The sequence below is a fragment of the Lutra lutra genome, chromosome 11, assembly GCF_902655055.1.
Source record: "Lutra lutra chromosome 11, mLutLut1.2, whole genome shotgun sequence".
In the NCBI taxonomy this organism is placed as follows: Eukaryota; Metazoa; Chordata; class Mammalia; order Carnivora; family Mustelidae; genus Lutra; species Lutra lutra.
The window spans coordinates 55,712,470-55,845,728 of NC_062288.1; the positions used below are offsets into that span (position 1 = coordinate 55,712,470).

Consider the following 133,259-nt stretch of genomic DNA (forward strand, 5'->3'; position numbering starts at 1 on the left):
AAGAAAGAAATTTGTCTTTTGGCCCGAGCTTTTTGGAGTTTGGGTCTGATAATAAATATTTCACAAAATAACAACCTTCTGCCTTCAGGACCGAGCAGGCCTAAACTGAGTGAGCAGGAAAAAATCATTATAAGATAAGGTCATGGCTGTAGCAGTTCATATTATCCAGGTTAAGATAGTATTTTGGTCTTGTGATATTAAATGTGCTTGGTTTGTGTCTTAGGAAAAAGTTCTGTCCCAAATGAAGACATAAAACCAAAGGAAGTGAATCTCTGTGCCCCCACTGGAGGCCAACTTTGCACTTAGCTTGCTCGGGCATACCCTAGGGCATGTACAAAGCCTAGTCTACCGGGGCTTCTGGAAGAAAAGTAGACCACACAACATGTGGGGAGCCTTAGAAAGTCTCCTGGCAGCCTAAACTCTGGTTAGAAATCCATTTATTTATCTTATTTTGTAAATTGCCGTTCTTTCTGGTTTTTCGTCATATATTGCAATTATAGAAGTCACTAATGCTCTTGGGTGAATTCATTTGTCAGATTTCCTTCTTCTGTAGCATCTGGATAGAAATGGAACCCTAAAGAAATCACATACTCTTTTCTTTTTTTTATTGAAGTATAATGAACATAAAATGTATTAGTTTCAGGAGTACAACAAATGGTTCAACAACTCTATACATTATCCAATTCTCACCACAAAAAGTATAGTCACCATAGAACATATTACAGTGTTATTGACTATATTTCCTTTGGTTTACTTTTCATCTCTGTGACTTTTCTATTTTATAACTGAAAGTTTGAACTTCTTAATCCCCTTTATTTATTTTTGTCCATCTCCCATCCTTCTGATAACCACCAGTTTGTTCTCTGTTTTTAAGAGTCTGTGTTTGCTCATTTGTTTTGTTTTTTAGATTCAACATACAAGTGAAATCACGGCGTTTTTCTTTCTCTGACTTATCTTACTTAACATAATAACCTTTAGGTCCACTGATGTTGTCACAAATGGCAAGATCTCATTGTTCTTTATGATTAAGTTATATTCCAGTGTGTGTGTGTGTGTGTGTGTGTGTGTGTGTGTACCATATCTTCCTTATCCATTCATCTATCTATGGACACTTGAATTACTCCCATATCTTGGCTATTGTAAATGATGTTGCATTCAACATAAGGGTGCATGTAACTTTTTGAATTAGTGTTTTCCTTTTCTTTGGGTAATCATCTCTTATATATCTATTGAAGAGAGAGGAGGAGTAATTTTGGAAGAAGAAAGAATTGGCACCATAGCCACAGCCATTCTGTTTCAAGATGTTTTTACAAGCAGCAACAGCAAGTAGCCATGCATCTTTGCTTCCTGCTTAGTACCAGCTTCCTTTACTGAGAAATCCAGAAGATAAAATACCTAGTGGGTAACTGCAATCTCCTCGCCCACCATTTCCCTCTTCTCCGAGTTCTTAAAACCACGTTTTACTTGCTGCACTCTTTCGGCAAGATGTTAATTTCAGATACTGCACTCAGGTCTAGTTATCTTCAGGGCAGAGAAGTCTGAGCTACTATACTCAAAGCAGCATCAACCTGATTTTACTGGTCACTTGTTATCAATCAGACCTATCAAAATAGGAAGAAATGAGTACGCAGGGAGAGGCAGTGTTGTAGACATAATGTTACAAGCAGGTCATATTCTTAAAACCCATTTATTAACACAAGCATATATTAAGCACAGAGAGTCTAGAATTTTGGCTCAAGCTGTTCAGAAGCAGAGTCAGGAGTCAAATCCAAGCCCATGTGATTGAAGCCCACATTATTTCTACATCCTCTCAATGATTCATCAAGTTTCAGCCACTATTTTATGTGCTTTATATCCATTAACTCATTTAATCTTCCATGCAGCTCTGTGAAGAAGGTAACATTATTACCTCTATTTACACATAAAGACACTAAGGAATTGGCGGCTGAAATAATTTGCAACTAGTAAATGGTAAAGCTTGGACTTGACTCCAGGTAACCTTGAAAATACAATAATGCTTCCCTTAAACTGAAGTTCAAGATTTGTCTTCTTACACGTAGATCAGATTGATGGATCAGAATAGAGAACCCAGATATGAATCCACAACTACATGGTCAACTAATATTTGCAAAGCAGGAAAGGATATCCAGTGGGCGAGGGGGCCGGAAGAGTCTCTTCAACAGATGATGTTGAGAACACTGGACAGCAACACGGCAAAGAATAAAACTGGACCACTTTCTTACTCTAGACACAAAAATAAATTCAAAATGGATTAAGGATCTATGTGAGACCTGAAACCATAAAATCCTGGAGAACACAGGCAGTGACCTCCTTGACATCAGCCATAGCAACTTCTTACTAGAGATGTGTCCTGAGGCAAGGAAAACAAAGGCAAAACTAAACTATTGGGACTTCATCAAAATAAAAAGCTTCTGCACAGCAAAGGAAACAATCAACAAAAATAAAAGGCAACCCACAGAACAGAGAAGATATTTGCAAATGACATATCTGAGTATGTGGTGGGTATTATGGAGGGAATGTATTGGATGGAGCACTGGGTATGGTGCATGCATAAACAATGAATTCTGATACACTGAAAAGAAATTTTTAAAAAAATTTTAAATGACATATCTGATGAAGAATTAGTATCCCAAATACATGAAGAACTTATCAAACTACCCAAAAAAACAAATAATCAAGTTAAGAAATTGGCAGAAGACATGAGTAGACATTTTTCCAAAGAAGACATTCAGTTGGCTAACAGACACATGAAAAGATGCTCAGCATCACTCATCATCAGGGAGATACAAATCAGAACTACAGTAGGATTCAGAGCTTAGCTCCCAGCTGTGTAAAATTGGGCAAGTCCTACAACCTCTCTAACCTTCAGCTCTCTTATCTATAAAATGAGGATATTTAACCCTACCTTCATTGTTGTGAGAATTAAAAATGCATGTATGCATAAATATTCTCAGCCCAGTGTATGGCACCATTCAATAAATGGCACACACCATCACCATCACCACCACCACCACCATCATTATCATCATCATCATCACTGTTGTGATTATATCACTGTGTAATTATTATACCAGGAACACAAAATATGACGGTGAGGATGCTTGCCATTTTTATTATATATTTATGTGCTATTCCAAAGGGAGGTACTCAGATTTTCAATCCTGTGAAAAATGACTCATATTGTTCTTTCTCAAAAACATCTGAACCAAAGAGTGGGAATTTGGAACAATAGTGTGCTTTATGTTAAAACACCATGTACCAAAGAATGAGAGTTATTTATCACTTGTGCAAACTCAGAAATTTGAATACAATGTTTTGCATTAATCCATGTGACAGGGATGAGAGAGGAACCTTAGTTATTAAGGAGAATCATCTCGAACACAGAAGAACAGTGACTCATCAGAGTAGCCCTGCTCTCACAGATCCACCATTATGAACCTTTGGCATAGGCTCCTATAACAGACACTGTAGATCCAACTGCATTCTTCCCTTCTTCATCACTACCAGAATGTCAGATGTGTTCAAGTACCAGACCGCAATATGCTCAAGGAAGGTGGATTCTGCCTCCAGGAATGAATCATAAGCAGCCAAAGCCAATCATGGTCATTTCCATTTCCCTTTACTTACATTGGCTTAAGGATGAGAGTGTAACACAATGGGGGTCAATTAATTGTGAGGAAAAATCAGCTGGGTGGGGGCACCTAGGCGGCTCAGTGGGTTAAGCCTCTGCCTTAGGCTCAAGTCATGATCTCAGGGTCCTGGGGTTGAGCCCGCATCAGGCTCTCTGCCCCGCAGGGAGCCTGCTTCCCCCTCTCTCTCTGCCTGCCTCTATACTTACTTGTGATCTCTCTCTCCGTCAAATAAATAAATAAAATCTTTTTTAAAAATCAGCTGAGAGTTAGTAAAAAGATTTTCTTTCCTGATAAAGGAGAAAGTCACATGAGAAGAAAACCCTTTCCTTTCTAAGTATTATCAGATGAGGGCAGAACATTTAGAACAGTGGCAGCTATCATGTGACCATGAGGAGAAAGCCAAGAGGACTGCAGCCTCTCTGACCAAGAGCTCAAGCATCCTTAAGCTTTCTGAGACCTCCCACTTCTAAACTTCTTTTTATGCTTGATAAAAGATCCCTATTGTTTAGCCATGGTTAGTCAGATAATCTGTTACTTACAACTACTTAATTAATCCAAGCCAAAATCCATTTGGTTCTAAGCTAAACCCATTTTGTGTGAAATTAGTCCTCTATGTAAAGGATATGTTACAGGGGAATAAGCAGTACACAATCTAACTAGGCTCTTCCCAACAATATTGTCATATAACCCCAAATTCCCTCATATATTAGCATGAAAAAAGGATGAAAGAAGATGCCCTCCCTTCCTTGTCCTCAGCTCCCTCTTTTTCTGTCTATCCCTCATCAATTTAGGGATAATCTTACTGAAATCCTTCATTTTTACATGCAATTCCATTTATGGCTGGGGGTATTCCCAGCCCTTCCTGCCACCTTCCTGGCCAAGAGAAGCTCAGAGCCCTCTCCAGGATTTCAGTGACTTTCCACCTCAGGACCACATGGGTCCAGTCTCCAGTGGCCTCTTGAGCTGCTCCCACCCCAGACCTTGTTACCTCTCCTGTCAAACCCATGACCTTCTTTAGGTTCCACAACATCAAAACCAAAATCATACACATATAATGTTCCAGAATACAGTAGATTCTGCCTAAGATTTCAGGGGAGACAGGGAGACCTTACACTTAAGTAACCAAGGCACTTCATTCTCTCTCTCTCTCTCTTTTTTTCTTTTTCTTTTTCTTTTTTTTTTTTTTGGCACATCGTTCTTAAAAGACTCCTGGGTTAGGCTTCTACCATGGACTTCTGCTGGCTTTGCCTAATTCTGGCCTCTCTTTTTCTTGCTGTCTCCTTTCTCCATTTTCTTGTCTTTCTGTCCCCTTCCCTGTCCTTCCCCTCGTGTGATAGATGTTACCCCCAGCCCCCAATCTTAACCACAGCCCACATCTAAACCCTCACCAGGACTTACCTTCTCTCCCAAACGTGGCAGACACACTCTATTTATCATAAAGCTGTGGCCAGGACTTGGGAAAAGCAACAGAGCCAGTATCCATGGAGAAGTTTTCCCATCCAGGCTCTGAAGGAGAGAGAAAAGGGAGCAGTTACTAAAACCAGAGGCCTGTGTGGAAAGGACTACCAGTCGGCTTTGGACTCTTGGGGCGGAAGGGGCTAGAGGAATAAATACCCCGACCTCACCGTCCTCCTCCCTATCTCCAGCCAGTGTCCTGTTTTTGCTGAATTCAACAAAAGCCAAAGAGAAAGGGAGCCCTTTCTAGGGCAGTTCATCCAGGCTAGCCTCCCAATGCAGGGAGCCAGAGAGAAGAGAGTAGAAAGTAAATCAGTAGAGGACATTCAAAGAAATCTGACCCAGGGGCTTACCCAGGGAGGAGGTGACAGAAATGGGACAAAGACCTGTGCCTCTGGCCTTAAGCCGCATTTTCCCTGGCCAAAAGCAGAGGAGAAACAATGGAGATGACGGGAACACCAGGGAAAGAAATATTTACTAATCCTAGACAGTGTTCCTTCTCCTAAGCAGTGTTTGGTATGTAGTGAATTCTCAGTGCAGTTTTACCAAATAAAGGTAATAAGTGAATTAGAAAGAAGTCTGACCAGCTCACCTTCTACAGGGATTCAGCCAGGCAAGCTCACAGGCCCCACTGCCCTCCACATCCATGAACTTCCCTAAGCCTGCCCACCCACCCGCTCCCAGCAGCCCTGGGGGAAGCCAGGCCACTAAGTCTCGGGCTATTCTGTTCCGACTCCACCTCAAAGCACTGGATGGATAACCCCAGTATCTACCCAGCCCGATTTGCCCTCAGGCATACTATGGCCCTAAAACAAGCTCTGGTCACCAAAATTGCACAAGAACGTTAAAAGCCTCAACCAGCCCTGGTTTTAAGTTCTGTATAAACTGTGCATCCAGATTCCGGCGAGCACAAAGAACACTTGGTTAGAAGTAGGCTGAGAAGCGTCCCATTGCCTTCTCTCCCCTATGTCATACATTTGTTTATTCATTCAACATCCTCTCTAATAACCTCTCCTGTATCTAGCATTGTGCCATGTTCTGGGAGTCCGATGATTTTTAAGACTCTGTATCAATCTTCAAAGAGTTTATATTAACCAGCTGGTGGGCCTTGGACAACTCACTCAACTTTAGCTTTCTCATCTGAAAGCACCTGAGTGGCTCAGTCAGTTGAATGTCTAACTCTTGATTTTGGCACAGGTCATGATCTCAAGGTCCTGGGATCGATCGAGCCCTGCATCAGGCTCCGCTCAGCAGGGAGTCTTCTTGTCCCCCTCCCTCTTGCCCTCCCCCCATTTGCCTATGTGCTTACATGTGCTCTCAAATAAATAAATAAATAAATATCTTTCAAAAAATTTTTTCCAAATATAAAATTACAATGTTTGTTGAATAATCCAGACTCCATGGAGAACAAACAGAAAACAGCATAATTTTTCTCTCCACTTTCCTTACAAATTGTTCTTTTCTGTCCTTTGGATAAAATCTTTAGCAAATCTGATACATTTTCTTACCCTTCTCGGGCAATAAAGGAATATTTTCTCTCTCTCTCTCTCTCTCTCAGATCTTAAGTAATCCAATTCAGTGAAATATCTAAACCCTGAACTCTCATCTAATTGAGAACGTCTCCCGTCCCTCCTTTCAGCTCAGGTGGAATTAGCATCAGGACCTTCATGGGTGCTGCCTCAGTTTCCCTTCTCTGTCTCAGGTTATCCTTTCCCGCATTTGTTGGCTGCTGTTCAGCACCCCATACAGTACAGGTATGGAGCTGTGGGTACAGAGCAAGATAAGAGGCAGAAATGGTCCCACCTGGCCAATCGAGTTATAATCTGAATGTGCTAGTTTCCCAATGCATGCTCTTTGTCTCTGGGATACTATGTTGAGTCCTTTGGTGAAGCTCCAGCCCTTATCCTCTCTGCACCTTCCTACCTCTGGTCCAGTGGTCTCCATTTCCCTTGATACCTCCTCAGGCTACCTGCCTCCACTGCCAGGGTCGTCTGTAGCTTCTTCCTGCTGTGGTTGCCTCACCCTTATCAGGAGGCCTTTGGGGGCATATAGTCCATTTCAAGATAAAAATGTAACCCACACCCAGGTTTAATCTGGAAGGCCCATCCTGGCCCAGAGGAAATATGCTGGTGTTCTTGACCAACTAAAGCACTTTCTACCCTGTCAGACCCAGGCCCAGCCTCTCAGCTGCAGGCTGTTCATCTGTGAGTCCAACATCAGCCTTACGTCCTTCCATCCCCAACATGACAAGTGCTACAAATGGCTCCACTGAAGCTTATTTCACCTAGCTTCAGATGAAAGTTGAGTCTGTCCCTTCTGCATCCTCCTTTCTTGGAGGCAAGAAGAAGAAATGCATAACTTCCTGCCCCTCTTTCCAAGTATCCACAAACTTGAATGCTTCTCATGTTCTGAAACAGTCTGGAAGTGGGGTCATGAGCTGATGGCAGCAGAATAAGGCCATCCTGAGGTAGCCTAGCCTTTTCTTTAAGGTGTGAGAGCACTTGGTATCATGTTCTTTTTGGCCTTTGAAGCTTCCGCTGAAACTCCAAAATAATGGGAAAATTTCACTTACTATCCAATTCCCAAAGTATACTAGAATATTAAATAAGTTTCAAAAATTAATACCTTCTCTCAGAGACTCTTAAATACCCTTTCTGGGGGTATACCCATCTAGTTGAGGAAGATCACTATTTTATACGTTAAAAAAATATTAAGTTTTCTTGAGGTTCTTCTTGGGGCTTCAGGCATCGTTGAATCCACTTAAATTCAGAGCCTGGAATCAAAGATCAGTAGGGACCTCTTCCCAGATATAATAAAATATCTAACTTTGGTGAGCTATAAATGGTGGTTGAATTTGACAAAGTTTACAGCAAAAACTGAAAATACTGAGACTCTTAGGCCCTACTACGATTAGGGTCCCTTAGGTTCATAGGACTGGACAAAATCCATCTACAGGATTAGTTAAGACCTGAGCTTTGAGACATCATTCCAATCACTTGTTTGCTTTCCCTATGAGGAGAAACTTGGGGTTGGGATGCTCATATAAGGCCATGAGGTAGGCTCAAGATAACTGTATCCTGGAGATCTGAACATGCAACTTCAGTCCCACTGGCCTTGTGCTCATGCCAACTGGGTTCCTATTGCAGAGAGTAGTAATATGATAGTGGTCCCTAGAGTGCTGTTTCTCCCTTTGTCCAAGAATGGTTCTAAAATACTTGCAGCTCTCTGTTCAATGGATAATCAATCTCAGAGTCCAGATTTTCCTGTAAAGTGTATACCAATATGATTCTGCGTTTTAAAAGAATTTTAAAGGTCCCGGGAGATAGCTAAGAGAGATACTGTCTTCTACTAAGACACTTGTAACTCTCAGAGTATCACTCTGCAGGATATGATGCTATCAAAGTGTCTTGCTATCAGGGTGTCTCTGTTAGCCTGGGTGCCAACCCAGTAATAGAAGAGAAGTAGATGCGGTGTTTCCTTCTCATTGGAGATATCAGTTCATCTTCCAGATCTTAGCAAATCCTGGTGGAGTTGGGGATTGTAGTGAAATCTCCAAGAGATTCTACTCTGGATAGGATTGGAGAAGCTGAATGATACCTATGAAGCATTTTCTATTTCTTAAAAGCTCTGAAGAGCGGGGGCAGCATTAATTCTGTGATGTATGACTCCTGCTCAAATAGTAGGGGGCCGCCCACCAAGGGAAGAGATGGGATCTCCTTCAGAGGTGCTTAATGCCACAGAGCAGCAGTTCATTGTACCAGTGTTGCATATCCCAGGGTCTGGCCACAGAGAGAGGTAACAGGTAATCATGACAATGCAAATGAGACTTCCTTTGATCGGAGATTAAGGGTGAGTGATAGACATGACAAGGATTTCTATAGTCTAACCTATAATGACAGGTGATTTTGAGATGAGCGATTTATTTTTCTTTCCTATTAGATAATTCTCATCACCCCCTGGTTGCTCCCCCAACCCCCAAACTACACATGTACAAAAGGTTAATGACTGTTTACAAGTGAATATCAACCTTCATGTCATATATACTCTAGATTCCTCTCTACCATGTTGCCTAAGAAGATAATAGATCTAAAAGTGGAAACAGATCTGATTTCCTAAAATATTACTCAACTTGATCCCTGACAAATATGAAGTGTCAGGGCAACAGCAGGCCTTTGAAACATCCACGTGCTTTTCCCTTTCGCTTTTCCTAGTCATGACTTTCTCTTGTACAAGCTAAAAGCATCCAACTGGGTGCCTGTTGTGGGGAGGACAGTAATTATGAAGGAAAGAAGTAACAGTCAGCTTCTGATATGTAAGCTAGGATTTTGCAATGAGAAATTGTCAAGGTGAAAGAGATTTTCTGCATCTCTTTGGCTCCACTTAACATGTTAAAAACTAGATATGGCACACCAAATCATAGAGCTTTTCCTCTTTTGTCTATAAAACTGTGCCAAGAAACTTCCTACTCTGTGGTGGATAAAGAATGTGATAGAGGAGAAGTTAGAAATAAACCTTTCTCTTGTGATCCACGGGATCATGAGAAAGAAAAGAGGAGTCAGAGGGAGGGAAAGGTGAAACTCATGAAACTCACTTTCTCATAAAAGTGAGAAACTCATGTTCCAAGGTGGTCATCTTACCTGTGAGGTATTCTGGAGGTATTGACTTCCTCTCAGCATGAGATCTCCCCAGCATGATTAGGAAATTGGAGTGCTGGGGTCCCTGGGAGAAGTGGGGAGGTGGAAGGAGAGAATCTAATTCATACTCCAAAGCCTGCCTTGGTGACATTTTTTTTTTTTTACCAATTCCCAAAAAACTTTATTGTTTCAAGTGGCAAAATGTAATTGGTCTCTGTGGGGGCACCTGGCAGGATGGAGGGAGGCCTGGGCTGGGGCTGGGGCAGGGCTCTGCCCATTTCAAAAATCAAAGGCTTTTATAAAAAATGCTATAAATTGGTATCAAAAGAAAACCCGAGGGAGGCTGGAGGAGGAAGCAGAGAGGGAGGTGTGAAGAGAGCGAGGGAAGAGGGACCAAAACCTTCAACCACAAATGCCTGAATCTGGTCAGGAGGGAAGGGGGTGGGGGAGGGGGGGAAACGTTGGGAAGGGAGGGGATACAAAGTGCATAAATGTGCCTCCCCAGACGCTCCTCTGCAGCCTGCCTTGGGACTGTTGTGGCAGTGGGAGAGATGATCCCACAGTAGAAGTATTCAGGATGGACAGCCTGTCCAGGTGCTGGATGGGAGACTTAGAAAGCTCTACAGCCAGAGAGAACTGAAATGGGGTCAAGCCAATGACAAGGGTATTGAGGCCTGACTGAACCAGGAAAAGAGAGACAACTTGAGCAACTACTGAAGTTTTCAGCTAAAGCTTGAATGAACAGACTAGTACACAATCAAGAACCAGGACAAGGTCATAGCGACCCCGCTCCCTACCCATACTATAAGAATACAGTAAGCTATACTCCTTCCCCATGTGCTTTCAGAGAAGGGGCCCTATGTACACTGATAAAAGATCAGTGAGGAGTAAAAATGTGAGAAATATGAGAATCTGAGAATCACCTACTGAAGTAGCTTAAATTACTAGATCACAATACACTCTAAACCAGATTAAACTGAATTTGTTTGGTTTTGTTTTATCTTTCCTGCCACCTACCAGGCCACAAGACCAAGTCACTATAGACAGAATAAAGAAACTAGATCTCTTCTAAATTTCTATGTCATGAGTAATTTTGCAATCCTGTTTCAAAAACACTAAGATCAAATAATGTTAAGTTCACATCATATTGCATTTGACCCCGTAAAAATAAATGATTATTCACTACTCAGAATTTTGTTGTAGCTAAAGTCTTTTATTTATGAGAGGCTTTTGTGCATGGAAAATGATAACTACTATTTTGGTTCATATCCAATATTTTGATCTAATATATACATTAAGTGTGATTACGTTATTTGCTCAGAATTTTCCTGCCCTCTCTCTTTTGACACAGTTTACTGTAGGCACAGCATTCTTCCCTACCTTTTTGATATTGGCCTTGGCCCTGTGACTTGCTTTATTTTTTTTTAAGATTTTATTTATTCATTTTACAGACAGAGATGACAAGTAGGCAGAGAGGCAGGCAGAGAGAGAGGAGGAAGCAGGCTCCCCACTGAGCAGAGAGCCCGACGTGGGGCTCGATCCCAGGACCCTGGGACCATGACCCGAGCCGAAGGCAGCGGCTTTAACCCACTGAGCCACCCAGGCGCCCCTGTGACTTGCTTTAGATGATGGAATGTGGACAGAAAAGAGAGCCTGTCAGTTTTGAGCCAAGGAATTAAAGTAGTCACATGTTTCCTCTCTCCTCCCTTGCACTTCTGCCACTTGCCTTAAGAAAAGCCCTGAGTAGCTACTAGTGCCACAATAGAAACACACAGAACATGCCTAGCCTCAACTCACAATCTGAAGGAGAGCCACACATGGCCCACCTGAAGACCATGAATATGAAATAAGTGATTGGAGGGTTAAATTTTATACATCAGAACTGCAAGAGAAAACTGACTGATGCATTGCATTAAGTAATTATCATTTACTTATTTTGTTTTAAAAATTTTATTTATTTATTTGAGAGAGAAAGAGAGCACAAGCAGAGGGGAGGGGCAGAGGGTGAGGGAGAAGCAGACTCCCTGCTGAGCAGGGAGCCCAACACAGGGCTACATCCCAGGACCCTGAGATCATGACCTGAGCTGAAGGCAGACACTGTGACTGAGACACTCAGATGCCCCTTAGCATTTCTTTAAATACTAAGTGACTAACGTTATCCTAAATATTTACACACTATTCATAGGACTGATAAACCAAATGACAGATGTAAGAAGTTAAAATTTCCCAGTTATTCCAACATTGATTATAAACTTATTGAAGTATACTCTCTAAATAATTACTTAAAATCACAAATTTTACATATCAATTCATATAAATGTTTTAAAAAACTTAGAAACAAAACACACGCGTAATATTATATTGATTACCAGCACTGCAGGTTTTGGGTAGTCAAGTGATTGCTTCTCAACTGGATTTGGAATCTGATCACACAGTCCAGATGATTCTACCCCAAAGACTAGTTATTAAATTAAATCTCTATTGGGGCGCCTGGGTGGCTCAGTGGGTTAAAGCCTCTGCCTTCGGCTCAGGTCGTGATCCCAGGGTCCTGGGATTGAGCCCCGCATTGGGCTCTCTGCTCAGCGGGGAGCCTTCTTCCCCCTCTCTCTCTGCCTGCCTCTCTGCCTACTTGTGATCTGTCAAATAAATAATAAATCTAAAAAAAATTAAATCTCTATTATACAGATCTTCTTCAACTTACAGTAGTGTTACATCTTAAAATAGCAAAAATCAAAAATGCATGTAATACACTAGCCTACCAAACATCATACCTTAGCCTAGCCTACTTTAAACGTACTCAGAACAGGGGTGCTTGCATGGCACCATTGTTTAGGCATCTGACTCTTGGTTTCAGCTCAGCTTGTGATTTCAAGGTTGTGATCTCGAGATCCTGATATCGAGTGGGCATCAGGCGCCGTGCTCAGTGTGGAGTCGTGGAGTCTGCTTCAGATTCTCTTTCCCTCTGCCCCTCCCACTAGAGATCTCTCGCTCTCTCTATCTCAAAGAAATAAATGAATCTTTCAAAAAAAAATAATCATACTTGGGACACCTGGGTGGCTCAGTCAGTTAAGCATCTGCCATCGTCTCAGGTCATGATCCCAGCGTGCTGGGATGGAGTCCTGCATCAGGCTTCCTGCTCAGTGGGGATCCTGCTTGTGCTCTCCCTCTCTCTCTGACAAATAAAATCTTTTTTAAAAATTGACTTAAAAGGGGCACCTGGGTGGCTCAGTGGGTTGAGCCGCTGCCTTCGGCTCAGGTCATGATCCCAGGTCCTGGGTTCGAGCCCCGCATCGGGCTTTCTGCTCAGCAGGGAGCCTGCTTCCTCCTCTCTCTCTGCCTGCCTCTCTGCTTACTTGTGATTTCTCTCTGTCAAATAAATAAAATCAAAAAAATAAAATAAAATAAAAATTAAAAAATTGACTTAAAAAATAAAATAATAAAATAAATTAAAAATAAAAAAAAAATCATACTCATATTAGGAGTTAGTTGGACCGTTACAAAGTCAGGGCTAGGGTCCCCAAGAGGAAAATATGGCGTCAGAACAACTAAGATAAAACAGCACTGACATCCTGTTTTCCAGCTTAGGCAAGCCCACACCCACACTAGCATTCTGTTTTGCAACCTTTGCAGAAATGACTTCTGCAAAACATCCCAAAATAAGACAACCACAAAGCATTTGTCCCTACCAGGGGCAAAGGGCAGTTAAGGAATCAGCCCCCAGATGTCAGCAAAAAAGACCATCAGCACATAGACATTAGTCCAATAGGTAGACAGATACGTGACCAAAGCCCTGATTGGCACAACTCAGCACACCCTGACTGCTTAAGATGGTTCCACAAAGGAGCTCATAGAAACCCCTAAACTTAGAAACTCCAATGGCAGCCCTCTTGGGTCCCCTCCCTCTCCAGGAGCTTTGTACTGTCGCTCAATACACTTTACTTTGCTGCCCACCACTCTTCTTCTACCTCTTCATTCTTCCAAGTGGCATGACCAAGAGCCACGGGCACTAAAGGCTGAGAAATCCTTTAATACTCAGAACACTTATATTAGCCTAAGGTTGGGCAAAATCATCCAACACAAAGCCTATTTTGTAATAAAGTATTGAATATCTCATGTAATGTATTGACTACTATACAGAAACTGAAAAACAGAATAGCTGTAGGGGTGCGGAATGGTTCTAAGTGGATCAGTTGTTCACCTGTGTGATCCGGTGGCTGACAGCCGGCATTAGGCTCCTTGCTCAGCCGGGAGCCTTCTTCTCCCTCCAGCCTTCACCCTGTTCGTGCTCTCTCTCTCGTGCTCTCTTTCAAATAAATAAGTAAAATCTTTGACAAAAAAAATTGTTTTAAAAAGGATTTTATTTATTTATGATAGAGAGAGATAGCAAGAGCGAGAATACAAGCATGGGGGAGCTGGAGAGGGAGAAGCAGGGAGCCCAATATGGGGCTCAATCCCAGGACACTGGGATCATGACCTGAGCCAAAGGCAGACGCTTAATGACTGAGCCACCCAGGCGCCCCAAGATTCTGCATTTCTAATAATCTTACAAGTGATGCTGATGCTATTGGCCCTTGAACCATATTTTGCAGAGTAAGGATGTAGAGTTATTTTCTTCTGGGTGGTGAGGGATTAAGCCTACCTAGTTAATTCTCTTCTTTGGGATAATTTTACTTCTTTATTTTCTTGGAATATGTTATCCTCCTGCATGGCTGTGGTGTGTGCTGAATAAATGTCAAATCTCTATTCTCCTGTTACCCCATGTAGCTGGTGGTTTGGGTCAATTTTTTCTCTTTCTAGAAATAATACCTACCTCACCTCCTCTGATGTTCCCTGCATATATTCTTTTCTGTATACTATGTGAAAATTAATCATGGGAAACCTCACTAAGATAGAAGGAGCAAAAAAATAAAATAGAATCAGGAGCTTCAGCAAGGGAGCGCTCCTGTTCTACCACTAGTAGTCAATTGCAACTCCAACAGGAGGAGATGTACCTTACAAGCCAGTGCTACTTTACTATCTCAGAAGGAGGAAAGAAGGCTTTCCTCCTCTGCTCAATAGCCCAGCCAATGAGAGACAGTCACAGCTCACAGCTCAGCCAATGAAAAGGTACTATACTTCAAACTCCTAATTTACTCAGATAGACTTTTTGTTTATAACAGCCCTCTTTCTTCCCTCTTTCTTCAACTTCCCTCTTTGTTCCATAAAAGAGTATACTTCTTTGTTTGACATGCCTGCTAATCATTCTTGCCATAGCTTGCTTGTCCTGGATGGCGATTCTCTGCTTTTTCCAAATAAACCCATTTTTCCTGGAAAATAACTGATAGTTTTATTTTTAAGGTTAACAGTAGACATAGAAAAAAGGACATTTGTATACTTTCTAAACAGCCTGTCAGGAAAAATTGTAAAAGACTTTGAAATAGGCAAAAAATAAAAATTACTGGCTCTCCTGTCTAGCACACTTTTCCAAGTTTCATTGTCTTTGAACTTGATGGGGCTCAGGACACACTACCCCAAAATAGGGCATCTTGACATATGGAATATTTTAAGCTGGAGGAATTTGAGCAATGGTGTGTGTAGGAAGGACTTTCCGACCTTCTCCTGAAGCAAGTCATAAAATCTTCATGTAAGAGGTTGTTCCCTGCCTCCCCCCATACACTGAGGAAAAGAACATCCTTATCTCCAAGACTCCAAGAAGAATCTGAACAAACAAGTCTTTCTGTTTACCACAGTTTACTATACTGAGCTCATGCCCTTTTTTTGTCCTACCACATTTTTCTACTTCTCTCACTCTTCATCAACCCAGCACTAAAACCCTCAGGTATAACCATTTCTTCAGGCCTTCTTTTTCTTATGAAGACTCTCTTCTAGCAAAGAATTTATAGTCAATAAACTCTTGTCAATGTCTTTTGTTTCAGAGGTCTTAGAACTTAGAGAGAACTTAGAAAGATAGAAGAATAACATATTTTCCCTCCACTACAAACTATTTTACAACTCTGTAAATTGCAGTGAACTAATAGTAGTACAAATAATTTTTGTCTGTGTAAATGCAAATTAACAGTTGAAGGCAATTTACTATTACCTCTAAATAGACCCATTTTGCATCTCTGTAAATGCATTTCAGCTTTCCTTATTGCCTGTAATATATGGTTCTTCGCATTCTCCTTTGACCAAGTAGTAACATGGGGCTGGTTCTCTCTTTAATTAATGAGTTAAATAATTCTTTCTCATAGACTTACGTATATCTACATGAGAAAATCATATAGATATAATGCCCTCCTTTAAAAATTATCTTTTAGGGGCACCTGGGTGGCTCAGTGGGTTAAGCATCTGCCTTTGGCTCAGATCATGGTTTCAGGGTCCTGAGATCAAGCCCCACATCAGGCTCTCTGCTCAGTGGGGAGCCCACTTCCTCCTCTCCCTCTGCCTGCCTCTCTGCCTACTTGTAATCTCTCTGTGTGTCAAATAAATAAGTAAAATCTCAAAAAAAAAGATTATCTTTTAGCAATACAGAGAAATTGAAAGAAAATACTACCAACTATCTTTACCAATTAATTTCAATAAAAAGTAAAAATTGAACAAATCTGTTCATCTTTACCATTCTTTTATTCACCTTTTTTATTTTTATTTTTTTAAGATTTTATTTATTTGTTTGACAAAGAGAGACAGTGAGAGAGGGAACACAAGCAGGGGGAGTGCGAGAGGGAGAAGCAGGCTTCTCACTGAGCAGGGAACCCAACGTGGGGCTTGATCTCAGGGTCATGTGATCATGACCTGAGCTGAAGGCAGACACTTGACAACTGAGCCACCCAGGCATCCCTTATTCACCTTTTAAAATATTTACTTTAACCTTCTTTTGAGTATTATTATGAACTTCCTAAAAATAATAATTTCATTTTTAGTTTTTCAACATTTAGTCAATGGAACACCTTTAATTTGGCTCCTTTGCCCTTTCAGCACCAGCGCTATGTGTTTTTTGTTTTTGGTTTTGGTTTTTTTTTTAAGATTTTATTTATGTATTTGACAGGCAGAGATCACAAGTAGGCAGAGAGAGAGAGAGGCGGAAGCAGGCTCCCTACCGGACATGGAGGACCATGGGATCATGACCGAGCTGAAGGCAGAGGCTTTAACCCACTGAGCCACTCAGGCGCCCCGCGTTATGTGTTTTTAAAGAAACCTTGTTTTCATAAAAATATATGTTTATAAAGCTGTAAAAAAAAAAAAAGAAAGAAAGAAAGAAAGGATGAATACCCAAGTTTTGTAGCAACATGGACGGGACTGGAAGAGATTATGCTGAGTGAAATAAGTCAAGCAGAGAGAGTCAATTATCATATGGTTTCACTTATTTGTGGAGCATAACAAATAGCATGGAGGACAAGGGGAGATGGAGAGGGGAGTTGAGGGAAATTGGAAGGGGAGGTGAACCATGAGAGACTATGGACTCTGAAAAACGATCTGGGAATTTTGAAGGGGTGGGGGGTGGGAGGTTGGGGCACCAGGTGGTGGGTATTGTGGAGGGCACAGATTGCATGGAGCACTGGGTGTGGTGCAAAAATAATGAATACTGTTATGCTGAAAAAATAAAAAAATTTAGAAAGGTGCAGAAAAAAAAAAAAAAAAAAAAAAAAGAAACCTTGTTTTCTGGCAATAGAAGGATATTCCTGATCCATTTAAATCCGCCCCCCCACTCCCCAGTCTTGGAAATTGCCGCAGTCCAAGGGAGTCCAGGCTCTTTCAGTGGAGAAAATTATCGAAGACAAAATCTGAGCATTTAAAAAGAGGAGAGTTGGTGAGGAGCAAACACCACTGCCAGCTGGGGCATTTGAGAAGTTGCAGAGTCGAAAATACACAGCTCTTTAAAGTCTTGAATTCGGGGAAACTGGATGGCTCAGTCGGTTAGGTTAAGTCATGATCTCAGAGTCCTGGGATAGAGCCCTGCCTTGGTCTCTCGGCTCAGAGGGGAGCCTGCTTCTCCATTTCAGTCTCCCTCTGTGCTTTCTCCCTGCACTCTCAAGTAAATAAATAAAATCTTAAAAAAAAAAAGTCTTGAGTTCATACTGATTTTCCCAAGTATATTAAATTACTATGTCCTACTTCTTACAGGCCAGGGTTTTACTGACCTCTGAGACATTCTACCATGGTTCTGCTAAGGAAAAAAATGTTAAATCCATAGAAACATCCAGAAACATAGGTTTCCAGATACAAAGAGGAAGGGTTTGGGGGATGGCTGCAAAACAAAGGTTTGTATTTTAATTGCTATTTATTTCCTTGCTCTACTCTTGTATGGGTAGTTATTTACATAGAACCAGAGAAGGGAAAACAGATTGGGAAAATTGCTTTAGAGACAAAATGAGGACAAGATATGAGCCATGAGGAAGAACTCAAAGACTCTGTCTCAAACAATCTCCATTCCTCTGGGTTCAAACTGGGTCCCCAAACTAGATGAAGTATATGTTCATTTTAACCTTCTCCTTAACAACAACAGAGAAGTCAGTGTTCTCCAAGGACACTGTAACTGTGGCTTCCAAACCCCTAGAGCTTTCTCTCAAGCAGGAAATACAATTTTTTTACTCCGCTGGGGCAGGGAAGAGAGAAGGGGGGATTCAGCTTGCCTACAAAAATTAGGTATCACTTGATTCTAAAGAGTTTTCATCTTACCAGCTTAATTCCCCATTGAGTTTCCTCCTCTTAGGTGCAGATTTCATCAGAACAAATTGTATCCTGCCTCACCCAGAGGGCTGGGAACCATGACTAATGTGAGATTGTGGGATCTAAGCATCAAATACAGCCACATCTGAGTTAGAGGGCTCAGCATCCTCCCAGTTCTCTTAGAAGGCAGCCAGAGGGTGGAGATTAGGGTTCTGCTACCATGGACTGATTTTGCCTTAGCACAGAGCTCACGTAACCTTAGCCAACCTTTCTCTAAAAATCTAGATTTTTCCAAACATTTAAGTGCTCGCTCTCTCTCCTTCACAGACAGGAGTCTGTGTGCGTGCAAACACACAAACTAAGTAAATGTTGTTGCATTATAATAAGATTCTTCCTAAGACTGTGTCACAGATTACCCAGTAAAGAATAAACTCAAATGATTTTTACAAACTTTGTGGAAATACTATAGGGTCTATGACTGATATTATATTTCACTCTTGAAAAGGGATTCTTCCCTGCTTGTCTGGAGCAATTTGCAGTAAATACCAAGCGAGTATGAAGCAACAAATTGCTAGTTTCATACCTGATCACTGAGAAGTTAATATTGCCCCTAAGGAAGAGAAGTTACCCTCTAAAAACCACAGAAGAACAAAATTTGGAAGCATATTCAAATTACTGTCTCTTCTAAAGCATTTATAAGGAGAAAAGTTTGAGGTATTTAGCCTGACAAATGCAGGAGGATGAATGTATAAGAGATTTTTCATAAGAAGGGTGAGGTTACTAGGATGGATACCTGGATGTCCTCCTTTCTAAAAAGATATTGAAATTTGAACAGGTAATTCACAAACTCCATTTATCCAATTTCATCACATTCCAGTATTGGATAAAGTTCATGGACAGATCATTAATCATAGTCTAGTTAAGTTTGTATATGCTTACTTCATTTACTGAATGTCTACTATGTGCCAGACCCTATGTTAGGAGTAGGGATTCAGGGATAAGGAGGGGGGTGCCTGGCTGGCTCAGCCAGTTGGGGACTTGGGTGTTAATCTCAGGATTGTGCAATCAAGCCCCAAGTTGGGCTCCTCACTCAACGTGGAGTCTGCTTGGGATTCTCCCTCTCCTTTTGCCCTTTCCCTTTCTCATGCTCATGCTCTCTCTATCTCTCTCTCTCAAATAAAGAAAATTTTTTTTTTAAATAAAGAGGAAAAATAAATCCCTACCACCACAATCTCTCTTGGTCCTGGTTTTACAAACAGTCCTCTGGCTCTTGCACTGGAGAGAGGCAGCATTGGCAGTAAAGGCAGCTAGAAAGGGAACAGTCATTTTGCCTAAATAGACCTCAGTGAGGAATTAGTTGGTGAGCAAAAAGAGGTTTCTGAGCAGCCAAAACTGATTTCACACATTCCAAATAGTGAAAGTCATGAGTGGAATCCCTAAAGACGGCTCCTCCTATGAATCCTTTACACACAAGTCGAGCAAAGATGGTGATGAGGGAGCAGAAGACAAGCTGAGGACAAAGCTTAAGTTGACACCCTACATATGCCTCCCCCATGGAATCTGTGTGACTTTCCTCAGACCCTCCTAACTGCCCTGAAATGAAGGGAAGGAAAGGACAAATGATTAACGAATAGAGACCACAGTTATGGGACATGAGTCTCCATTAGTTTACCAGTGGTCTTAGTGATTACAAGGAAAATACATTCTTATCAATAGCCTAACTCTCAGAGACCTATAACTCTTTATCCTGGAGCTCTAACATCACCCTCCCTTCAAAAGATGTGGGAAACAGAAAAATCAGGAAAGTAAACAAAGTTTCTTTACCACTTGCAGCCTATTGACAAGGGCTTGTAATAGAAAGAGTATAACATTCCTCCAGAAAGCTCCCAACTGTCTTAATGTTATTGCCTTACTAGAAGAAAAACAACGTGAACTGGGCAATAGCCAGGCCTCCAGTATCCTGTAAATCTTCTTTAGCACCTGAAAGTCCTTTTGAACACCTCTGTTTTTCCTTACCTCCCCCAACCTTCAAGTATGTAATTAGCCATTCCTAACAACCCCAGTGCAGCAGCTCTTTCTGCCCGCAGGTCCTGTCCCCATGCTTTAATAAAATCACCTTTTCGCACCAAAGACATCTCAAGAATTCTTTCTTGGCTGTCGGCTCCAGACCTCACCAACATTCCAAAACTGCATCATTGGTATTGGAAAATACTGACTCCTTTACAAAGTAAATATTGAGAACTTTCACAGATAATACCAGAAGGAGACTCTCCAGAGGGAAGGCAGAGGGAAACCATGCAGTCCTGGCTTACCCTCAACTGATTATGGTGGCCATTGTAACTTTGTTTTCAAAGTATATTTGACTAACAACTCACAACAGATAAAAGGGCAGATAGTGTTACAGCCCTTGAAATTTAGAGGTTACCCGTGAAGGACTTGATAAGATGTTATAATTTGATAGCCTTTAGAGAAATTAACCCTGAAGCTGTTATGATTTTATTGCCATATAGAATGTTAACCAGTTTTGTGTCTCAATTAGCAATGCCTTCTTTTGCTAACTGTGCAAACATTTGTGTGTGTGTGAGAAAGCATTAATGGAAATCAGCTCTTTTGTCTAATTGTCTAATTCCTGGTTCCCTTATTAATAATTTAAATTAAAATTAGACACATTTTGGAGTGCCTGGGTGGCTCAGTTGGTTACGTGCCTGCCTTTCGCTCAGGTTCTGATCTCAGGGTCCTGGGATGGAGCCCCACAGTGGTCTCCCTGCTCAGTGGAGAGTCTGCTTCTCCCTCTCCCTCTGCCCCTTTCTCCACTCATGTGCGTGCTCTCTCTCTCTCTCGCTCTCTAATAAATAAATAAATAAATAAATAAATAAAATCTTACCAAAAAAATAAAAATAAAGGTAGACACATTCTGATAAACAACTGTTCAATAATTTTGCTTTTAAAGCTCTGTATTGTTCCACACATTATCTGACATATTTACCTGCTTTTCTGGACTGATAGAGGGACCCCTGAGTAGCTCAGTCAGGTAAGCATCTGATTCTTGGTTTTAGCTCAGGTCATGATCTCAGGGACGTGGGATTGAGCCCCACATCGGGCTTCATGCTCCTCGGGGAGTCTGCTTAAGATTCTCTCTCTCCAGGGTGCTGGGTGGCTCAGTGGGTTAAAGCCTCTGCCCACATCATCGGGCTCTCTGCTCAGCAGGGACCCTGCTTCCTCCTCTCTCTCCACCTGCTTCTCTGCCTACTTGTGATCTCTGTTTGTCATATAAATAAATAAAAATCTTTTAAAAAATTTGCTTTAAAAAAAAGGATTCTCTCTCTTTAAAATAACAAGCAAGGAAAGTGGGAGGGGGAGAAGCTGGTTTCCTGCTGAGCAGGGAGCTACTGTGGGGCTCAATCCCAGGAGCCTGGGATCATGACCTGACCCAAAGGCAGACGCTTAATGACTGAGCCATCTAGGTGCCCCTAAACTCAATAAATCTTCAAAAAAAAAAAAAAAAAAAGCTGACAGAGGTTCACAAGTTCCTGACCTATGTCATTTTCTTCTTAGCTTCCACCCTGTCTATAAAGAAGGGAACCATCGGGAGCCTCGGTGGCTCAGTGGGTGAAGCCTCTGCCTTCGGCTCAGGTCATGATCTCAGGGTCCTGGGATCGAGTCCCGCATCGGGCTCTCTACTCAGCAGGGAGCCTGCTTCTCTCTCTCTCTCTCTCTCTCTGCCTGCCTCTCTGTCTACTTGTGATCTCTCTCTGTCAAATAAACAAATAAAATCTTTAAAAAAAAAAACAAAAAAAAGAAGGGAACCATCTTAACATTCACCCCAGAGTACTGCTTTTTTTTTTTTTTAAGATTTTATTTATTTATCCGACAGAGAGAAATCACAAGTAAGCAGAGAGGCAGGCAGAGAGAGAGAGGAGGAAGCAGGCTCCCCGCTGAGCAGAAAGCCCGATGTGGGGCTCGAACCCAGGACCTGGGATCATGACCTGAGCTGAAGGCAGCGGCTTAACCCACTGAGCCACCCAGGCACCCTCAGAGTACTGCTTTTTTGATAGTGTTGAAGCCCTTGCGGTTGTGCCCAAAAGAGATAAAGTTTTTGCTCACACCAGCTCCCTGGACCTCTCCTTGCCGGCATCTCATCAGCTGACTGCCACCATGAAGGACTTGACCTGGACTATTTAGATAACCAGTATAACCACCACACTATAATAAATACCAAAGTCTTGTTAAAATAAAATACTAAAGCTCTGTGCCGAGAGAAATGGGCCCAGGGGACGTTTCTGAAAGAACATCAGAATATTTGCAACTTCCTTGTATTTCCTATTTCTGTTATTACTTATTTTCCTAAAAGTGGTAAAACTTAAAATAAGAGGGGCCAACACTGAGGAGTTATGAGAGTATTTTTTTTTCCTTTTTTATTTCTTTTCAATTATCTCTCATTCCCTTTATTTAAGCGTTTTGAGCAGTTTGGTTTATCATTTGGTTTCCAGACAGATTTCCTATGTATTTTCAGTATGTTCTGCTCACTTGCCATATCAAGAGGCTGTCTTTTTGAACCATTTCCTCACAATAATGAAAGATTTTCCCAACAGACTTTGAATGTTGGTACAGCAATGCAGTACTTGGGGATTGTATTCAAACTATTTGGGGATTTAGAAAATCATTGTAATTTTCCCATTTGTTGTGACTATTGTTGGAAATGCTTGTGGAATATGGGGAAAGGTAGATGACATATAGAGGGGAAGAGGATAGAAAATAAGCCTAGAGAAGCTGGAAAGGGTTGCCTTAAAGTCTGGTCTACAAGGCCCGGTAAGAAGGGAGTTGGGGGGCAGAATTCCAACTGACTTTACAGGGCCACTCTCCTTTGTGTTTGTGAGGTAGAAGGGAGGGCAATGAGAAAGAATGAAGATAACCCTATGTGCCAGAGAACAGCTGTCCTTGAGAGGGCAGGCGATGTGTGCACTGGGAGAAAGAGGCAGCAGACCTATATTCGAAATAAGCCAGACAAAGATGTTGAAGCTCTGTAGTAAGGAATTCAGAAGCATGTGTTTCTTCCACCCACTTGACCTGAGTTCTGAGACAGAATTAAATGCCTTGGGCTGAAATCCTTTCACAGAAGGATTCATTGTCATGTTGTCTTCTTAACTAAAACAACATTTCAATTACAAGCTAAGGTTACAGTGAATTAGAGTGTAACCCACAGGCAAAACAGTCAATTAAGCAATTATAAGAAATGTACCAATCTCCCTGGGTTTCTTCTGTGTTCCAAATAATTTCTTGAGTGTATTTTCTTTCATCCCCATGTCTTTTTTACTAGAGCACCTATATTTAAATTTCATATTTTTTAAACCGAGGACGTGACTAAATTATACCTTTCCTCCCCATCATGCAGTTTGAAGACTAAATATGTTTGGCACTTTAATTGAAAAAAAGAACCACTATATTACTGGACATGGCCACTTGAATTAACGTATTGGTATGCGAGTTGAAGACCACCACCTTGCTCCTTTCCCATCATGTTTGAAAGAACATTGACTTTAATTATACTTCCAGTATTGAATTTTCTCTTTGAGATTTAGACCTAAAATAAAGGGTTTTGAAAGACATTTTCTAACCTTCTTGCCTAGATCTTGATGTGAGAAGCAAAAGCAGAAGAAAAATTATTTAATTTCCTAACTACTTATAGGCCATTGACAAGTTCTTGAAACAGGCAAAGTGACATTCCTCTGAGACTCAGCTGCCTTGATGTTAATACTTCACTAAGTGCAAAAGCCATTCTTAGCCCAACGCTCGGGATCCTGTCAGTCTACTTTAATGTATAAAAATTCCCTTGGAAGCTTCCTTTATCTCTACTCCCCAAGAGATATGTTGACAATCATCCCCCGAGCATATGGCCCACTGATATCCAACTGAAGGGTCTCATGACTAAGGTTTTATTAGACTGTAGTAAATGACCTTTTCCTAACAATAGTTAACCCCCTCAAGGTCCTGGAAACCTTGCTTCCAAAATTTCTTAGTAACTTAAGTCATCCCTCACCCCCTCCCAACTTGAAAGTATATAATCTACCACTCCTCATGACCCCAGTGCAGCTCTTTCTGCCCATGGGTCCTGTCCCTGCACTTTAATAAAATCACCTTTTTGCACCAAAGGCATCTCAAGAATTCTTTCTTGGCCATTGGCTTTGAATCCTAACATCTCTTCTACATCAGATAAAATTTTTTTTTTTTTTTTTGGTAATATAACATCAAGAAAGTCAAGGCACCCAGAAAACTTCAAATCTGAGATATGAAAAAAGAAAATAGGAGCGCCTGGATGGCTCAGTGGGTTAAAGCGTCTGCCTTCAGCTCAGTCATGATCCCAGGGGTCCTGGGATCAGCCCCACATTGGGCTCTCTTCTCAGTGGGGAGTTGCTTCCTCCTCTCTCTCTGCCTGCCTCTCTGCCTACTTATGATCTCTGTCTGTCAAATAAATAAATAAAATCTTAAAAAAAAAAGAAAGAAAGAAAATAGTGCTTGACAATTGAATTACTCAGTTAAGAGCTCAGAGCAGAGCCCCATTCTTCTGGCTTGTTCTTTCATGTTCAAGGCTCTTTCTGATCAGGTCTTAGCAACAAGAGAGAATAAATAGATATGTAAGAAATCTGGGAAATAAGTACCCACTCCTCCAAAGCAAAGATCTTTTTTGCAATTGACAAAGTAATAATAACACAAATGCTTTTGATTACTTACTATGTGCCAAACACCATACAAGGTGCTCTAATTCCCACAACAATGCTGTAAGACATGGATTTTCATCCCCACTTTCTAGCTGAAGAACCTCAGGTTCAGGGAGATTAAGGATTCTTAGGATTACACAGCTAGTAAGAAATGAAGGTTGGGATGGAATCAGATTGGCTTGATGCCATTATGCCGCTTTGCTTCCTAAAAGTTACACAACAAAAAGGTTTTGCCAGAGATCAGAGATAGATAATGGTCACATAATTGGGGGGAGAAAACTTCTTCAAGAAAAACAATAGAAAAATACCTTACTTTTGCAATTTTTACGAAAATATATGAGCATGTGATTACATGGTGAGGGCCCTTCCTGTTACCTGGAAGGAGTCAGGGCAAGTAACCCTTAAGCTTCATTAACATCATGGATAGCCCACCTCTGTTAGGAATTCAACATTGCAGATTAACTTTGCCTAGTTAATAGTGAGAGAAGGTGCTTTTGTAATGCCACAGGACATTTCGACAACTCCCTCCCACCCCCAAACATATTCATTACTGTCGAAAACAAAGATGCTGCTGGGAAAGAGGGTGTTTTGATTAGAGCCCTCAACACATGACAGCACTTTTGGAAGGAATGGAAGTGAGTACTTGCTTCTTTCTCTCTCAAGTTCAAGAGAATCAATATCATTAGACGGACTTGGACAGCCCAACCCAAATTAGGCAACAGGGAAGAGCAACAATATCCCTAGGAGATGATTTACCATGATGACGGGGAAAGATAGGAGAAAAGATGAGTCAATTGAAAAGTCAATCCCAAATCCGGATTCATTAGTGAATACGTCCCCAGCACACCCAGCTGGAGGCCGACCAGGTCTGTGTATACCATGAGCACTTGAAGGTGGTAAAGCTGGGCTATATTTGGCATAGATCGCATTTGACAATGAATTGTGCACTTCTCCCCTGTGCAATGAGGATCAGCCATGGTCTGGACTAGGATCTACAGTATCCGTGGTGGCATAATTAGAGCCACGGCTGTTTGGCTTGGCCAGGGTCAGCAGAAAGTTATCCTGAGGTTCAGTTCCTGCAACAGTAGTGATGATGCAGATGGTCCCTGGGCTGCAGGAACATGGCCTAGTCAAGGCATGTCTTCAGACTGCTCTGATTTCAGAAATCAGTATACCAGGCGTCTTAGCCAACTCTGTCTCAGCAGTGCATTCTGGAGTTACAGCATCAGGAGCAGCTCTGTGGAATCCTTTAGCCTCAAGAGGCACACTGACTTTTGGGTTTGCTAAGAAAAGAATAATACTTTATATAATACTATATAATAATAATACTAGAATGACAGACATCTGGACATGAATCAGTTCCCTTGGAGCTTCTTGAATGTACTTAAGGAAGAACACTCCAAACCGCCCCCCCAAAAAAAAAACTGGACTTCCTGCAGTCGTTCATGCCACACAAAATTGTATTGTAAAAGGAAGTGTGACTTGTAAGGATCATACGAGGACACGTTTTTCCAGATCACTTCAAATACTTCTTTTCTGGGCGCCTCGGTGGCTCAGTGGGTGAAGCCTCTGCCTTCGGCTCAGGTCATGATCTCAGGGTCCTGGGATCGAGTCCCACATCGGGCTCTCTGCTCAGCAGGGAGCCTGCTTCCCTCTCTCTCTCTCTCTGCCTGCCTCTCCGTCTACTTGTGATATCTCTCTGTCAAATAAATAAATAAAATCTTTAAAAAAAAATACTTCTTTTCTGTCTCTGCAAGATCCTGTTTCTCTTTGAGCTACATGAATCAGTAATCTACTTTTGCTCATTTGTATTCTTGCCTTGGAGACTTCATCATACATCTTCAATGACTTACATTATCTCAAACTCAATTTGCCTAAAACTCACCTCAGCGGAAAATGCTTACAAAATCAAAAACCAAAAATGAACAAAGGACATAAATAGACAATTCATAATAGAAAAAATGCAGATGACCAATAAACATATGAAAAGATGTTCAATCTTATTAGGAATTTTTTAAACAACACTGAAAAAAAATTTTTTTGCCTGTCATATTGATAAAGGTTTCCCCAACACCTAAGCTTCCACTCTCGTAATTCAGATCCAAAGTTCTTTTTGGAAAGGTGATCCCAAGGTCTACAAGCTTGTTACTGGTTTCCTCTGTCCCCTTGGGACTCTTCTTTCCAGGTGAATGATCCCTCCATTCATCAGGTATCTTCACAAAGAGATCAAAGATCTTCTGACATTTAGAAAAGCTAAGAAAACACTATGGGTCCAACAAAATTAACTGATTTCTTCTAAATGTTCATTCATTTGCTCTCTCCTGAGAGCAGCAAAAGATCTGGATAGATGAAAAGACACACTTACAAACCTTTCACCTGACTATTTTCACTTGCTACCATGATGCCTTTGATGCTTTTAGGTGTCTTGTAATCCTAACAGAATCTAAGCTTTTGAGGGGAAGCGAAGGAGCCCAGAATCATGTTATATTTCTTTGACTTCTGCTACAGTAGTTCTCACACAGAAAATGTGAGATAAATGTTCGCTCGTTTTTTGATTACCTTCACACAGTATAAAAATTTCAACAATAAATTTAATTCAGAAAGGTGGATAGCATGGTTGTTGAGTACTTGAACACTACGGTTGGGCAGATTTAATTTCCCATCTTGACATTGCTGTTTACTAGCTGTTTCTTGACCTTCCTAAGCCTTGTCTTCGTTTTTTGTAAAATGGGGAGATAGTGGTATGGTTCTTGACACAGAGTATGCACTCAATAAATGTTATATTTATATATGTTATATTTGAGAAATTATCTTGTAAACAAGCTGTAATAAGTAAACCTATTAAATCTTTAGATGATCTTTTTAATAGCAGCATGACCACAATAGCCAAGAAATGGAAAGAGCCCAGATGTCAGATGTCCATCGACAGATGAATGAATAAAGATGTTACACACACACACACACACACACACACAAAATATTACCCAGCCATCAAAAGGAATGAAATCTTGCCATTTGCAATGATGCAGGTGGAACTAGAGGGTATTATGCTAAGTGAAATAAATTAGTCAATTGCTCCCTCTTGTGGCAGGATTCTTAGTCAGAGAAAGATAAGTATCACATGATTTCACTAATATGTGGAATTTTAAAGAACAAAACAGACGAACATAGAGGAAGGGAGTTTACCATGAAGATGAAGGGAATGATAAAGAGAAAATATGTAACAGTGATTACGATATAGTAAATTTTCAGTAAATGTTAATTTTTGTTGACTTTATTGAAGGAAAAATGGTTTCAATAATTATACTAATTGTCAGCTTAAACCCCCCAGTTCCTTACTGTTTATGATTATGAGCTGTGTAAACAAAAATTGGGGTTTTGATTTTATTGAGCACTTATCCATTGCTGGCAAGAATATAATTAGGTACAACCACTGTGGAGAAAAATTTGATAAAACCTCGTAAAGTTGACAATGCATATTTCCTCTCTAAGCAATTCCACAATATGGGCCTTACTTAGAAAGTAACACATATATACAAGGAGATATGTATTTGTATATGAGTAGCTATGTTTTGGTGATAGAAAAAAGTCTGAACAAGCTACATTCCCCTAATAGAAAAATGGATAAAGGATGAGATTGCAGCAGTTCAATCACATCTTCTTTATTTTAAATATTTATTTATTTTAGAGGGAGAGAGAGAGAGAAAGAGCACAAGGGAGGAGGAAAGGGAAAGAATCTTCAAGCAGACTCCCCACTGAGCGGGGAACTCAATATGGGCTCGATCTCATGAGCCATGGAATCACGACCTGAGTGAAACCAAGAGCCAGTTGGTTAATTGACTTAGCCACCTAGGCACTCCCAGGCTCCACTTCTGATTCTAGTTCTTTGGCTGTTTCCACCATATCAACAGTTCTGTCCTTCACTGAAGTCTTGACCCCTCCAGGTCATCCGTGATGATCAGAATGAATTTTTCTTCTAAACTCCCATTAATGTTGACATTTTGGCCTCTTTCCAGGAGTTACAAATGTTCTTAATGACATCTAAAATGGTGAATCCCTTCCAGAAGATTTTCAATTCATTGTGCTCAGATTCATCAGAGGAATCACTATCTATAGCAGCTATAGCTTTATGAAACGTATTTCTTAAATAATAAGACTTGAAAAACAAAGTTACCCTTTGACCCATGGGCTGCATGGATTGTTGCAATGGATGTTGCGTCAGCAGGCATGAAAACAACATTAATGATGTTTTTCATCTCTGTTAGAGCTCTCGAGTGACCAGGAGTATTGTCAATGAGCAATCATATTTTGAAAGGAATCATTTTTTCTGAGCAGATCTCGACAGTGGGCTTAAAGTATTAAGTAAACCATGTCATAAACAGATGTGCCATCACCTAGGCTTAGTTGTTCCATGTATAGTGCACAGAGTAAAGCTAGCATAATTCTTAAGAGCCCTAGGATTTTTGGAATGGTAAATGAGCATTGGCTTCAACTTAAAGTCACCAGCTTCATTAGCTCCTAACAAGAAAGTAACCCTGTCCTTTGAAACTTTAAAACCAGGCATTGATTTTTCTTCTCTATCTATGAAAGTCCCATGGCATCTTCTTTTAATAGAAGGCTGTTTCACCTATATTGAAAATCTGTTGCTTGGTGTAGCCACCTTCATTGATTATCTTAGCTAGATCTTCTAAATAACTTGCTATAGCTTCTACATCATCGCTGTTTCACCTTGCAATTTTACATCTTGAAGATGACTTTTTTCCTTAAGTCTCATGAACCAACATCCCCAGCTTAAATTTTCTGTGGCTTCTTTGCCTCTTTCAGCCTTCACAGAACTGAAGAGAGTTAGAAACTTGCTCTGGATTAGGCTCTGGCTTAAGGCAGTGCTGTGACTTGTTTGATCTTCTATCTAGACCACTAGAACTTTCTCCATGTAAGCAGTAAGGTTGTTTCACTTTCTTATGATTTGTATGCTCACTGGAGTAGCACTTCTAAATTTCTTCAAGAACTTTTCCTTTTCATTCACAAGTTGGCCAACAGTTTGGTACAAGAGACTTAGCTTTGGGCCTATCTCATGTCTTCCTTTACTTCCAACATGTCTTCCTCACTAAGCTCAATCATTTCTAGCTTTTGACTTTCAGTTCACAGATCTCTAACTCCTCCTTCCGCTTGAACACTTAGAGGCCATTATAGGGCTATTAAATGACCTAATTCCCATAATGATGTGTCTCAGGGAATATGGAGGTCTGAGGAGAGAGTGACAGGGAAACAGCTGGTTGGTGGAACAATCCAGAACACACATATTTATTCAATTCACCATCTGATATAGAGGCGGTTTGTGATACCCCAAAACAATTCGAATGGTAACGTCAAAGATCACTATCAAGAGGACCATAACAAATATAATAATGACGAAAAATATGAAATACTGCTAGAATTACCAAAACGTGACACACAGATACAAAATGAGCAAATGTGGGAAAAATTGTACTGATAGACTTGCTCAGTACAGTGTTGCCATAAATCTTTAAATTGTAAAAATAAAAAAAAAGCAATACCTGCAAAGTGCAATGAAGTGAAGAAGAATAAAATGAGGTGTATTGTTCAATATGTGAAAGAACTGTTTTGACATCAAGTAGGATGATGGCTGTTCCTTATTTCCTTTGCCTTGTTACAGAATAGTATTCCATCTCATCACCTGTATTTTTGCCTTTGAATCATGGATCCTTAGTATCTCCCAAGGCCTTAGAGTTAAAAGACAGGTTTCTACTTCCTTTCAATGAAAATAAAATTTTAAATACACTCTTATTCTTCAGTGTTTTAGGTCTTTTAATAAAACAAACTAAAAGGGCGCCTGGGTGGCTCAGTGGGTTAAAGCCTCTGCCTTCTGCTGGGGTCATGATCCCAGGATCCTGGGATGGAGCCCTGCATCCATCCGTGCTCTCTTCTCTGCGGGGAGTCTGCTCCCTCCTGCCTCTCTATCTGCTTCTGAGCTCTGTCAAATAAATAAATAAAATCTTAAAAAATAAATAAATAAATAAATAAACTAAATTATCCTTGTTTCTTATTTCATGAAGAACAAATGGTTTCTCTTGCCAGGGTCCACTCTAGAACCTCAAATTATTGACTAGTTAAAATAGAAGATATGGAACCCTCTAGATTAAAAGAAGAAAGATAAAGGGCCCATAGACATAAATCCCTTACTCTTTCATATAAATGGAGGCTTATATGCCACCTGCTTTCATGTGAGTTATTGCATATCGTTTGTCAAGAGAAAGCATAATGCTTCAATAGTGTAAATTATTTTCCATAAAATATGTCTCTGTATATGCCTATATAGACCTAGGTAGAAAATTAAAAGGATATGTAGAAAATTTTCAGAATGTAAAATAATGCACAATTTCAAATAATCTTGTATTGTTACCATACACTAGAAAGAACAGATTATCGTGTTTGTTTTTGTTTTTGTTTTTGTTTTTGTTTTTAAAAGCCTTTTCCTGAGTCCTGTGACTGAATTTCGCGTCACGGTAGAATACTTGGGGAAGGCTAACTGGGCTAACTGAAGATTTCTGGAGCTGATACCTCATCTGGTTTCAAACACTAAGTAAACCAGCCTAAGTAAGCCGGCATTCCACATCAAGGAGACACCAACGGGACTGTGTGTTTTTGTTTTGATAAATCAAGCAAACAGCTCTTGTGTTCCATGTACGATGCCTTTCACTTGCAGTAACGTAATCATCTTTCATCATTTAGTAAATACATATTGAGCGTCTACAATTTGCCAGGCTGTGATGCTGCCGGGAAGAAAACACCAACCCGGTTCCTGTGGTGCTTACACTAAGGGGAGATACTGCCTATGTACCCAAAAAAAATCTAGCCACATAACCTAAATCTGTAAAACCTGGCTTGGGGAAACGGAAGACCATGCACGCCCTTGGAGCGGCTGGAGGTCCTAAGCCGGTCGGCAGCCGGCGGCGACAAAAGAAGGAGACCGGCCCCGCGTCGCCGGAAGAGGCGCGCGGCAGTGACGCGCCACTGCTCCCATACGAGCCGCGCGCCGCTGTGACGCGCAGGCCTCGCCCCCTGCTCCCCTCGGAGCGCGCCCGCCCCCGCGAGCCAAGTGCGCAGACTCGTCCGCCCGGCTCCGGTTCTGTCGGGACGCTGCCGAGCCCGCGACGTCGCCTCCCGGTGAGTTTCTGAGGGGGCCGCCAGGCCTTGTCCTTCCGCAGTGGCCGCGCGGGCAGCAGGGCGCTGCAGCCGCAGTCCCGGCCGCGCTGTTTGGTAAACAGAAGCCCCAGCGTGCCCGGAGCGTGCAACCCCTCGCTCGGCCCGGCCAGCCCCGGGCGTGAACCGAGCTGACGGAGGATGGCAGCCTCCGGGGTGGAGAAGAGCAGCAAGAAGAAGACCGAGAAGAAACTTGCTGCTCGAGAAGAAGCTAAATTGTTGGCGGGCTTCATGGGCGTCATGAATAACATGCGGAAACAGGTACCGCCTTTGTGGGAGTGACGGACGCCATGGGGGAGGGGGTCCGGGACTCGCGCCCCTGGCTCCCTGGGCAGAAACCGCGCCGGGCGGGGTCGCGGCTCTCTTCCTTGGCCCTCGCCCTTCCTTCCATTTTCGCACGCCGGCCGAGCTGCTGTTGAGTCGAGGGTCGCTTTAAACCGTTCTCGAGCCGCAGCGTCTCCTCGTCTGCGGATGCTGTGGCTCCCAAGTCCCACTCCTGGGAGACTCCCCCGGCTGGCATTCGGCGTCGCGTATCGGTTGTGTAACAGCTCTGCCCTAGTTATCTCTTTGTGAGGCGAGGATCCCTCCATTGGCGAGCCGCTCAGGTGTCGTGAGATTTTGTGCGGAGAAGCCCATTGGCACAGCCCAACCCGAAGCCCCCAAAGGGAAAGGCACAGCTGGCCTGAAATCAGCTCCTCTTAAATAAGGATCCCCGCCCCTCCTCTGTGTTAACCGGGAGGAGCTAGTTGGAGACAAATTCTCCTGTACGTGTTAATTTCGAGCAGAAACAGTCACCGATAATACCGCGCAGTCTTTTAAGGCCCCTGTGCGCCTCTGTGATTAAGAGCAGCTCTTTGTTCTGTCTTTGATGTGTGGCGCATTAATGAAAGTCTTCACGTCTGCGAAAGGTGGGTTATGAAAAGAATGGATTTTAACACGGAGAATGTGCACTAGAGATGTTTTCTGTTTTGTTTGTTTTTTAAATTCCATGACCTCTTATACCAAAGGGCGTAGGAAAGTCACTTGATTAATTTTTTTTATTCCGTAAGCCTTATTTCTAAAAAATGCGCATCTAAGGAGATGCGGGAATGTTTCTGTTTTGTAACCGTGGTTCTGTTTTTAGAGAAGACAAAAGGATGTGCCTATGAATAATAGCAAAACCTCATTTGCTTACTTAGTGGTTCTCATGAGAATATGGAAAACAGGACAGGAATCTAAGATTTATATGAAGATACTAGCTTCTGGTTTCTTTAAGCAAACTCTGACTGCGGGGATCTTGTCTTTGTTCATCAGCTCCTGGCATGGTGCATGAATGCAGTAGATATCTGTCCAAATGCCTTTAAATCTTTCAGGCTTTTGTGCCGAAGTAGCTGTGAACGTCTGAATTCAGTATTGTGTGTAACTTACTTTCATTTATCTATTTTCATGTATACATTCAAGTGCCTTTTTTGTTAACCTTTTTATATTTATAACACCAGTGACTTCATATTACTGGTGCATTTATTTAACAAGTGTCTGCTTGTAAAGGGTGAATACCATTCACCAGTGCTCAAATTTGTTTCCAACAACCCTCCCACTCCCCCCAGATACGTGGTTTTGTCTATCCACACCAGCATGGTGAAGCATTGCCTCATTCCTTATGGAGATAGGGTGCAACTAGGTTGCAGCATCAGTTGTTTACTTGAAAAAGAGGGGGTTTTCTGAAACTATGTTTAGCTCTTTGGGTTTAAAAATTGATTCATATCTGGTTCTTAGACTTAGCTTTAGACTACATTAACTTCTGTTTATTTTATTTTTTTTTTTAAAGATTTTATTTATTTATTTATTTGACAGAGAGAGATCACAAGTAGACGGAGAGGCAGGCAGAGAGAGAGAGAGAGAGGGAAGCAGGCTTCTTGCTGAGCAGAGAGCCCGATGTGGGACTCGATCCCAGGACCCCGAGATCATGACCTGAGCCGGAGGCAGCGGCTTAACCCACTGAGCCACCCAGGCGCCCCCTTAACTTCTGTTTATTTACTGTTAAGCTAGAAATAAAGTTACTGAAAAATCAGGATTCTGTTACTGTTACTTAGTAGGAAGGGGAAAATAGATACTGGGTGGAACAGCTAGGGATCTCTTCCACCGTGGTTAACTGACATTAATATGTTGGATTCTCTCTTTGTCAATGGCTTTACATGTTATTCGGGTATTCTCCAATAGAACTTCTACCAACTTCATGGAGTCCCGCAGCTTTTTCAAGATGTGCAGTTTCAGTCGGTGGTTGATTTACATTGTACTTGTATTGTTCTGTTTAACATTTGTACCGCAAGAGACACTCACCAAGAATGACTGACAAGGGCAGTTGATGGGAATTGGCAGAAACAAATTGGTCTGAGCCAGAAGAATGTTTGAGTGGGAACCAGTTTTTTAAATGTTCTTGTCCTTTAGTGAATATTATGCTGTGACTATTTTTGCTTCCCCATATGACCTCATTACTTTGGGAATCAAAATAATGTGTGCCTCAATGACAAGGACCCTTCTGTACATACCCAGGAACATTCTTACAGGAAGTTGAGAACATGGCAAAATTAGGATATCTGAATTCCAGTTCCTGCTCTACCATTAATTAGTTTTGTGATCTTAGATAAATATGATTTAGGTCATTTCATCTCTCGGTAGCCTGGCAGCCAACTCTATACATAGTGGCCGGTGGGGGTTCTTCAGAGCCAGCAGCCTCAGCTTCTTATGGAGCCTTTTCCTTCATCATCCTTGCAGTCATTTTTAGCCTTTTGTTTTTAAAGTAAACTTTCCAATGAAATATAGGAATCCCTGAAAGGATACAAATCATAAACATGTAGCTCAATGAATTATTGCAAAATAAACATATCACCACCAACAAGAAATAGAACATGAAGAGCATACTAGAGGTCCCCCTTTACATTCTTCTCAATCACTACCCACCTTCCAAAGGTAACCAGTGTTTTAACTTCTATCATCATAGATTTGTTTTTTCCTGTCTTAGAACTTATATAAATGGAATTATACGGTATATAATCTTGGGTTTTGGTTTCTGAAAGCTAACATTGTTTTTGTGATATTTATTATGTGGTTCTGTGTAGCTCTAGTACATCCTCATTGTATTTAGTATTCCATTGTATAAATATATGACAATTTATTCTATCATTATGGACATTTGAGTTATTTCTCGTTTAGCACTATGAAGAATCGTACTACTTATTTTTTTTAAGATTTTATTTATTTGTCAGTGAGGGAGCACAGGCAGAGAGAGCAGCAGGCAGAGCGAAAATTAGGCTCCCTGTGTAGCAAGGATCCTGATACGGGACCGGATTACAGGACCCTGAGATCGCAACCTGCGCTGAAGGCAGACACTTAACCAACTGAGCCACCCAGGCATCCCAGGATATACTACTTTGAACATTTTTGTATATTTTGCTCATGTCATTAGTTATGATACACTCAGCTTTAATAGATACTGTTATTTAGTTTCCAAGGCTGTGCCAGTTTACACTTATGCCAGCTGTGTATTAGTTTTTTACTCTACATCCTTATCAACACTCAGTATTGTCAGTCTTTATAATGTTAGTCATTCTAGTGGGTGTATAGTAGCATCTTATTTAATTAGGTTGAGCACCTTTTTATTTCCTTATTTTTATTTCTTTAACTTTTTGTTTAGATTAATTTTATTAATTTTATTACCTGATAAACAACAGAAGAGCTCTGCAAAGTAGGGCTAGGTCATAGTCACTACTTTTCATACCTAATTGCTTTGGCTCTTGTGTTAATGAAGTCTAGGAGACCCTTAAGGGTCAGGAGACTCAGGAAACCTTCCTGAGTACCACTACAGTTTACAGTTGCCTCATGTTAAGTGAATTAAAGCATAATTAGAATTTAAAAGCTTATGTTAAAGCCCTATTGAGAATTATGTGAGAGAACAAAAAAGCTGATTTAAGGATTGGATGCTGAGCAGTCAGCTGGGCTTACTAAGTAAAATGACTCAACTTCTGTACACTCAACTCTTCAAGATTGTAAATTACTAGTAGTCATTAATCTTTACACGGTCTGTTGTGAATAATCTAAACCTTCTGCCTTAAATTCTCAATAATAGAAACAATTCTTGAGCATTTATTTTCAACCAGCCATTCTGCAATGTGTTTTACATGCTTTGTCTCATTTGTTTCCCCCAACAGCTCCCATTGACAACTCCCATCCTCCAGACCTTCCTATTTTTAACTCTCCACTGTCTTCTTCTTTCTGTCCACTTAGGAGTTAATCATCTCTCTCTTCACTCCCTTTCCAATGCCCCAGGCTTTCATGACCTTCCATCCTTTTTTCCCATCCATCTGATAAAAAGCATCGATGACTGTTTACCTTTTTTGTGCAAGGTTTCTAAGCACAGCTGGAAAATATCCCATTACTGGGCAGTTCTTTGCCAGGTAAGTCCTGTTTTCCTCTACAATGAGTCCTCTCTCAGTATCTATACTTTCAGTATATCACCCCTTTTTGATACCATAAATAAATAGAAGACATTATTTTAGAACTGTCTAACTTTTAAATTTCCACCACGAAATCTATATACTTATTTGACAGTTCTTAATTTTTGTTACAGTGAAGGAGCTGCCTCTTTCCATCTAAAGCCAATACTTTCACTTGGGCTTTGGCTCCCTCAATTAGCCTAGTCAGTAAAGTTATACTGTTGGTTATTCCATCTCTGTTGAGCATCTTTAACTTCTCCTTCTCTACCAGAGTCTAGCATTTAGGCATGTTTTAACTTCTCTAGTTTTTAAATTAACCATCCAGTCCAGTCTACCCATTCTTAGTTTCAATATTCCTCTATAAATAATACCTCTCTTCCCCCTGTTAAAGCCAAAGGGTGGGTAGATTCACTGCCCCACCCCCCTTTTTGGCTCACTATTGACTTACTTCTCTAGCTCAATTTGGCTTTCTGACTCCTCCATTTGGATGAATACTTACTGAGACCCACTGTATGCTAGGCATTTTGCTAGATTCTATAGTTGCAGTGATGAGCAAAATTAGACAGTCCGTGCTCAGGTTTTAGTCTAGTAGGAGAGTGAGACATGAGTCAAGCAGTCACACAAAAGAAATGTAAAATTGCAACAGTGGTAGGTATTATTAAAGAGAAGAATGTGATACTGTGAGGGGTTGGATGATTTGACCATCAAATCAGGAAGATTTCCCCAAGGAACTGGTAAATGAATGGAGAGTTGAAATAAGAGTACATGTTAATTAGGCACCTTAAGGTAGAGCCTCTTAGGTAGATGGAACAACAGATGCAGAGGCCCTGATTCAGAGACCTACTTACCATAGAGTGGCAAGTGCAGGAGGCTGATTAAAGACCAGTGTGGCTGGAGCACCAAACATTAGGGGGAGGATGGTGTAAGATGAAACTGGAAAAGTAGCTAGAGACCTGCCCATGCAGAGTCTCCTAAGTCAAGTTAGGGGGATTTGCCTTTATTCTAAAACTCCAGATCTGTGTTGTGCAAGTGAGAGAAGGAGGGAGACAGATGGACGTCAGATTATCTTGAGTAAGATAGGAGACAATTGAAACAGTCATTGGAGAAATTTGGCCCTGAAGGAAGTAGGGAAGTCAAATGAAGTTCGTTTGGTTTTATTTGTTTAAATTGGAGAGATGTAAGTGTGCTTAAAAACTGGAAGGGAAAAATTCACTCGGTATGCAAAGAGCTCAGATGTCCACTGACAGATGAATGAATAAAGAAGATGTGAGATATATAATGATATGTGACGTATATATAATGTAATGGAATATTACTTAACCATCAAAAAGAATGAAATCTTGCCATTTGCAATGACATGGATGGAACTAGAGGGTATTATGCTAAGCAAAATAAGTCAATCAGAGAAAGACAAATACCATATGATTTCACTTACATGTGGAATTTAAGAAACAGTTGAACATAAGTGAAGGGAAGGAAAAATAAGATGAAAACAGGGAAGCAAACCATAAGAGGTTCTTAACTATAGGAAACAAATTGAGGGTTGCTTCAGGGGAGGTGGGGATGGGATAATTGGATGATGGGCATTAAGGAGGGCACTTGAAGTAATGAGCACTGGGTGTTGTATGCGCTGATGAGTCACTAAATTCTAACGCTGAAACTGATAATACAGTATATGTTATTTCAGTTGAATTTAAATTTAAAAATTTTAAAAAGAATTCATTTGAGGTGTAGCACTTGAATGTATATGAGACAGAATGGATAATTGATAGATGATTCCTGAGATGAGATCTAAAGTAAAAGTAATTAATCTCTCTCGGGAGAAGGACAGTTTCTCTTCTGTAAGAGTGGGAAGGAAGAGAGGTGGGTATATAGGTGTGTTTGGAATCAAGAGAATAAAGGAGTTTCTGTCCAGAGGCCTTTGTTCTCTCTGAAAGTGGTAGATGAGATCATCCACTAGAATGAAGGAGGAAAATGAAGCTAGAAGTCGAGGCAAGTAATTTTTGTTAAGAGTAGAATTGGTAGGATTGCTGCCAGTATTTTTGAAGGTTTTTTGAGGTTTATTATCATAGATTTGTAAGGAATATTTATTCTTAACCAGGGTTTCAAAGCCCTGTCTGATGTGATCCCAATCTGTTTCAGTCAGATTTCATACCATTCTTCTCTTAGCCATTTCACTCCAGGCACCTGTCTCCCTTCAGAGCCTGAAATGTACCAATGCCTTTTAACTCTCTTTCTCTCCTATTCATGCTTCAGTTCTTACTTTAATGCCACTTCCTTCCCGAATGCCCTACATTATGTTAAGGACCTCTGTTATTATATACTCCAGTCCTTTGGTTCACACACTGATCATCTCTGTAAAGGCAAGAAAGACTTAATGTATGTCTTTGCTACTAGGCTCTAAGCTTCATGAAGGCAGGGACACTGCCTTACTCAGTGCTGTATTGCTAACATCTACAACATAGGTGCTCAGATATTTGTTAAGTAAATAGTTGATGTCATGGTATGGTTGATAACACCTAGAGGTTGAGGGCAGAGTAAGAAGAAAAGTGGACAGAGGATGAAACTCGGGGAGCACCAACATTTTAAAGGATAGGAAGAAAAGTGCATTGGAGATTAAGGTATAGAAGGAAGAAAGACAGCAGGGACTAAAGTCATTGAAACTAAGATACAAGTTACAAAGAAGAGACAGTCAGGAGTATCAAATGTAGTGAGGAGGCCAAAAAAGATAAAGTGTCCCTTGGATTTAAAAATTGGTGGTTTTAGCAAGTTAAGTTTTAATGGAGAGGTGGGGGAGGGGGCAGACTTTAGAGGACAAAGGAAGGACAAAGTGATGAGTACATACGTGGAGAGGGACCTGTCTTCTGTATGGCCCAAGCTTTTCAGGATGGGATTAATATTCTTCAAACTCCAGTAGTATATACCAAAAGAATACAAAAATACTAATTCAGAGGGATACATGCACCCCAACATTTATAGCATTATTATCTGCAGTAGCCAAACTACAGAAACAACCCAAGTGCCTATTGACTGATGAGTGGATAAAGAAGATGTGTGTATACACACACACACACACGGAATATTACCCAGCCATTAAAAGAGAGAAATCTTGGCATTTACAACAACTTGGGTGGAGCTAGAGAGTATTATTTAAGCAAAATAATTAAGTCAGAGAAAGACAAATACCATATGATTTCTACTCATTCATGGAATTTAAGAAACAAAGTAAATGAGTGGAGGGGAAAGGGGGGGTGCAAACCAAGAAACAGGCTCTTAATTATAGAGACCAAACTGATATTACCAGAAGGAAGGTGGGGGGAGTGGGTTAAATAGGTGATGGGGATTAAAAGGGGGCACTTGTGATGAGCACCAGGTGATGTATGGAAATGTTGAATCATTATATTGTACATTCAAACTAATATTACATGGTGTGTTAACTAACTAGAATTTAAATAAAAACTAAAAACGTATGTGTATCTCCACATTAAAAAAAATAAACTCCAAAATAAATAAATAAATAAATAAATAAACTCCAGTAGTATAAAGTGCATGCTGCCATCATGACACTTACCCCATGTGTGTTGAATGAACCACAGAAGTGTATCTTAAGGGAGACCTGATTGTATTAAAATTCCCTTCTGAAGAGGAGAAAGACAGTCAAGATTTGGGAGATGCAAGAACCATGCCAACCCCAAAGCCCTCTAGCCTTTGTCTGGGACACTGCCTTCATTGGACTTCAGCTCTGACTACCATTAACCTGTTGCAGAGTTTCAAATTCTGGATAGAGAGTATCTGATAGACCTAGCTTGGGTTGAGTGCTAAACCTTTGAATCAGTTATATATGCTAAGGAGAACAAGGTCTTGTAGCACAAACATGATCTTGAAAGGCTCATTATGTACTGAGACCATTTCCTGAGAGGGGAGAATTATAAGTCAGTTAGCTACTCCAGTGAACATTTACTACAAAGATTCATATTGTTGGGGTGCCTGGGTGGTTCAGTGGGTTAAGCCTCTGCTTTCAGCTCAGGTCATGATCTCAGGATCCTGGGATCGAGCTCAGCAGGGAGCCTGCTTCCCCATCTCTCTCTGCCTGACTCCCTGCCTGCTTGTGATCTCTATCAAATAAATAAATAAAAAGTTTTAAAAAAATTCATGTCATTGAAATAGCCAGCATATGAAATATTTTAGTACATAATAATATAGCATACAATTTAGTTTCATTCTGTTAAACTGTCAAAAATGTGGTTGATTAATATTTAAGAGAGACAGTCTTAAGAATATGCCATCTATGCTAAATACAGTAAATTCTATACTTAATGTAAGGTTAACATGCTGGAAAATGGTGTGCCAGGATTAAATGAGTTCATTTTGCACTTAAGTTGAATCACAATTTAATATTATACTGTAAACTTTTATCATGAAAAATTATTCTAGAGTGGTTTATGGGGCACCTGGGTGGTTCAGTTGGTTAAGTGTCTGCCTTCAGCTCAGGTCATGATCCCAGGGTCCTGGGATTGAGCCCCCCTTCGGGCTTCCTGTAAAGTAGGAAACCTGCTTCTCCCTCTCCTTCTGCCTCCTGCTCCTGTGCTTATGCGCACGCGTGCGCACTCTTTCTCTCTCTCTCTCTATCAAATAAAATATTTTTTAAAAATAAAGTGGCTTTGTATCTTCTATAAAATTTCTTTTAGTACTGTTGCCTTTAGTCACTCATTGCTGTGGGAAACAGTATGCAATAGCAGAAATAACATGGATTTTGGAGTCAAACAGATCTGGGTTTGAATCCTAGTTCTGTCTTCTTACTAATTGTGTGACATTGGGCAAGTCACAACTTCTTTAGACTTTTATGTTTGTATGTGCACAACAATGACCATAATATTATATTGACCTACCTTACTGATGTAGGGGATAGTGAGACAGAAAGTGAAAACTTTTTTTTTTTTAAGATTTTATTTATTTATTTGACAGAGAGAGATCACAAGTAGGCAGAGAGGCAGGCAGAGAGAGAGGAGGAAGCAGACTCCCCGCTGAGCAGAGAGCCCAATGCGGGCTCGATCCCAGGACTCTGGGATCATGATCTGAGCCAAAGGCAGAGGCTTTAACCCACTGAGCCACCCAGGCGCCCCGCATCAGGCTCTCTGCTCAGCGAGGAGCCTGCTTCCCCCTCTCTCTCTGCCTGCCTGCTTGTGATCTCTCTCTCTCTGTCAAATAAAATCTTAAAAAAAAAAAGTAAATAAGTGACTCTTAGCTTCCATATTGCCCTCTTACCAACATAGTTCATAAAGAGGAATTTTTCCAGAAATGGGAGCTTGGGGTTCTAATAGGCAGGAAATTGGATGCTAGATTGCCAGAATCCATTAAAAAAAAAAGTCATCAGGTTTTTCACTTAACTATATCTGACTTCAAGATTACTTGGTGATAGGGCGCCTGGGTGGCTTAGTGGGTTAGGGCCTCTGCCTTTGGCTCAGGTCATGATCTCGGTCCTGGTATCGAGCCCCTCATTGGGCTCCCTGCTCACTGAGGAGCCTGCTTCCCTTCCTCTCTCTCTGCCCGCCTCTCTGCCTACTTGTGATCTCTGTCAAATAAATAAATAAAATCTTTAAAAAAGAAAAAAAGATTACTTGGTGATATCCATTCCTTCTATAGTCATTTCAAGATTCTGAGGCCTAATTCTTAATAGATTCTTTACATGATTATGGAGGGAAAAATTTCATAGTTAAAACTTAAATAAATATAAGAGCAAGGATGAAAATAAAAATAGAAGCCTCATTCATTGTTTATTATTTATTTGTTAATATTTTTATTATTCATAATTTCTTCTTTCACTGCCTATTCCTATTCTTTAGGACCTGCAGGTCAGGGTTCTTTATCTGATGGCATGACCTATTCCTTTATTCCTAGGTGTCTTGAACCTTTGGTCTTGCCTGTATAGGGTCACTTTAGTCTTTCATTAACATTTATTACTGGATTTAGTACCAGCAAGGGGCCTGGGATTTGGTTTTACAGTATTTATAAGCTGAGTAGTTAGCCTATTGCTGTTTGATGGATGCTGGCAGAAGACATGAGACTCCTAGGTTAGAGACAACAGATTTGATTAGTCACAGCACAGTATCATGAGCTTCCACATGTATGTGTCAGTTCCCCTTGTCCCACAAGTACTATGAGGGTGACCCACTGGGGCCCAGATGGGTGTTATACACACAGTGGGTTTGTGTCGTAGCTATGGATGAACACTGAGCTTAAGGAGTCTGTCATTTTATAGCAAACAGTAAGCAAGCCTATTCTTTACTCCTATAGGGAAGACTGTCTCATCCCTTATCGTTGCTTACTGCCAACATAACCCTGAGAAATGGCCCATGGCATGTCCAAGAAGATATGTAGGAATTCAAGAGAACCATAGAGGACTCTTCTCTCCCAACAACAAGAAGGTACCCAAGGGGATCCCCTGAGCTCCAGCTATCTTCTGTCCCATAGAGAAGAGAAACCTTTTTCTTTTTCCTTCAGATTCAGGCAGCTAACCAAATGTAATAACTTTTGTTCTTTCTACTCAGTGCGAGAAGAATGACTAAATACACAGGTTGTAGCCTTAACTTCTAATTCTGTAAAAATATTACTCTGTCACTTGTTTGAAGCATTCTTCTTTTGGGTCCTCATATCTTCAAACTAGCAGAATCCACCTTCAGAAGGACTGATTGGTGATATCAGAAGCAAAGCATTTGCGAGTGAATCGTTAAGCATGAGGGGAGCTTCTTCCATCCCTTGGTTGCTAGGCTAAGTCTGACTATATAGAAAGCGTTTTGTCTGTGTACATTTTTTTAAATGTTTATTTTTTTATTTTTTTAAAAGATTTTATTTATTCACTTGAAAGAGAGTACAAGCAGGGGGAGAGCAAAGGGAGAGGGAGAATAAGGCTCCCCACTGAGCAAGGACCCACCCCCCCCCAATGTGGGACTCAGCCTCAGGACCTGAAGATGATGACCTGAGCCAAACCATCTACCCCTTGTCTCTGTAAATTATGTGAAATCACATCACTTGAAAATGGATTTTGCCGCTTAAAAAGTTTGAAAACCACTGTTATAAGGCTTTTCCCTGAAAGGAAAAGGAGAATGGATATACATACACACACACACATTTATGTGTGTGTTGTGTGTGTGTTTGTCTCTCTCTGTCCATCTGTATGTGGTGTGGGGAACAGAGGGCAAAAGGGCTGGGGCTGGGAAAACATGTCTGACCTTCAGCCTCACCTAGGAGTAGGAGCTCATCTCTCTCCTACAAGTTTTGCCCAATGAGAGTGAAGTTATCTTAATCTGATTAAGCTAGAAGTCAAGACATTGTTTTATTAATGGTGCAGTTATTCTTTTGAGATGTACATCTACTAGGATCTCCATCAGCTAAGGAGACTAGGTAAAGTATGTCTTATAGTGGACTTTACAGATGGATTTGGGCCCAGCCATCTTTTATTCCCCACTATAGGACTTATGAATATGCAAATTCCAAAATTTAAATATTGGGGTATCCAGGTGTGGGTAGATTAGGATTATTACCAAGTACCCATCTATCAATAATGTGTCTTTTTAATATATATAATTTTTTAAAGATTTTGTTTATTTGAGGAAGAGAGTGCATGTGCTTGCCCATGAGCCTGGGGACAGGCCTGAGGAAGAAGCAGGCTCCATGCTGAGCGGGGAGCCCAGTACTGAGCTCCCAGGACCCCGGGTTCATGACCTGAGCCCAAGGCAGACACTTAATTGACTGAGCCACCCAGGCATCCCAGTAGTGTGTTTTATTATGTATTGTCTGGCTGTTAATCTTTATGTAAACTCCTTGATGAGAATCTCAGAAGGCTGAATAGTAGAATTCGGGCACCAAAGCCCCGTCCGAACTCCCAACAGAAAGTAACTGGACTGAGTAAATAAATAAGAATTTGTTTCCAGGTGTTTTGGGGTTTTTTTAGGTTTTCTGTTTGGTTTTTGTGGTTGTTGTTGTTGTTTTACCTGCACGGGGAGCATTTTGTTCTATCTTAAAGGTATTCTCTATCAATAACTGTTCTTCTGTGTATCCTCTGTAGACCAGCTTAGAAAGGTTATTTAAATTTTTTACTCCAGAAAGCTTTTATTTTTTTTATTTTTTATTTATTTTTTTTTTTAAGATTTTATTTATTTATTTGACAGAGAGAGATCACAAGCAGGCAGAGAGGCAGGCAGAGAGAGAGGAGGAAGCAGGCTCCCTGCTGAGCAGAGAGCCCGATGTGGGGCTCGATCCCAGGACCCTGAAATCATGACCTGAGCCGAAGGCAGCAGCTTAACCCACTGAGCCACCCAGGCGCCCCATCCAGAAAGCTTTTAAATGGGTCGATAATCTATTAACTCCAGATTGGAAATTCACTTCTATTTCCCATCCCAAATTTTTCTCAGCCAAGATTTCTTTCATGGCTCTCCGGATTATCTGCAGTGACCAACCAAGTGACAGCTTAAAACACTCCCATCTAATTACATATTAGAAATATGAAGTCCCCAAAATTTGACTCTTATGAACCCACTCATTATTAAATTCCCATATCTGTGATCTCCCTGTCAGTTAAAATTAAAGGCCCTTCCAAATATGTGCTCTCCCTTGTTTCTTACACTGCTCAGGCTCAGCCGGGAGGCATTAGCTTAAGTGTTTGGGCAGATTCTGGGAAGCCTTCTTCAGTAGCTGCTGACTGGGCTGTCTTTCATTGGAATATATTAAATTAGTTTAGCACCTCCAAAGATGAATTTCTCCAATTTCACGGTAGTTGGTGCCACGTGTTTTCAGAATGTTGAAGGGTTCCTAGGGGTCTTAAGATTAGCACAGCATCATCTCCACCCCCACAAACCCAAAAAGATACAAGCATCTCTACAATAAATAGTGCAGATGTTGACACCTTACTCTAAAATCCTAACCTACATTATTGTTCCCAGGCTAAAACAACAGAAACTTCAGTTTCTAGGGAACAGAGAATCTTCAAAGAAAACATAAAGATGTCTGGGCTTTTTGCTTGCACATGTTGCCAGTCTGTGTTTGCTATCTATAATTTGCAGACTCTAAACTCAGGTGAGAGGAATCACTTATCCAGAGGCTAATAGAACACTTTACCATATAGGGAAGGAATTTTCATCCACTCATAATAATACTTCACTGACATAGGATACCTTTGTTCTTGGAAAAATTTGCCAGGGGGATTTACCCAGCTTCCAGGTCTTCTAGAGTCTCCCTTTTTCCCGTTGTCTGTCCTGCACATTTAAATCATAATTTTTATTTCTCTTTTGAACCTTATGTTCTTGACAACCCAGTGCTGAAATAGTTGAGTTCTGTGTAATGACAAAGTATTTTCTTTTGAGAGAAGAATGATCCACATTTCTAGCAGGCAGTCGTGCGGAGCAGTTAGTGCCTTTGCGTTCTCTACAGTTCTGATCCAACTGGGTGTTCTTTATCCCTGTGTCCCCAGTATGATCCTATCCTGTGAAATTCCTTGTATCTACTACTAATCCTAACTCTTGGAGGGATCTTTTTTCCTTTCCATTTATCTCAGCTGGAGAATGACCTTTCACTGATTCTTCTAAAGCCTGTGGTCCCCATAGGGACTAACATGGCCTTTACAGTGTGCTTCTCAGGACCTTGCCTTTCCTCATTATTTGAGTCTTCCAGGCTTTGGAAACTCAGCGGTAGGAGACATATTCCTTTTTGTTACCTATTATGTGTCAAAATGGGCTATGACTCTTGTCTGTTCCTTTCAGGCATCCCCAACTGAGTTGTTAACCTGTTCAAGTTGAATCCTATCCTTTCTACATAGTATAGAGCTAACATTGTTTAGATTAGAATACCTTCCTTACTTTTCCTTGCCTTTTGATTTTGGGCCCAAATGTTTGTTTTGCTTCTTTTCTTTAGTGCCTTTCTTATAGACACTGTCACAGTGGAAATCAAGAGGTCCCGTGTGCTCAGGATTGATCAGCTGCTGCCAACCTTCATACCCTCAATAAAGTAATTCCAATTATGGACAGGTTCAGCCTCTCATTTAGGCTTGGATTATGTCTGGGTTGTTTGACTTCCCTTTAATGTGACCTAATACTCTCCCTTAGGGTCTTTTCTCCACAGACTTCCCAGATATGTTCCACTATAGTATGTAACATTCCTCTCTTCCCACCCATGTCGCCTTGCAAATTACATAATGGATGCACTGCTTTGTTGCTGATCTTCCTTTTCCAAAACTTTACAGATCTGTCCGAATTTAATGTAATCACCTGTTACAACTGTCTCAGTCTTTAAGGATAGTCCTCTCATTATGTGTTTGATTTCTTACCTTTAGCTTTAAGAAAGCTCTATGACAAAAATTTCTTCGATCTAGGCTTTTTCTGAGAACCATTTTAGTCTACTGCTGAACTTTGCTTTTCTTCCTTCATATATCTCTTTGGCTTATATCACCTTACTTGAATAAATAAGACTCTTTTTTTCTAGTCTCATCTTTTAAAGAGCAGTTAAAACAAACTGTATCTCCTTTGCCTTTTAAAGTTGTTTGACCTAACTTGCCATGTTTCCCTTAAGGAAGAAATCCCCCTTTTCCTCTATTAATCTGGGTATCTCACATTGTTTTTCTTTTACTTTCCTGTGTGCCTTACTGTGATTATGTATGTTTAAATCCAGTGCTATTTTTCTTGATTTTCTGAGCAGATAAGATTCCTAAGGCCTTCTTTTTCTTTTTTAAGATTTTATTTATTTATTTGACAGACAGAGATCACAAGCAGGCAGAGAGGCAGGCAGAGAGAGAGAGGAGGAAGCAGGCTCCCTGCCTAGCAAACAGCCCGATGTGGGGCTCAATCCCAGGACCCTGGGATCATGACCTGAGCTGAAGGCAGAGGCTTTAACCCACTGAGTCACCCAGGCACCCCTCCTAAGGCCTTTTTAATTTTTCTCTTAGTTTATTATGGCTTTGTTGAGGCTTTCTTAGTATCTCAATTGAAGAAGATGATTTACCCCCATATAATAAGGGCTCCATTTCCCTTTATCTTTTCAGTGATTTAAATCCATCACCCAACTATAGTTGAATCTACTACAGTCTACTCAGGGATTTATATCCAGGGCCAACTTGAAATCACGCTGGGCAGGACTGATTGCAGAACCTTGTTGACAAGCTACATAAATCCAAAGGTTAGTCATTCCTCAGTCCTCTTCTTGGGATATGATGAAGGATACAGTTTGGGAATAGAATTAGCTGCATGCCTCCTAGTAATGCCAGCACATATTGTTAAAAGTTAGAACCTTATACAGTGCTGTGGAGCTTACATGGAGACTACTGCCGTTTGCAGTCCTACCTGGCAAACACATAAAGAGAACAGGTCATTCTACCAACACTTGCCTGAAATGATTGCCTGTTTTGAAGTGAAATCTTTCCCAACCAAAGGACTAGTATCTGTAGGCACTAAAGCATCACCTAAGTTTCTCCTTGTCTTCAGTGCATTGAATGTCTCTGCATAATGGATTTCAGCAGCCCTCTTCCACTGTTGGTTCCAAACATTTGAGATGAGTTATGTTCCACTTTGGGGCAGACTTACAGAAGAAAATGAACCAGAAGCCCTAGCAGTGTGTGTGTGGTCAGTAACCTCTATTTTATTCTTGCTTATCCTATAGAACCTCTTCCACAAGTGACAGTGGAGAAAAGGATTGAACCTTCCTTCCCAGAACTTAACTTGCCCCAGAGAAGAGACACTATATTATGAGCGAGAAATCTGTTTCCCCTCAATGGGTAACAGTTATACTAATACCATTTTTTCAATTATCCATTCTCTTATCACTTTTTTTAAAATTAGTAGACTTTGCTTTTTAGAGTAGTTTTAGGTTTACCAAAAAATAGAGCAGAAAGTACAGTTTTCCATTTTCCCTCTCCCCTTCCCAGTTTCCCCTACTGTTAACATCTTGCTAACACAAGTATGATACATTTATTAAAATTGATGAGCCAGTATTTTGTTACATTATTATTGACTGCAGTTTACATTAAGGTTTATTCTCTGTGTTGTACATTCTGTGGATGTTGACAGTTGTGTGCTATAAATGTGTCCTGTTACAGTATCATAGGAAGTAGTTTCACTGCCCTGAACATTGCCTGTGCTCCACCTTCTGGCCACATTTTTGAAATAGTATCTTTATCATATATTAAATTCCTGTTTAATGTAGATCCCTTACATTTCTTACGTTTATTTCTCAACATTTAATTATTTTGTTGCTGCCATGCCAGGTTGTTGTGGTTTTTCCCCCTCATTTGTGTTTCTTTATGGCTTACTGCTAACATATAGGTTAGCTAATTGCTTTTTCATATTTATCTTATTTCTGTCTCGCCATCTTACTGACTTTTTTATTTAGTTCTATAAGTGTTAAGTTTATTTATCTTTATTTTCTTCCTGATTTTGTTACCTAAAAACCCAAGTTCAGCTGCTCATTGCTCAAAAGCCAATACTTAAGAGACCAATTTTGATTGGAAAGGAATATGACCTTTATCCAGAAGGCTGGCCACCTGGGGAGAAGGGAGACCTTTGTCTAAATACCAACGAGGTTTTTACCTGGCCCAAAGATTTTTAAAAGCACTTTAGGGCAGTTAATCAGTAAAAAGGGAGCACAGTGGTCTATAACACTTCTTGACTGTGTGCAGACTCGATGGTACCAGCTACAGACAGACATTATAGCAGTACTTGAAGGTTGCATATTGGTGCTCTGGTTCCCATACAAAGAAAGGTTTGGTTCATCAAGAGGGCTACAGGTGCTTGCTAAACTTAAAGATTGATAAGTTGTCTGGGGCAGAGACAATTTTCAATTTGGCTAAAATTTTCAGAACAATAATTGATTAATAGTAGTAACAGCATATGTGTCTCTGTTTCAAACTTAAATGAGAATGCTTCTTTTGTGTCACCATTAAATGTGATGTTTGCTTTTGAGTTGAATCACCTTCAGCGTACAGATATATCATTTACTTTATTAAAGAGTATACAAGGAAACGAATTTTTAATTTTGCCTTCTATTGAAGGTTTTCTATGTGAAGTTTTTCTCTTTTAACCTATGAATATCCTGAATTATGTTAAAGAATTACTGTTCTTGAATGCTCCTTGCATTCCTAGAACAATGTTTGACTAATAACCCTGCTGAATTCACTTTGCAGTTATTTGACAGATCTATAAGTAAGTCCCTAAAAGAAGAAAAAAGTGCACAAGTACAAAGAAAATGGGATTAAAACCACCACCTGGTAGTTAGAGAAAAAAGAAGACAGCAAGGAAGCATAATAAATTATGTAAAAGAATATGGCCTCTGTAAAATGAAACATGAGTTATCAGTAATAAATATGAAGGACCTAAATCCTACTAAAAGTAATTTTAGATGGTGAGAATTTCAGATTGTCACACAAATCTGTGCAATATATAAGAGACTAAAAATTCAAAAGCTGAAAATAACAAATATAAAGATAACAAATATAGGTGGATATAAACAGATTGCCAGGGTTTATGTATTTTTTTCTTGTTTTATCCAGTGAACATGTATTGTCCAAAGGGTAGTTTTTGTTTAAGTTTCTCTTCATTTCACATAGGACTTGTTACCTTTCATATTCTCCAGTGTAACCCAGATCTCTGTCTCTTCCCATTTTCTGTCTGCAGATAGACTCTTCCTGAGTGGAACCTCTTTCTTTAAGTCAGTCCCGTCTCTTTTTTTTTTTTTTTTTTTTTTTTTAAAGATTTTATTTATTTATTTGACAGAGAGAAATCACAAGTAAGCAGAGAGGCAGGCAGAGAGATAGGAGGAAGCAGGCTCCCCGCCGAGCAGAAAGCCCAACGTGGGGCTCGAACCCAGGACCTGGGATCATGACCTGAGCCGAAGGCAGTGGCCCAACCCACTGAGCCACCCAGGCGCCCCAGTCCCGTCTCTTTTGAAACCTGTTAGTCTACATAGTAGAGTCAGATGTACCATTTGGATACAAAAGGTTCCATCCATTCCTTCCATAACATTAATATCCGCTGGAGATTATTCTTAGCACTAAATTGCTGTGCAGAGAACGCTCTGATTTCTTTAACTTCCTAAAGTGCCTGTAAACCCATGCCACTAAAACTCATTATTACTGAGTATATATTTTGGAAAGGTTTTTCGCTGCCTTTCAGTATAGTTGTACATCTTCTGGAACTTCCTGTCAGCAGCCATAGACTCCTCCCTTATCTGACTTTCTTGTTCTTCTGTCCAAATTCTTTTTCTCCCTTCTTTCCTTCTTTTCTTTCCACCTTTTTTTCTCTTTCTTTCTCTTGAGCAACTAGATCAGCTTGTTTTGTGGTAAGCAAATAGTTGACCTGGTTTTGCTACCTGGTATTTTTGGGTATGGTATGTGGCAAAGTCACCTAAGAACTATGCCTATTCTGTACCTCCCCCACCAAATCAAAGGAAATAAAAATTGAAAAATTTGAGACACTGTTGGGATAACAATGGCTTTAACCATAAGTAATCTGAATATAATATCTAAGCAGTAGTCTGTAGGCCTTATAAAAAAAATCTTAACATAGCAGTAAAAGTGAAATATGTTCATCTTTTAGCCCACTATAAAATAAAAATAAAGCCCATTTCCTTTCTTGTACTGAGCATTACCATCTCACTTGGATTTTTATTCGTGGATTAATAAAGTAGAATATAGTGACTTACCTATCAGAAATTATAGTTTCTTTTTTTAAGATTTTATTTATTTGAGAGAGAGAGTAAGAGCACAAGCAGATGGGAGGGATGGGGGTGGAGGGAGAAGCAGACTCCCTGCTGAGCAGGGAGCCTGTTGTGGAACTCCAGCCCAGGACCCCGGGTCATAACCTGAGCCGAAAGCAGACACTTAACCAACTGAGATACCCAGGTGACCTGTATTAATAGTTTAGTAAATCCTTAAAATTTACAAAATGTGATAGAATTTTTTTTATTCTAAAAGTATTATTTGCCTCATATTCCCAGTGCTAAAAGAGTTCCTAACATATCACAATCTCCAGATTTTCTCTGAGACTAACCTGTACATTTGATCTTCAACTTCATTAAGAAATTGAAATTTTGTTTGACAATAAAGATATTCTTTCTCCTTGAAATTCATTTTAAGTGTCCCAGTAAACCTTAAATTTTTTCATTACTATTTATTTCTATAGCATTGTAAATATTTAATCTAACTCTGCCTTCTTTCGATAACCTAGAGTGACACCATTTTGGCCTTGGTCAAAAATCACAATTTAAAAAGCAGTTGCTATCCAGCTCCTATCAGACATACATTTGAGAGAAGTGTTACTAAGGAAAGAGTGCTAAGTGGTCATTGGGTTTGTCCAGTCTGCATTCTGAATTGTTTTTGTTTCAAGTTAAAGCTGTGTAAACTACTTTCTTGGGAAATACAGTGTGCACTTTGGGTCTTACCAAGTATAGATAATTTTTTAAAAACCCAGATTGCTATGTTTGAAAAACCACCAAGGACATTGCTCTTACTTCATTTAAAATCTCCATAAAATATCACCATGAGAAATACCTTACATTTTGTGTCAGAAAAAAATTGGTTTTTCTAAAGGATTAGTAGACTACTTTTTTAAGGGAAGCTCAGTGCCATATTTTGATAGAGCAAATCATGATAGCAACTCTACATCTCTTCTAAATGTGTCTGAGGAACAGATTCTGTGCTGGACAAAGACTGGATTTGAATAGAAAATAGAGATGAAGCATTTGTCAAGCACTGGTTTTGTATGTTTGCTAAGCCAGGCCCAGTGCGCCCCTTTTAATTTCATTTATTTCTCTCTTTACTAGAAAACGTTATGTGATGTGATCCTTATGGTCCAGGAAAGAAAGATACCTGCTCATCGAGTTGTCCTTGCAGCAGCCAGTCATTTTTTTAACTTAATGTTCACAAGTAAGTATATTAAAGTAAAACATAATATTTTTTTCCGTGAGAATGAGGTGGAGTCTAAATGAAAATATCTTCCTAGTTTTTAAAGCACTTAAGAAATTAAGGCCATAAAACAATGAAGCGATTGAAAAGTGGTTGTGGTGAGGATTGAGCAAAAGAAAAATGTCTTTTCATCAGCCTTACAGGCCCAAAGCTTTTATGGATAAGGTACAGTTTCTACTTGAATGCCCAGTTTTCTTCTTGACCTTAGATGGAAAGGCAAAGAAGAAAATAAATGTTTAGGATAATTTGTCTAGCAAGTTAAACTAAATAAAAATGAAGTATGAAATACCATACTAGAAAGAACTCTAGATTTAAAGTTAAGAACTGGATCCAAGTCCTGGTTCCTCTGTTTAGTATTATTTTATGAGTTTGATCAGGTTATGTAATATATCTGCTTCAAGTTTTCTCTTTGATGCTGTGGCTACCTATAAGGTTTTTGGTAGAGAATGAGAGCTTTGTTAGCTATAGCTATATTTATTATAGCAGTTGCATTGCTGTAATTGTCATTGTTCTTGTAGATGTTTGCCAGCTACATCAGATGTAGTTTTGCACATAGCAAATTAGAAGAGTGCTACTAAAGTATTTTAGGACTTGGGGGAATACTAAGACTATTTTATGTATATGTTTACTTGGCTTTTTTTTTTTTTTTTTTTAAGAAATACACTAATTCACTAATTTCCTAGCTTATTTTAATTTAAGGTACTTTTTCAAGTGTGGAGAATTAATTTGCATTTATTATAGGAATGTTGGGCTTTCTGGGTATATTTTTTCCAGAGAAATCTCTGTCCTATTATTCTTTTCCATATTTAACATGACCTGGAATGATCTGGCCCTCAGTTAAACTAATAATAGTACTCGTGACATTTATATTTCTTCTCTTCATTTTAGCTAACATGCTTGAATCAAAGTCCTTTGAAGTTGAACTCAAAGATGCTGAACCAGACATTATCGAACAACTTGTGGAATTTGCTTATACTGCTAGGTAAGTTAAGAAGGATCATTTACGTTATAGAGAAGTAAGGTTGGCATCTACCACGCTGGAGCATAGTGGTGACAAATTGGTATGCTTCAAATTCTTCAACATGAAAAACTACAAGGATGGGGAAGTTTGAGGAACCTATGCCATACTGATGCAAGGACTGAAAAGTTTAATTTTCTGTTTAATTTCGGGGACTAATAGGATACGTTTTACAATAGCATTATTTAAATAATAAATTGTAGGAGATTAATATTCACTTTAACTTCTTTGCAGAATTTCTGTGAATAGCAACAACGTTCAGTCCTTGTTAGATGCAGCAAACCAGTACCAGATTGAACCTGTGAAGAAAATGTGTGTTGATTTTTTGAAAGAACAAGTTGATGCTTCAAATTGTCTTGGTAAGAAATCAGATTCCTACTAAAAACCAAACTTTAATGTGTATTTTAATTTTAAAAAGTGTGTTCATAAGTATCTTCATTTAATTTTAAAGACATTGTCCACTAGAAAATATGCTCAAAATACATTTTAAGAGATGCTTAAGGAGGTGCCTATTAATCTAGGCCTCAAGAAGCCCATTAAAAACTGTACTACAAAAAAACAACAACAACAAAAAAAACTGTACTACATTTTCTAAAATATAAAATAACTTTAATAATGATTTTTTATGTATCTGGAATGAAGAGTAAGAATTGCATCTGGTGGTGGTGTGATATATGATATCATAAGTATGAGTGTTCACCTTTGTTGAAGCACTTAAGATTGCTACAGTCTGTCTTGAATGAGAAAACTGGGGTTGTATATATTGTCTGAGGTCTTATAGCTAGTATGTGGAGGTGCTGAGGTTGGAATTTAAGTAGTCTTGTTCTCAACTACTACACTATGTTGCCTCTTCACATTGTCAGTTATGCTAGCTGTTGTTTACTAGAAGACCTAAAAATCCTAGACTATAAAGTAAGATACTAATTAAGGGACTCCTATGGGGGCACGTGGGTGGCTCAGTCAGTTAAGCATTCAACTTTTGATCTCAGCTCAGGTCATGATATTGGGGTCTTGAGAGTGAGCCCCATGTTGGGCCCCACACTCAACACAGAGTCTGCTTATCCCTCTCCCTCTGTTCCTCTCCCTGCTTGTGCATTTGTCTCTCTCCCTCTCTCAAATAAATAAATAAATACATCCTTTAAAAAGACCAGTCTCTAATCTCACCTGTGCAATAGAGACATTCTGGGATGAGTCTATTTCTCTGGGCCATAGTTTGGGGCTCCATTCATCAATAAGATTAACGTTACTGAGATTTTACTTATTTCTCCTTATATAAATATTCTCACAAAATTTATTATAAAAAGGGAATTCAAAGAAGTTTTTGGAAGATGATGACTTAAATATTTTTCCCTAACTCCCTACCACTCTAAATTTCCAACCAGGTACTTCAACTAAAAGAAAAACAGAGTAGGGAGTGGATATGATGGTACAAAGCATACTGTGGAACCTGGAGCAAGTTTGTGCTAACCACATCTTGGGCTTTGGGCTTCTGAGGAGACCATTTAGGAGTTTTACTTCTGGATCCCTCTGTCATCATTGTTTTCAAAGCTGAGAGGAGGGACAGCATAGCAGCCTAAAAGAGAGCCTGATTCTCTCGGGCTATCAATGGGGCAAAGATAATGGCCCAACCAGTTGAGCCAACTACACTCTTGTACCCAAAGGAACTACTTCAGCCTGCTTTCTGTTTAGCCCTGAGTGTGGCTCTACCTGTGAGCTGATCAGAGAACGCTTTGTTTTTACCACTTGTCAGTTCTCTGCTGCCTAGAAGACCCCAGCAAGCTGTTTTCCATGAATACCAAAGGAACTTATGACACCTGATGGAACTGGGCAAAAATCATAATAGATTAAAGGAAACCCAGTAGTTTGAGGGACAGAAAGCAAGCTAAATAGCCAAAATGAATGTTTCCTATAAATAAATTTAATATAAGAAGAGGAGAACTTAAGATAGAAAGGATGCATATGAAGGGGGTGGGGGGAAGCTGTGATTTTCCATGAAATTCCATTGAATTGAAAAATAGAATGGATATTCCTAAAAATCAGACTAAAGAAGATCAAACAGAGAAAACTGCCTCATGATAACAAAATAAAAATGCAAAGAAATGGAAATAATTAGTGAAAACATAAAAGACGAAAGGAAGATGAAGGGACACTGATATGAAGTAGGAAGTTCAGAAGGAACAGATGGAGGAAATGCAGTATCAAAGAAGTAATAAAACTTATTTGAGCTCAAAAAAAAACTTTACTTTTCACACCAAATTATACTAAGTACCAGACCTGATGAAGTAAGATATTCCTCTCCTAGATATATCCTAGTGATATTTTTTGCCTCCAAAATCAGGAGAGAACTTCTCTTTGGGGTGATAAAAATGCTCTGGCACTAGATAGTGGTGATGGTGGCACAACATGGTGAATAAACTAAATGTCAATAATGGTAAGTTTTATGTTGCATATGTTTTACCATAATTTTTTAAAAAACCAATATAAAAAGAATTTATAAGCTTTTAGAGAAAAAGAGTATGGTAGGTTAGCCAGAAATTGGCCACAAATTCTTTCCATCCCTGTATGAGTCTTTGTATATGTGACTTTGTAGCCTTCAATCAAGAGGTAGAGTTTTTTCCCTGTGTAGCCTAGGCTTGGCCATGTAGCTTGCTTTAGCCTCTGGGACATTGGCAAATGTGACATGAGCAAAGGCTTAAAAATTGATTATGCATTGGGGCTTGCCCTTCTTTGCTGCTGGGGACTCTTTTGCCATCATGAAAAGATTAGAGGCCATTTGGGGCACAGATGAGCTGTACTAGCTGATGTCTGTACCAGCCAGCTTACTTACTACGAGATAAGTAAATGAGGCCAGTCTAGACCATCCATTCCCAACTGAGTAACCAGCTAACTACAGACATAAGCTAAACCAGCCATGTTCAAAAGAACCACCCTGTTGACTCAGAGAATTGCAAGAAATAATACGTTACTGTTATGTTGAGCCACTAAGTTCTAGAGTTGTTTTTCCTGCAGCACTAGATAACTGGGGTTCCTGGATGGCTCACTTGGTTAAGCATTTATCTTTGCCTCAGGTCATGATCTCAGGGTCCTGGGATCAAGCTCTGCATCGGGCTGTCTGCTCAGCTGGAAGTCTCCTTCTCTGAGCTCGCTCACATGCTCTCAAATAAAATCTAAAAGAAATAGATAACTAATATAAAAGTTTACTTAAAAAAGAAAGAGAATCAGAAAGAATGACATTAATTTATCTGTAACAGGAAGTTAGAAGGTAGTAGAATTCGACATGCAAATGGAGGAAAAAAATTACATTTTAAAACATTCATTGGACACATTGCTAAGACAAATATTTTTTTAAAGATTTTATTTATTTATTTATTTGACAGAGAGAGAGAGAGAGACAGTAAGAGGGAACACAAGCAGGGGGAGTGGAAGAGGAAGAAGCAGGCTCCCCGCTGAGCAGGGAGCCCAGTGCAGGGCTCGATCCCAGGACCCTGGGATCATGACCTGAGCCAAAGGCAGACACTTAATGACTGAGCCACCCAGGTGCCCTTGAAGAATTATTTTAAAAAGAATTTTTAAAGAGATATTAAAAATGAACTTACAGGCTATATAGAAATATATGACAATAAGCACAGAAAAAATCAAAACTTTGGAATGTGACTCAAGTATTTCTTTAAAGAGAATTTGTAGTCTTCAAATACTTCCAAATAAATGCATTTATTTTTATCTCAACAGAGTAGTCTACTTGAAGAGGTAGAAAGGAAAAATTTTTACACCTAATGAAAGTAGAAGAAAATACCTTTTTAAAGTAAAATTAATAAAATAGAAAAATAACCCTAATAGACTATAGATTGGCCAGAGAAACAAAAGCTAATTATTTCAAAGAATGGTATGAAATACCTAACAAGTCTAATCAAGAAGGAAAGATGAGGAGCATCTAGATGGCTTAGTCAGTTGAACCTCCAGCTCTTGGTTTCGCCTCCGGTCATGGTCACAGGGTCCTGGGAGCAAGACTCCCCCCCGCCCCCCCAGTCAGCCAAATTGAATCCATCAATGAATATCTTTTTAAAAATAATTCTTTACCAAAAAAAGTAATAATAATAATACTTTGCCACCCTGGTGTGAGATATTGGTAGTGGAGGAAGTTGTTTGTTTGTGGAACAGGAGTATATGGGAACTCTGTACTTCCTATTAAATTTTGCTGTGAACCTAAGACCACTGTGGACCTTAAAATCATATCAAAATTTTCTTACAGTAGAATGTTATAAGCTTATTTTAAAATTTATTTACAAAAGAAAATGTTTGACACTAGCCAAGAAAAAACGTGAAAAAACATTGAAGGGGCTTTTTCTACAAAGTATCAAAATCAGCCATACTTAAGTCAGTATGGTATTGGCATAAGAATAAACAAATCAATAGAATAGAAAAGGACCCAAATTTATGAAATTCATTCAGCCTCGTATTTCTGGAGTCATATTTTATCTTCAGTATATGTTTGGGGTTTTTTTAAGTCATTTTCTATTCATTTACTTTCTTCTGTATTTAGGTATAAGTGTGCTAGCAGAGTGTCTGGATTGTCCTGAATTGAAAGCAACTGCAGATGACTTTATTCATCAGCATTTTACTGAAGTTTACAAAACTGATGAATTTCTGCAACTTGATGTCAAGCGAGTTACACATCTCCTCAACCAGGACACTCTGACTGTGAGAGCAGAGGATCAGGTGACTAAATTGTCTTCCCACATTTTTCTTAGTAAAAATATCCTTATTGATTTCTTATGTTTCATGTTTGGATACATGACAAGGAAAAGAATCATATTAGGAGAGAATCTGTTCTTTAAACAGAGTATTCCAAAATCGTTTCATAGGAAAAGTAAATCTTGGGTGCTTGCAAGGCTTTCTGTCTGAGAGGTAGGCCATTTGGTAGAAGTAAAGTTTATTGGATACCATGGTAGGAAGAATAATGCTTCCCCTCCAAAGATATCCACATCCTAATCCCCAGAACCAGTAAGTACCTTACATGGCAAGTGGGACTTTGCAGATGTGGTAAGTTAAAGATCTTTGAGATGAAATTATCTAGGTGGGCCCAATGTAATCACTAGACTCCTTAAATGTGGAAAGAGAGGCAGAAGAGTCTGTGTCAGAGTGATGGGATGTAAGAAAGACTTGGCCAGTGATTGCTGGCTTTGAAGATGGGAGGAAGAGGCCACAAGCCAAGGAATGCAGGCAGCTGGGAAAGGCAATGAAATGTTTTCTCCTCTAGATCCTCAGGAAACCCTACTGACAACTGATTTTAACCCAGTGCGACACATTTTTACTCTCAAACTATTGGAGGTGTAAGCTGGGTACAGGCATTTGGGAGCTAGGTGGTCCAACAGTAACACTTTCATATGCAGACATTCAGTTAATCCCTCTTTTCAGTCCCACACCCTTCTCTGTATTTGAAGGCAGTAAATTTATGATAATTTGTTACATCAGCAATAGAAAACTAATAGAGGTACTATAAGATCATAAGCCTTGAGTTACTTTTCTTCTAAAGATTAAAAAAAAAAAAGATTTGCACTGAGCCATTTTTGTCTGGTCTTAATGGCCCAGAGTCATTGGTTATAGTAGTCTGCAAATTGACAAGTTGGACCTGGAAGACCTGGCTAGGCAAACAACAATAACAAACACAACCACACTTCTCAGTTATGTGACTAAAATTAACTGACTTACATGCATTATGGAAAGGGAATTTAAAAATAACTTTAGTCTGAAGAAAACCTGGCAAATGGTATCCACAGATCATCAGACCTGATGAGCACTGCGTATAGGTTAATATTGTCAATGATAAGTCATGTTGATATTATGTACCCTTAATATAAAGTAAGGAGAATGGCATGGCACCTCTGTGGTCTTCCTCTGAAAAAACTGTAATTCTGGTCTAATAAGGAAAACATAAGACAAACCCAAATTGAAGGACATTTTACAAAATATCTGAGTAGTAGGGGCGCCTGGGTGGCTCAGACAGTTGAGCATCTGCCTTCAGCTCAGGTCATGATCTCAGGGTCCTGGGATCGAGCACTGCATCAGGCTTTCTGCTCAGCGGGGAACCTGCTTCTCCCTCTCTATTGCTCTGTCTGCTTGTGCTCTGTCTCTGTTAAATAAATAAAATCTTTTAAAAAAATTATTTTAAATAAAAATAAAAAAAAAATAGCTGAATAGCACTCAAAACTGTCGAAGTGATCGGAAACAAGGAAAGTCTGAGAAACTGTGATAGTCTAGAAGATCCTAAGGTGACACAATGAGTAATGAGATGTGGTATCTTTTATGGGTTATGGGACAGAGGGAAAAATTATATAAAAAACTAAAGTTTTGGAAGTATGGACTGTACTTAATTGATTCGTTAGTTGTGATAAGAGTATCTTGCTACTATGGTGAGTGCTGTGAAGTGTGTAAACCTGGTGAATCACAGACCTGTACCCCTGGGGCTAATAATACATTATATGTTAATAAAAAATAAATTTGTATATAAAAGAAGAGTACCTTGCTAATAATATAACACTTTAACAGCAGGGTGCAGGGTATATGAGGACTCTGCACTATCTTTGCAACTTTTTTGTAAATATAAAACTTTCCCAAGATTAGAAATTTATTTTTAAAAAAATAGACCAGTTCCCATAAAAAATTAATTCATATGGAGATCAGAACTTAGGCCATATTAACACTAACTCCAACTGAACCAACTTAAGTAGCTCAAACAATTATGTGGCAGACTTTTATGTTTATGAAATAAAAGGTGTGTTATCAGTGTGTTTAAACTCATGATTTGTGGGGCACCTGGCTGGCTCAGTTGGTAGAGCGTGGGACTCTTGATCTCAGGGCTATGAGCTCAAGCCCCATATTGGGCACAGAGCCTAATTTATTTACTTATTTATTTATATTTATTTATTTGAGAGAGCACAAGAGCAGAAATAGCAGAGGGAGAGAATCTCAAGTAGATTGCACCAAACGCAGAGCCAACTCAGGGCTTGAGCTCATAACCAGGAGTCAGATGCTTAACTGACAGTGCCACCCTGGGGACCCCTGGGCATGGAACCTACTTTAAAAACAAAACAAAACTAGTAATTTATAAATCAAATTGTGTTGATAAACTTGGACTTGTTTGGTAAAAATAAATGAGTGCTATAGTAATATTTTGAAAACAATTTTTATATAAATATCCTTTAAAATATAGAATTTTTATATTGTAAAGTTTCTGGAAAACAGGTATCAATTCATAATTAGGAATATTGTATTGAAATAACGTCATAGATGACCTTCATATGTCTTGGGGTGGAAACCTACCCCTGAGAAAATTAGTCTGTGTTCCTGGTACCGAGTGAACATGTATTGAAACTATCATTGACCAGTAGGTTTCTTTCCATTGAAATGTACATCACAGCTCCTTCTGAGAAGAAGTTACTTTTTTTTTTTAAGATTTTTTTTATTTATTTGACAGACAGAGATCACAAGTAGGCAGAAAGGCAGGCAGAGAGAGAAAGAGAGAGGGGAGGAAGCAGGCTCCCTGCTGAGCAGAGAGCCCAATGCAAGGCTCCATCCCAGGACCTTGAGATCATGACCTGAGCTGAAGGCAGAGGCTTTAACCCACTGAGCCACCCAGGTGCCCCCAAGAAGTTACATTTTGTTTTAAAAAAATCATAAATTCAGTATCCTCCTGTGATTGCATTATATAGTAGTAATTCTAAAAAATATCTATCTACAAGACTCATTAGAGCAGTGGGTAAACTATTGTGACATACAGGCAAGTATTTGGGAATGAAAGAAAATATCTGAATAAAATATTGGGTAAGTGGTTGTATCTTCATGAGATCCTCCCCCAACCTTCAGTATGAGAATAAATAGGTAATTGGAAATGTTGCTGCCTTCTAAGAACTTTATTTACTATGCTATTTTCCCTCCTTAGGTTTATGATGCTGCGGTCAGATGGTTGAAATATGATGAACCTAATCGCCAGCCATTTATGGTTGATATCCTTGCTAAAGTCAGGTTTCCTCTTATATCAAAGAATTTCTTAAGTAAAACGGTACAAGCTGAACCACTTATTCAAGACAATCCTGAATGCCTTAAGATGGTGATAAGTAAGTTGCCTTACTGTCCATTCGTAACCTGATCCTATAGCTAGTTTCTCTTGAGCTTAAAAACTTTAGAATGGATCAGACTCAGCACCAGGGAAAAACATTCAAGACTTAGCTCTTTTAGATACTTAATCCACAGGGGTTGTCAGCTCTTTACTTGAAGGAGACTTACATAAGCCCTTATTTTATAGGGACACTGTGATAGAAGGTAAAAATTATTTATACCTTGTTTTCTTTTGTGTATGATAGCTTTCATGCTCTTCATTACTGGTGTTTCATTTTTTATATTAGTCAACCAAATAGTGTACTGTGATCACTTTTTCCTTTTTTTTTTTTTTTTTTTTTGGCCTAGAACTAATAGGTGCCATACTTTTTCATTTACTTAGTTTTTCTTGACTTGGAGGCTAAATAAATGTTCCTCTGTAAATGTTCCCTAATAAAATTGTACAATTAGACAATCTGTTGCTTTTCTTTTATTTCTTGGAAACATCCTTCATAGAGCCTTCTTTCTACATATTCCAGTATGAACTGTTTGCACTCTAACCTTAAGTCACACTTACCTTAGACTTCCCTTCTCTGCCATCCTGGATGTCCTTTCACTTCTCTCGTAAGTTAGACCCACTGTCTTCCTGCCCCAGGTGTTCCCTTTTCATAAGTCTCTCTATTGAATGGAATGTATCCCCTGAAAGCTTCCTGAGATAGTATATCTGATAGTAAATATTTGGAGACTTGATGAATCTCATGTCTTTATTTTACCATAAAGAGTTGAAGGATTCTTAAACTGGGTATAGAATTATGTTGAAAATCATTTTCAGTTAGAATTTTAAAGGCAGGGGCGCCTACATGGCTCAGTGGGTTAAAGCCTCTGCCTTCGGCTCAGGTCATTATCCCAGGGTCCGGGGAGCAGCCCTGCATGGGGCTCTCTGCTCAGCGGGGAGCCTGCTTCCTCCTCTCTCTGTGCCTGCCTCTCTGCCTACTTGTGATCTCTCTCTGTCAAATAAATAAATAAAATCTTTAAAAAAAAAAAAAAGAATTTTGAAGGCATCGCTCCATTATTAACTAGCTTCTGGTGTTATTTTTGAGAAATCTGTCAAAATCTGTCAGTCTGACCCACTAATTTTTTTATTCCTCCTTTGTAAGCATTTAAAAATCTTTGGGGGGGGGGTGCTCCTGGGTAGCTTAGTCGGTTAAGTGTCAGGTCTTGGTTTTTGCTTAAGTTCTGATCTCCTGAGTCCTGAGATCAAGCTTGGCCTCAGGCTCTGCACTCAGCAGGGAGTCTGCAGCCAAGCATCTCCTTCTGCCCCCCCCATCTTGTGCATGTGCATGCACACGTGCGCTCTCTCTCCTCTCAAATAAATCAGTCTTTAAATAAATAAAATCTTTTCTCATATCCCTGATGTTCTTCTGGAAGTTCACAATAATGTAACTTGATGTGCCTCTTTTTTTTTTTTTTTTTTTTTAAGTTATGTTGGGCATTTTCTATCTTTTCAACAGATTTCTTTGTTCTCTGTTACTGGTATTGTGATTCTTCAGCAATTGAGTCTCTAATCTTGTCTCTCTTGTTACCCATCTTTGCTTCTTTGTTCTATCTTCTGAGAGATAGCCTTAATTTTTCTATCAACACTTTTATTTCAGCTCTTTTTAATTTCTGTGAGCTTTTATTTATTCTCTGGTTTCTTATTTCATGGCTGTAATATCTTATTCTGAAGTAGCATTGTAGTACCTTTCATGCTCTCTTGTCTGTGTTTTCTGTATTACCTTTGAATTTTGTTTTTCTCTTTTTGTTGCTATTGGAAGCTTTTCTTAAATGGTATCATCTGTGAGTCATATTTATAAGACTAATTTATTATTAAACTTGTAGGTAAGGCAGTATATGTGCATGGGCTCCTTACCTCTTGGGCTCAACTGCAGGGTAATCATTGTAAACACAGTTTCTTAATTGAGGAGCCTTCAAATGTCAGTATCTGTAGATACTTTCTCAGGTAGCTAGGTATAGACAGCTGTGTATAGACATTGCTTGGTAGGGAATATTTTGATACATAAACTTAGTCCTTGTCTTCAGGTTCATACCCTTCTCTGTGTGATTCCTTGAGACTAGAGTATCTCCAAAGACCAGTCCTCACACATCCTACAGTGGAGAAGGCATGGCAGATTACCTGACTGTGTAGGAGACCTGGCAGTTCAAATGTTGTTTATTCAGAATTTTAGAGTTCTCTTATCTTCATCCCCACCCCACTTTCTGGGATACTTTTTATCTCCAATTAGGAATCATTCCATGGTTCTGCAGGATAATTTGGCTTGCTTCTCATTGGCATCTCCTTCCACATCCATTTCGGTTTAGCATTCTATCTGCTACCTGTCTTCATTAACTTAAGTTTTAGGGTTACAGACCTATTATCAAAGGTAGAGTTTGTGTTTGTTACTTGCTTCCCTGTTGTCTGGGATGGCTTTTAAGAGAAGCGGAGAAAAAAAAGGTCTTAAAATGGCACATTCAATCTCAAGTTCTTTTATATTGTTAAATCTGAATCTGGCTTTAGAGGTTTAGTTGGAAATGTCTTCCTTATTCCAAGATGATTTTTTTTAATTTTATAAATTATTCTCATGCACTTAATAGATTTCTTCTTTTCTCCTTTTTTTTTTTAAATTTTAAACCTTATACCCAACTGAAATTTATTTGAATAAATAAGAATCTAGGTTGTTGGGTTTTTTTCCTTTGTAAGTCTGGCAAGATGGCCCAGTATCATTATCGAATAATTCATCTGTTCCCACTGATTTGAAATTCCCACTTATCTATACATACACAAAAATCAGTTTCTCTTCCATTTCATTCTGGTACCTTTTAATTATTGTTGTACCTCATTTAAATTCTATATCCTGGAGAATTTATAATTTTCTTCTTATAATTTCTACACTTAAAAAATTTTTTAGATATTTTTGTTGTTGCTATTATGAATTATATATTTTTCTTTGTATTAGTTATTATTGATCCCTTTTAAAACTTTTTTCAGTTGATTTCTCTTTTTCTAGGGCTTTAATTTTTTATCTGCTATAAAGATAATTCTAGCTTTTCCCCCTATTATCTTGTTACATTGCCCTATTACATTAAATGGCTTTTTCATGACAGTGTTCAATTAACTGATAATGGTGATAAATGGCAGCCTTGTCTTTTCCTTACTTTAATGGGAATACCTTTAGTTCTAGTGGTGTGGACATGGGTTTTGACTGTTGTTGGCTTATGTATATGTGTGGTACATAGGTGGATATGAGTGGAGTGGATAGTAGGTGTCTATAATTAAGAAAGTACTTTTCCTAAATCTTAAACTTTAATAAACACCTATAAAAGTTATTTTTTTCCTGAGTTTGAGGATTTTGGCAAATATTTCTTTAGTGTTATTGTTTTAAAATTTGGTATGCATATTTAAGCTATACAGAAAGGTATAAAAAATAATACAAATATTCATGAACTTACCTAGCACCTTAAGAAATCAGTACAGATGAAGCATCCAGTGTACTCCTTCCCAGTCACAGCTCCCATTCTTCCACCTGAGAGGAAACAGCCCTGAATATGGTGTTTGATTACCATACGATTCTTTAAACAGTTACCATATATATAGGCAACATCTAGTATTGTTTCGCATGTTTCTAAACTCTTTTATATAAATGTTACATTGTATGTATTCTTCTGGAAATTGCTTTTAAAAATACTTTGTAGGGGCGCCTGGGTGGCTCAGTGGGTTAAGCCGCTGCCTTCGGCTCAGGTCATGGTCTCAGAGTCCTGGGATCGAGCCCCGCATCGGGCTCTCTGCTCGTCAGGGAGCCTGCTTCCTCCTCTTTCTCTGCCTGCCTCTCTGCCTACTTGTGATCTCTCTGTCGAATAAATAAATAAAATCTTTAAAAAAAAAAAATACTTTGTAATTCTCATGTTTTCTATTGTGACCAATAAGTTAAGTAGAAGGGTGCTTTTAAATTAGCCTTTGGGGGAAGCCTGGGTGGCTCAGTTGGTTAAGCCGCTGCCTTCGGCTCAGGTCATGATCCCAGCATCCTGGGATCGAGTCCCACATCGGGCTCCTTGCTTGGCGGGGAGCCTGCTTCTCCCTCTGCCTCTGCCTGCCATTCTGTCTGCCTGTGCTCGCTCGCTCTCCTCTCTCTCTGACAAATAAATAAAAATCTTTATAAAAAAAAAATAAATTAGCCTTTGGTTATAGATTTTTACTTAATTGCATTGTGGTCCAGGAACATCATGATCAGATCTTTAGTATTTATTGAAAGTTGTCAATTTTTGTAAAGTTGTCATTTGTATCTTTTATGACCTAATTTTTTGGTCTAGTTAATTTATCAGTTACTGACACAGTTGTATTATATTTACCCACTATAGTAGATTTCTCAGTTTCTTCTGTAATTCTGTTAATTTTTCTTCTATATATTTTGAGGGCTTATTAGTATGAGTTTAGAAATGTTATCTTCCTAGTGAATGGAACCTTTTATCATTATGTAGTCATCTACTTTTTCCCTATAAGATTGTTGCCTTTCTGTATTATTAGATATTTATATAACTAATCTACCTTTTAATCTGGTTAGTGATTTCCTGGCTTATCTTTATCCTTTTGTGTCTTTTCAAACATTTTTTGTCTTTATATTTTAGGTGTATCTTTTTCAAAACAGCATATAGTTTAATTTTCTTTTTTAAACCCTTTTTGATTATCTTTTAACAGGTAAATTATATTCCATTTAATTTATTGTAAGTACTACTTATTTGAGTTATTTCTAATGCCTTATTTTGCACTTTTTGTTCATCTCAGTTTTTCTGTACTTCTCTCTTGTCTCCTTTTGGGTTGAGGTTTTTTCCTTCTACTGTTTGAGAAGTTTTATACTCTGTGCCAGTCTTTTTAATAGTTATCTTTTCTATTTTAATACATGTACCTTAGACATTAATATTTCTACCCTCCTCCGTGGGGCACCTGGGTGACTCCGTCAGTTAAGCATCTGTTTTCGGCTCAGGTCATGATCCCAGAGTCCTGGGATTGAGCCCCACATTGGACTGACTCCCTGCTCCATGGGAAGCTTGCTTCTCCCTCTCCGTATGCCTGCAGCTCCCCCTCCTTGTGCTTTCTCGTTCTCTCTCTCTGTCAAATAAATAAAATCTTTAAAAATTTTATATTTCTACCCTCCTCCAGAAAAAAACAAGGATCTTAGAACACTTTAACTCAGTCTCTGTATTTACATGTTTACTTGTTCTGTAATTTAGTTCTCTTTTTCTAACTTTCCAGATGAGACATGGTAATTTTTTTATAATTTTTTTAAAAATCATGAGTGTTTAACAAATCTTCTATTTTTTTTTTAAAGATTTTATTTATTTAAGAGAGAGGAAGAGAGAGAGCAAGCAGAGGGAGGGAGAGGGACAAGCTGACTGTGCTGATCACCGAGCCTAATGCGGAGGGGATCTCAGGACCCTGAGATCACGACCTGAGCTGGAATCAACAGTTAGACACTTAACCAACAGAGCCATCCAGGAACCCTCATAAATCTTATTTCTGGTAGTTTTGTTATAGGTTCATTTGGCTGAGTTGAATTTTATGGAAAGTCTTTTTTTTTTTTTTTTTTTTTTTTTGCATTTACTACAATAATTGTGCATTTTTTTCTAATTTTTTTCATATGATTGCATTCATTTATTTTCTGTATTAAACTAAGTTTATATATCTTGACAAAAAAAAAAAAAATCATGAGTGTTTAGATTTGTCCATGTTTGCCAGTTTCTTTCCCCACCACTTCTTCTTGTGTCTTAGACCTTCCTTCTGAGATTATTTTCCATATTTCTAAATAACGTCGTTTACAAACTTCATAGATTTATAGTCTATTTGTTGTATATTGTTTTGGTTATCTGGAACTGTCTCTCCCCCCACCCCATGCTCTTCTTTTTTTTTTTTTTAAGATTTATTTATTTATTTATTTGACAGAGATCACAAGCAGGCAGAGAGGCAGGCAGAGAGAGAGGAGGAAGCAGGCTCCCCGCTGAGCAGAGAGCCCGATGCGGGGCTCGATCCCAGGACCCTGGGATCATGACCTGAGCCGAAGGCAGCGGCTTTAACCCACTGAGCCACCCAGGCGCCCCACCCCATGCTCTTCTTAAATGAAAGGTTAACTGGGCATATAATTCTAGATTGAATACTTTGAAGATCATTCATCCTGCCTTCATCATTACTGTTGGTCCCTGCTGTTCGTCTAGTTGTCATTCTTTGTAAATGATCTGGGTTTTTTCTATGGCTTTTTACAAGAGCTTTTCTTTACTTCTGGTGTTTAGCACTAAATATGTGTGGGCATTCATTTCTTTGGTTTATCCTGCTTGGTATTTGTTTTGTTTTCTGAATCCAGTGATCTGTGTTTTTCATCATTTAGAAAATTCTCAGCCATTTTTCTTCAAATAATGCCACTGCTTCGGGAATTCTAATTAGAAATGTTGGCAAGTCTTTACTTTGTGATTTCTAAACTTTTCATTCATCTTCGTCTCATTGTGTTATATTTGGGATAAATCTTGAAAAGTATATTCCAGTTCACTAATGCTGCTTTCATCTGTTTCTGTTCTGATCAGTTGTTTAACTTATCCTTTGAGTTTTGAATATTAGCTACTTAATTTTTTTCAGAGCATCCTGGTCATTTTTTATGCTTTTAGTTCATGTTTTCTGTTCTTTCATTTCTATAAACATTTTAAATATAGTTATTTTGGGTTTTGTGTTAATGATGCTCATCTCTGAAGACCAGGTGCTGCTGTTTGTTCTTTTGACTTATTCCTGTCTACTTAATTCCTTATGTGTTTTGTAATTTTGGATTGTGAGCTTATATTTTTTTATCTTAATTTCTGAGAATATTGGGAGGCCTAGGTTAGATTATTGTGGGTCTTCCTGCTCTCCTCAAAAAGAAATTGGTATTTGCTTTTGCCATGTGTCCTGGGGCACAAGAAAAAACAAGATTATGTTGAATCTTTCTTAACTTATGGTTTCCTAGACATGCAAGTAGGTAAATTCAAACCTCAAACCTGCACAAGGGCAGGCCATCATTATAAATTCTTAGAAAGGAAACTACCTCACCTGGAGCTGAAATTTAAGTAGGCAAATTATAGTTTACCTCTTTTGCCATAGGGCAGTTTGGTTTTTTTGGCTTTTTTTTTTTTTTTTTAGCTTATCTTTTCATTAAAGGTATAACAATCCAAGTGATCTTGCTTTAGGCAATTATCTCAATTCCAACAGCTTACTTGTATAAATCCAAGACCTTATCTTCTCTCCCTCATACACCCAGTAAGGTAATTTCTGAGTTTCTGATGTTATCAAAAACCCTCATAGTGGTACCATTAGTACTTACCATTCTAGAGGTCTCTTAATGCTTACCATTCTAGACTTTAGTTTTTTCATTTTTCTCCCTCTGATCTTAGCTGTACATTTTCTTTGCCATTTTAACCATCTTGTTTTAAGTTATCTCTACCCCCCTCCCCAGTGTGGGGATTGAACTCAAAACCCAGAAATCAAGAGATTTGCATACCCTACTGACTGAGCCAGCCAGGTACCCCTTAACTGTACATTTAAAAGAATGTGGGGATTAGTGGTGCCTGGGTGGCTCAGTTGGTTAAGCATCTGCCTTTGGCTCAGATCATGATCCTGGGGTCCTGGGATTGAGCCCCATATCCAGCTTCTTTGCTCAGTGGGAAATCTGCTCAAGGATTCTCTTTCTCTCCCTCCCTCCCTTTCTCTCCTCCCATTCCTCCCCCTACTCATGCTTACTTGCTCTCAAGAAACAAAAAGAATGTGGGGTTTTTTTTCTTTCTTTCTTTTCAAGATTTATTTTCTTTTATTCTTTTTAAGATTTTGTTTATTTGAGAGAGAGAGGGGTGTGAGCAGGGGGAATGGCAGTGGGAGAGGGAGAAGTAGGCTCCCCACTGAGCAGGGAGCCCAATGCAGGGCTCAATCCCAGGACCCTGGGATCATGACCTGAGCCGAAGGCAGATGCTTAACCGACTGAGCCACCCAGGCACCCTTATTTATTTATTTTAGAGAGAGAGAGAGAGAGAGAGAGAGTACAAGCAAGAGGGGCAAAGAGAGGGAGAGAGAATCCCCAGCAGACTCCACACTGAGCACAGAGCCTGATGTGGGGCTTGTTCTCACAATTCTGAGACCACAACCTGAGCTGAAACCAAGAGTCGGATACTTAAGCAACTGTGCCACCCAGGCACCCCTAAAATAAAGTTTAAATGTTTATTCTTTCCAACGTTACAGTTATTTTGTACCAGGAAGTATTTGTGAAAGTCTGAACTGTCCTACTGCTGTAAGTAGAAGTTTAGCTTATTCTTTAAAAAGGCATGAAATACGAGTGTACTGACTGCAGTATGCTGAGTTAAGTACACTCCTTCAACTCTCCTGGGCTCTTGAATTCCCATTCATCTTAAACCAAAAAACCAACGTGGACAGTATCTACAAATGCAATCAGCAGTTAGATTTCAGTTAATGTGGTGAGCAAGAAAGCCTCTCATAGAAGGTAGTTAGAACCAACTTTGAACCAAAAGTTGTTCTTGGTACCTCATCTGGACATTTCATTTAAGGTATAGCTGGTCTCAGTCACAAAGTTTTAAGGAAATAAGTGAAAGAGAAATGAGCATTTTCCCTCCTGCCTAAGACATCTTTCTCAAGAGTGGCCTTAAGTTTGAATGTCTTATTTATTAAATTGTATCACTTGCCTCTTAATTTGGAAGTTAAGTAAAATTTTCATTAAACACCTAGTTAATAATATTGTCATGATTTTAGGTATGTTGACCCAAGATTGTCCCTTAATTGGAAAAACATATGATATATTCATACAATAGAATGCTTTGTATTCACTAAAAATATTTTAAATGAGTAATAATTTAGAAATTTTTCATAAGTGGCAAAAGCATAAAATACACTTGTGGCCTGTGTGGAGCCCTCCTAAGAGCAGTAGCTCTCAAACCCGAGCATTTCTGGTTCCAAAGTCTTGGGGTAGTATACAGTAATCTGTATTTTTAACAAGTTTTCAGGGGCCGTTGCTCCTGGTGATGGTCAGGGAGCCACAATTTAAGAGCCTCTGTCTTAGACCTAGAGTTGGGTGGCTGAAGAGGGGGTTAACAAACTACATGCCACAGACTGTAGCTAGCTCTGAGTTTATAGTGATCTCTGCATTTATAAAGTATTATAAAAACAAATGGAGAGTATGTGACAGAAACCCTATGTGACCTGCAAAGCCTAAAATATTTACTATCTGGTCCTTTCCCAAAACAGTCTGACCCCTGACCTAGAGCATGCACCAGAGCCTTAGCTGCAAAGGTTGCCTGTTGTTCTAATACAAAGTGCTTTTACTCAAATTGTAAAATGAAGGAAATTCTAAATATTGATACTGATTTTCATTCACTCACAGACTTCTCCAGCCTCTCTTTTTTAAAGGCCCAACACAGACTCATGAACAAAGTGTTTTGCATGTGTTAAGAATTGTTGACATTATTTTTTTTTATCAATAATACTACATATATAGTTCAAAACAATATGAAAGGGTATATAGTGAAAAGTAGATCTCTCCATTAACCCTGCTCCCTACCCCCTTATCCCCTCATGCTGGAGATTACAATCTTATATATCCTTCCATTGGTAGTCTGCATACACATTTACCTACATATACTTGTATAAATTACGTATTTAACTATATGCATAAAATATAAATTTTTAAAACACAAATGGTATCATACTGTGTATTCTGCTATTGCTCTTTTTCATTCCACATTAGTTTTTGGAGATCATTCCCTTGGTACATATTACCCTTTTTTGGTTTTAACAGCCACTTATAATATTCCATTGTATGAATATACAGTAATTTTTATCCACTTCCCTGACTGAACTTTTAGGTTGATAAACTCATAGAAGAATTACTGACTAAACAGTGTGTGCATTTGTAATTTTGGGGAGATCATATATATTGCCTTCCATATAGTTTGTACCTGTCCACAACCCCACCAGCAGTGTGTAGGAAGCAGTGTGTGTTCCCCCACACCACACCTATAATATACCCTGTTTCCAGACAGTTTGATCATGGACAATCTGATAAGTGAAGAAGTATGATTTACTTTGTATTTCTCTAACTAGAGCACTTGAGCATCTTTTCTGTGTTTAAGAGTAGTTTGTAGTTCTTTTTCTGTGAGCTGTGTTTAGTTACTTAGTGGAATTTTCTATTAGTAACTGGTTTTAATCTTATTAATAGGGTTTCTTTCCAATTGGTCTGTTATATGATTAATAAATATTTTCCTAGTTTGTCATTGTCTTTTGGTTTTGTTTCTTCTTTGTGCCATGCAGCAATTTAACTTGAAATTTTATGTAGTTAAGTCTGAAATGTTTTTTCATGGCTTCTGTGTTTTATGCCTTAGCTTCCATATTTGGGGCCTTTTTTTTTTAAGATTTTAAAAATTTATTTTAGAGGAAGAGGGTCAGAGGGAGAGGAAGAAAGAATCTCCAGCAGACTCCATGCTGAGCACGGAGTCCAACACTGGGCTTTATTCAGGACCTGAGCCAGAAACAAGAGTCGGGCACTTAGCTCCTCCACCCGCTCCTGCTCACTCGCTCTCTCTCAAATAAATAAGTCTTTCTAAAAAATCATCTAAAGCACCTACTTCTCGAAGTTTCATGTGCATCTAAATTACCTAGGGTTTTGTTTAGTATGTAGATCCTGATTCACTAAGCCTAGTAGATTTTGAGGTTCAGTAGTTCTAACAGACTCCCAGATGCTGAAGCTGCTGGCCTTTGAACCACATTTTAGGTGGCAGTACTAGTGCCTGGACCGTACCAACAGAATTTTTAATTTTTGAGTCTGGTGGTTTCAGAGATTTTTGGCAGCTGTTGCTTGAAGAGCCAGATAATTCACTGGTATATAGTAAGTGGGTGGGGCGTTCTTAGCATGGAAGTGATTGCTGAGAATAATAAATTGTTAGAACTCAGATCCTTACACATTTTCTTGCCTCTTTGCCCCTCACTCTTTGCTTAAATGCTATAGAGGGATAGTAGAAAAACAGTTACAGAAATAAAAGCACTATGATGTTTGGTTATTTCCTTTTCAAATAATTAAAGTGCCTGAAGTTTCTTGAAAAATTGCCATGTGTTTTTCTGCAGGTGGAATGAGATATCATCTGCTGTCTCCAGAGGATCGAGAGGAATTGGTAGAAGGCACAAGGCCCAGAAGAAAGAAACATGACTATCGCATAGCCCTCTTTGGAGGCTCCCAGCCACAGTCTTGTAGATATTTTAACCCAAAGGTAACTAACTTTTGTTTTGCTTTTGAAAGCCCTTAGCACATAAACACTAAACTGCCATGGGTAATAATAGCTCATGCCTTCTAGAGAAGTTGCAGTTTATTTGTTCTTTCACATCTTTTGAGATACACAGTTCTCTTTGTTTAACAAATAAGGAATTTGAGGCTTAGTCAGATTTTAAATATTTTTGTAATTCCTCTGAAGCACTGCATAGTAACCACTATCAGAGAAAATGGAAAAACTAGTTCTCCTGTCTTATTTTGTTAGCAACTCCTTGCTTTCCTTATGTGTCATTTTCAGTGAAAATGTTCTGGGGATATATGTGGTATTCTTTCTTTAGTAATTATGTTTTAATGTAAAATAATACATAGTAATTCTAGAAAATTTGGAAAACGTAGAAAATAGAACAAAGAAATAACATTTAACAAAGAAATAACAAAGAAAAAAGATTAAGTTACCTTTAACTCAACCATCCAGAAATGATCACCAATTTTGATGTGTTTTCCAGCATATGTTATGCCATTTGGGCCAGCAAAGCCTAAGTCATAGGTCTAGAAACACAATTTTTCTTAATAGATTATTAGTTAAAACCTTGAGAGAGTCCACTCACATTTCTACCCCTTGTTTCTTAGACCTGTGTGTTTTGGCTATGGAAGAGAGAATGCTGCATTTTGCTAGTTCTGTATGTTTTGCTGGGGCTGAGCAAATATCACAGTCATAATGGCCATAGTTTGCCAATCCCTGCTCTAGACCTGTGGACATCTAAGAACTTTATAGTGACCATCACTGTATTATAGGATAAACTTCTGTCAAGCATTTGTCTTACCATGTCCTGTTCTCCCAACCTGTTCAGTATTATGGGCATCAATATATGAGACCACATGTGACTACCCTTGGTAAAGTGAGAAGGGACCAAGGCTCCTGCAGCTTAGATTATAGCACATAGAGAGTCAAGAGATCATTGAGGTCAGACCTGGAAATTATTTTGTTTTTCCTGCCAGTCAAAAAAAGTCCCATCTAATTGTCTGAGTAGACACTAAAAGAAATATACTTTAGCCAAAGTGTTAGCTGTATGCCAACTTTTAGTAGTTGTTTCAATCTGGTCCAGGAAGAAGACCACACCTGGCATTGCCACAACAATTAGAGGCACTGGTCTTGGCAGTTCAAAGCAGCAGTTCCTCCTCTGTTTTGGTAGAGAAGGAGGTCTTACCAAAGAAGGCTTCTTCTGTTTACTGTAATCTTAACATCACGATTCATAGAGTGGATATGCTGGCAGATAGCAAAAAGACCTCTCCAAGAACAGAGGATCGGAATTGGATTGGCTAAACACCATTATATTTGGACTGTCCATATTGGGCGGCTCTTAGCCCATCTATCTGTGTCTGGCCCATTCCTCCATCTCCAGAATATAAGCTGACTTTCTTACAAAGACATCTAGCTTCCTTTCTCAGTAAAGACTGGTGTCTGTCAGGTACCACAAGGCTTCGTGGCCTATGCAGTACAATCCAGTAAGCACAATGATATTGTGCTTAAGAGATTGATACACCTACTGTTTCACACCAGGTAAGGTTAAGACTCTTAACATACCAGTGCGTATTTAATTTCAGTGTTTTTTGATTTTTCAGGATCCTTTTGAATCAAGAGCAAGTAATTTTATAAATGTGGTGTTTTTTTCCAAGCAAAAATTGAGATCCTAGGACTTTATAATTCTATGAACTACAGCTTTCAGGTGTTGATAATAATCCTCTCTTGTTTTCCAAAGTCTAACTATGGTATTGGTTTTTACAGTTAAAAGCAAAAAACCTAGCTACACTTATGAGCACAGCATAACATACAGACTTGAATCACTATGTTGTGCACCTAAAACTTATATAACATATGTTAGCTATACTTCAGTTTTTTAAAAAGGCAATTAAACTACATTTCGGTAGGAAAAAATTTACATTAAAGAGGTAGCTCTTGTGATGGACAGAGGGACAGGAGAATCCTGATTTCATTTAGGAGACAGTATACATTGTTTCTAGTATATGGGAAATGTGGAATGACTCTTAGCACTTTATTTTTGATCTGTAGTTCTAACACTTTCCTTGACTTTTTTTTTAATTGGACAGTTGAAAAGAAGCATATGTTCTCCACAACCCTGGAAATGAGACTGTGACTTCAGAATTCCTATTTTCTCTTATCAATGACGCATACATACTTATTGCTCTTTTGTATACTCAACCAAAAAATTTTAGACTTTCCATGAAAAATTCAAATAATTGAGGAAATAACTACCAATAAAAATATCCTCATTCCGTCATTTATCTCTTATGCCCTGAAGCTGACACCATTAGAATCCCACTTCAGTGTTTATTAAATGTGTCTATTAGAAGTACCAGGCCCTCCCTTGTTTTTGCTATAAAACTTTATCCTGAGGAACTTTTACCCATTATTATTTTTGTATATAATATTTTAATATAACTTAATTAGTCACTACTCTAATAAAATAATTGGGAAGGCTGATTTCATTATAAGTTGTTATTATCTATCTTGAATCTGCTTAAATGAACATTATTTCATCATTGACTCAAGTAGATTGCTTAATGAAAAGTACTATACAGGAATTACTTTAAAATTCTTGAACTTAATCTTCTCAGAAATTAGAATTCAGAAATTCAGATTTGGCTTTCATCAAGTGAGACCCATTTGTGTGTCCTGTACTAGCCCAAAATTTCTCATTTTCAGGATTGATCTCTTTTGAAGGGGCAATTGAAGCAGTATATTACTTAATTGAATTATTCAGAATTAAGACAGTATCCCTATAAACTGTTATTTTTAGATTTTTCCTTGGATATCACTGGTGAGAGGAGGCAAATATTTGTATTAACAGCTGACTGAAAAATGATAAAATCTTAATTTTCTTTCCTGAGTATTAATAGAAAAATGTCTTGGGTTGCTGTATAAAATTGAAATTAAATACTTCTTGTTATGGTCCTTTTATAAAGCTTATTGAGCCTCCATTTCCCCACCTCTACCTGTTTTTAAAGTTTTTAAGTGCTTAGTGATTACTAAAAAATGTTTATATGTTAACCAGTGCTCTATTCTCTTAGTACTGGTATTCTCAAGTTGTAGAATGAGAATGTCTTACGATATTGATGCCTAAATAAAAATTGACTTAACAGACCAGTTTTTATTTGGACTCTTCCTGCCGATAAAACAGTGAGTTCTTAAGGGCTTAGAACTTTGCAAAGGTCTTGGTTCACCACTTTAATATGGTAGAGAAAAAGGGATTTTGCACACTCCCTGCCAAAAACAAATGAAGACTAAGACCAGTAGGGTAAGGGCCAGAGCCTATAAATTACAAAGGCAGAAAGCCATATGGTGCCGTATCACCTCAGGTTCAGAAGGTTTACCCTGAGTATATTTTCTTATTCAGAACTCTTAAGTTGACCTATCACTGAGCTTAGTGTCTGGCCAAATATGGATACTCACGTTCAAAAGGGTGAATAAATCAGTGTAATTTGGTATAACATTTCACAAGCAATTTTGTCAGTTGGTTTTATAGGACTGGATTTAAATATGGGTGGGCCCTAAATCAAAAGAAATGAAGTTACCTTCAACTTAGCACACATTTTCCTGTTGGAAATATTGTTTAATATAGGTACTACAGTGCTTTTTCTCAGAGTATCATAGCCACCTGACCTCTTAAAACAGCCCTCTCCAGAGGAGATGGTCCCACTCTGTGATCAGGGTGGAAATGGGCAGTTACACATTGCATATGACTATGGAAGATATGTACATAAAGAAGTGTACACCTTAAAAAGTTAACAAGGCTTTTATAAGAGTGTATCAGTAGTGCTTGCCACCAGCAAAAGAGTGCTGTAGAAGCGGTATATGGAGGTAAAAGGTGCGCACTCCTAAAATGATCAGGAGCACCTACAGGAACAAAATACCCAACATGGGCAGTAGTTATTCCAAGTGGATTGGTCATAAAACTGCATGCCCAGGGGCTGTTGTTGGAATGCAAGTGTGGGTCACCATGGGTATTCCTTATGCTTCCTTAGTTGTCATTATAATAGGCCCCCGGTGGTAACATGTCCTCTGCAGCTTGTGACGTTAAGTGTTCCTCAAGCTTGATTGTTTGCAGGCAGTTTGGTTAGACAGGTGGTCCTCACGTTCATGTGGAAGAGACTGGAATGTATTCTGAAATAAATTCTCAACAGAGTGCTCTGCCTTCCTAGAATGTCTTCCAAGATATTGAGAGCCTCTGTTCTTCCCTTTCCAAGCATCTACCCCACACACTGTTCTGTAGTTTTGTTCTGAAATCAACCTGAAAGCCCATTGCATCCCACGAAGTTCCCCCTTCAGGGATCTGTTTCCTTTTTCACTGCATCTGCAAGAAACCCCGAGGAAATATGACTAACCACAGGAGTGATGACGTCAGACTCATTCTCTTCAAGCCATAATTATTATAAATTAACATATCAGTCCCCTAAAAGAGCTGGGAGAGAGCAGAAATGGAGCTGTAGGTGTTTGAGTGGGGGCTGTAAGTGGGTAGGAATGAAGAAACTAAAAATGGTATCTGTGTGTGGTGGTATTTTAAAGGACTCCAGCCATCCTGGAATTAGCTGGAGAGTAGTGGGCATATGAACACAGGACTACAGGGGTAAAGGTCAGGCTGAGGGTAACCAACAGAGAAGGAGATAAATTTTCACTATTTACTATACCATGTCACTTGAAAATTTCTGTTGGCTACCCAGGTAATTTTTCATATGATGACCCAGAAGCAAAGTAAGATATGTCATCCTAGGAGTATTAAAACATGTCTGAATAGGTTTGTTGTGATTATTTTCTCTGAATATTTATGATCAGTTATAAGAGATAATTATCTTCAGCTGTTAGAAACAACAGAGCACATTGTACAGAGCACATAGGTACAGAAACATGAAGCAATTAGAGGCTGAGGTCAATGAGGTGGCCACTGAACATAGCCATTTAAAAGCCCCAGTATGGGGGGTGCCTGAGTGGCTCATTGGGTTAAGCACTCAGCTCTTGATCTCAGCCCACGACTTGATTGTAGGGTTGTAAGTTCAAGCTCTGTGTTGGGCTCCACACCCAGGGAGGAGCCTACTTAAAGAAAAGAAAAGAGAAAGTCCAAAAATGGAACAGGCATTAACAGCCTTGTTGATTTGAAGAACTCCCCCTGAATTGGATTTGTCCATGAAAGTTTCATGAAGATTTTCTTGAGGGCAACTTATTGGTAGAGTTTGGATAGGAGGAAAAAGACTAGAATATATTGAATCCTAAGTATGAAGGCATCTTTTTGGCTTGATAAGTATGGCTTCCAAAGCATTACTTAACTGAGTGGAATCTAACAACTGTAGATTCCATTTTTGTGCTTTAAAAAATTTTGTGATTTAAAAGATTTTGTGCTTTAGAAAAAAAGAGATTAGACAGGTGGAAGAACTGAAGGACTAGGCCATTGGTCTTTTTTTTCTTTTGTGAAGTTTTTTTTTGTTTTGTTTTGTTTTGGTAAAGGAAAGCAGCTCTTCTACAGAAAGAACGTTTCAAGTTTAGGTATATAAGCTTAGGCAAATTGGCTAGTCTTTCTAAACTTCAGTTTTCTGGTCTGTTAACAAACTGAAATCTCAGGATTTGTGTGAATTTCTATTGTTCATTAGACTCCACCTTTTCTTTGATCTTCATGCACTCAGTTTCTCCCTGCCATCTTTAGGATTCCTCACTTTCCATATTTAAATGTAAAAAGGCTTACCATCTTCATTTCTTCATTTTGTTTGTCCCCCCTAACTGGGGCCCTTTGGCATTAGCTCCTGTACTCCACACATCTGAGACAGAGCAGGTGTTTGTCCCTTGGTGTGGACTGTTTATTAAATGCGTATGTTACTACATTTTGAAATTTGAAATAATCATTTAAAGGGTAATATGCGGGCGCCTGGGTGGTTCAGTGGGTAGGGCCTCTGCCTGCCTCTCTGCCTACTTGTGATTTCTCTCCGTGTGTGTCAAATAAATAAATAAATAACATCTTTAAAATAAAATAAAGGGTAATATGCCTTCCTGTGCCAAGATTTATGAGAACATATCAGCGTTCATCTAAAGGCAAATCTTGTGTTGAGATAACTGGCAGAGTGCTAGCACAGGGATAGTTCCCTCCTATTTCATTTGTTTTCTACTCAAAGGACAAGCGATATTACTGAACATAATATCCTTCTTGGGTTTCACTTTTGGGTTTCATTTCATATTTAAATTTCTAAGTAGTTTAGGTTTGAGTCTTTGGTTTTTGGTGATAAGGTTTTCATCTATGAGTGGAAAGGAAGAACATTTTGTGACTTTATAAAGAAGCAGTTCTCTGAATCAGTAATCCCCTTTAAGCTGGTCTCTGGCCTTACTTCAGACTCCTTGCTCATGTTAACAGTCCTTAACAGCTGAGAACTGACCACTTACAGGTTTGCTGTTCCTAATTTTATCTAGCAGTTTACAACAGCATAGTCATGCCCCTCCCACCCTACCCAGCATCCACTGTGGAAGCCATTTTTTTCTAACTACAATACTGTATTTCTTGAAGAATTTAGATTACAGGAGTGGTTTCTCCTAATGGCTGATTATCAAACCCCTTTCTGGACTTTAAGAGGTTAATATGTTTCCAGAAATATTTGTGTGACCCTGTTGAAAATGAGTATATTTCAAAATGGGTACAACCTGTGAAATTATTTGGCATGATCAAGTGTTTACTTCTGAAAACCAGAGTGCCCTAGTAAGTGTGCCATTTGGAAGGAAGGCAAAGACTGTTTTTGATCTGTCTTGTTGAAATGCAGTCTCAGAATATAGCAGCTGATAAGTTTTTCAGTTCCTAAACCCTTAAATTAATTTTTTAAATACCATTTTGTCATTTTTTTTTTAAGATTTTATTTATTTATTTGACAGAGAGAGAACACAAGTGCAGAGGGAGAGGGAGAAGTAGACTTTCCACTGAGCAGGGAGCACGATGCAGCGATGCAGCACTGGATCCCTAAGCCAAAGACCGATGCTTAACCAACTGACCCACCCAGGCGCGCCTTCTTAAATTAGTTTTACTTTGACTTTTTTGTTAAAACATTTAGCACTGTTATAAGCATTTGCTCTGAGAAGTTGTTTTCCTTTTACCGTGTTTTTGGCACTATTTGCCTGGTTGTTATATTTACTTTTTCTGTTTAAAACAAACAAAAATGGGCACCTGGGTGGCTCAGTTTGTTAAGTATCTGCCTTCAACTCAGGTCATGACCCCAGGATCTAGGATCCAACCCTGCATAGGGCTCACTGCTCAGCAGGGAGTCTCCTACCTCTTCCTCTGGCTCTCCCTCTGGCTCTCTGTCTCTCTCTCTCTCTAATAAATAAAATCTTTAAAAAAAAAAATGCTCACTGTAGAAAATTAAAATATAGCATGATATAAAAGAGAAAGCCAGGACAATCCCAGTATCAAAAGACATCATCAACACCATTCCAGTCTTCTCCATTTTACATATATGGGATCATCCTATATGTGCTGTCTTGCAGGAACTATTTTTACTCTTTTAGCATTTATATTGTGGAGTTATTTTCATGTCAGTGAGAATATCATCCTTTTGAAGGGCTACAGAGTATTCCATCATAAGGATATAGCATAATTTATCTAAGTCTAAGGATATACCATAATTTGTTTAATTCTTATCTTCTTCATGCCTATCTGGCCTATTTCCTATTTTTTCCTGTTAAAATACCCCTGAAGTGGGGCGCCTGGGTGGCTCGGTGCATTGAGCCGCTGCCTTCAGCTCGGGTCATGATCTCGGGGTCCTGGGATCGAGTCCCGCGTCGGGCTCTCGGCTCAGCGGGGAGCCTGCTTCCCTCTCCCTCTCTCTCTGCCTGCCTCTCTGCCTGCTTGTGATCTCTGTCAAGTAAATAAATAAAAGCTTTAAAAAAAAAAAAAATACCCCTGAAGTGAAACATCTTGTATATGCCAGCTTTATACACTGTCCCAATTTTTTCTGTAGGGTAAATTCCTGGGAGAAGAATTGTTCTAGCAAAGGATGAAGGTAGAAACTATTTCGATTTACCAAAAAAGTAAAGAAAAGCCTGGTTTCTAATACCAAGGTACTGTTTGTCGGTTGGTCATAGATTTCCTGTCCCTCAGTAGTGCCACCAAACGACCAGGGGCCAGAGTGACAAGATGCTTCCTGGAGTCAGTGTAGTTTAAAGGCAGTCCCTATAGTGAGGAACTGGTTCAGATTAGGAGCCATGTGCAGGATCTACAGTCTTTGACCTTTAGAAAGTATAAAATGAAGATGGCTCAGCTGGATGAGACATTTACACAAATGTGGCCTAACATCCAATAGAAATATTCCCTTCAATATGCTAAGCCTTGGGCCAAATACCATACAAAGACAGGGGGAAAATCCCCGTTTTTCAGAGAAGCTGTGGTTTTAGTGCTTAAGCATTGCTTTTCTAAGTGATCAGATAGGGAGGCTGTGCAGGAGGACCTCAGTGGCCATCCTGCCAACATCCTGATTTGTATGATTTGTAGATGAGGCTGGTTCACTTCCTTGATGTCAAGTGAGATGCCCAGAGTAACTTAGCTAGAAATACAGCAGGAATAGGAAGAACCCAGATTACTCCATTCCCAGTCCAGTGTTCTTTCTCGGAGGCCCTGTAAGAAGATTTTTTCTTTAAGATTTTATTTATTTATTTGACAGAGAGAGATCACAAGTAGGCAGAGAGGCAGGCAGAGAGAGAGGGGAGGAAGCAGGCTCCCCGCTGAGCAGAGAGCCTGATGCGGGGCTCGATCTCAGGACCCTGGAATTATGACCCGAGCCGAAGGCAGAGGCTTCAACCCACTGAGCCACCCAGGTGCCCCCCTGTAAGAAGATTTTTTTTTTTTTTAAGATTTTTATTTATTTATTTGACAGAGAGAGATCACAAGTAGATGGAGAGGCAGGCAGAGAGAGAGAGAGAGGGAAGCAGGCTCCCTGCTGAGCAGAGAGCCCGATGCGGGACTCGATCCCAGGACCCTGAGATCATGACCTGAGCCGAAGGCAGCGGCTTTAACCCACTGAGCCACCCAGGTGCCCCCCTGTAAGAAGATTTTTAAAGAAGCAGAGCAGTGTAGGAGTTAAGGGTACAGTTTTGGAGTCTGACAAATTTGGACTTAAATATTGGGTTCACCACTTTCTAACTCTCTAACCTTTGACATGGTACTTAACTTTCTAAGATTTTGTTATCTATTAGATAAGGTTCTTACCTCATAGGATTATTGAGGAAATTAAATAAAATAATGTTTTAAGGTATTTCAGGATAGTTCCTGGAAAGGGCACTGCTCTATAATGAATTAACTAAGTGTTAGCTCTTTGTTCAGGGATGCTTTCTAAATCATTTGGACCCTAAGGTCATTGAATTTTAGAGCTGAAAGGGAAGGGCCCTAAGATCGTCTAGTTCAGTCTTTTTGTTTCAAAGGATTAGGGAGCAAACATCCCTGAAAGGTGAAGTGACTCTGTATGACCCACAGCTTCTCCACAGCCTAGCTCAGTGCCTGTGTTTCCCAGCTCCGCAGAGCTGCATTCTTTGTGACCTTCTGAAACGAATGAAGCCAGAAGTGTTTTATGCATTTTTCATGAAACTGCTTCTAGGGATGTTCTTGCATCTGGTATAAACTTGCTTTCTCTATGGATTGTTGCTGTAGTTCTATGATTTTTTTTTTAAGATTTTACTTATTTATTTGACAGAAAGAGATCATAAGTAGGCAGAGGCAGGCAGAGAGAGAGAGAGGAGGAAGCAGGCTCCCCGCTGAGCAGAAAGCCCGACGCGGGGCTCGGGGCTCCATCCCAGAACCCTGGGATCATGACCTGAGCCGAAGGCAGAGGCTTTAACCCACTGAGCCAGCCAGGCGCCCCTCTATGATTATTTTTTAAACAGCTCTTAGAAACTAAAATTAGGGGTGCCTGGATGGCTCAGTCAGTTAAGAGTCTGCCTTAGGTTCAGGTCATGATACCAGGGTCCTGGCATTGAGCCCCAGATGAGGCTGCCTGTCAGCGGGGAGTCTGCTGCTCCCTCTGCCTCTGCTCCTCCCCCTGCCCGTGCTCTCTGCTCTCTTTCTCTCTCTTAAATAAATAAATAAGTAACAGTCTTTTAAAGAAAAGAAACTAAAATTAGTCAGATAATAGCTTAACAGAAAGTACTTATAATTTAGTAATCTTAAACTCAGATTACATTGACTCCTTGAAGCTTCTCAGAAATCTTAAGGTTTTACATTTTTCTTAATTTTGCTTTCCTTTTTTTCTAAGATCTTTGTTTCCCCTCAAAATTATCCAAAATAAAATTCTCAAGTCTTATAAATAAAAAGTATTTCTTTTATTTTGGATTTGGTTATCTTGATTATTGAAATCTACATCTGTGGTGTCTCTATTCTTTGAAGACTCATGTGTTTTTAGAATGCAGATTAGTATAAAATCAGTCCTTACTCTCAAGGAAAATAGCAGGCTGATGTTTTTGCCTTGAGGGATTTAGAGAAGCTATTATACAGCCCCTCACCTGAAGAAGCATTTCACTGTCTTGTAGCATCTCACTGCTGCTGGAAAATCATCCAGGACAGGATGTAATGAAGCAGTCATCAAGTCCAGACTTTAGTGTGGTGGGGATTCAGAGCAAGGCAGTCAGGGAAGCCTACAGAAAGGAAAGAAGTCTTGACCTTGAGCTTGAAAAAAGTCTAGAGTGTATATATCACAGCAGAGGCAAGAAAGGCTAACTAGGATGAGAGAAGACAGGACTTTTATGTGAATGTGTATACGTATGGATGCATAGATGGGTGATATGTCAAAACTTCCTTCTACCTTTGTCTTTTCCAGGCTTTCCGGTTTTCCCATTTTCCTATCTTCTCCTCAGCCAAGCACAGAGCCTTGCATGAAATAGATACTCAATAAAACTTAACTGAATTAGATTATGTTTTTAGAGTAACAGTTCTCTGCCCGCACACATACACTGTAACTCTACTGCTATGTATCTGTCTTATTGCTGACATAAAAGCTGCATGTCCCTGTAGCTTGACCTGTAGCCCAGGAGCTTAGGAAACCTTAAGCAACCCTTCTAATACCTGCAGGCCCCAGGTTGGGAGTAGTCCCATCACTAAGATAAGACCTGGCATTCATATCTATGGAACCTATAAGTCTGACTTCTCATCTATATTTTTACCTTCTCTGCTTGCTTCCTCAGCTACCACATTACCTCCTAGGCAGTATAACAAGTTACTAAAGGGCAAACATCAAATCACCTTCTTAGCATTCTCTTTTGGATGAGGAATAGATTGGGAAAATTTGACTTTCCAGTGAGATCTACCCATACACACATACGGGAAAAAAATCCCCCCCCCCCCCCGTTCATTTATACAGCCACAGCCAGGTGTTTTCAAACACAGGTGCATTTGACCCCTGGTAGGTATATTTAATGAGCTCAAATGTTAAAACATGAAATTTTAGCTGAAATGAAATTATACTTGCATTCTAGGTAAAATGTTTGCAAAGGTCATTTCATCTGCCTAGAAGATTAAACTATTAGAATATTAAATATAGTCAGTATTGATCAAATTTAGTATCTAACATGTACTTTGACGAGCGACAGTATTTGGAGAGATGAAAAAGACTTAAAAACTTGAGGATATGGGCGCCTGGGTGGCTCAGTGGTTAAAGCCTCTGCCTTCGGCTCAGGTCGTGATCCCAGGGTCCTGGGATCGAGCCCCGAATCAGGCTCTCTGCTCAGCAGGGAGCCTGCTTCCCCCTCTCTCTTTGCCTGCCTCTCTGCCTGCCTCTCTGCCTACTTGTGATCTCTGTCTGTCAAATGAATAAATAAAATCTTTAAAAAAAAAAAAAAAAAAAAAAAAACTTGAGGATAGGGGCACCTGGGTGGCTCAGTGGGTTAAGCCTCTGCCTTCGGCTTAGGTCACGATCTCAGGGTCCTGGGATCAAGTCCTGCATCGGGCTCTCTGCTTGGCAGGGAGCCTGCTTTCTCCTCTCTCTCTCTCTGCCTGCCTGTCTGCCTACTTGTGATCTCTGTCAAATAAATAAATAAAATCTTAAAAAAAAAAAAAAAAACTTGAGGATATCTAAGGAAATCAGAGCCCATGTTACAAGTAGATAGAAGCATGTGCCTTTTTGCCACCCCCCCCCACCACACACACAAACTGGCTAATCATTTTTCCTTTGGGCTTATAGTTCCAAGAGAGCAGTTTATTTTAATTCTTAAATCTGGAGCCTAAGCCCTATACGACTGGTACATATGAGCACTCATTTATTCCTTACTCAAATCCTTGAGGAATACTAGAAAATTAGAACTATTCTGTTACCAAACTCTTGGGAATTATTTCCCCTTTTTTTGGAACTTGGTATCCTTTGTCTCAATCTTCAAGCTCATTTACCTAAAAGAAAACATTTTGTTTGTGTTTTAAATTTAATCCCAGCTTCTACATGGTCAATTATTTTTAATCTGAAGAGTAGTATATCTTAGAGATCATTCAAAAGAATCTATCACCCACTTTCTCATCCTGAAATTAAGGAAGAGCAAGGAAAGATAATGTTCTTGTGGCTATCTTTAGAAATTATAGATAAGTTCCCATTCTTGCTTTCTAATAATATCAAATAAAATGGGTATAAGAGTGGCAAGACTTGAAATTTACTGAATTAACAGTGTATCTTATTAATGAAACTATTTTTCTGCTAATGAACTTTGACAGGTAGGAATATGAATATATTTCAGAATATGTAAGAGATTTATTAGTTTGCTTTTGAGGGATCATGCCCTGTAGAGTATAGTAATTATTTTCTCTCATTTTTTTTCATTCTATGGCATGCAACTCTAAGAAAACAAATTTTAAAAATAATTCTCCCCAGGGGGTGCCTGGGTGGCTCAGTCGGTTAAGCATCTGCCTTTGGCTCAGGTCATGATCTCAGGGTCCTGGGATGGACCCCAGCATGAGGCTCCCTGCTCAGCAGTGAGTCTCCTTCTCCCCACAGCTCATGCTCACTTGTGCTCTCTCTTCCTCTTACCCTCCCTCTTTTTTTCAAATAAATAAAATATTAAAATAATAATTTTCCCAAGTTTTTGGTACCCATTGAGGAAAACAAACTTTGGGGGAAATGTTGTATTTATCCTGTAGTTTTGTGTGCCTGCCAGTAGGTATACCACTGAGCAACCCAGGGGGACACATAGATCCTAAATTGAGAATAAAATGAGGATTAAGACTCTCATTTTTCTGGCCACCCAGAAAGCAGAATGTTTATCATCACTAGGAGCTGACACCTTGATGTGTTCCACATGAGGGGTTCTTCTTTTTCCTGAGACCATTCCTCATGTTCTGTGATGCTTAATCTCATCTGATGAATGCCTGAAATACTGGACACTAGTGTGATAGCTATCCATCAGATTTTCCCAGAGGGAACTCAGCGTTAATAATCACACACACACACACTGCTTTGCTCAATGAGATCAGGAACTGTTTGGATTTCTCTTTGAAGTTCTCTAATTGTTTTCAGATATTTTCAGAAAGCAGCAGGAACCCTGTAGCTTCCTTGTTCAAAAAAAGGGGAGGATCCAAGATACTATAGCTTTGGGAGAAATCCCCCCATACATTTACATAGAAGAAGGTCCTTGGGGGGGCACCTGGGTGGCTCAGTGGGTTAAAGCCTCTGCCTTCGGCTCAGGTCATGATCCCAGTGTCCTGGGATCAAGCCCCACATCGAGCTCTCTGCTCTGCGGGGAGCCTGCTTCCACCTCTCTCTATCTGTCTGCCTCTCTGCCTCCTTGTGATCTCTGTCTGTCAAATAAATAAATAAAATCTTAAAAAAAAAAAAAAAAAGAAGAAGGTCCTTGGATGTACCAAACATAGTGAGGAAATGAAATGATCCCATGAACTGCCCTTGTTGGGAAGTACTGATACTTGCTCATTTCTAATCATCAGGAAGAAAAAAGTGGGTTTCCAGACTGGTTAAAACAGATTACTCAAATATTTCATAGTAAATATCACAGCTTTAAGAGTCCAGCTGAATAAACTGGCTCAACTGAATATTTTTTAAAAATTTAATATCACAGAAGTCTACAAAATATCTTCTAGCTTTAGACATCAGCAGGATAACAGCAGTTTAAGGTTCATATTATCCAGTGATTTTTTAAATATTTTATTTATTGATTTAGAGAGTGCACATATGTGTGAGCTGGGGGAGGGGCAGAGGGAGAGAAAGAATCTCAAGCAATCTCCTCACCCGTGGAGCTCGACTCAGGGCCCGATCCCACAAGCCACGATCATGACCTGAGCTGAAATCAAGAGTCTGCACCTAACCGACTGAACCACCCAGGCACACTGCCAGTGATTCTTTATATCATTCTGTATATCTGGCAGGAAAGGAATGGGTATGTTTACATTTGGGTTTTTATTGTTGTTCTTGTTTTTTTTTTTTTTTTTTTTAATTGAGAGCGAGAGAGAGAGAGAGAGAGAGAGCACAAGCAGGAGGAAGGGGCGGAGATGGGGAGAAGCAGGCTCCCCGCTGAGCAGGAAACAAATGTGGGGCTCAGTTCCAGGACCCTGAGATCATGACCTAAGCTGAAGGTAGACACTCAACCAACTGAGCCACCCAGGCACCCTTGTTCTTATTTGTAAAGATTTATTTATTTATTTGAGAAAACGTGTGTGCAGGGGGAGGAGCAGAAAGAGAATCTCAAGCAGACTCCCCACTGAGCACAAAGCCCCACATGCAGCTCTATCCCACAACCCCAACCAAGGTCATGACCTGAGCTGAAATCAAGAATCAGATATACGGGTGCACCCAAGTGGCTCAGTGGGTTAAAGCCTCTGCCTTGGGCTCAGGTTGTGATTCCGGGGTCCTGGGATCGAGCCCCGAGTTGGGCTCTCTGCTCAGCAGGGAGCCTGCTTCCTCTCTCTCTCTGCCTGCTTGTGATCTCTGTCTGTCAAATAAATAAATAAAATCTTAAAAAAAAAAAAAGAATCAGACATTTAGAGGAGCTACCCTGGCGCCCCTATTTACATTTGAAAGAAGTTTTTTTTTCCAAATTACAAAGCTACTTATTTTAGAATTTTCTTGTGTTATCATCCTTAATAACAGAAGGAATAGAAGACTGGTGGTAGTGATACATCCAAATGTATTAGAGTTTAATCTGGAGCCAGAAAACACCCAAAGCAGTCACCAACATTCTGAAGAAATCACACAGGAGTAAATTAGATCGTGTCTCAAGCCAAACTATATGTACTCTAGCAAACTAACATACTCCTATATTTTGTATTTTCTCAACTATATCTTTGCCTCATTTGTGTCAATTATATATTTGCATTACTGACCACTTCCTGTCCTTTCCGGTTACAGGATTATAGCTGGACAGACATCCGCTGCCCCTTTGAAAAACGAAGAGATGCAGCATGTGTATTTTGGGACAATGTAGTATACATTTTGGGTGGCTCTCAGCTTTTCCCCATAAAACGAATGGATTGCTATAATGTTGTGAAGGATAGCTGGTATTCCAAACTGGGCCCTCCGACACCTCGAGACAGCCTTGCCGCCTGTGCAGCAGAAGGCAAAATTTACACATCTGGAGGTTCCGAAGTTGGTAAGGACTTAACTCAGTATTTTTGTCTGGGGAAGGTGTTTTACCAAGTGTTCCTTGGCTTTCATATTTACATAAACAATTGGTGTTGTCTTTTTGACTTTTTTTTTTTAAGATTTTATTTATTTGACAGAGATCACAAGTAGACAGATAGGCAGAGAGAGATGGGGGAAGCAGACTCCCCACTGAGCAGAGAGCCCGATGCGGGGCTCTATCCCAGGACCCTGAGATCGTGACTTGAGCCGAAGGCAGAGGCTTTAACCCACTGAGCCACCCAGGCGCCCATTTTTAACATAATTTAAATACATATCTGTCACATTTTAGATCCCATTTCCCTGAAGGTTTACCTTACTTTTTTATGAGTCATTTTACAAGAACTTCAGGTTCCTAGATTATGTTAATTATCCCATTTTTTCTCACACCATCTGGATTTTAGTTCTATCTAGATTAATTTCATTTTTTAAAAATATTTTCTTTTTATTTATTTGTGAGTGAGACTAAATGAGCAGGGGAGGGGAGGGGCAGAGAGAGAAGGAGAAGCAGACCCCCCCCCCCCAAGCAAAGAGCCCAACATGGGGCTCAGTCCCAAGGACCCTGGGATCATGACCTGAGCCAAGGGCAGACATTTGACTGACTGAGTCACCTTGGTGCCCCTAGATTAATTTTAGATACATAATATTATTTGCTTTAAAGATTTCAGAGTTTGGCTCACTGACAGACCCTTTAAAATCTATTACATTCACATTTTTTAAATCTGTTATACCTTATTACCTGTTCTTTATTTGTATCAGAGAAAAGTAAAAATCATATTTCTCATTTGCATTTATTCTTTAACTATTTAATATAAAGGCTGGGAGTGCTGTTTTAATGCTTATTGATCAGAACAGGGTATGGATTTAGGTGTAAAAAATCTTTGTCGTTGATTGGTAATTTGTTAGTGTCCAGTGGTGGTCTTTTTCTTTTCTTTTTTTTTTTTTTTAAGATTTTATTTATTTATTTGACAGAGAGAAATCACAAGTAAGCAGAGAGGCAGGCAGAGAGAGAGAGGAGGAAGCAGGCTCCCCGTTGAGCAGAAAGCCCGATGTGGGGCTCGAACCCAGGACCTGGGATCATGACCTGAGCCGAAGGCAGTGGCTTAACCCACTGAGCCACCCAGGCGCCCCGGTGGTCTTTTTCTAAATGAATAATTTTTCTAAATGGATATTCTAGGTGCAGACTAGATGCATAATAGCTCTCACCTTTTCAAATAATTTATTTAGTTAAATAATGGACTTATAAAGAAAACTAGGAAGACCTAAGTAAACCTGAGGTGTGGAATTCAAATGTCAATTAAGTCTTTATTTTCTTTGATGATTTTTATATTAGGCCAAAGAATGTTTTACTTTTGGTCAGGATATTTATGTTTTAAGTTTTTACTCCCCCACAAGATATCAAAAGAATATTAGAAAAATTAAAGATATTTTAAAATGTGACTTAAGAAATTACCTTTTCCCCCCTTTAAAAACATTTTTTAGAGAATGTCTAATATAGCATATTTCAAATACAATAAATCTTAAAGATAATAGAAAGTAACTGTACTATAGAAACACTTTTTGTGGAAATTAAAGTAGATAACTTAATATCTTCAGCAATTACTAAGTCAGTTTTTTACTTAAATAGTAGTTTCTCATGTCTGCCATACAGTGTGTATTTCCTCTTAGCACCAACTGAATCTACCAAATTGAAAATGTTCTGAGAGTTAAAAAAAAAAAAAAGTTATTATTAATCGAGACCATTACTTCTTCCATTTGTTACTCCCTGAACTTTGTTTTCTGTAGACCTTGACTGTGATGGAGAACCTTAAGGGTGGTATTGTTTTTAAGTATTATCAAGAAGTCCAGGAGTGGGAGATGAGTTACAATTAGGTTAAATTTTAACTTCATGGGGCACCTGGGTGGCTCAGTGAGTTAAGCCTCTGCCTTCTGCTCAGGTCACGATCTCAGGTGCTGGGATCAAGCCCCACATCGGGTTCCCTGCTCAGCAGGGAGCCTGCTTACCCCTCTTTCTCTGCCTGCCTCTCTGCCTACTTGTGATCTCTCTGTCAAATAAATAAATAAAATCTTTAAAAAAAATTTTTTTTAATTTTTTAAAAAGTTTTTATTTAAATCCTAGTTAACATATAGTGTAATATTAGTTTCAGGTATACAATTTAGTCTTTCAACACTTCATGCAACACCCAGTGCTCATCGCAGCAAAACAATGAAATTTTTTTCTGGTTATAATTTCAAATGTGAAAAAGCCAGAAGATTTAAGAAAAAGTTGAAATATTTTAAAAATGAAATAGCAATGTCTAGTCTAGTGGTCTTAATGGGTGTGTGTGTGTGTGTGTATCCACATATAAATAATCCTAATGCTTTTAAAATCATACGTATATACATATTTATGTATATATATTCAGTGTCATACTATATAAAATTTTCCTTTTTTCTTAATAATTTTTTATATTTTTTTATAAACATATAATGTATTATTAACCCCAGGGGTACAGGTCTGTGAATCGCCAGGTTTACACACTTCACAGCACTCACCATAACATATACCCTCCCCAATGTCTATAACCCCACCACCCTCTTCCTACCCTCCTCCCCCCGGCAACCCTCAGTTTGTTTTGTGAGATTAAGAGTCTCTTACAATTTGTCTCCCTCCTGATCCCATCTTGTTTCATTTATTCTCTTCCTACCCCCGCAAACCCCCAACGTTTCATCTCCACTTCCTCTTATCAGGGAGATCATATGATAGTTGTCTTTCTCAGATTGACTTATTTTGCTAAGCATAATACCCTCTAGTTCCATCCGCATCATCGCAAATCATAAGATTTCATTTCTTTTTTTCTTTTTTTATCATGAAAAAACTGTATTTAGATTTAGCCAGCTGGACTCAGTTTAGATGATCCCAATTTTGTTGGCAACATCCAAAGCATCATAGTCAGGGGCCAGCCGAACGTATGCCTTCTTCTCTCCATCAGGCCTGATTAAGGTGTTGACCTTGGCTACATCAATGTCATAGAGCTTCTTCACAGCCTGTTTGATCTGGTGCTTGTTGGCCTTGACATCCACAATGAACACAAGTGTGTTGTTGTCTTCTATTTTCTTCATGGCTGACTCAGTAGTCAGGGGGAACTTGATGATGGCATAGTGATCAAGCTTGTTTCTCCTGGGGGCGCTCTTTCGAGGGTATTTGGGCTGCCTTCGGAGACGCAGAGTCTTGGGTCGTCGGAACATAGGTGATGTGCGGATCTTCTTTTTTTTGTGACTGTGGACGCCTTTCAGCACTGCTTTCTTGGCCTTCAAAGCCTTTGCTTTGGCTTCGGCTTTGGGAGGGGCAGGGGCTTCCTTCTTAGCTTTTGGCGCCATCTTCGTAAAAGGGCAAGATTTCATTTCTTTTGATGGCTGCATAGTATTCCATTGTGTATATATACCAGATCTTCTTTATCCATTCATCTGTTGATGGACACATAGGTTCTTTCCATAGTTTGGCTATTGTGGACATTGCTGCTATAAACATTCAGGTGCATGTGCCCCTTCAGATCACTATGTTTGTATCTTTAGGGTAAATACCCAGTAGTGCAATTGCTGGGTCATAGGGTAGCTCTATTCTCAACTTTTTGAGGAACCTCCATGCTGTTTTCCAGAATGGTTGCACCAGCTTGCATTCCCACCAACAGTGTAGGAGGGTTCTCCGCATCCTCGTCAGCATCTGTCATTTCCTGACTTGTTAATTTTAGCCATTCTGACTGGTGTGAGGTGATATTTCATTGTGGTTTTGATTTGTATTTCCCTGATGCCAAGTGATATGGAGCACTTTTTCATGTGTCTGTTGGCCATCTGGATGTCTTCTTTGCAGAAATGTCTGTTCATGTCCTCTGTCCATTTCTTGATTGGATTATTTGTTCTTTGGGTGTTGAGTTGCTAAGCTCTTTATAGATTTTGGATACTAGCTCTTTATCTGATATGTCATTTGCAAATATCTTCTCCCATTCTGTCAGTTTTCTTTTGGTTTTGTTAACTATTTCCTTTGCTGTGCAAAAGCTAAAAAAAAAATTTTTTAACTTTTTTCTTGGGAAGGAAAAAAGCACTTGTTGCTTTATTAGTATCATTTCTAAAACTCTTTATTGAGCCCCTATAATGTACAGAAGTTATAAGACAGGATGTATATGTTTTGCTGTTAAAATGTGTAATCAAACACACCAGAGACATACAGTGATACCTTGAGAGTACAGTCCCGACTGGGTCAGCATGACTTCAGGGCTTACTCACACAGCCACTGAGAGTAGTCAGGAAGAATAGTTTTGTTAATGGTGCAGTGACTATTATAGAATGTTAAATGATAAACCTGAGCATATTATCAGATAGTAGTTTTCAGAGTTTAAGGTATGGATTTACCATCTATAAACAGCTATGCTTTTCTCCTCTATAAGGATTTAAAGTTTAAATAATTACCATTATGCCTAACTGGGTGTGAAGACATACATAATGTTACTTAATTTTTCTTCTGAAATCAAACCAATTTCTTTTCCTAAAGTTAGTTACCAATAAATCTCTCCAGCACATCCTTTTAAAAAATATTTTTCTGAGATCTGTACAAACAGGATTAGCTTTTTCTTAAGCTATTCCCCCATTTTGCTGTTTTTGTTAATTAAGTTCAGAAAAGACTACAGCTTTATAAATTCTTCCCTCCAGTAAGTAATGACCAGCCCTACTGTCAGCTCCCTCCCAACCCACATACACACTAAGAGAAGCCTGATGGAGCCTTTTTCTTTTACAGGAAACTCAGCTCTATATTTATTTGAGTGCTATGACACAAGAACTGAAAGCTGGCACACTAAGCCCAGCATGCTGACTCAGCGCTGCAGCCATGGCATGGTGGAAGCCAATGGCCTGATCTATGTTTGTGGCGGAAGTTTAGGGAACAATGTTTCTGGGCGAGTGCTGAATTCCTGTGAGGTTTATGATCCTGCCACAGAAACGTATGTATCAATTAAAATTCTTATTTTAGGGGCACCTGGGTGGCTCAGTGGGTTAAAGCCTCTGCCTTCGGCTCAGGTCATGATCCCAGGGTCCTGGGATCGAGCCCCGAATTGGGCTCTCTGCTCAGTGGGGAGCCCGCTTCCTCCTCTATCTCTACCTGCCTCTCTGCTTACTAGTGATCTCTGTCAAATAAATAAATAAAATCTTTAAAAAAAATTAAATTAAATTTTTATTTTAAAATCATGTGGGACTATGGGGCGCCTGGGTGGCTCAGTTGGTTGAGCGACTGCCTTCGGCTCAAGTCATGATCCTAGAGTCCTGGGATCGAGTCCCGCATCGGGCTCCCAGCTCCACGGGGAGTCTGCTTCTCCCTCTGACCTTCTCCTCGCTCATGCTCTCTCTCACTGTCTCTCTCTTCTCTCAAATAAATAAATAAAATGTTTAAAAAAAAAAAATCATGTGGGACTAGACCTGTTCTTAACTCAGTGAAAGTCTGCTGTGTATAATTTGTCTTTCAAGTAACTTCTTTCTTTCTTTAGATGTAAGTGTTTGGAAACTTATGTGTAGGAGTGTGTGGGAATAACCTTATGCATAACTTATTAAAACTATACTGTGCATAAACCCAAAAAGCCTTATTTCACAGTTAATTGTATTTTATAAGCTCAGAGGAAGAAGATGGCAAAAAGCAGAAGGACCCCAACAGAAGAATTTAGCTCTTGTATTAAAAATGTGTACACACTTTTGAAGGAGCTACGTTCAGGACATGTTTATGTTCTGGACCCTTCCTCTGTACTTTAAGAAATGGCTTGACCTTAATATACCCTTTGGGTTTTGTTTTTTTTTTTTAAGATTTTATTTATTTATTTGACAGACAGAGATCACAAATAGGCAAAGAGGCAGGCAGAGAGAGAGAGGGAAGCAGGCTCCCTGCTGAGCAGAAAGCCCGACGTGGGACTCGATCCCAGGACCCTGAGATCATGACGTGAGCCGAAGGCAGACGCTTTACCGACTGAGCCACCCAGGCACCCCTCAATCTCATTATTTATAGTAGTGGCCATGAACATAACAACATGCTAATAAGTTATTAAATTTGACAGAATGACAGTACTTTTGTTACTTATGAATAGTAACAGATACTACTAATTTGCTAGAGCCCAATGTTAAATTTGTGTTTGATTCATACATAAATACTAATTAAAACCACATGTAATGGGTGCCTGGATGACTCAGTTGTTCAAGCAACTGCCTTTGGCTCAGGTCATGGTCCTAGAGTCCTAGGATCGAGTCCTGCATCGCCTACCTGCTCAGCAGGGTGTCTGCTTCTCCCTCTGACCCTCCCCCTCATACTCTCTCTCTCTCAAATAAATAAAATCTTAAAAAAAAAAATACATGACAGTATTAGCATTTTATATTCTCTTAAGTATCCTCCCTTTCTTTTTTGTTAACCATTTTAACAAGTTACTGTGAACTAGGAAATGGATTTCTTCCAATGTGTTAGTCTCCAGATATTCTCTATTTCTCATATTCTGTTGGAGTCGAAAGGAATAAAATCCCCGTTTACCTCACCTATAAATAAATTACCCAAAACCATATTAAACTTTTGTCTTCTAGCCTTTCAGATATGTGTTTGTGTGTGGGTGTGAACACATGTGAGTACTAAATGAGCACTAAACTGGGATAACAGACCTTTCTTATAAAGTAGTTTGCGTACTTCCCGCGAACAAATATTCTAAAAACTTCCTCTCATTTTTTCAGATGGACTGAGCTGTGTCCAATGATTGAGGCCAGGAAGAATCATGGACTGGTATTTGTAAAAGACAAGATATTTGCTGTAGGTGGTCAGAATGGCTTAGGTATGTGACATTAAATCACTGTTCAACTTTCCCAATGAGTTTGCTGATACCTCCTTCTCTTAAATCTTTGAAACATTTCCTAAAATCTAAATACAGGCATTTATCACGTACATTATTATGTTTATAGTTTCTGAGAGCTAATATATTTTATGAAACATTACAGTATATTTAACATCCCTCTGATGGCCATCAGTCATTGTGACAGTCTCAGCTTCACACATTTCCAAACACCCCCTGGGTAATAATGTCATACTAGCTAAAGAACTATTAAGTGACAGAAACATTTGAGTTTTTACAAACTTTTAAATACAACTTTTATGAGTTGTATACAGGCCTTAAATGACAAAGTTTCCTTACCACTTTTAAACATTGCATGAAAATATCAATATTACTATTTTTAAATTAGTAAATTTGATTTTTATTTTCTTAAATAATTTGTAGTAAAAAATCTGAAATCATTTCTTTAAATAATGGAGAATCTGGACGGAATATATAGTCCACAAACCTCATTTTAGTACCTTTAAGCATTACAAAGTATAATAAAGAAATACTTTCTTCCCTTCTCTTGTCTCTGGCCATTGCTGTTTTCCATAAACTGCTAAAAGATAAATGGCAGAAGGAGTAAAAACTTTTGAATAATTATAGTCAAAGTTAATCAGAAGGAAAATCCACTGGTTTGTTTACCTTCCCAGAACAGATAGAACATTTATAATTTTATAAAATAAACATACATATTTAGAATTCAAGTAAAAATTAAGTTAAATTTTTATTGTGTTAAAGTAAAAATAAGAATAGATGATAGCTATATGGGTATTCATTTTAAGATTCATAACTGTTGCATATTTGAAAATGTTCATAATAAAATGTTGGGAAGATCCAAAGAATTAATACCTTAAGAGATCTTAGAACTGTTAATATAGTTGTTCATGTTATTTTATTCTTTTGAAGGTGGTCTGGACAACGTGGAATATTATGATATTAAGTTAAACGAATGGAAGATGGTCTCACCAATGCCATGGAAGGGTGTAACAGTGAAGTGTGCAGCAGTTGGCTCTATAGTTTATGTCTTGGCTGGTTTTCAAGGTGTGGGTCGATTAGGACACATCCTTGAATATAATACCGAGACAGACAAATGGGTCGCCAACTCCAAAGTCCGAGCTTTTCCAGTAACAAGTTGTTTAATATGTGTTGTTGATACTTGTGGAGCAAATGAAGAAACACTTGAAACATGAAAAGTGAATGGACTTCAAGATTTATCGGAGACTCAAAAATATGGCCACCAGTGCTTTGTTCCAAGAGTTTGGTTACAAAGTTTTAGTTTGGTGTTTTGTTTTTTTAAAGGAAATTGCAAGTAAAGTAAGATCGCTATGAAATAGATGTTTCTTTTATATGAATTTCCTTAATTCAAAGACCTTATTTTAGCTGGCCACTTAACCAAGACATATCTAGCAAGAAAACTTGAAAAATCATAAGCATTTGATGAAAATATGAATTCTTGAATGAATTTTACATTTGAAACTATGATTATGGCAGAGTGGGGGATTGGCTCATCAGTGAAGCAGTCTCATCTTAGCTCTAGATTCTATTTTCATACATCATAGAAGTGCTATGTAGTTAGGTCTGTTTGTTTCTGTTCAGTCAAGAACTAAGAAATAGTATGAATTGTAAGTCAAATCAGGCAACTCTGATGAAGCATCTTAGTCTCACCTAATTTTGCTTGTCTTCATTTGTTCCATATAGTGCCAAATTTATTTCATTTTAAAAGCAAGCAAGAGTGAGTCAAGGTATACACCTGTTCTCTTACAGAACTTCATAAACACATTTTGGGCTTAAATGTACCCCAGTCCTCATGAAATATATTCAGTCCAATTAAATATATTCCATCTTTCAAACACAAAATGTCAAGCTTAGCACCCTCATTAATTTATAGTACTATTTTGCCCAGTGGTTTAAAAAATGATTATGCCTTTTCAGTCCTCACTGTTAAATAAAATAAAATCATAGTAAGAATGATTAGCAAAAGATAAAGCTATTTATAGCTAACTTCTAGGTTACTAGAATAGCACTGATAGTTATACAGTATCAATGTTGACTTTGAACTTCTTATGGATTAAAAAGATACATGATTTCTTTTCCTTAGTAGGACACATCAGATTTGACCCAGTTATCTCCTAAAAGTTTTGTAATAATTTGAGTTAAATGTTTGTCATCTCGTATTAATTGCTTTTATCTGGTCAATAAATCTTTCACAAACCCAACTACTCATTTCTTTCCTAGTAATGTTTTGCCCTTTTACATTACAGAATGTATGGAATGAGCCATGTAAAGCTGTCACCATCAGTGTTTTTATCCAATAAGATTAAATATTTTTTAACTTAAAATAGACTGCTAAGTTTTATTCATCCTTCATTTCAAATGTGTTAGGCAGTGGTTGTTTTTAAAATTTGTGAAGCTGTATTTCTATTTTAATTTTCATTGCTTTATTTGTATGGGGTTATAATCTTAAATCCTAAAAATGTTTAAATGACAAAGATTATAAATATAAAGTATAATGATAGGGGCGCCTGCATTGCACAGTCAGGTTAAGCATCCGACTGTTGGTTTCAGCTAAGGTCGTGATCTCAGGGTTGTAAGATCAGCCCTGTGTGGAGCTCCTCTGCTGCCTAAGACTCTCTCTCCCTTTCCCTTTACCCCTTTCCCCTGTGCTTGCACATATGCACTCTCTAGAAAATAAATCTTTTTAAAAAGCATAATGATATATTTTTATTTAGAGTTTTTTATGCATGTTACAGCTTTATTGAAATGTAAATCACATTATACAATTCACCCATTTAAAGTGTGTATCATTCAGTGGTCTTTAATACATTCACAGAGTTGTGCAATCATCATCACAATTTTGGAACATTCCCATCACCACAGAAGTAAAGTCCATACTCTTAGCAGTCACTCCCCGTTTTCCCCTGTATTAATTTCTTGTGGCCCCTGTAATGAATCGCCACAAAGTTGGTGATTTAAAACAACAGAAACTTATTCTTTCACAACTCAGAAAGTCAGAAGTCCTAAATCATGGTGTCAGCAGGGTTGCCTCCTGGAGTTCTGAGGCAAAAACTGCCAACCTGCCCCCTAGCTTCTGGTGGTTGCTGGCGGTCCTTGACATTCATTGACTTACAACTGTGCCACTTCACTCACTGCCTCTGGCTTCACATGTCCTTCTTTCCTCTGTTTCCCTTGTGTCTTGATATGTTGTGATAAGAACAGCAGTCACTGGATTTAGCTAACCCTCCTCCCAATCTAGCATGACCTTATCTTAACTAATGACATCTACAATCTATTTCCAGATAAGGTCACATTCTGAAGTTCCAAGTGGACATGAATTTGGGGGGGGGGGGATTATCCAACCCAATTACATCCTCCAGATATCCTAGACCTAGACAACCATTAAATTTTTCTGTCTGTAGATTTGCCTGTCTTGAACATTTTTATGTTGGGTTTTGAATTTTGTACTCCACCGGGGGAGAAAAGTCCAGGTTTTTTGGAGAGAAGAACATCCATTTATCATATTACCATTTACTTATATTACTTAATACAATACTCTCCCATATGGAATGTGAGCACTGTTTGAAATACTGTAAATGGACTAGCCTTTTCTTTGGCTGTATCAACTGACTGGAACATACTATAAGTATGTAGACAGGTTTGATGTAGATTAAACCTGGGTTTGGGGAGGTGATGTTAGTAATCTCACTAATTACTAATTAGTAATTTTTACTAATTTACTAACACTAATTAGTATTTTCTGCCTTGGGAAATATTCTACAAAATTGTAAATGCCAGGATAATGGCACAGTATATTGGCAAGTTGGTCTGTTTTTTTGTGGGGTTTTTTGGTGTTTTTTTTTTTTTTTTAAGATGTATTTATTTACTTGAGGGGCAGAAGGAGAAACTCCTCAAGCAGACTCCCTGCCAAGTGTGGAGCCCAGACTCCCGAGATCCCGACCCAAGCCAAAACCCAAAAGTCGGACACCGCAGCATTTTTCTATTTCTTTTCCCCCCATAAAAGTCCTGTCCTTTCTATAAATGGCTCTCCTTTCTTTTTAGTAAACGTGATGTTAATTTTCCATCATTTGCAGTGACCCTATTTTGATGACAGCAGTTTATATTTTTCAAAAATCACAACTTGAACATGAAAGTTTAATGTCTTGAAAAAAAGTGTTGTGGGGTGCCTGGGTGGCTTAGTCAGTTAAGTGTCTGCCTTTGGCTCAGGTCATGATCCCGGGGTCCTGGCATCGAACCCCACATCGGGCTCTCTGCTCAGTGGAAAGTCTGCTCCTCCTTCTCCCTATGCCTGCCACTCCCCCTGCTGTGTTCTCTTTATCTCTCTCTCTTTCTCTCTCTCTCTCCCTTTAATAAATAAAATCTTTCTTTTAAAAAAAGTTGCTATACAAAACAGGACTTAATTACAATTGTGACCTAGCTTTCAAAAACCTGATCTACAATCTTACAGGAAATTCTGAGTCACAAAAATGAGCCAGTTAATAAACAATTATTAACTAAGGAATCTATATTCCTTTTGCCTTATATTCTATTAACAGCAAAAAATTGAGATTTGCTGCCTGTCAGGATAAAAGAGTATTTGAAGGAAAGGTTGACTTTCTTTCTTTTTTTTTTTTTTTAGGGAGAGGGAGAGAAGTGGGAGGGGGCAAAGGGAGAGGGAGAAAATCTTAAGCAGGCTCCATGCCTAGCTAAGAGCCCAACTGGAGCTCGATCCCAGAACCCTGAAGTGATGGCCTGAGCCAAAATCAAGAGTTGGATACTTAACTAAGCCACCCAGGTGCCCCCGAAATTTCACTTTTTAATGACACCATTAACATATACCAACAATGTCAGAAAATTCAATCCACTCCAACATGGCACCAAACCAAGACCCAAAAATCTGATAATATGAAGAGACATTTTCAGGTTGCATCCTTCAACATGTGCTAAATCCTTTAAATATTCCTCCTCAAAAGACTTCCAAAAGTTTGAACAACTTTCATCTTCCTAACTTCCTCCTTCCCAAGGCTATTCAAAGTACTTTGGGAGAAATAAAAATTTAAAAGTTTGTGCTGGGAAATTGAAAGGTTTTATTTTTCCAGAGCTTTAAGCCTCCTCTCATAGCAGCTATAATACGGGTTCTGGATCTGGTTTGTTCAATTCTTTTTTTTTTTTTTTTTTTTTTTTTTTTATTTGACAGAGAGATCACAAGCAGGCAGAGAGGCAGGCAGAGAGAGAGGAGGAAGCAGGCTCCCCGAGAGAGCAGAGAGCCCGATGCGGGGCTCGATCCCAGGACTCCGAGATCATGACCTGAGCCGAAGGCAGCGGCTTAACCCACTGAGCCACCCAGGCGCCCCCTGGTTTGTTCAATTCTTATAGGGAACTTCTCTGATCATATCTTCCAACCATCTGTTGAATTTGTTTCCGCTACCCATGTTTAATATCTAAGAATACTTTTTTTTAAATGATTATTTCATATAGCATTGTTACTGTTTCATGGTATCTTCTCTGAAGATACTTTAGTTTTTTTAACATTTTCTACACACTTGGTGTGTTTCTGCTTATTTTTTCCTGTTTGCTTTGCTCTTTTCTAGTCCCTGTCTGCAAATTTTATTTAAAATGAGACATTGAATGAGTTGATAATTTTTATGTGCAAAGGTGGGCCTAATTATCAGTGAACCTCATCATATGATGAGGGAATGGTCACCTATTTTTGTTGGGAATCCACCAGATCTATCGATATTTTTCTGGGATGTTTGATTCTCAAAAAAATAATCTTCCAAACCCCTACCTTACGTGCCGAGTGCAAGTTGGGGAAAAAGGGACTGTAAGGCTGGCTACAGGATTTCTGGAGCTCAGGCAAAGAGGACTATACTTCACCATTCAATAAACATAGCTTGCATTGTCAGTACTGTAACTTCTCCTCTGTACTTGATGTCCTGGACTCAAAGCCTCTCTCGTCCCCACCCCACCCCATCCCATTTTTTTTTCAAGGAGAAAACCTATTTCCCATCATGTAGGGATACCTGCCCCACTGGGTGGATTTATGGAGCTGGATTCTAATTGCACTACCTAGAGATTTTCAGTCTACCCTTCTATGGTACCTGGTGGCTCTTAATTTCTGAGGATTTTCAGCCTCTCTAGGGACATGTGTGCACCTTTCCAGAATGTGACCGTCCTCCTCTCTGCTAAGTAATTCACTATTCCACCAAGCGCATTCAATCTTCACAAATTGTGGTTTGAGATTATGGTTATTTGCTGGTCTAATCAAAGATTGTGGTTTTTGCTTGTTTCCCCTTACTTTGAGATGATTTTTCAAGAGGAAAGGGAGGCAGAACTATTTTTACTTTGCCGTCTCGAGATTAGAAGTTTCCTTTCTGTGACCCCACTCTTGATTTCCACCAACCCGGCCCTAATTGATCACAACTGAATTCTGCATTCCTTAGCCCCAGGCTCCCATTGTCTCCCACTGTCTCACGAGCACTCACCTAGATGATCTCAACTGAGATCTGGCCTTGCCTACCTTTCCACCTTCACACAGCGCCGTGTCCATTCTCATTTAAGCTTCAGCCACCACTGGCATTATTTTAGGTCTTTGATCCCAGCAGAGTCCTTAACATGTTGGTCTTTGCATAGACAAGAAAGTCAATGGCCACAAGGTGAAACTGGCTAATACAAAGGAATTGCTCAAAATAAGTATGGATAGTAAGAACCAAGTTTCTCACTATCAAAGGAGGAAGTTAGAAATACAGGAAGAAAATAAATTCTGTGATCTTGGGATCAAACTGGAGGTTATCAGTATGAACTCATAGTTTCTAATACATATACAGAAATATGCATTGATGTAAACGTATGTCTGTCTATAGTATATATTTCCTAGCAATGCCCACAAAAGGGCTTGGGAGAAAAGACCTCACAACAGCAATGAGAAAATTTGAAGCTCAGATCTTGGCCTCTAAGTACCATTGAAAGACCCAGGACTGCTGGGAGAAATGGCTGATTCTAGGACTAGATCAGGGAAAGTATAAAATTGAGCCTGGAGCATCTTTTAGGCCAAGGAGTAAAGAAGTGTTCAAAGAATTAATGGGGTGTATCAAAAAACAAAGATTAGAGGTCTCTCGCTGGCCAAACTGAGGATGATTTGAACCTCAAAATAATGACAGTAATAGATTATAACCCACTGAATAAAATTGGAAAATTGGAGGCCATAGTGATAGGAATAAATAAATGAAAGAACCAAAAAGCTTGGGGAGGAATGGCACATTTATACTTTCAAAGTATCTCCTTACAAAATCCTTATTAATAACAAAGACAAAAAGAGTCATTGTAGTAGCTCAGAAGACACCATCTTTAACTGAGTGATCAAAGTAAACACCTCAGGTAATGGGACAAACTGAAATTGTGCACAACCTGAGAGGTGCAATGTAAAGACCATGACATCATGTCTGCGATAATCCTGCCAAAGACGCTTAATCTGAATCCAATCACAAGAAAACAGCCAATAAATCTGCATTGAGGAACTTCTACAAAGTAACTAAGTTTTAAGGTCTTGAAAGTCAAGGAAAGACTGAGGAAATGTTCCAGGATGAAGAAGACTAAAGAAATACAAGTAAGGCTAAATAAAGGGGAAAAAAAAAAAAGAAATATGAATAAGACAATAATTCTAACCGAATCTTTTTCTTTTAAAGACTTTGGGACATTTGGCAAAACATGAACAGAATCTAAGGATTAGATAGTAGTTATTCATCAATACTAACATCCTGATTTTGTGATTGTACTGTGGTTATGTGGGAGAATGTCTTTATAGGAAATAAAGTAGTTGGGTGATGGGGTATCAGGTCTGCAATACAGTCTCTTATACTGTATTTGTAAATCTTTACATTTCAAAATAAGTGAATTGATTTTTTTTTTTTTTTAAGTAAGCTCTACACCCAATGTGGGGCTTGAACTCACAACCCTGAGATCACGAGTTGCATGGTCTACTGCCTGAGCCAGCCAGGGGCCCCACTTGAATTTTTTTTTTAATAAATAAACTAGGTTTAAATAAACTTGGGCATAGAGATTACTTAAAATAAAAACTTTAAACTACATTGTAGCAGTTATTCCCAGTGCTTTTGTAGCTTCCACTGTATTCAAAATCCAAAGATGCGAACAAGAACAATGGCCAATCGTCTTAAAACACCAGGGATAAATCTATAATCCAACAAAGTCATATTTATTGCCTCCTGGCAACCAAGGAGACCGCTAACCAGAGGAATGGTAGGGGTGTCTCACCCTACGAAGGAAAAGACAACTGTAAGATTTGCGGGCTAGGTGGATTTTAGGTAAGATTTTATAAGCTCAAAGCAAAGCAGAGCTCTGTGTAAAGGCATCAACATCGGATCTGGACTGAGAAGTGGATGTGGGGTCATGTTTCCTTGGAAACTACAATTTTTTTTTTCTTTTTAAGATTTTATTTGTCAGAGCGAGCGCGCACAAGCAGCGGGAGCAAGCAGCAGGCAGAGGGAGAAACAGGCTCCCTACCGAGCAAGGAGCTCAACCCGGGACTCATGCCAGCAGACTGGGATCATGACCTGAGCAGAAGGCAGCCGGCAACCCACTGAGCCACCCAGGCCTCCCGGAAACTACAAAATTAAGAAAAATAGAAATGCTTTTTTCAGGAACGCCTTATCGCAAGGTGGGCACCTGTATAGAAATCGATGCTGCTTCTCTGTGTCCAAGTGTCTTAGTTCCTCCAGGCAAGAGTGGGATGTTTCATTCTTACTGATACAATTTCAAACAGCGGCGTGTACGCGGACTTTAAAGAACTAGCTTTCTCAGAGTGTAAGAATGTAGTGTTTATCCAAAGATGGGGTTATGATACTTTTCAGTTGCAGTCTGTCCTTGAAGGAAACACTGTTTCCTGTTTACCTTATAAGTGGCTTTATCGGTTATCCATCTGATGAATGGCTGCTCGGATTTTCACTTTCTCAACTGTACAAATGCAAATTACAACTCGGTCTCTAAAATCCTCCGTGGCTGTGCTGAAAATCTAAATTTCCTTAACCTGCTCTCCTCTTATTTCGGACCCTCAAGCTTTCCTTGCAGTCCGAGGCTCTGCACCACGCGCAAACGTGCCTCTCCCGCCACGTTAACCATTCAAGCTTTCCGCTCTCCCAAGCCCAACTCTGAGCCGGAGCCGCCCGCTCTTCTCAAATCCTATTGGGTAGAACCTACGCCTCTCATCCCAGGGCAGGACGAGAGAAGCGGGAAGGTGGGGACGCGAGAAGATGACGTCACGGTAGCAGGGAGGGACCTTCGGTTGCTTTGGGCTCTCCGTCCGCTGAGGGTGCTGACTGAAGACCGTTCCGTGGGCGACGCCGTCGCTATGACCATTTGTCAGTTCTTCCTTCAAGGCCGGTGCCGCTTTGGAGACCGGTGCTGGAACGAACATCCCGGCGCCGGGGGTGCGGGCGGAGGACGGCAGCAGCAGCCCTCAGGTGACGTGCCCCTCCATCCTCCGCCGCCGGTGGAGCTGGGGAAGGCCTGGAGGCAGGGCCTTGGGGCTGAGAACGGGCGTCCGGCGTGGGGCCCGCCGCTCGGGATAGCGCAGCGGCGCACCAGTCAGGTGACGATGACGTGCTGTCGTCGTCCCCTTTTCGGTCCCGCCCACAGGCCCGGCACAGGTTCTCTCCGGTGCTCCTCTCTGCTGTGTGGGGATTCGGCTGGTTGTAGTTGAGGGGATGAAGACGGGGACTTGGCCTTTGGTACGAATGCGAAACAATGAGTTTTTAGGTCGGAAGTACGTGTCAAAACTCTCTTGTCTGTGCGTGGTGATGGTCCGGAGAATTGGTGGAGGTCGACCCAGACGCCTCCTTGCTTTCCTACCCTTCTGCGTACTGGTTCTTTTTTCTCCCTTGACATCCTAAATATAATTTTTACTGAACTTTTTTTTCGAGAGAGGCTAGCAGCTGTGGTCACAGCCTGGATGCTTAACGTTGGGGAAGTCGCAAACTCCTTCGAACAATCTGATAGCTGCAAAGCTCTACCTTGGACGAATGTACGTGCTCGTAACGTTGGAGGTAGAACTGGAAGGGCGGGTTGCCCAGTAAAGAACTCTGAGGTGGGGGCGCCTGGGTGGCTCAGTGGGTTAAGCCTTCGGCTCAGGTCGTGATCTCGGGGTCTTGGGATCGAAACCTGCATCGGACTTTCTGCTTAGCAGGGAGCCTGCTTCCCTTCCTCTCTCTGCCTGCCTGCCTACTTGTGATCTCTCTCTCTCTGTCAAATAAATAAATAACATCTTAAAAAAAAAAAGAAGAAGAAGAAGAAGAAGAAGAACTCTGAGGTATGAGAGAAGGGGTGTGGAGGACCGCGTTGTCCTACTCCCTGGGTCTAAGTCATTGTCAAAGTTTTTGGAATATTTAAGCCAATTGTGGATGAGGTGAAAGGACAGCGTTCAAGGAGAGGAGGGATCAGAAATGAAACCACGCAAAGCAAGGTTTTAAAGGTCAGATGAATAGGTAGGTTTTTGTTTTCTTAGGATTGAAACTTAGTCCTTAAAAGTATCACAAGATGCTGACCCCCTTCTGTTCCTTTCCTTCCCTTCCCTTCCCTCTTTTAGGACTGTTCGTCTGATACTTAATTTGTGTTGCATAGTGGTTTCAGGTCTAATCGCTCTCTTGAAGACAGGACTTTTGCATCACCCACAATTAGTCTTGTGAAATATTCCAAACCAAAAATTAGGACTCGGGGGTCTGATACTTGGGAACGTATTTCCTCGGAAAATGTTACTTAATATTTGACATTCTGTGGAGACTCACTATAGACGTAGTAATTAGAAAGCAAATATCTAATGGGTTAATGGATGAAGAAAATATAAAAAAAACTCAACAAGTAAACAGTGTTTATCTCCCAGAAATGAATGCTTCCGTAATTAATAAATGAAGACCAAAAGCTATATACGAAAGAAAGAATGAACTTCTTCAGTTGTGTCATCCCCCAACGAATTTGGAACTTCAGAAAAATAAAATACCATTAACCCTTAAATGAGGGGTCTGGCCCAGCAATCTGTTCCTTTTTCTCTTTGGTTTTATTAGGTAGTTTTAGAGTTGGGAGATGAATTTTCATGAAGGGATATATCTCGCATCATTCCAGTTTTTAATACATTTCATGGCATATCTCTTAATTAAGTCAGAAACAAGGCAAATTATATTGGTTCCAACTAGGAAGTGCTGAGTAAATGAGGTAGTTTAAGATTTTATTTATTTATTTGACACAGAGAGCGCACAAGCAGGGGGAGCGGCAGGCAGAGGAAGCCTGATGTGGGCTCAATCCCAGGACTCTGGGATCATGATCTGAGCCAAAGGCAGATGCTTAACCCACCTGAGCTGCCCAGGTGCCCCACAATTTTTTAAAATACAGAGACAAGGGAAGAGAATCCTGTTGCCTCATTGTGATAATTATGAAATATTAGAATCTGCTGATAATAGAACTGAATGCATTTTATTCACATGTAAATTATAATCTCCCTGTGAAAGATAGGTGGGTAGATGTTATTTCCCCAGAGGGAAGACTGAGTCAAGTAGAGTTAAGCATCTGTTCAAGGATAGAGGGTAGAATCTAATTTTTCATATTCAACAAACTCTTTAATACATTGTCCATTTTCCGATGTTACTACTCTATAGGGCACTGTAAGAGAGCAAAGAATGATTAAGACAGCTTTTTATCCTGAAGGAGTTTATGATTTAGGATACATCCTAAATCTACTATCAAATAATTATTTACTTAATAAGCTTATATCATCTGAACTTACTAATATATCATTATTTTCCTCAGGGTTTGCTCTTCTCTCAATCTTGTTAAACAAAAAATGCCATTAGACCATTACATGATTTGTTGGTTACAAGTAACTATATGTAAGTCAAAAATGAAGAGTTTTCTGATTTAAAATGAGTGGCAGTGTGGTGCTTGTTGAATCTTCGTATAATGTCTGCACATAGTAAGATAATATAATGAAATTTTTAGAGGTTTAAAAGAGGAATTGCCAATAAAATTGTTTTATTCTTTATTTTCAGGTAGTAACAGACGTGGATGGAATACCACCAGCCAAAGATACTCCAGCGTTATCCAGCCATCCAGCTTCTCCAAATCAACACCATGGGGGGGCAGCAGAGATCAAGAAAAGCCATCTTTCAGTTCCTTCAATTCTGGAGCTTCAACTAGCAGGAACAGAGGGTTTGGAGTGTCCCAGAACCCATTTGCTTCACCCAGCCCTGATGGGCAGAAAGATGAAAAGAAACTTCTGTAAGTGGAAGCCTTCAGAGAAATTACTACCCATTTGCTTTTTTTTTTTTCAAAAGTACCTACAATATTTTCTTTAAAAAAGAAGTAATATTGGGGCACTCTCTCTGCCTGCCTCTCTGCCTACTTGTGATCTCTGTCAAATAAATAAATAAAATCTTTAAAAAAAAAAAAAGTAATACATCGTTAAAAAATCAGAATAAGCAAAAAGAAGAAAAAAGCACCCACAATCCTATCACTCAGAGATAACCACTATTTTGCATATGTCATAGTACACTTCATTACCCTTAAAAATATGTCACCTTTCCATACCAGCTCAATGACTTCTGAGAGCTAATTATGCTTTTTCCATTTTTCTATTGATAACACTATATTGTGAATATCTTTCTAAGGTAGTTTTGCTTGAGTTTGTTGTATATTATTAGTTCTTTACAAAGTATGAGGTAATTTAAAGCAGTTTGTACTCTTGGTGGTCACTTAAGGCATCTGGTATATTTTTCTTAAAACTTTTACTTCCAATACCCTCCCCCCCCCCCCCCGTTGAAACTGGTTTCATTTGATTTCCTTTATTACTGTAGAGTAGATTCTCTATTATTTCCTGATCATAGTAGAATGTGTGACTCGTGCCAAAATAATCCCTGGCATTCTGTAACTGTTGCCTCAGCTCCCAGGACAGAACTTAAATATATTCATTAGTCTTTTACTTCTCATAATAAATTAGAATGAGTGGTAAACATTTTGATCCATATATCATATACAATTGATTTTTTTTTTAAAAGGTAAAAGAGCCCGCCTTCCTGTATTCGATGTTGTAAAAATCCTGAATTTAGTACAGTATCTCTATGGTATCTATCATTTTATTAATTGTAACATTCTGGATGGGAAAGGGAAACATTTAATTTAGAGTTGAATCTACCCACCACTTTGCCAATAAATTAACTATATGGGCGTGGGTCTGTTGTCCCTTTTTGCAAAATATGAGAATTAGACAAAATGATCTCTAAAGTCCTACCCACTTTAAAAATTTTATGGTTCTATATTACGTGGTTCTTTCTTTTTTTTTAATTTAATTTTATTTTTTTTTTCAGTGTTCCAAAATTCATTGTTTATGCACCACACACAGTGCTCCATACAATACGTGGTTCTTTCTTTTCCCAGTTAAATGTTATTGATATTTATGATAATGAACGAAGAAGGATTAAAATTAACATTGTATATTTTAGTTCTTTAAAATATGTATAGTTTGATAGTTCTCATTTACCAAATCTATTGCTTAATGGTTCAATTTACTGGAAAACCAAAACCATGAACTTATTTAATGTTATAATATTATAATTATATAATAATTATATTACTATATATTATATATTATGATATAATTATATTATAATTATATAATTATAATTAAATATAATTATATAATACTTATAAGTATTATAATACTTAAAATACTTAAATTATAATACTTAAAATCATTAAATATATTTATAATACTAAAATCTTAAATATAGTTCTTAGTTCATAAATTCTGCTCTAAAGAATAGTCTTCAGAAAATACAATGGAAAAAATCTAGGGGCACCTGGGTGGCTCAGTCAGTTAAGCATCTGACTCTTGATTTCAGCTCAGGGGGTGATCTCAGAGTCCTGAGATTGAGCCCTGCATCAGGCTCCACCCTCAGTGGGGAATCTGCTTCTTCCTCTTCCTCTGCAGCCCCCTTTGCATGTGTACTCTCTCTTGCTCTCTCTAAAAACAAATGAAATCTTTTCTTTTTTAATCTGAAGTTACATATTTACTACAATTTAAGATTTCAATCATTGAAAATTATAAACAATAAATTTTAATAAGCAGATGAAAAAGATCCTTTGCTCTTTTTTTTTCCCCAGGGAAGGAATTATAAAAGATATGGAAATTTGGGAATCATCAGGGCAGTGGATGTTTTCTGTTTATTCACCAATGAAAAAGAAACCTAATATTTCAGGTAATTGAGAAATTGTATGTTTTTAAAATATGTTTTACGACTCTTATTTTCTAAAACCAAGATCATGCCAAGTAAACTAACTACAAACTTAGCTACAGTTAAGAAAGTTTGGACATTGTTTCAAGTATTCCAGTATTCTGGCAGAACTTCATAATTCAGAAATAAGGATTAGAAGATACAGTTCTGTTCTTTTTTTTTTTTTTAGAAGATACAGTTCATTTAAGATACATAGTTCTCATGAGAAAATACTGAAATCAGTACCCACCACAATTCCAATTCTGTAAGCCCCCGAGGAATCTCTGCTTTCTTGTTTGCCTATGGGTACAACTTCAAAATCTCTTAGCTGCCTGCAGTGACTAGAAGATTCACATCTTACCATTAAGGCCGTGGCTGCCTGATGCTGTTCTCCCTTTCTTCCCTATATTTTCTTCTAAAGATAGCTGTTTTTCATAAATCATGTTGAGACCTGTCCTGGAGATAATGTGTGAAGGTAAAGAACTTCAGCTGGACTACAGGGATAGCATTTGTTTAGAACGCCCTTTTCCCCCTGTTTTCTTTGGTCCATAGTCCCTAAGCCCTTTCTGAGCTGAAACCTAGAGCACCACACTTTTCTAATCCCTCTTGGGTGGTCCTGGGCGTCTGCCCTATGGAGTAAACAGCAAATATCTAGCAGATGAGAGCCTTTGCAATCTCTCAGAACTCTGGGATCCCTGCTCTGTCTCAGCTCTACCTGCTCATTTCCCTATGAGCATTGGTATCACATCAGTCCTTAGTTATTTATTCACTCAGTCATTCAAGAAAATACTTACCGAATTTCTTTTGTACCAGGCCCTATTCTTAGCTCTAAGATAGTGATAAGCAAGACAGACAAGGTCCCTCCCTTACAGAGCTTATGTTCTTGAGGGAAGGAGACAATAAGTAATATAAATAAATAAGATAATTTCATTAGTTTAAAAAAAAAAGATAATTTCACTAGTGTTTTCTTTTCTTTAATTTTGGTAAGATTTATTTATTCCAGAGAGAGAGAGAGAGAGAGAGCACAAGCCAAGGGAGGGGCAGAGGGAGAGAAAGCAAGAGGGGAGCAAACTCCCTGCTGAGCAGGGAACCCAACACCAGGCTTGATCCCACAACTCTTGAGGTCAACACCTGAACTGAAACCAACTTAACCAACTAAACCACCCAGTCTCCCCTAAAAAATAATTTTTTTTTTTAATTTATTTATTTGAGAGACAGAGAGAGAGCATGAGAGGGGAGGTCAGAGGGAGAAGCAGACTCTCCATGGAGCTGGGAGCCCGATGTGGGACTCGATCCCAGGACTCCGGGATCATGACCTGAGCCGAAGGCAGTCGCCTAACCAACTGAGCCACCCAGGCGCCCCTAAAAAATAATATTTTTAGTATCTGAATATTCCATGTGATATTTGGGACATATTTATACTAAAAAAGTATTTGTTGTATATCTGAAATTCAAATTTAACTGGGTATCCTGTATTATTATTTGCTAAGTCTGGCAACCCTATTCCTGAGAGCATTCTAAAGGCTCAAAATTCAATTTTCATAATAGTATAAGACATTAATTGCCATTTTCACTCTGGTGACATTTGCACTATTGGTACAAAAACATTGATGGGTAAAACTTATATCTTAGTGTGACTCAAGGCAGAGGCAATTTACTGTACTAGCAGACTATAGTAGTCAATACAAAACCATTTTTTTAAAAGTTTTATTTACTTAAGTAATCTCTACAACCAGTGTGGGGCTCAAATTCACAACCCTGGAAAGCAGCTATGCTCACCACTATACCACCAACACTCAAATTCACAACCCTGAATCAAGAGTCACATGCTCCTCTGACTGACCAGCCAGGCACCACTGTAAAAAAAAAAAAAAAAAAAAAAAAATTTAATGCCATTTTTCACTTAAAATTTCTGATAAAGAAGTAAAAATGTTGATTTTATTAATCTTGACCCTTGAGTGCACACCTTTTTAATCTGTGTGACAAAATGGGAAGCACACATAAGTGCTTCTGCCACATACTCGGATATGATAGTTGTCTTGAGGGAAAGCACTGAGGTTATCATTTGAGTTGTGAGCTCAACTAGCCACTTTTTTCACAGACAATATTTACTTGAAAGAATGATAACTGTCATTACCTAGACTTTGGTATTTGGCAACATTTTCTAAAAAAACTAATGAAGTAAGCCTGTCACCTCAAAGAAAAAAAAAGACTATTTTTTAATCTTTTTTTTTTAATTTCTAAAGATTTTATTTACTTATTTGACAGAGAGAGAGAGATCACTAGTAGACAGAGAGGCAAGCAGAGAGAGAGGGGTAAGCAGGCTCCCTTCTGAGCAGAGAGCCTGATGCAGGGCTCGATCCCAGGACTCTGAGATCATGACCTGAGCCGAAGGCAGAGCCTTAACCCACTGAGCCACCCAGGCACCCCAATCTTTTTTTTTTTTTTTTTTAAGATTTTTTATGTATGTATTTGTCAGAGCAGAGGCACGGAGAACAGCAGGCAGAACAGGCAGAGCAGACAGAGGGAGAAGCAGGCTCCCTGCTGAGCAAGGAGCCCAATTTGGGACTCTATCCCAGGACTCTGGGGTCATGACCTGAGCCAAAGGCAGACACTTAACCAACTGAGCCACCCAGGCATACCAAAAAATGACGGTTTATTGCCAGTGACAAAATTCAGGCTTTCAAGTGAAAATTATGCATGGCTGAAAAATCCGTTCTAAGTGCAAGGTAAACCACTGGATTTAATATAGTAGTACAAAAAGTTAATGAATATGGTTTGAGTTTGCATTATAGCCTTTAAGAAACTACAACTTCTCAAATTTTGAGGTAGTGTCAAAGAAGAATGTCCACAATTAACTGAAAAAGCTATTTAAGTCCTCCATTTCCAACTACTTATCTGTATTAGAACAAACTTTCTTCATATACTTCAACTAGGCAACATATTACAACAGATTGAATGTAGAAGCAGAATAATCCAGCAGTCTTCTATTAAAGTCAAACATTAAAATAATTTACAAACAGACCCTCCATCAGCAAAAAGCTGAAGACTTGCTGAAAGTTCTGAAGAGAGTTACCATTTTTTAGCAATAAAATATTTTTAAATTAAGGTATATTAAAAAAATGGGCGAACATAAGACAATGCTGCTCATCTCACTAAATTTTTATTTTTTTGCTTTGAAAATTAGTCTTCATTTATGTTGATATGTAGTTGGTTCCTTTTTTTTTTAAAGATGTATTTACTTATTTGAGAGAGAGAGAGTGCATGCAGGGGGAGGGGCAGAGGAAGAGGGGGAGAGAGAGAATCTCAAGTCGACTCCAAGGTGAACCTGGAGCCCAACACAGGGCTCGATCCCATGACCCTGAGATCATGACCTGAGATGAAACGAAGAGTTGGATGCTCAACCGACGTACCTCTAAGGTGCCCCTGGTTTCTTATTTTTATGTGATTTAATAAATATGTTCTGTATTTCTTATTTTTCATTTTAAATATGGTCAATATTGATATATATAACCTATATAAGCAAAAGCTTTTGGGGGTTTTTTAATGATTTTTAAGAATATGTTTGGGTCATGAAACTAGGAAGGTGGGGAACTGCTGTCCTGGATTTTTTTTTTTTTTTAAGATTTTATTTATTTGAGAGAGAGAGATCACAAGCAGGGGGGAGGGGTAGAGGGAGATACATGAGTAGGGAGCCCGATGCAGGACTCCATCCCAGGACCCTAGGATCATGACCTGAGCTGAAAGCAGACATTTAACCTACTGAGCCACCCAGGCACCCAACTGCTGTCCTTAGACATAAATTATAATGAATTAACTTTTCCTGTGCATCTAAAATAATACTATTTTTGTATCACCCTTGAGAGAATTGAGAAAATACTTACTCACATAATTTTCTGTGTCCTGTGGGGCACAGAGGAGGAACAGCTGGAAGGAGGAAAAAGTGACTTGAGGGACAGCATTCCTTTAGCTAGAGTGTTTATCCATTCTTAGGAGAAAGTATTGAAGATGAGTCCTAAGTGAAAAGAAGGTTGTCACTTAGGGGAATTTGGGGAAAACATTCTTGGCAATGGGAATAACTAGTGCATAGGTCCTTATAGGAACAAGGTTGCCAAGTTTGAGGACTAGTGAGGCCTGAACCACTGGAGGAGAGTGAATAAGGGAAAGAGTCATAGGGCACAGGCCATGGAGTCAGCCAGGAGCCCCATCATATTGGGCCTAATTGTTCTAGGTAGCCATGTGGAGCTTTAAGTGGGAGAAGGACATGATCTGATTAGAAAAAACTCACTTGGACTGTTGTATGAAAAGAAATGGTGTGTAGGGAGTGGTGGGGGTGGGAAGCAAAATAGAGGCAAGGAGATGAGTTAGGAGACAAATGCTTGTGACTGACTGAATTATAGTTACTAGCAGTGGAGACAGAATTGGTCAAATCCATGTTCTGTTGGAGTTAGAACTGGCAGGATGCTGATTAATTAGATGTGAGGAATGAGAAATGCAAGGGGATTCCTAGGTTTTTTGGCCTGAACAGTTAATAAAGATGGTATAAAGATAAATTGTTAGAAGAATCCATGGTTTTGGGGGTGCCTGGGTGGCTCAGTGGGTTAAGCCTCTGCCTTTGGCTCAGGTCATGGTCTCAAGATCTTGGGATCAAGCCCCACATCGGGCTCTCTGCTCAGCAGGGAGCCTGCTTCCCTCTCTCTCTCTGCCTGCTTCTCTGGCGACTTGTGATCTGTCAAATAAATAAATAAATCTTAAAAAAAAAAAAAAGATTCCAAGGTTCTAATTTGAACGTTTAGTCTTTTCTTATTCTGGAGTATAGGGGTCTGTGGAGTTAATGATGTGTGGGATATGAGTAATTCTCTGTAGAAAACATCCTGAACTTTCTTTAAAAGTTTTCCTAATTATAAATTTATGGATGTTGCCATAAAAGACTTGAAAAATACAGAAATATGTAAACAAAATAAAGATCACCTGATTTCATAGAGATAGCAACTATAACATTTTTGAGTCTTTTTTTCAAAATATGCACATACAACCATATTTCCTGTATACATATAAATATATAAAATTCGGATCATAATCTAGTTTTGTATTCTACTTTGTTGTTTTCAGTTTGTCTCTACTACTAAAAATACTAGAATGAACAGCTTCATAAATAAAACTCTTTGTTTATATATCTAATTATTTCCTGTGGTTAAATCCTAGAAATTCTATTAAGGACAGAAGGTGTAAACATATTTAAGACATTTGATGCTTATTTACAATTTTTCTCCCAGCAAAACACCTTTTTAATTCCCTTAAAAGCAATTTAGGAGAATATCCATTTTACCACATCCTTAATAATAGTAAATACCATCCATTTTTAATTTTTTCCATTAAGTAAAGCATTTTGTCTCTATTTTTATTTGTATTTTTAAATTCAACTATTTTATTTTACTTATTTACTGGCTATTTGAATTTTTTGCCCATATTAACTTATTTTTCTTATTGGTTTGTAAGTACTATTTATACATTGACATTAGCTCTTCTCCAGTCATATATGTTACAGTCATGGTTTTCTCAGTTTATCATTTGCCTTTTAATTTTGCTTATAGTTTCTGGCATGCAGAATATTTTTTAGACAGAAGTTTGGATGTGTATGTGGTCAACCCTTTCTTTTCTTTGTTATTCCTTCCATTCCATTTATCTTTAGAAAATTTCTCCCTTTGAAAATCAGATATCCAATTGTATTTTATTTTAATTTTATACTTAGTTCAACATTAGGTTATAGGCTTTGAAATTTTTCCTTATGATTATAAAAATTTCCTTATGATCAACATCAGCATTTTTTCTTGTCTAGAACTTCTAGCTTTACTATACTATTAAAAGTATTGGTATTTATTTTAAAGATTCCAATTGATTCCTCACTTCAGGTTTTACAGACATTTCACCAGAGGAGTTGAGGCTTGAATACCATAACTTCTTAACCAGCAATAACTTACAGAGTTATGTAAGTTTGTTTCCTATTCATCTACCTTTATACCAGATTAGCTGTTAATTACTGTCTTCTCTGTTTGTAGTGGCTTGCTTATATGTTGGCAAAGTGGATGAGGTCTAGAATTTTTCTCAAGACAAAGCTATTTGTATTTTCTAAATTACTTTCTTTGAAATTGGTTGGTTATCTAACATGGTAATAATATATTTTGGCTATATAACTAGGAATGTCACTATTTTTATTAGAAATAATAGCGGTTATTCCTAGAAGTCAGACCCGTTCATCATTTGACACATATGGAGCATCTCTTAGGTGCAGACACCATGATGAATGCTAGAAAAACAAAGTGAAAAAAGACACCGTCTGTACATATTAACATTCTAGTGTATCAGATGTCAAAAAATAAAAAAGCTGGGCTTAAGTAAGTTTGGTGCTAAAGGAAATGACATAAACTGTATTTTGTGTTGTCTACAGTCATGATCAAGTATTTCTACTAGTACCCATGTTTGCTTCCCATCCAGATATAACTCTCTCTGTGCTGCCACATACTTGAGATTCTGAACCAGGGGACACGAGGAGTTGGAGAACAGGGAGGAAACTATAGCTGGAATATCTTGGGCAAATTGTACAATTTGCCATAAAAATGTTTTATAAACTTTTTGTGATTTTGGCAAGTAAAGACATGAAGTTGTTGGAGAAACAAAGTTAAAACACTCAAAATTGACTCATTATTTTTCTGTCTTCTCTCTTCAGCTAAATTCCCTCCAACAGTTAATAAATCAATGGAGAAATAGAATAAATGAACTGAAGAGCCTAAATACATCAACTAACATAGCCTTGGTGAGTATTGGAGAGTTTTCTACTGGAAGTATCTTGTCTGTTGCTTTTTTGCAGAGAATTTCACTTTGAATTTGGAAAGCAAGACTAAAATTCTCTGTCAGGAATTATGATACACACACATTCTCAAGACTGTATCATCATTTAAAGTCACAGTCCTGGAATTGCTTTCTCTCTGTTCCTTAGTCAGAAAAGCACAGATAACTTTGCTTTCCTAAAACTATTTTTAGGGTAAAGTTTTTTTACTTTGGTGGTCTAGTTTTGAAAATATTATATAAATTTAAGTATGTAACATTATCAGCATTTACAAAGAAATTGCTCTGAAAAATGATAAGAATATACATTTAGACTAATGTATACTTTTGTGACTGAAAAACACTCACCATATGTTCCCTGACTTATATAGAAATGCCTTCAGTAGATACATACCCACTTGTCTCCAAAGATACATGGTCCCGACTGTAGCATATTCATTATCTCTATCACTAAAGTTATGATGTTTTATTCCCATAAAAACTCTTTAGGAACCTTATTTTGAAATAAGATCTTTACAGTTTCCCAGCTGATTTATGCTTCTACTTTCTGAAAAGGATATGAGAGTTGTGGTTGTCTAACTTAATAAATGACTATGTGACCATTCCAGCACCCACCCCTTTCTTAAATATGTACTTCCTAAACAGACTTTTGGGTGAGTTCATTTCTTCACTGTTTAGTTGTTATGATGCCATTTAAATTTAGTAGGACATATTGGAAGTATTCTGTCCCTATGTGAGAGGTGGCCCAGCTCACCACTGCTAATGTAGAAGAGATAACTGAGTCCAAAGAACTACAGAACTTCCCTTGGGATTAGAACTTCCTTGCCCTTTGTCAGCTCTCTAGGGGCCCCTCCAGAGGTGAGGAGGGTCCTGAACTGTCCACCCACAAGGGGCTTAGAATGTGTCAGTAGTTTATTCTTTATGCCAAGTAGTTAATTCTTTGTTCTTTTAATCCAGCATATGTATATGTTTATCTATTTACCTGTTGAATATTACACTGAAGGAGAGAAGCTAGACCAAAAAAGAAAAAAGAAAAAAAGTACATACTATGTGATTTCATTTATATGAAAAACTAAAGAAAACAAACTTCATCAGAGCACCTGGGTGGCTCAGTCACTTAAGCATCTGACTCTTGATTTCAGCTCAGGTCATGATCTCAGGGTGACGAGATTGAGCCCCTTGTTGGGCTCTGCACTCAGTGCAGTGTCTGCTTCACATTCTCTCTCCTTCTCCCTCCTACTCACTCTCTCTCAAATAAATAAATTTTTAAAAATCTCTCTTTTTTTTTTAAGATTTGTTTGTTTGACAGAGACAGCAAGAGAGAGAACACAAGCTGGGGGAGTGAGAGAGGAAGAAGCAGGCTTCACGCCAAGCAGGGAGCCCAATTCGGGGCTCATCCCAGGACTATGGGATCATGACCTGAGCCGAAGGCAGACACTTAATGACTGAGCCACACAGGCACCCCTTTATAAATCTTTAGAAAAGAGAAAACAAACCTCATGTATAGTGATAGGAAGGAGATGAGTGGTTCATGGTACCTAGGGTTTGGGAGAGGCTTGACTGAGAAGGAACACAAGGGATCTTTGAAGCGTGATGGAAATATTTTAAATCTTGATTGTCATGGCTATAAGTTTGTCAGAACTCACTGAAATATATGTATGTATGACAGATGCACTTTATTGCTTATAAACTACACTTCAGTGAAATTGATTTTTGAACAATGCTATTGAGGCTTCCAAATGAGAGAGATCATATCTGTTTGAGTTGATCAGGAAAAGATTCTTGGGGGTAAGGAGTAAGGGAAAGTTCCTCAAAAGGGAGATTAAAGGGTCACCTGGGTGGCTCAGTCAGTTGGGCATCTCCTTTGGCTCAGGTCATGATCTCAGGGTCCTGGGATCAAGCCCCACATCGGGCTCCCTGCTCTGTGGGGAGTCTTCATCCCTCCTCTCCCTTTACCGCTCACCCCCTGCTCATGCTTTCTCTCTCAAATAAATAAATAAAATTTTTTTTTTTTAAAGGGAGATTAAGATTTCACTATGCACAGATGAAAAACATTTCTAGTGTAGAAAATAGCAAGAACAAAAAGTATTCTCAGGGATAGGAAATATTTACTAGAGTTCAATAGTAAGCTTTTAATGTAATTGTGAATCAGCTTGAGGTCAAGTATTAGAGTAAGCAGATTGGGTAGCCTCTAAAGGCCCTTTATGTGAAATCTAGGTTTCTTGATAATTAACCTATAGACACTGAAAAATATTATTATAATTTTTTTTCATTTTCAAACATATTCATTGAAGAAATTTAAAAAATATTTTAGAAGCTTAAATTAAAATTAAAATCACCCATAATTCATCAGCCAGTTGCTCTTACCTCATTGAGATTGGTCTGTCTTCTTCTGTGCATATTCATATTGTGGGCATTTTTCTATATGTTTAAATATTTTTTAAGTATACATTTTAAAAATTGAATTTGCCTATAAAGTGTATGGGAAAGGTAACTCAGAATTATTCATTAATTACTCTATTATTTGCCAATTTTTTTTTTAAAGCTCTCAGATGTAAAGGATGGAATAAATCAACCAGCATCTGCATTTGGATTTGGCAGTACAAATGCAGTAACATTTGGATCACCAGGTAAATGATAAAGTAATGCAAGACTTCATTAATTTTAGAAATGTGGGATTTTAGAGGTTTTAGATCATAAAGTCTGAAGGTATGTTAAGTGGCTTTTAATTTTTTTTAATTTTTAAAATACTTTTATTTTTAATTTTTTAAAATTTAGATTCATTTAATTAACATATAGTGTGGGGGCGCCTGGGTGGCTCGGTGGGTTGAGGCCTCTGTCTTCAGCTCGGGTCATGATCCCAGGGTCCTGAGATTGAGCCCAGGGTCCTGGGATCGAGCCCCGCTTCGGACTCTCTGCTCTGCGGGGGGCCTGCTTCCCCATCTCTGTCTCTGCCTGTCTCTCTGCCTACTTGTGATCTGTCAAGTGAATGAATAAAATCTTTAAAAAAAAAAAAAACATAGTGTATTATTAGTTTCAGAGGTAGAGTTCAGTGATTCATCAGTCTTATATAACATCCAATGCCCATTGAATCACATGCCCTCCTTAATGTCCATCACCCAGTTACCCCATCCCCCAACACCCTCCCCTCCAGGAACCCTCAGTTGACTGTATAGATTGTTCTAGGTAGCATAGACATTTTAACAGTACTTGTTCTTTCAATCTATTAGGATGGAATGTTTTCCCATTTCCTTTTTTCTTCCTCAATTTTATGATTGTTCTATAGTTTTCTGAATACAGATCCTTTGCCTCTTATTCCTAGGTATCTTAGCGTTTTGCGGACAATTGTGAATGGGATCGACTCCTTAATTTCTCTTTCTTGTGTCTCATTCTTAGTGTATAGAAATACAGCTGATTTCTGTGCATTGATTTTATATCCTGCCACTTTACTGAATTCCTATATGAGTTACAGCAATTTGGGGGTAGAGTCTTTTGGGTTTTCCACATAGAGTATCATGTCATCTGCAAAGCATGAGAGTTTGACTTCTTCTGTGCCAATTCAGATGCCTTTTATTTCTTTTTGTTGTCTGATTGCTGGGGCTAGGACTTCTAGTACTATGTTGAACAGCAGTGGTGAAAGTGGACAGCCCTGTCATGTTCCTGACCTTAGGGGAAAAGCTCTCAGTTTTTCCCCATTGAGAATGATATTCACTGTGGGCTTTCCATTTATAAGATATGGCTTTTATGATACTGAGGTGTGTTCCGTCTATCCCTACACTGTGAAGAGCTTTAATCAAGAAAGGATGTTGTACTTATAGATGCTTTTTCTGCATCTGTTGAGAGGATCGTATGGTTCTTGTTCTTTCTTTTATTAATGTAGTGTATCACATTGATTGATTTGCAGATGTTGAACCACCCTGGCAACCCAGGAATAAATCCCACTTGGTCATGGTGGATAATCCTTTTAATGTACTGATTGATCCTATTGGCTATTACGTTGGTGAGAATTTTTGCATTGATGTTCATCAGGGATATTGGTCTGTAATTCTCCTTTTTGGTGGGGTCAAGGTAATGCCGGCCTCATAGAAAGAGTTTGGAAGTTTTCCTTCCATTTCTACTTTTTGAAACAGCTTTGGAAGAATAGGTATTCATTATTCTTTAAGTGTTTGATAGAATTCCCCTGGGAAGCCATCCAGCCCTGGACTCTTGTTTATTGGGAGATTTTTGGTGACTGCTTCAAATTCCTTGTTGGTTATGGGTCTGTTTAGGTTTTCTATTTCTTCCTGGTTCAGTTTTGGTAGTTCATGTGTCTCTAGGAATGCATCCATGTCTTCCAGATTGCCTACTTTGTTGGCCTATAGTTGCTCATAATACGTTCTTATAATTGTATTTCTTTGGTGTTGGTTGTGATCTCTCCACTTTCATTCATAATTTTATTTATTCAGGTCCTTTCTCTTTTTCTTTTTGGAAAATCTGGCCAGGGGTTTATCAATCTTATTAATTCTCTCAAAGAACCAGCTCATAGGGAGTGTGTGGGTGGCTCAGTCCTTAAGTGTCTGCCTTCGGCTCAGGTCATGATCCCAGCGTCCTGGGATCGAGCCCTGAGTCAGGCTCCCTGCTCAGCGGGAAGCCTGCTTCTCCCTCTCCCACTCCCCCTACTTGTGTTCCCTCTGTCGCTGTGTGTCTGTCTGTCAAATGAGTAAAACCTTTAAAAAAAAAAAAAAAAAAGAACCAGCTCATAGTTTCATTGATCTGGTGTACTGTTCTTTTAGTTTCTATTTCATTGATTTCTGCTCTAATCTTTATTGATTCTCTTCTCCGGCTGGGTTTAGGCTTTACTTGCTGTTTTTTCTCCAGCTAGTTTAGGTGTAAGGTTAGGTTCTCTATTTGGGACCTTTCTTGTTTCTTGAGAAAGGCCTATATTACTGTATATTTTAGGACTGCCTTTGCTGCATCCCAAAGCTTTTGAACCATTGTGTTTTCCTTTTTATTTGCTTCCATGAATTTTTTAAATTCTTCTTTAGTTTCCTAGTTGACCCATTCATTCTTTAGTAGGATGGTCTTTAGCTTCCATGTATTTGAGTTCTTTCCAGCTTTCCTCTTGTGGTTGAGTTCCAGTTTCAAAGCACTATGGTCTGAAAATATGCAGGGAATGATCCCAGTCTTTTGGTACCAGTTGAGACCTGATTTGTGACCCAGGATGTGATCTATTCTGGAGAATGTTCCATGTGCACTAGAGAAGAATGTGTATTCTGTTGCTTTGGGATGGAATGTTCTGAATATATCTGTAGTCCATGTAGTCTGGTGTGTCAATTAAAGCCCTTATTTCCTTGTTAATCTTCTGCTTAGACTATCTGTCCATTGCAGTGAGTGGGGTGTTAAAGTCCCCTACTATTATTGTATTGTTATCAAGGTGTTTCTTTAATTTTGTTATTAATTGGTTTATCTATAAATAGCTGCTCCCATGGTAGGGGCGTAAATAGTTGCAATTATTAGGTTTCTTGTTGGATAGACCCTTTAATTATGTTATAATGTCCTTCCTTATCTCTTATTTCAGTCTTTGGTTTAAAATATAATTTGTCTTTTGATGTCCATTAGCATGATAAATGGCTTTCCACCCACTCCCTTTCAATCTGAAGGTGTCCTTGGGCTTAAATTAATCTCTTGCAGACAGCATATGGATGTGTCTTGCTTTTTTTTTTTTTTTAAGATTTTATTTATTGGGGCACCTGGGTGGCTCAGTGGGTTAAAGCCTCTGCCTTCAGCTCAGGTCATAATCCCAGGGTCCTGGGATTGAGCCCTGCATCGGGCTCTCTGCTCTGCAGGGAGCCTGCTTCCCTTCCTCTCTCTCTGCCTGCCTCTCTGCCTACTTGTGATCTCTGTCTGTCAAATAAATAAATAAAATCTTTAAAAAAAAAAAAAACCTTTTAAAGATTTTATTTATTTTAATTTGTCAGGGAGAGAGAGTATGCACAAGCCGGGCAGAGTGGCAGGCAGAGGCGGAGAGAGAATCAGGCTCCCTGCTGAGCAAGGAGCCTGATGTGGGACTCTATCCCAGGATGCTGGGATCATGACCTGAACTGAAGGCAGCAGTTTAACCTACTGAGCCACCCAGGCGTCCCATGTCTTGCTTTTTTAACCAATCTGATACTGTGTCCTTTGCAGCATTTAGCCCATTTACATTCAGAGTAACTATTGAAAGATGGATTTAGTGCCATTGTATTACCTATAAAGTCAGTTTCTGTATATTGTCTCTGCTCCTTTCTGGTCTTTGTTACTTTGGACTTTCTCGTCACTTAAAGTATCCCCTTTAATATTTCTTCCAGGGCTGGTTAAGTGATCACAAATTCTTCTAGTTTCTGTTTGTCCTGGAAGCTCTTTCCTCTCCTCTTCTGAATGACAGCCTTATTGGATAAAGTATTCTTGGCTGCATATTTTTCTTATTTAGCACCCGGAATATATCATGCCAATCCTTTCTGGCCTCCAGGTCTCTGTGGATATATCTGCTGCCACTCAAATGTTTCTACCCTCCTAGGTTAAGGACCTCTTGCCCTGAGTTGCTTTCAGGATTTTCTCTTTGTCTCTGAAATTTGCAAGCTTCACTATTATAAGTTGAAGCGTTGACTTATTTTTATTGATATTGAGAGGGGTTCTCTGTGCCTCCTGGACTTGAATGCCTGTTTGCCTTCCAGGTTAGGGAAGTTCTCAGCTATAATTTGCTCAAATATTCCTTCTTCTCTTCTCTCTCTTTACTCTTCTTCTGGGATCCCAATTATTCTAATATAGTTTCACTTTTGGTATCACTTATCTCTTGAATTCTCACCTTGTGATCCAGTGGTTGTTTATATCTCTTTTTCTCAATTTTTTTATTCTCCATCATTTTGTCATCTGTATCACTAATTTTCTCTTCTGCCTCATTTATCGTATTAGTTAGAGCCTCCATTTTTAAATTTTAGCTCATAAATAGCCTTTTTTAATTTCAACTTAATTAGATTTTAGTTCTTTTATTTCTCCAGAAAGGGACTTTCTGGTGTCAGCTACGCTTTTTTCAAGCCCAGCAGTATCTTTACAATTGTTATTCTGAACTCTAGTTCTGACATCTTACTTATATCCACACTGATTAGGTCTCTGGCAGTCAGTACTGCCTCTTGTTTTCTTTTTTGAAGTCAGTTTTTCTGTCTTGTCATTTTGTCCATAGAAGAATAAATGAATGAGAGAACAAAATACTAAAATAGAAACAATGACCTCAGAGAAATATACAGTAAACAAATCAGAAGAGACCTGAAACCAAAAAGAAAATTAAAAAGAGAGAGAGAATATAATCAGACATATGAACAGAGCAGAGCATTGCAAGAGATCCTGGGTATATTTTGGTCTGTTTGTTAAGAAAACTAGATCCCAAAATTGTAAAGAAAGAGAAACTTATGTATATACAAAAATCCAGTTAAATACAATGAAAGGATAGAATATAACCATAAAAATGAAAATTAAAAAATACTTAAAAGAGTTGATAAGGGTAGTCTGGGTTCACCCAAGGGATGCCTGGGTGGCTCAGTTGGTTAAGCTGCTGCCTTCGGGTTAGGTCATGATCCCAGAGTCCTGGGATCGAGTTCCGCATTGGGCTCCTTGCTCCGTAGGGAGCCTGCTTCTCTCTCTGCCTCTGCCTGCCACTCTGCCTGCTTGTGTACGCACTCTCTCTCTCTCTCTCTCTCTCTCTGACAAATAAACACATAAATAAATAAAATCTTTAAAAAAAAGCAGGATGTATGACATCCTTGTCTTAAAAAAGAGTTGATAAAATAAGAAATTGCTTGAAAATGAAAAAGAAAAAAAATTAAAATTCAAAGACTGTAAGATGCCTGGGTGGCTCAGTTAAGTGTCTGCCTTTGGCTTTGGTCATGATCCCAGGGTCTTGGGATCAAGCCCCACATCAGGCTCCCTGCTTAGCAGGGAGTCTGCTTCTCCTCACCCTCTGCCTTCCCCTCCCCCTGCTTGTGCTTTCTCTCTCTCTCTCTCTCTCTCTCTCTCTCTCAAATAGTCTTTAAAAAAAAAAAAGTAAGACTGAGGAATCATTAGAAAATACCATGAATTCTATGTACTGTTTTTCCCTAGCACTGAAGTTTTGTAGTTCTCTTGGATTGGTAAACTTGATCTTAGCTGGATGTTGTTGGTGATCTTCTGGGAAAGGGGCCTGTTGCACTGATTCTCAGGTGTCTTTGTCCCAGGGAGAATTGCGCTGCCTTTGCTAGGGGGGCTGCACTAAGTGTAAACACTCCAGATTGCTCTTTGTGGCTTTTGTTCCCTGAAGGCTTTCCGTGCTGTGTTAGAGGATGAGAATGAAAATGGCAGCCTCCCAGTCTCTAACCCTAGAGCTGAAAGCTCATACCCCCCACTCCTCAGTACACCCTCAGGGAAAAGCTGTCTTCCTGGTCTCCTTTAGCACTCTGTGCTCATCCAGCCTGACCAAGTGTTTGTATCTCAGGCATGCAACTCTGTTTCAAGTCTCCAAAGCCTGCAGACTCCTGCAGCTCATACCCATACCCCTCCTCCCCACGGGCAAAGAGGGGCGTGTCTCACCACAGTTCTGCCACTCGCTGGGCCCCTGCTCAGAGAACAGTTGCCCAGCTATGCCACAATTTGTGGTTTATGGCAACACGGAACAGAAAGCCCACTCCTGAGCTTGCCATTTGTAGCTGGCTTTGCCACTCTGATGCTTGGGATCTCTGCCACATTAAGGCACCCCAGGTCTTCCTTTGCATTCTGGGGTCCTGAGATCACACTCTCCCCCATAGGATTCTGCCCTGCTTCACCACCTGATCGCCTTTCAGGCAGGCATTTCCCTCACCTGGACAGACGGACTTCTAAAAGTGACCATTTTGTGCTCCACTGCTATATCACTTTCTGGTAGCCAGTTTACATCGCCTCCTCCCCGCCCCCCGCCATTTATCTTCTGATACATCACCTTGGATTCACCTCTCTGCATCTCCTACCTTGCAGAAAGTGGTCACTTTTCTATTTGTAGAATTGCAGCAATTTTTTTCTTAGATCTCCAGTTGAGTTCACAGGTGTTCAGAATGATTTTTTAGCTATCTAGCTGAATTCCACGGACCAGAGAAAACTAAGGTCTCCTACTTCTACACCATCTTCCTCCCTCTCTTTAAGTGATTTTTAAATCATCCTTGCAGATTCTACTACCTTCTATAATGGAGTTTCAGAGAATTTGGCTCATTGATCATTTGTGAAATAAGGGTCAGACTGGGCACATTTTTTGAAAGACCCTGTGGCTCAGGCTTTCAGAGTATATTTTAGCAATGGTTTTTCAAAAGTTTTATCAGAGTACATAGTAGCTATGGTAGAAGCACATTGAGGACCTTCTTTTCACAGTGCATAACAGTATAATATTGTCTCAAGTGACAATACTGTATCACTTTTTTTTTAATTTAAAAGAAAAATTGTTTTAAGTTAGTATACAGAGGTAAACAGCAGTTCTTAGAGACAAAAAGGCAAATTAGGACTGAGGAGTTTGAACTGTCATAAAAAGTATAAAAATAAAAATGGCAACTCCGGAAAAATTTTAGCCAAACACTAGAGATGTTAATTATTAGAGTACAATTTCATCAGATTTGTCTTAGTTGAGAGCTGGAAGGGGCTTGAGAATCACTCCATTTATACAGGAGGAAACTGAGATGAAGTGACCACTCTACATTTGCTTAAAAGAGTATAGCTAAGGAAAGAGTTACTTCTTTGATAATGGATGTGACTGATTTATTTGAGGTTGAAACAAAGTGAAAGTCCACCTCCTCATCCCAGAGCTTTCTCAAAGCTGTACCCATGAGTGAGGACGATCAAATGAGGTCAGGTATAGCAGAAAGATAGGACAACAGGGTTTAATGGGTTTGTTCTAGCTTCTTTTCACTTCTCCTTCCATCCAATACGCTTCTCACATTCAAACATGGTAGAAATAAGAGAAAAAGGAGGGGTGGTTAATATGGTTACATTCTTTACTATAATAGGTTATTTTTTCCTTTTTCTGATTTTTGTAGGTTTTCCAGTGAATAACAGCAGCAGTGCTAATGCTCAGAATTTTAGCTTTAAACCAAGCTCTGCCCCTTCTGGAAGTCCTCCTATGTTCGGGAATACGCCAGCATTTGGAGCTGCATCCTCTGCCAGTTCTGCCATCACTACTTCTGTTCCAGCATTTGGATTTGGGAAACCTGCAGTCACATCTGCTGCTTCATTTTCTTTTAAAAGTCCTGCAGCCACTAGTTTTGGATCACCTGGATTTTCAGGATTTCCAACTTCCATGGCAGCAGGCTCTTTTGGAGCTCCAGGGGCCCCAGCCTTTGGAAGTGGTACTTCTGTGGCTGGTTTTGGTAGTCTAGGTTCACATTCCCACACTGCTTTTTCCAAGTCATCTAGCAACACCTTTGGAAACAGTAGCATATCTACCTCTCTCCCAGTCTCAAATGGCAGCACCACAACAGATAACAAATTATTCACACCCAAGGATCAACTCACAGCGGAAGAACTGGAGCAATTTCAATCCAAGAAATTTACTCTAGGAAAAATTCCTTTAAAGCCACCACCTACGGAACTTCTAAATATTTGAAAGGACAATTTTAAATACAGAAAAGAACAGCTCTTAAAATTGTTCTGGTGGTTTGTATAAAATTGCTTTGAGTGATTTAAATATATACATATATATGTATATATGTACATATATACTTAAAAGGAATATAAGCTTTCATTAATAACTTTAGGGGTCTTGAAGTTCAATATTTTTTTCTAAGTAAAGCATAAAAAGTACTCTGCAAGAGGTTTTTTAAAAATTCAATTATGAATGGAATTGAAAAAAACTGTCAGTGTGCACTGAATAAAGTGCTTTTCTCATTCTATATCACTTTACTGTCTTACCATTTAAAGGTTTACCTTTAGACATTATATATATATATATATATATATATATATATATATATATATATTTGTTTATTTTTTAGAAAGGAGATCATTTCTAAAGCCATGAGGGGAAAAAATGCTTAAATATTTAGCTTGCTTATCAAATAAACATCAGTAGCATGACTGTCCTTCATGTTAAAGAAAATTCTCTTAGAGAAATAATAGTTTTTAAACTTCATTATTCAGACCAACAAGGCATTTTCCCCTCATAATTTTGTTCCCCCTCCAATTTTGACTCTCTTATCGACCACCATTTGAGTTTTCTTGAACAAGTTTAGACTGATTTTTATCAGGGCTCTAACTTCTGTATAATTCTGTTTATTCCTCACATTATCCCCTCAAGTTGGCAGGTTGTAAGAGGAATGGAAATTGTGGTCTCATGTGAATAAATAGTGTATGTGGTAGGGTCAGGATTCACCAGCTCTGGTGAGCTTCTGTTAGAATTCTCAGACATGTTTTGATCTTCCTGTGCCCTCTCCCTGTGCCTGTATATCTGTGTAAGATATACAAGAGTGATGTCTTGTATATCTTACATATAGTTGATCCAAGCCAAAGACTTGTCATGAGTTGAGGCTTATGTGTCACAGTTCTGTTTTCCTCTCCCAAGCCTCCATAATGACATAGCTCGCACAACAGAACAGCTACCTGACATAGATCTGGGATTGAGCTGATTTTTTAACCTGATTTAAGCTGATTTTAGAACCTCACCTAATAAAACATACACCCCAAATGATTTTAGAGTTTATGCAAAGAACTCAGTCCTCAGAAGATCCAGATTCTATTGTTATTTCTTTCAAAGAACTGTATGATTCCTAGCTAACACTTCTGGAAGCCCTAAATTTGGGATCAAATCTGTAGCCAAGGGGTATATGTTTGAAACCATCCTTGGTGTGGAAAGAGTAAAAAGATCTTAAGTTCCTGCTTTGGTCTCAAGTTCTAAAGACTTTACAGTGTTTCTTCACTCCTAGGATTTTTCTACGTGATGGAATAAACCCTATGCTACCAGGCTTACTAGTCTCCTGTGGGTCCCAGTTGAATTTCCCAGTGTCCTAGAGGCTCTGAGGGTGCAAATTAAGGATGTAGTGTTTCTAAATTTGCCTGGCTACAAGCATTACATGAGTATTTGCTAAATTGCATATCCAGAATAATATATCCAGTAGGCTAGACCTGGGGATGTGTTTTTTACAAAGTGTTTCATAAGATTCTATAAGCAAGTTTGGGAAAAAGGAGCCTATCTAGCTGCATTTAGGCTTCTTAGTAATATGTGACTTGGGAGTTTTGTTGTAATTGTTGAAGTCTATTTTATGTGCTTGCGCATGTGCACACAGACACACACACAGTGTGGTGAACTTAGATCCAAGGTGGTTAAGTAGTACAGTTGTCAAAAAGCACAAGTGCGTGCTATGGGTTACCTAAAAGTCTGAGAAACTAAAGCGAAGCAGTTAATGAAATAGAAGCCAGCAGTACGCAAGCATACCAGTATCAGGAGTCCAAGAAGGCCTGAGCTCCTAGACCTAGCTAAGGGGCAGCAAGACTTCAGAAAATCAGAAACAGGTACCAATGAGGTGGTGGCCAGGTAGACTGAGTTTCAAGACCCTGGGAGGGAGTGGATGCAGGAGGGGGAAGCAACCACAAGAGTATGTGCCACTATCTGGATTTATTCATTGAGGTCAGAACCAATTCTGGGAGAGCTGGGTCTAACTGGAAAGTATACCCCCAAATAAGCAAAAACCACTTCCCTTAGCAACTGCTGTAACAGCTCTTTACCTAGAATGGGAGCAAATGGCAGAATTGCAAACAAGGTTTTATTACAAGTAAACTGATTTAGCTAACTTGGTTATCTCATCACAGATTAGAAAGGGAGGAGTGTAACAGCTGAGAGCCAATTAGAAGAGGAGAGAGAAAACAGCTGATATTAACACTATTTAAAAAGCATAACATGAATTAGCCACACAGTATTCACAGGGATAAAATCTAGTGTCCAGCCACAGGAAATCCATTAACTGTGGTAGATTGATATATTGGAATACTGGACAACATTTCTAAATGACCTATAAGAATAGAGAGTAACTTGGAAAGGCTTTTATTCTGTAGTCAATGGGCAAAAGCTTGTTATAAAATCATACGTACAAATGTGACCCAATTTGGGAGGAAAGTCTATATTCATAGGGAAAGGAAAGCCTAAAAGTTAATAATAGATCAAATTTTTTACTGTAAAAAAAAAAAAAAACCCCACATAACATTAAATTTACCATCTTAATTATTTTTAAGTGTATAGTAGTGTTAAGTAGTATGTACAACAGTCACATTGTTGTATAACAGATCTCTGGAACTACTTCATCTTGCTACACTGAAACTACTCCATTGTTTATATGAACCACGTTTTCTTTCTTCCTTTCTTTCTTTCTTTTTTTTTTTAAGATTGTATTTATTCATTTGACAGAAAGAAAGAGACAGAAAGCCTGCACAAGAAGGGGGAGAGAGAGAGAGGAAGAAGCAGGCTCCCCACCGATCAGGGAGTCTGATACAGAGCTTGATCCCAGAACCCTAGGATCACGACCTGAGTCAAAAGCAGTCACTTAACTAAATGAGCCACCCAGGTGCCCCTGAACCACATTTTCTTTATCCATTCATCCGTTGGTGGAATTTGGGTTGCTTGTACTTCTCGTCTACTCTAAATAATGCTGCAGTGAACATGGTGTACAAATATCTCATTGAGATCCTGCTTTGAGTTATTTTGGGTATATACCTAGAAGTAGGTTTACTGAGTCAATGGCAACTCTTAATGTTTAGTATGTTGAACCTACATACCACTTTGCAGAGCAGCTGCATTATTTTACCTTCCCATCAACAGGGTTCCGATTTCTCTGTGTCCTCCTCAACACATATTTTCTTGTTTTCATAGTAACTGTGTGAGGTGATAGCTCACTGATTTGATTTGCATTTCTCTTTCAGTTAGTGATGTTAAACATCTTTTCAATTGCTTGTTGGCCATTTGTATATTTTCCTTGGTGAACAGTCTATTATTTATTTACCTTTTTTTTTTTTTTTTAAGATTTATTTAGGGTCACTTGGGTGGCTCAGTCAGTTAAGCATCTGCCTTTGGGCCTTTGGCTCAGATCATGATCCCGGGCCCTGGGATGAGCCCCACATCAGGCTCCATGCTCAGTGGAGGCTCTGCTTGTCCCTCTCCCTCTGCCTCTCCCCAGCTTGTGTCTCTCTCAGTCTTCTCAAATAAAAATAAATAAAAATCTTATTTTAAAAAAATAGAAGATTGGGATGCCTGGGTGGCTCAGTGGGTTAAAGCCTCTGCCTTCAGCTCAGGTCATGATCCCAGAGTCCTGGGTTCGAGCCCCACATCTGGCTTTCTGCTCAGTGGGGAGCCTGCTTCCCACTCTCTCTCTGCCTTCCTCTCTGCCTACTTGTGATCTCTGTCAGTCAAATAAATGAATAAAATCTTTAAAAATAAATAAATAAATAAAAGATTATTTATTTCTTTGAGAGAGAGAGCACAAGCTGGGGGAGAGGGAGAGAGAATCCACAAGCAGACTCCCCACTGAGCATGAAGACTGACACACTCTATCAGAGCGGGGCTCTATCCTAGGACCCTGAGATCATGACCTGAGCCAAAACCAAGAATCGACTGCTTAACTGACTGAGCCACCTAGGTGCCCCTTTGCCTAATTTTTAATCCAGTTATTTGTTTTCTTGTTGAGTCATAGAAATTCTCTGTGTAGTCTGGATATTAACTCTTTATCAGATATATGATTTGCAAATACTTTCTCTTATTTGCTTTACTGCCTCTTCATTCAGATTGTTTCCTTTGACATATAGAAGTTATTAGGTTTGAAAAAAAAGTTATTAGGTTTGTTGTAGTCCCTTTTGTCTATTTTTGTTTCTGTTGACTGTTCTTTTGGTATCATACTCAAGAAATCATTGCCAACTTCAGTGTCTTGCTTTTTTCCTGTTGTCTTCTAGGATTATATAGCTTTAGGTCTTAGATTTAGGTCTTTAACCCATTTTAATTTATGGTGTAAGGTAAGAGTCCAACTTTGTTTTTTTTTACATGTGGATATCCAGGTAACCCAATAGTATTTGTTGAAGAGACTGTCCTTTATCCATTTTCTAGTCTTGGCACCTTTGCCAAAAATTATTAGGGTATATATGCATGGGTTTGTTTCTGGGCTCTATTCTGTTCTGTTGGTCTATACATCTACCTTTATATCAGTACCACACTATCTTTTTTTTTTTTTTTTAAGATTTTATTTATTTATTTGTCAGAGAGAGAGAGGGAGAGAGAGCAAGCACAGGCAGACAGAATGGCAGGCAGAGGCAGAGGGAGAAGCAGGCTCCCTGATGAGCAAGGAGCCCGATGTGGGACTCGATCCCAGGACGCCGGGATCATGACCTGAGCCGAAGGCAGCTTAACCAACTGAGCCACCCAGGCGTCCCAGTACCACACTATCTTAATTAGTGTTTCATTGTATTATGTTTTGAAATCAGGAATTTTGAGGCTGTCAATTTTGTTCTTCTTTTTCAAGATTGTTTTGGAGACTTGGGATAGTTTAAGATTCCATATAAATTTTAGGACTTTTTTTTTCTACTTCTGAAAAAAAAAAAAAGCATTGGTGTTTAATATGGATTGCGCAGAATCTTTACATCATTTTGGATAGTATGCATATTTTGACAATATTAAGTCTCCCAATCCATAAGCACAGGATATCTCCATTCATTTGTGTTCTCTCTCTTTTTTTTTTTAGCAATGCTTTATAGTTTTTTTTGTTTTTTTTTATTTTTTTAAAAGATTTTATTTATTTATTTGACAGAGATCACAAGTAGGCAGAGGGGCAGGCAGAGAGAGAGAGCAAGAGAAGCAGGGACCCCGCTGAGCAGAGAGCCCGATGCAGGGCTGTATCCCAGGACCCTGAGATCATGACCTGAGCCGAAGGCAGAGGCTTTAACCCACCGAGCCACCCAGGCACCCCTGCTTTATAGTTTTCAGAGTATAAGTCTTTCACCTCCTTGGTTATGTTTATTCCTAAATATTTTACCCATTTTCATGCTATACTAAATGGGGTTATCTTCATTGTTTCCTTTATGGATTAATTACTGGTAGTGTGTAAAATTTAACTGATTTTTATATGTTGATTTTGTATCCTGCTACTTTGCTAAAATTATTAATTGTAACAGTTCGTGTGTGTTGTGTGTGTGTTGAGTCTTTAAGGTTTTGTACATATAAGATCATATAATCTGTGAATAGAGATAATTTTGCTTTTTTCCTTTCCAATTTAGGTGTTTTTTAATTTCTTTCTCTTGTCTAATTGCTTTCTGGCTAAGAATTCTAGTAGTCTTTTGAATAGTAGTGGTGAAAGGAGGCATCTGCCTTATTTCTGATCTTAGAGGAAAAACTTTCAGCCTTTCATAGTTGAGTATAATGTTAGCTGTGGGATTTTCTTTTATATATGTATTTAATGTTAAGGCAGTTTGCTTCTATTCCTAGTCCGTTGAGTGCTTTTTTCATGAAAGT

At 39.0% G+C, this 133,259-nt stretch overlaps 3 protein-coding genes across 10 annotated transcripts; 2 read left to right on the top strand and 1 right to left on the bottom strand.

The window, feature by feature from the left end:
* The first annotated feature begins 32,200 nt into the window (after window positions 1-32,200).
* Window positions 32,201-98,005, top strand: KLHL7 (kelch like family member 7). 4 transcript variants are annotated; one of them, XM_047694762.1, is made up of 12 exons: window positions 32,217-32,589; window positions 47,830-47,963; window positions 52,599-52,701; window positions 53,629-53,722; window positions 53,993-54,117; window positions 58,299-58,474; window positions 61,698-61,872; window positions 73,020-73,162; window positions 88,528-88,768; window positions 93,569-93,770; window positions 95,527-95,624; window positions 96,573-98,005. In XM_047694762.1, exons 3-12 carry the CDS (start codon window positions 52,623-52,625, stop codon window positions 96,854-96,856), a joined length of 1,617 nt encoding a protein of 538 aa, XP_047550718.1. In that variant the 5' UTR covers window positions 32,217-32,589; window positions 47,830-47,963; window positions 52,599-52,622; the 3' UTR covers window positions 96,857-98,005. The 4 variants fall into 4 exon arrangements, with proteins under 4 accessions (XP_047550720.1, XP_047550718.1, XP_047550717.1 ...); XM_047694764.1 differs by lacking the exon at window positions 47,830-47,963 and having other exon boundaries at window positions 32,201-32,292; XM_047694761.1 differs by lacking the exon at window positions 47,830-47,963.
* LOC125080739 (60S ribosomal protein L23a-like) lies at window positions 91,682-92,164 on the bottom strand. The gene has a single exon (XM_047694766.1). It carries the CDS (start codon window positions 92,155-92,157, stop codon window positions 91,687-91,689), a length of 471 nt encoding a protein of 156 aa, XP_047550722.1. The 5' UTR covers window positions 92,158-92,164; the 3' UTR covers window positions 91,682-91,686.
* A 6,934-nt stretch (window positions 98,006-104,939) lies between the features above and the next one.
* Window positions 104,940-127,692, top strand: NUP42 (nucleoporin 42). 5 transcript variants are annotated; one of them, XM_047695546.1, is made up of 7 exons: window positions 104,940-105,136; window positions 107,711-107,939; window positions 109,821-109,915; window positions 115,843-115,919; window positions 116,658-116,744; window positions 119,322-119,406; window positions 126,820-127,689. In XM_047695546.1, exons 1-7 carry the CDS (start codon window positions 105,025-105,027, stop codon window positions 127,383-127,385), a joined length of 1,251 nt encoding a protein of 416 aa, XP_047551502.1. In that variant the 5' UTR covers window positions 104,940-105,024; the 3' UTR covers window positions 127,386-127,689. The 5 variants fall into 5 exon arrangements, with proteins under 5 accessions (XP_047551502.1, XP_047551504.1, XP_047551505.1 ...); XM_047695549.1 differs by lacking the exon at window positions 104,940-105,136 and adding an exon at window positions 105,288-105,438; XM_047695551.1 differs by lacking the exon at window positions 104,940-105,136 and adding an exon at window positions 105,984-106,156.
* The last annotated feature ends 5,567 nt before the right edge of the window (window positions 127,693-133,259 follow it).

What these genes read in the sequence shown, in the direction of transcription:
- KLHL7 (XM_047694761.1), top strand. Translation starts at nt 32,470, where the DNA reads ATGGCAGCCTCCGGGGTGGAGAAGAGCAGCAAGAAGAAGACCGAGAAG. An exon ending in GAATTTGCTTATACTGCTAG is followed by an intron (nt 53,723 to 53,992) that starts GTAAGTTAAGAA and finishes ACTTCTTTGCAG; the next exon opens with AATTTCTGTGAATAGCAACA. An exon ending in ATCTGGAGGTTCCGAAGTTG is followed by an intron (nt 88,769 to 93,568) that starts GTAAGGACTTAA and finishes TTTCTTTTACAG; the next exon opens with GAAACTCAGCTCTATATTTA.
- LOC125080739 (XM_047694766.1), bottom strand. Translation starts at nt 92,157, where the DNA reads ATGGCGCCAAAAGCTAAGAAGGAAGCCCCTGCCCCTCCCAAAGCCGAA.
- NUP42 (XM_047695546.1), top strand. Translation starts at nt 105,025, where the DNA reads ATGACCATTTGTCAGTTCTTCCTTCAAGGCCGGTGCCGCTTTGGAGAC. An exon ending in AAAGATGAAAAGAAACTTCT is followed by an intron (nt 107,940 to 109,820) that starts GTAAGTGGAAGC and finishes TTTTTTCCCCAG; the next exon opens with GGAAGGAATTATAAAAGATA. An exon ending in AGTAACATTTGGATCACCAG is followed by an intron (nt 119,407 to 126,819) that starts GTAAATGATAAA and finishes TGATTTTTGTAG; the next exon opens with GTTTTCCAGTGAATAACAGC.